General features: G+C 36.9%; 2 protein-coding genes and 2 pseudogenes across 2 annotated transcripts; all 4 read right to left on the bottom strand.

The window, feature by feature from the left end:
- Window positions 1-5,413: 5,413 nt before the first annotated feature.
- ALG13 (ALG13 UDP-N-acetylglucosaminyltransferase subunit) lies at window positions 5,414-70,814 on the bottom strand. Its single transcript, XM_055337446.1, is given in 30 exon segments — window positions 5,414-6,323; window positions 9,764-9,947; window positions 11,910-11,950; window positions 16,303-16,461; window positions 25,916-26,081; window positions 27,281-27,352; window positions 30,927-30,982; window positions 31,085-31,117; window positions 33,277-33,397; window positions 33,746-33,902; window positions 34,092-34,205; window positions 34,793-35,039; window positions 35,399-35,526; window positions 36,707-36,807; window positions 37,365-37,429; window positions 38,482-38,590; window positions 39,570-39,645; window positions 41,329-41,491; window positions 41,688-41,769; window positions 44,292-44,364; window positions 46,148-46,194; window positions 46,916-46,966; window positions 49,013-49,096; window positions 49,649-49,852; window positions 49,854-49,906; window positions 49,909-49,972; window positions 49,975-50,008; window positions 68,352-68,490; window positions 69,414-69,576; window positions 70,632-70,814. Coding segments are annotated over 30 exon segments (3,333 nt in total). The 5' UTR covers window positions 70,713-70,814; the 3' UTR covers window positions 5,414-6,057.
- Window positions 22,640-23,443, bottom strand: LOC129517637 (tropomyosin alpha-4 chain-like; annotated as a pseudogene).
- Window positions 70,815-75,747: 4,933 nt separating the features above from the next.
- Window positions 75,748-76,274, bottom strand: LOC129518532 (ubiquitin-40S ribosomal protein S27a-like). Its single transcript, XM_055338682.1, has one exon. It carries the CDS (start codon window positions 76,272-76,274, stop codon window positions 75,804-75,806), a length of 471 nt encoding a protein of 156 aa, XP_055194657.1. The 3' UTR covers window positions 75,748-75,803.
- Window positions 76,275-94,356: 18,082 nt separating this feature from the next.
- Window positions 94,357-95,313, bottom strand: LOC129518617 (heterogeneous nuclear ribonucleoprotein A1-like; annotated as a pseudogene).
- Window positions 95,314-121,896: the final 26,583 nt, after the last annotated feature.

Here is a 121,896-nt window from a genome sequence, read left to right as displayed (position 1 = left end):
TAAAAACAAATGCTCACAGGCTTCTAAAAAAATGTTCATAGCAGCTTTTTTCATACTAAAAACAGAATGGCTCAGGTGTCCATCGATAGACTGGATAAACAAATGATGGCATATTCATACAATGAAACACTGCTCAGCAATAAATGTGAACTACTGGCACACAAAACACGAATGAATCCCGAATACACTGTGCTGAAAGAAGCCTTATACAAGGGAGCAGATACTCTTTTTCAATTATATACATTCTGAAAAACTAATCTATGATGGGGTAAATATCAGAAGGAACAGTGGTTGCCTAGGGGACGGGCTGGGGTGACAGAGATTGACTAGGAAGGACCTTGAGGGAATTTCCTGGGGTGATGAAAATATTACCTTGATAAGGGTTTGAGTTTCATAAATGCAGGATTTATCAAAACTCATTACATCAAACACAAGATTTGTGCATATCGTTGCCTGTACATTTTACCTCAAAAGAAAGTGAACCTTTAACAAATACTCAATTCTAGTTAACAATATTAATATTGCATGCTGAAATATTTAGGAGTGAGGTGTACTGGAGTCTGCAATTTTCTTTGTAATGCATAAAATTACAAGGATTTATAGATGGATATATGAAAAGTAGAGTAAAATGTTAATTGTAAAACTTAGATGGTGGATATACAGATGTTCACTACACAATTATTTCAATTTTTCCGTATTTTAAGTTTTCATAATAAAATATTGGAAAAAATAAGCAGCGAGTAAGGAAAAGAACTAGGTTAACAAAAGCCAAAACTATACTGTGCTTCAAAACTAGAAGGGGGGAAACTTCTTGGATAGCTGAAGCTATTTTAGCAGAGCAAAAGGAATGAAAGAAAATTTTTAAAAATTCAACTGCTAAAGCAGGCAAAACAAGTATAGAATGGTGGGGTCTTTTGGGGGCGGGGGTTGGTAGGGCTAACAATATGGTAGAACTTTTGTTTCTAACTTATTGTGGTAAGAACACTTACTGGGACAGCTACCCTCTTAACAGATTTTTAAGTGTACAATATAGAATTGTAATCTATAGCCACAATGTCGTATAGTAGATCTCTAGAACTCCAACTTGGAGAAATGAAACTTACACAATTATCAAGATAAAAACTCACTTTGAGGGACGCCTAGGTTGTTCAGTGGTTGAGCGTCTGCCTTTGGCTCAGGGCATGATCCTGGAGTCATGGGATCGAGTCCCACACATTGGGCTTCCTGCATGGAGCCTGCTTCTCCCTCTGCCTGTGTTTCTGCCTCTCTGTGTCATTCTTTCATGAATGAATAAATAAAATCTTAAAAAAAACCTCACTTTGATCTCACTAATATACCAGTAAGGAAATAAAATACTAGGTTTTTTTAGGTCTAGAACTTTAGTACCCTAGTACTAAGGTAAAATTTTTTTTCTATAATTCTGCAAATGATTTGAAAAACCTGTATTGTTTGAGAAAGGCCATTAAGATCTGCCACAAAGGGATCCCTGGGTGGCGCAGCGGTTTGGCGCCTACCTTTGGCCCAGGGCGCGATCCTGGAGACCCGGGATCGAATCCCACATCGGGCTCCCTGCATGGAGCCTGCTTCTCCCTCTGTGTCTCTGCCTCTCTCTCTCTCTGTGACTATCATAAATAAATAAAAATTAAAAAAAAAGATCTGCCACAAAGATCCATTAGTTGATTAGGTGAAGGGACTGAACATCCACAGTCATGTTTGCTAAGATACATCTGAACATTTTTATTCAGGGACTGGCCTGAATTTTCACAAGAAATGATTCCGTTTAACCTGAATATTGTTGAATCACTTCCCCCAGCCCTCTTTCACAAAAAAACCTAGCCACTGGCAAGGACCATCTACCAGGGGGGAAAAAACAATAGCTGTTCAACAGTAAAGGACTTCTTGATTTCCAAGCTTCCTTCTGGCAGCCATAAGCAGTGAACTCAAAAGTGTTGATAGGGAATAGTGAAGCAGTAAAACCTAAAACAGTTCACTCACCTCAATTTCAACTACAAATGTTTATCATGGTTTAACAAAATTTAGTTTTACAAGTAGCTAGTGAATATTTTTGAGAATTACAGAATTTGAATAATCAGTTGCCTACACCATAGGCTTCTCCCAACCCCCAATGTACCTTATTAGGTACCTAATCTATGGACCTTATGTAATAGCCTAAGATTGTTTTTCAGCAATCAAGGCAAAAATTTTCTAAAGACCTCAAATCTTAACTTCGTAAACATTTACTCTCTATTGCCAGCTGCCAAGGTAGTTATTTTTTTACTTTTTCTTAATTTAAATTCAATTAGCCAACATATAGTACACAGTTTCAGATTTAGTGTTCAATAATTGATCAGTTTTGTGTAACCAGTGCTCATCACGTCATGTGCCTTCCTAATGTCCATCACCAAATCACCCCATGCCCCCAATCACCTCCCCTCCAGCAATCCTGTTTGTTTCCTATAGTTGAGTCTCTCATGGTTTTTCTCCCTCTGATGACTTCCCATTCAGTTCCCCACCCCCTTACCCCTATACCCCTATGATCCTCTATGCTGTTTCTTATATTCCACCTGCTAAGGTAGCTTTTTCAGAAAAAAACTATTATGAAAAACTTCAAACACTAGAGGGAATAGCATAATGAACCCAAGCTTCAACAACTATTCAGCAATTAACATGCAGCTAATCCTTCATCTATCAACCCTGCTACCCCGATTTTGAAGTGATGCCCAGATTGGTCACTGAGGTGGTTGTAGTCCCATAGTTGTTACCTAAACTCAGGTCCATCCTTCCCTGAAGCTGTATCACACCGCATGCACAGGGACTCAACATATTCCTAAAACTGTCTTTGATAACTGAAATATAAGACAAGTGTTCTAATCAAGCTGCTCCCATTGATTGAAGCTTAACATTCTAGGTGAGATGGGGGGAAACAAGAGGTTGTCTTTTGCTCTATTAATTGTCCTGAATTTAGTTTTTATTGCAAATGGAAATGTAAATGGATTCAAAAGTTTCATGTAAAATAAACATCTGTCCCAGATTTAGAAAAAGTCTAGATTAAGTTCATGCACCACTGTTCCTCAAATGGGCTATATTTCATTATTCATGGAGATTTAGGTCTGAATTAAGTTCTGAATGTCTGGGTTTTCACATAAGAAATTATTTATTCTGACTTTTACTTCCAAAGCTAATTAAAAGGGCAGCCCGGGTGGCTCAGTTTAGTGCTGCCTTCAGCCCAGGGTGTGATCCTGGGGACCCAGGATCAAGTCCCACATCGGGCTCCCTATATGGAACCTGCCTGTGTCTCTGCCTCTCTCTCTCTGTGTGTCTCTCATGAATAAATAAATAAAATCTTTTAAAAAAACAAAGCTAATTAAAAGGTTATGCCTTAATTATAGGTTCCAAGGAAATGAAAGAAGTTTGAAAAATTCACAATTCTAGAATTTCAACAGTAAAACAGATTTAATATTTTCACTTGCTCTTAAACCAAGGCATAAAACTGCAACTAATTCTGAAATTAAAAATACACAGAATAAAAAAGAATTATAATTGTTTTCCTCACTATAGAAATGATTCAGCTTTCTACCTTTGCTTGGTGTAATCAGATCTATCTCAGGAAGGGGGTGGAAGTAAAGGGTCAAGAACAAACCACGATGCCTTTGCAGCAGAGGAAAGACAGGAAGTTTTTGTAACATTAAGGGCCCTAAAGAGGTAATATGTAAAAAGAAGCCTACCACTATATCTATACTATAGGTTGATTAAACACATTAAGTCTTAGGGCTTTTTAATTAGCAGAAAAACCACTTCCTTTTTATCTGGAAGCTACTTTCAAAAACCACTGCAGACTTCTGCAACGGTACGAGTTACCTCCACCCTCTCAAACTCCAAAACAATAAGAAGGTCGGGATACACGTCTTGATTATTTCTTTGAGAAGACTTCTCATAATACATCAACAAGTGGACTATACTTGTATGTTAACAGACCATAAATACTGATTTCCACACTGGTGAGTTAACAATTAGGTTGACCTAGTATATACCACTGATTTCTGGTTTTCTGGTTAACTAGCATCTCATTAAATCACATTGATTATGGCAAATCGAACTCCAATAAAAAATATATACAAAAAAAATCACACTGATAAGTAATGGGACTCAAAGCAAAGCAGCAACCTACAAGTTTAAAAGAAAAACAAATCAACTGGAAGGCTAAGGCAAACATACTTGTATCAAAACCACAAAATTTCCAGACCCACATTCTCAAAATAGACTATAACCTTCTAAAATACCACTTAGAAGCTAATTAGTAAACCACTGAGAGTTGAAGATACAGGACAATCACTTGCTGTGAGTTATGTGTATTTAGCATATTTCTGAAATACACCTGAACCACCTGAGAGAGAGGTTCTGCTCTATGTTTTAAGCTTGACTAAAATAAACCCCTACTGAAAACATAAAACGATTCGTAGGCTGCACAAATTGAGGATCCAGGAGATTAGGAGAGAAGCTAAAACATCAATGCATAGTCAGGTTGTTATACAGATGAGTGCACTGTTGTTCCATTTTTTTACTAATGCCTGATGCCAACTTGTACAGCAAGGACTTAAGCTGAAGGATATAAAAACAAAACAATTCCATCTCTATTATGAAAGATGAGCCTTAACTAGTACATGGATTTGGAACACATTAATAACAATTATCTTGAGAATGGTACATTAAAGATAGAACGTCTTCTTTAAAATGGTTTCCCCTCCAGTACTTTCAGCTAACTGCTAAGGCACCTGAAGCCTGGAGGTTCTCAATGATTATTTTTGCCTAGGGTGTAGGTGAAGGTGCGGGGGAAAAAAGGACTGATTCACAAGCATAAATAACCGTTAAAGACAGCAATATAAATAGGTCTTGTGGCAACCAAAGAACACTTTTTAAGTAGCTGTTTGTCAGGTGAAATACAGCAAAGTATTCATTATGAAAAACTTACAGAACTGGTGAATATAAAGGATCTTGTGGTCTCTGGGTAGATGAAAATAGTTTTTTAATCTTATGGAACTTTAGACTTACTTTCTCATTGTCCTGTACTTCCAATAGTTGTATCTTTCAGTTTTTGTTTTTAGACGTACCTTGTATCTCTAGGCCTGCCTTGTCTCTGACATTCTGTGAGACCTATTTCATCAGCGGGGATCGATCTCACAACTTAAAAAGGGACATACTCAAGGGGAAAAGACTAGATTTAGTAGTATGCACCATTAAAGTCTTGAGATTGAGTAACATTTTGATTGGGCCCAACCAGTTCATGTCATAAAAATCACGTTTTTTTTTTTTTGACACCATGATAGCAGGGGAAAAACATTAGATCAATCAAATGTCTGGTACTCTTTTTGCTGCTACGAAAAAGAAAAAAAGAAAATCCCACTCATTTTAGCAATTTTAAATGCTAATTTTTATTTACTGCTAACTGTGCAAAGGACACCAATTCAATACTGTGCAGTAAAACAGTTACATAAATCCAGTATCAAACAATAGCATATGGGATAAATCTAAAGCAGAGCACCATGTGCCTCTGAAACTGATTATCACAGAACATAACTTAGTTCAGACAATTCTTAAGAACCTGAAGAGCTCTCTCATTTAATATTTAGTTATCCAGAAGCAACTGCTCTTGGTTTTTTTATTTTCCAGAAAAAAGTGAAAGTTATTTCAGTTCTGCATGGTTTAGTATGTGTGACATCTGAACCAAAGAAATAGTTTGTATGATTTATTCCTTTTATCAACTGGAACCATCAGCTAATACAAAGTTGACAAGCTGGCTGACAGGAAAATAGCTGAATACAATGAAATTATGCTCAATATGGGGCTAGCTGTACATCCATCTCAATTTCCTTATCCACAACCAAAAGTAGTATTCCTTTAAAGTAGTATTTTAAATCAAAAGATAAAATAATCTTAAAGACAGATACAATAGTAACCACCCTAACCACCTAAATCACTTAAACACTAACATAAAACACTTCTTAAAAAAATCAAAACAACAAAAAATGGCAGTGCAAGAATACTTCATACTGCTGAATCTTACATATTCTGAGGTATGTAATGAGAAGCGGAGGGAGGTGAAGCAATATAGCCAACTGGCCCAGCATTCATAGCACCATGAATTTGAGAAGAGCCACCATATGCTGTACCAACTGGATGCCAAGGGGCAACATAGGGATAATCTGGCACAACAGGAAGACAGGAATCAAAACCCGGCAAAGGTGGTGGCCCATAAGGATCTGACATCATTGGATAATAGACTGCTCCATGAGGGACAGATGCAGGGTCAGCATTTGGAAAAGTACCTGAAACAAAGAATGCATACAGTACACACTTTATATACAAAGATTCGCTAAAATATCAACATAAACAGATGTTCTTATAGGTAAATGTGAAACTTAGCACTAACTATAGGAAAGATCATAATAAATGTGGCAAGAGCAGTTTTATTTTACTTTTGTAGAGAGGGAAGGAGAAAGGGGGGCAGGGGGCAGAGAGGAGAGAACCTCAAGTAGGCTCCACACCCAGTGCAGAGCCCAATGCGGGGCTCGATCTCACAACCCTGGGTTCACGACCTGAGCAGAAATTAAGAGTTGGATGTTTAAGCAACTGAGCCACCCGGGTATCCAAAGAACACTTGAGATATGAACATTAGTGACTAGAGCAGGCTACCAAAAGATTATATAAAAACTCCCTAATTAAAAAAATTTAAGTATGTGTGCATGTATAATGGGTCAATGTATTCTAACTAGAGATAGCTATCTTTCTAGGATGTTTTAGGTACCTATACACTAAATACATACAGGAACATTCTCTAGTACTTCTAGCCAATTAAGTTCTCATAAAAGTAGTTTCCAATTAAGTTATCCAATAGTTCCCACTGTGCCAAGTATTATCCAAATAACCATTTTATATTCCACTTTAGCATTTAAAAACTCTGGTGTCTACACAATCTGGTCCATACTTGAAGGTATAGTTCTGAAGAGCATCTTAAAGACCAAACATTTAAGTGTTGTCTCCTGAATGTCATTAAGATCCTAGCATCACTTTTACCCCACCATTTTACCCCACTTTTGCTACCATGAGTCAGTTTTAGTGGAAATAGATGCAGTTCTGACCTTGCTATAGTGACTATGTAAATACTAAAAAGAAATCCTTCATTACCTGGGATAACTTAGATAAGCACATTCTGTGGAATGAAGACTGGCACTGCCTCATGGTTTACAACAATTAAGAATAGTTTTTGGTACAAAAACGCAACAAATGTTGACACTTTAATTTTTATTACTATGGGCCATATATCACCACACTAGGAATAAGACTCTATAGTGCTAATATTCCCAAACCATTAATATGCTTTAAAGAAAGGGAGAAACAAAAGGAAATTCACATTTCTCACATGTACCAGGTACAGTATACTACTCTATCTGGTATATACATACAGTATATCTCATTTAGTTCTTATAGTAACCCTGGCAAGTCAGGTATTTCCCATTTTACAGAAATTCAGGCTTAGAGAGGTTAAGTAATTTAGGTGAGATCACAACTGTCAAGTAGCAGCGCTGGAATGCGAAAAATTTGGTTCAGTTAGTCTACATAATTTTTTCTACCTCTTGTTCATTCTTTTCCAACAAGGGAAGTCCAAAGATCCTATTCTAATTCCTTTAAAATGCCTGTGTACTGTAAACTCATAGAGCAATCATCCTTATGGTCTGGCACAGTAGTCTCAAACTCTTTGGTTTCAGGATCCCTGTACATTCTTAAAAATTCAGGATCTCAAATAGCTTTTATGTGAGTTATATCACATAAACTGTACTATGAATTTACCGTATTAGGAATTAAAATGAGAAAGTTAAAAATATTAATTCATGTAAAAATAAGCCTATTAATGTTAACACAAATTAAACTTTTTATGAAAAATAAGTATATTCTAAAACAAAAATACTATGAAACAAGTGTCATTGTTTTACACTTGTGCAAATTTTGAACCTATGGCTCAATAGAAGACAACTGGATTCTTACATCTGCTTCTGTATTTAGTCAATTAGGATATGTTGTTTTTATGTATATGAAGAAAACCTGGCCTCATACAGATACGTAGTTGGAAAAGAGAGAAGTCTTTTAATAACCACCCTTTTCAGATAATTATATACTCTTTGATGCTACACCAAAACTAGGTAAGTAATAGTGGCAAAAGGTGAGCAGCAATGTGGACTTTTTCATACTCTCTCAACAATGAAATCCAGTTTTATTCTGCACTTTGAATAGACCTTTTACAAAATCATACATAGGTAACACCATGCATTGGATAATTGGAAAAGTATTATTTTACTGAGTTACATAGATCTTCCAAATGTTGACACATTTCATCACACAATGTGAAAAACCATTAATAGTCCCACCTATGTTTTTTCTTAAAGATTTTATTATTTTTAAGTGATCTCTATATCCAGTGTAGAGCTCAAACTCTCAACCCTAAGATCAAGAGTTGCATGCTCTACTGACTGAGCTAGCCAGGCACCCCAATAACCCCATCCATATTATTAGAAAAGTTAAATATTGAGCTGTCAAGCTCATGGTGGCAGATACAAGTATTACAAAGTTCTAAGTTTTATTTGAAAGCTGGGATTTTTATCTCCCCTCCTCCCAAAGATTTATTTATTTGAGGAAAGCAAGACAGTGAGCACAAGCATAGATGGGGTTAGGGGTAGAGGGAGAGCAAGATTCTCTGCTGACAGTGGAGCCTGACACCGGGCTCAATCTCACGAGCCTGGCTGGTATTATGACCTGAGCTGAAATCAAGAGCCAGATGGCTCAACCAAGTGAGCCACCCAGGGTCTCTAAGGAATTTTTATCTTTCACAACAAACACATTTGATTGTTTTTTTTTTCTTGAAGTGAAAGGCTCATGTTATTTATTTGAGAAAATATCTGCCAGATCCTCAAGTCTAAATAACCATAGTTTGTGTATCATTCACAAGTAAAAACAGTGTTGCATGAAAAACACTAGTTCATCTCATTAGTCAACCTCATAAATCCTTTTAATTATCATACTTTAGTACGAATACTCCCCATTTTGTCCCATGGAACATGAAGTCCAAAGATAAAGATTTAATAAAAATAAGAACGTTTTTGATTAAAAAAAAAAAAACATTTAACTGGCAATTTTGGTAACATGGGTGTATATGGCAGTGAAGACACCGATTACTAGCACAGTTTGGTGCCCCCGTCTGGATTTGTGCTTAGGTGGCAGTGGTTTTTTACTCACTACTGATTTCTGCATCCTCAAAGCAGAATATAACAGTGAAAGGCACAAATAAAAATCTTTAAGATCTGTATATTTTGATGAATACTTTTGGTTTCATGGATTCCTTGAAAGGGTCTCAGGTACTCCAAGGGTCTACATACTATGCTTTAAAAAACAAACAAACATGGGCCCAGAGGCACCTGCGTGGCTCAATTTTTTATGCATCTGACTCTTGATTTCAGCTCAGGACATCATCTCAGGGTCATGAGATCGAGCCCTGCATCAGGGTCCACATTGAGCATGGAGCCTGCTTAAGATTCTCTCTCTCTCATCCTCTGCCCCTTCATACCCACTCATGCTCTTCATCTAAAAAAAAAAAAAAAAAAAAAGAACCCAAACATGAGTCTAGAATATGGACAAAATGAGGTATCTGAAGGTTGTTAAATTACATAATACAATCTAATTTTCCTTCTTGCAGGTACTCTCATTACATACTCACCATTTACCGATGCTTCCATCTGTGTGCCATCTTGTCTCCCCACCTCACCATACAACTGAGGAACTGTCTGATCTACCAGAGGAGGTGGCTCAGCATAGACTGGATAATTCTCTACATGAAGTTGCTGCTGCTGCTGCATCTGTGGCACATAGACCATGGAGTGCCAGTAGTTGTGGTGATAGCACTTGGGTAAGAAAGAAAAAAAAACACTTTACTATACCTTTAAAGTAGTACAGTTCCTCACTAAAAAAAAGCTGGGCTATGATTTTCAGGTAGAGTAGCAGTGACTTTTTTGACCTAAAAATCAGAACATTTAGAAAATCTATCCTCTATTACAACTTTAAGATCTTTTGCAACAGATGTATCTCATATCTGAACATAGGAATTCTTTTAAGAAAGCATCCAAAGGAAATTACAGATATACAATGACCTGTATACAAAAACATGTTTTCTAGCATTATTTTTAAAAGCAAAATAGAGTGGAATAAGTTACAGGGATGAAAGGTACAACATAAGGAATATATATAGCCTATAGTATTTTAATAGCGCTGTATGGTAAAGGGTGGCACAAATGATGAGCATAGCATAATGCACAGACATATCAAATTAGTATGCAGTACATCTAAAACTAATGTAACACTGTGTCAACTATACATCGATTTTTTAAAAGAAAAATATAGTGTACAACCTAAATATTCAACAATAAGGAACTGGATGAATTATGATATATCCATGATGGGATACAATAGAGGCAATAAAAAAATATGCTGTCAAGTATTTAAGAAAAAAATGCTCATATTGTTAAAAGTTTACAAAATTACATAGCATGATCAATATTTTGTAAAATAAGCTATAATTACACACGGGATTTCACTTTTCTTTATACTTTAATATTTTTCACATGTACTACAATGAATACTATTACTTTTAATATATAAAAGTATCGGGCAGCCCGGGTGGCTCAGCAGTTTGGCACTGCCTTCAGCCCAGGGCCTGATCCTGGGGATCCGGGATCAAGTCCCACGTCAGGCTTCCTGCATGGGGCCTGCTTCTCCCTCTGCCTGTGTCTCTGCCTCTCTCTCTCTCTCTCTCTCTCGAATAAATAAAATCTTTAAAAATAAATAAATAAAATAAATTTTTAAAAAGTATTAAAATAACTATTCTGCATTTCCTTGTATTCCCATGATGTAAAATGCAGAAGAATGTTTTAAAATGCCTCAGCCATCTGATATGAATTACATTTCCACGTTACTATAATAAACATAACTAAAGGCAAAGCAGTTTATATTTTCAATTCCTGAAACTACATTTAGGAAATAGTCTCAAAGAACAAAAAAACCAACTTCACCATTCTTAATTTATAAACGTGTGCCAGTTGGAGAAGATAGTTTTCTGGAAATGATAGGCCCAACATTTTAGTGAAATCAGTGTCTGGAAAAATGAAGTAATCTGAGCATTATCCAGGAGACTGTCTAGTTTACTATCATCTGCCAAATCTTAAAATGCATCATTCCTTTTTAGGAAATAAGCCATCTTGTTATATCTGAAGTCAGGTGTATTTCGGGGGGGGGGGGGTGGGGTGGGAAATAATGCCTGAAAGAATAAAATAAAAAAGCTCTTACCTGAAATCAGAGACACCTTTCAGGGATATTAAGCTATTTGTCAGTACCCTCATCCTTCTACAACTCAGGGGAGTGTTAAAAATCAAGTGTTTGTAAATATCTATGACCACATAACTGCTTTAAAAATAATACACCCCTTTATTGAATTAGTCATGTTATTTTCATAGAACATGTAGAAATAACCATAAAAATATTTCAAGTAAGACAAATGACCCCTTTATTACTGAAACAGAAAAACATAGTAAAGTGTTGGCATATACATGATGCTAAATATGGAAGCCAATAAACGCTAAAGTTGTGCTGTTAGGGCCCCCACTTGCTATAACAACTATTTTCTAAGAGGAATTGAAGCACTGGGAGGCTAAAATAGAAAACTCACTTGTATCATCTTCAGAGATATCTTTTATAAAGACAACTTTTGGGCTCCTCAGTGTTCTTGGCTTTTAAAAGTTCAAGAGTCTGATTATCAAACCAACTTGGATTTTTAATCTAGAGTTTGTCAAAACAATTTTAACATGACTTACCTGCAATCCCAGATTGAAATAGTACTGCAAAACTTTTGTATCTAAAATTAAAAATCTTAATTTTAGTGACTAGAAGACAGAAGGAATTAGAACTACCACTCAAAAGCTTTTTTCTTTGAGTATTAAGGTAGATAAAAATGTAGTCTTCCCGCATCAACACCACTCTCAATTCTACCTTGTAGTAAATAGTCATTTATCGGACACTATAGGTAAAAATCACTTTCTGATCCAAGGTTTAATTATAAAATATGTATTCTACATATTTTAAGACCAATATTTCTAGTCTTAATATTAGGTAAATGTTACAGGAATACTACCCTGCTAATATTTAGAAAGAATCCAGTAGGGGATCGCTGGGTGGATCAGCAGTTTAGGACCTGTCTTCAGCCTAGGGGCACGGTCCTGAAGTCCAGGGATCGAGTCCTACATCGGGCTCCCTGCATGGAGCCTGCTTTCTCCCTCTACCTGTGTCTCTGCCTGCCTCTCTCTCTGTCTCTCTCATGAATAAATAAATAAAATCTTAAAAAAAATCCAGTAAAGCCATTTTCTTCTTGTGAGATCTCAAGAATAAAATCTTGAGACAAGCAATTTACTACATAACCAATCTTAGTGGTCTTCTATTTTTTAAAAGATTTTATCCATTTATTCATGAGAGACAGAGAGAGAGGCAGAGACACAGGCAGAGGGAAAAGCAGGCCCCGTGCAGGGAGCCCGACGTGGGACTTGATCCCGGGACTCCAGCATCACACCCTGGCCAAAGGCAGGCGCTAAACTGCTGAGCCACCCAGGGATTCCCTTAATGGTCTTCTATTAATAGAACTACTACACAATACAAACCAAGGCTCTACTAATGACAAGATTAATGATGCCTACTAACATAACTACTACTGTGTGAAAACAATTCATCTTGCTTTTATTTAACATGACTAACGTACCACACCACTAGAACTTCCAAAAAGAGGAGGCAATAAGAAAGGTAACTCAATATATATTCTACGGTGATAAAAACTTCTTCATAGAATTTAAAATATTTCACAAATAAGTAAAAACTATATGTATGGGAGGAGAGGGAATAATCTTAGCATTCTAATTGTAACTAAATCTACGTTATCAACTGATCTGGGATCCATGTATATTCTGATAAATAACTTGACTCCCATTAACAAACTCTCAGAAAACCCTTCTTTTTAAATTGGAGACTTCCCACATGTAGAGATATGTTTACTACTATTTTAAAATAATCAGCTTTTATTTTGACCATTATGTAGGAGTATAAAGACTAAAGGTTAAGCTAAAGAATATTAAGAGATAACAGGAGGAAGTAAATCCATGGAATTCCATTCCTTGGGTGTGTGTGTGTGTGTGTGTGTGTGTGTGTGTGTGTGTGTTGTATTCACACAAAATTTAAATACAAATATCCATAGTATTATTCATAATAGCAAAAAAGTGAAAACCACCCAATTGTGCATCAACTAATAGATGATAAAATGTGGCATACCTATACAATAGAACATTATTCAGCTATAAGAAAAATGAAGTATGGATACATGCTACAACATGGATGAACCTTGAAAATATCATGCTAAGTGAAAGAAGCCAGTCACAAAAGACCACATATTGCATGATTCATATTATGTCAAATTTCCAGAATAGGCAAATCTATAGACATACAAAGTAGAATCATGGTAGCAACAGGGGGAAGAAGTGGTGACTGTTAATGGGTACAAGGGTTTCTTTCTGGGGTGATGGAAATGTTCTGGAAATAGTGGTGATGATTGTATGTATTTGTGAACATACTAGAAACCCATCAAACTATACACTTTAAATGGGTGGCTTGCATAGTATGTGAATTAGATCTCCAGCTGTTAAAAAAAAAGTTGGCAAAGATAGGGACTATAAAAACTCAAAACATCACTTCAAAATGTAATGGGGGTATCATGAAAATGACTTGATTTTAAAAGGAAGGTGAAAGACTGGGGATCCCTGGGTGGCACAGCGGTCTGGCGCCTGCCTTTGGCCCAGGGCGCGATCCTGGAGACCCGGGATCGAATCCCACATCGGGCTCCCGGTGCATGGAGCCTGCTTCTCCCTCCACCTGTGTCTCTGCCTCTCTCTCTGTGACTATCATAAGTAAATAAAAATTTTTAAAAAAAAAGGAAGGTGAAAGACTGGAGGGGAAAGAATGAGTATATCACCATATGTTAGGCAAAGGTTTAGAAGTAAAAAAAATCAGGTGCACAGAATTCTAGCAAAAGTAGAGATAAGGGGCACCTGGGTGGCTCAGTTGGTTAAGGATCTGCATTCAGCTCAGGTCACGATTTCGGGATCCTGGGATAAAGCCCCATATTAGACTCCCTGCTCAGCAGGGAGTCTGCTTCTCTCTCTGCCCTTCCCTACCCCCACTTGTGCTTATTCTAAAGTAAATAAATAAAATCTAAAAAAATGTAGAAAGGTGTAAGATACAACTTTGGAAAAATAAGCAGCAGTTTCTTATAAAACTAAACACACACCTATCTATGATCCATCAATTCCACTCCCAGGTATATGCTCAAAGGGAATAAAAACATATGTTCATAAAGACTTTTTACAAGAATATTCACAGCCTAATTCATAAAAGGCCCAAAATGGAAATAACCCAGATGTTCACCAATAAACAAGAAATCTTATACAATGAAATACTACTCAGCAATAGCAATTGGACTACTGATATATGCAGCAATATGAAAGAATATAAAAAATATGCAGAGTTTAAGAAGCCTTCCATAAAGATTACATATTGTATATTTATATGAAATTCTAAAACAAGTGAAACTATGACAGAAAAAAAATCAAACAGTGGCTGCCTCTTGGGGATAAGTAGAGGTAGAGGTGGAAAAATACCGGGAAGGGGCATGAGGATAATGGTATATTTTGATGAAGATTTGGGTTACAAAGGTGCATGCACTCATTTCTCAAAACTCAGCAATTATACATTTAAGATTTGTGCATTATATGTTCAATTTACATCAAAAGAAAAAATAAACTCCAAACTCTAGTTAATGATACTTATACTGAAGTTTTTGTGAGGAAGAATATTGATGTCTACAATTTACTTTGGAATACATCACAATTGAAATGGATAACTTGATGGACAAGGAGATGGATGGAGGAAAAGCTGGACAGATATGTGATAAAGCAAATACAGTTAAAGGTTAATGATAGAAAAAAAGGCTAATGATAGAATCTAGGTGATGAATACATGAACATTCATTTTGAAATTCAACTTTCATGTATATTTGAACATTTTCCTAATAAAATATTGGGAAATGCAAAATCAGCATTATGTGGTGACAGAGTAGATCTTAGGCAGGAATAGGTAAGTAAGAGAAGAAGAGTGACAGGATCAGGGTAAGTCAGGCAGAAATGAAGCACCAGTAACAATAGGAAACCAAGGTGTCAATGTTTTGTGTGGCCTGGAAAGAAGAAAAAAGGGAGATAAAAGATAAGGAATTTCATTATAGATGGAGATTGAAATGAAAGTAAGAAAGCCAAGTGAAAACGTCTAGCAAGTAGCTACAGATAAGTACAAATTTCAGAGGCCAAGGCTAGATAGATTTAGGAATTGTTTATAAAAAGGTGATAATGAAGTTGTAAGGTAGAGAAAAAGAACAGCATGGAATTGAAAATCTTGGTAACTATACAGGAGCTGAAAAAATTGAAATAGAGAAGCAGCTAGAAAAATCCAGAAAATTTTACAGCAAAGAGGTATAAATTAGCTACAAAATGCCTTTCAACTACAATTCTCCTTTGAGAAACACTGCCAAACCGAGGAGTAACAAAGAACTTCCAATGGAAAGCTATCCCTTAGTTTAACTAAAGAAACAGGACGACATGGCTAAAATGTCGTCAGATCAGACGACAGGCAGATCAGACCCCTAATTTCTCAAAAACCAACTTCTCAAAATCCAAAATTTAGCTGGAATCCTAAACATCAAGAACTGCAACACTTTCATACACTTCTGGTAGGAATTTAAGAAATGGAGAAATTTTGGTATCAATTCCTGCTTTTTAAAATTTAAATTCAATTTGCCAACATATAACACCCAGTGCTCATCCCATCAAGTCAATTCCTGCTTTTCAAAAAATAGTTGAGAATAAAGATACTCAGCTGATAATGTTCTTCAAGGCAGATCTGAAACCATCTAAAAAATCATCCACTTCTTGATTATGGAGAAGTTTTTCTCAGCTTTCAGTTCTTCCTTTCCTTAGTTATTACTTACCTAGCATTATGCTCTCCAGTCAATTTCCATTTGGTCCCCCCATCCTACCCCCAGTGGACAACCAAAGATATGCTCTAAGAAAAAAAGAAAATTCAGACTAAATAATCCTCATGCAAGTCTCAAAATCCCCTTACCCTGAGGCAGATCACTGCCACTTGGATCACAGGAATAAGGTGGAGGTGGTGGTGGTAAGTTTGAAGCCTCTCCGACCTCAAGAGGAGGAGGTGGAGGTGGTAAAGCAGCAGCAGCACGAATAGGAGCAGGAAGGTATGGATAGGATGGTGAAGCAATCACTAAAAAAGAAAAACAAAATAGCAATGTACAACTCTAATGCCTTATAAGCAGTTCATCTTCTACTTCTTTTGGGTCCCCAATATGGCCAAACAATTCTAATTCTTACAGTTTGACTTTAAGAACAAAAACTTAGAAGATGAATTGCCCACATTCTTAGACATGCCAGTTGAAACTGGGAGTTCATTATAGGTTATTTTGAGTTACAGTAATTACTTGAAATTAAAAGGAAAAAACCGGAATTTGCAGAGTTTTGAGTATCAAGGCTTTAAAAAATATCAGCCAATGGGTACATAAGTGAAATACCATTAAAGCAAAATTTTTACTTAGCTTAATACAAAGTTAAGGATGTTTTCGGCCATCTGCCATTCTTAGTAAAATCCTAAAATGTAGAAGCTAATAAGAGAGACTAAATTACAGATTACAGATTTAAATAATCCTTGAAGGTTTCTATTTGGTAGCATCAATACTAGAATATAGGGCATTCTAAACCAGGACAGTTCCATTTCTAAGGACACACAGAATCTAAGGCTAGATGAAATATCTTATCTCTTTAACTTTCTATACCTATGGCTATATTTTAAAAACAATATTCATTCAGGAGTTCCAATTTTTGACATAAGAAATTCAAGTACAATTATGTTTAAATATGAATAAATTCTTCCTCTACAAAGATAAAGGAAATGATGTTCCAACACAGTAAATATAAGTTTCTCCTATACACATACCAGGTAAATTTGTTAAATTTAACTAAAGATCAATGACACAACCCTTCAACTGAATCATTTTAGCCAATTAACTGTGTTACCTGCACTATAATTTTAACCCTGAGAAGTACACAAAGTTTAGTCTCATTCAATAAAGATTTAAGTTCAGAGTTTTAGAACACTTAATTTAGTACAGGAACAGTGCACACAAGCTGATTTTGGTAATTTAGCAAGAGGAATTTAAGGTCAAGTATTAGAAATATTCCATATTGCTTTCATTCACCAACATAAATATACTTATCTACACCCTTTACACAATTACAGGCTAACAATGATCAGAGATGTCTTAGGGTGATTTAAAACCTGGATAAACAATTCTTGGGATGCCTAGGTAGCTCAGTGGTTGAGCATCTGACTTCGGCTCAGTGCATGATCCTGGGGTCCAGGATCGAGTTCTGCATCAGGCTCCCTATGAGGAGCCTGCTTCTCCCTCTATGTCTCTGCCTCTTTCTTGGTCTCTCTCATGAATAAATAAATAAAATCTTAAAAAGAATTCTTCAGGGATGATGAAACTGTCTTGATTGTGGTGGTGGTTAAACAATTCTATGCATTGTCAAAACTCAGAACTGGGCACCCAAAAATGATTCTGTATCTAAATTAAACAGTAAAATTTTAAAACTTGCTCAACTGTTCTGGAATTTCATCATGTATGTAGAAATCTCCACTTTCACAGATTTGGAAGAGGCATTTAATTTTTAGAGTATATCCAAATATTCTAAAGGCTTTATCAATTTGTTTTCTATAAAAAAATGGCTTCTCCAACAAAGCTACACTTATAGTCCTTTTAAACTAGCACTCAAATCACACCGTTTTTTAAAAAGTTAGCAATTAGCTATAGATAGCAGAATGTGATTATGACCACTAGGTAAAAACCAACTACTAGACATGGAGATAGCTAAGGAAGTTCTCATGGGCCTGAGAGAATCAAAAGCAGAAAAAAATTGTTGGAGATTACTTTACCTGAACTCATCTTCCCTGAAAATGCATATATCATAGTAAGCCTCCTAAGAAAAAGCTTTTATAATTTCTAATTGCTCTAGAAATACCTGAGCATCTCATTTGTAAACTTAACAGGGCTCTATAGGTTTAACAGGTAGAATTTAAGGGATAGCTCCAAAAACAGTACAGACTTCACTAAAATATTAATAGAAACAAATGTAGTGCATTCAAAATGCTTATTTCCCCTGTCCATGAAGCTGCAGTGTTTCAGGATGTTGCAGATAGAACATATGAATATATATAGTAAGGCTAGACTTCTCTACAGATCAAGGGGTGGGAGTGGGGGTGGGGTTTAGGTGCAGTGAGGCACAAAATTCAAGGGGCCACCAATATAATGTATAAAAAGATCCATGATTAGTAAAAATATTAAAATTATAAATAAAGACAGGATCCAAGCTTGCATTTGCATGATCTCAAGAGTACCTCACTCAACTCACCCTAAGCTTGGCCCATATACCCTGTCTTTAATTTTGATACTTTACCATGGATTTTTTTGAATTACTCTTGATTAAAATATATATATATTAGGGGCACCTGGGTGGCTTAGTAAGTTAAGCATCCAACTCTTTGATTTCAGCTCAGGTCATGATCTCAGAGTCATGAGATCGAGCCCCACATCAGGCTCTGCGCTGGGCATTTAGCCTGCTTAAGATTCTCTCTTCTCCCTCCGTCCCTCCACCCTCCTCCACCCAGCTTGTGTGCATACACACATGTTCTAACAACAACAAAAAAAGTACACTGAAGTATTATTTTACCTTAATTACTGTAGGGTTTTGTTTTTTTTTTTGGGGGGGGGGGCATGGTCTTAAATTTTGCACCCAGGGCAAATTAGTCACTAGTCCTGGCCCTAACAAAAGCCTTGGAACAGTTACCAAAGTCAGTAAACAGTATTTAATGCCTATAAGGAGATTCATATTAAAAGCAACCATGCCATCTAAATGCCTGGCAGATAAGAAGTGACTTCATAATGAAGGATGGGCTGGGGCTGCCAGAGAGACACATGAATAACACAATGGGAAACACGAGTTGTTTCATCCAGAGGAGTGAAAGGAATGTTAAAGAACAATTAAATAGCAGCCAACCTAGCAGTTACAGCTAAGGTTGAGGAGTGACTCAAAGAATAAGAAGTAAAATAAATACAATTTAAGAAATATCTACACAGAACATAATCTAGCATTTAAATGGTAAGTTTTCAATGACTGTACATAAATGAGGCGCTCCAATGCTTGATTCACTTGTCTTTTGATTTTTTTTTAAGCTCAGAGGTCTGTAAAGCAAACACCCAATGCTTTTCCTTACAATTAGCACAAAGTAGTAAAACCAGGGCCTACCTTAATGTTTTCAGTGAAAAATTTCTATGGTCATTAATGAACATAAATTGTTTTTGTTCCAGGCACTATGCCAACTAAGCACTTAATTTTTAAATTTTAAGTGAATCAGATACAGAAAACAAATCAAAATAATTTTAAGGTGGACACCATCCAGGTCAAGAAATAAAACTTTGCCAGTCATTCCAGAAAACATCTTTGCGTCCCAACCCAATCACAACCCTCTCACTCCCACTATAATTTAATCATTACCCTGAAATTCAGTAATCACTACCCTATGGTTTTAAGACTTTTGTCACCCAAAATTGCCTCCCTAGATAATTTTCAGAAGTTCATGTCTTAAGTTTCTTTTAAGCTATTGGTCCTTTCTCCATCTCTGTCATTTCCTTTCAGTTTTTCTTTTGAAGATGTGGGCCCTTTGACCTGCTGAGTTTCCCACAGTCTGGATTTTCCTGACTATAGTCATGGTATATTTCAATTATGTTCTCTATTTCTTGCAAATAGGCAGCTAGATCCAGAAGACTGGATCAGACTCAGAATTGATTCCTTTGACACATCTACAGGTAATGTTTCTGCAATCTTCACAACTATCGCTGTTTAATTCGCATTTAGTAGGACCGAAAAATACTTATCTTCGCTGATTACTTAGAATACTAATACACAAACACTTTCCCTCATCTACTATTTGGCTACCCAGTGGTACAGTTCATATTAGGCAGGATAAATGCTTGATTCTTTCACTTTATTTTCCAGTTAAGAAAATGAACTAGTTTCTTATCCTAAGGTGACCAATTTTTAAAATATCATTAACTTTTAAATTTAACTTATTTGGTATGTTCTAGTTTGCTGCAATTATCATCGTTGAGATTCAATTTGTTTCATCTTTGGCCACTGGGAACCTCGTCGAGATGATTCCTGAGTTCTTTTGACATTGGCCCCAATACTCTGATAGCTTCCTTGTTATCTAGTATAACAAAATGATATAGGCTCATCTTGAACATTTCCTGCCCAGACCTGGAATCAGCAACCATTTCTCCACAGAGCTGCTTATTTTCTTTAAGTTAGAAATGGTATTTCAAGACCACAACATTTTTTGAGTGGTAAGAATATTCATGGTTTCCAGGCCTTTACAATGGACAGAGCTGGGAAATATACACATATTTAAAAATAAAATACCTGAATTTATATTGATACTTCCAACTCAAATTTGAGACCATAAAAGGTTTTCTTTAGCCTTATTATATTCATATTACCTTTCTTCCATACTGAGGGTACAAGGGAATAAAATTAGAATATCATACACTCACTCGTTTGTTTTAGCCAACATCAGTCTCAGAATAACAATCTGATTATCTAGTTACAAGAACCTCATATGATTACTGAGAGGATTAAAAAATGCTTGGCACATGGTCTCTCAACTCTATTTTTAAAAATAGTTATACAATATCTACATTGTCCAAACATAAGGATATTGCCATTACATAGTATAGTCTCCACCTGTTAGGCCTCATTGTCTTATTTTTTTTTACAGTTTATGTAAAAATTTGACCAAAATGTAGAAGTACACTATTACATATGATACAGTTTCTAAGAATCTAAATGAAAAGTGTGGGTTTTATTCAATTGCACAATTTGCTAGTGTACCTTCTGGGTAGTGTGATGGTTAATAAATAGGAGTGAGGGGCAGAGGATTTGGATAAGCTAGAAGCAGGATAATTTTGTCAGAATTGTAAACTTGAATTGGCCCCCACACTGCTGGGGAATGTGGAATATTTCAGCTGAGATGTTAAACAAGAAAGCAAAAATTACAACTAAGCCAAAATGTGCAGCCCTGCCTACAAAATACTCCATATCCAGTTCAATCAGGAGTTTCTTGGTCTTTTATTAACTTGGTCCTAAAGAAGGAATTAAAGTCCTACATAAGTAAATCCTCAGTTTGCCATTCCCTGAATTACAAAAGAGATGAAACTAGGCCAATTACTTTATCTCTACTTTGCTGTCAGAGAGGCCCCTTCCACCCACTATTTGTTAAGAACTACTCAGTTATTGATGGCTAGTGGTCTTCCTGATAGAACTTCTCTAAATAAGACTGGATTCTACCACACTTATTCCTGCTGAGTAGATGGTCTCAGATCAGAACAGACAAGCACGGGTCATTATTGGAATAAGCTATCGGAATCCCTGGGTGGACCAGTGGTTGAGCGCCTGCCTTTGGCCCAGGGCATAATCCTGGAGTCCCAGGATCGAGTCCCCCATTGGGCTCCCTGCATGGAGCTTGCTTCTCCCTCTGCCTATGTCTCTGCCCCCTACCCTGTGTGTCTCTCATGAATAAATAAATAAAATCTTAAAAAAAAAGGAGTAAGCTATCTGCTCCTCAGAGACCAACTTTAGAATGAAAGGAACATGTAGAAGAGCATAACATCAAGGATCTATCCAGAAAATATTTGGGTAATTATTATGATGATTTCCTAAGTATTGTCATGCTGACTACTCAGAGGATGTTTGTTCTGCATTGTGGAGTGTGGGAAAGGGCCAAGATGATTAAGTTAATCTTTCTATGGTTTATGACTTCCCACAAAGCCAGCCCCCCTCTCCCGGCTTTGTTTTGTTTTCTTTTTTTGCTCTGGATGGAAAATCCCTACCCATATTATAATGTGATGGTCCCTGGCTACCTGTCATGTGACCAACAGTGGCCCAGAAGGTTATATATTCCTTGGCCTTTTAAGTTGACCCATGACTAGATACTGGAGTTGTTTTTGAAAGTGTAGGGTTGTCTATTCTCCCAGGAACCAAATGCCCTCAGTCTTAAAAGAGTTATGCTCAGTATGAAATACCCTGCCTATCTTATGAATAAATGCAACTTAAGGATAAAAATAGAGCTGAAAAAGCTGGTGCCATTTGAAAAAAGGAATTAGATTTAACTGGTGCTCAAAGCTTCTCTGATACAAAATATTTGGTCATGTATTTGTAATTTGCTTGACATTTCCAGCAAAGCGAAGATTCAACAGCAAAAGAAACTTCTTACAAGAGAAGAGAAAGACACGGAGCTCTGGAGTTTCTGTCGGAACAAGACTCTTCTGTTTTGGTTATATACAGTTAAGTTCATTTAGTGTCTGATGTAAGCCCACATTCTCTTCCTTGTCCTGGGCCAAGTTTTTCTTCCAGGTCATCAATGGTCTTTTCCAGTTTTGCAACCATTCTCTCTGCAAATTCAGCATGGGTCTCGGCCTCTTTCAGTTTGTCAGACAAAAGTTTGATTTCTTCTTATTTATCCTCCTTTTCAGAAACTTTTCAGACGCAGCCTCGAGTGACTTCAAATTGTTAGTGACATTCTTCAGTTCTTCTTCTAGGTTACTACATTTTAGTTCAGACACCTCAGCATGCTCCTCCACCCTCTCCAGCTCGCCCTCCAGGATGACCAATTTATAAGCCACCTCCTCCTACTTTCGGTCGGCCTCCTCAGCTATGTGCTTGGCCTCTTTGAGCTGCATTTCCTGAATCTCCATCTTCTCATCTTTCATGGCCCGTTTTTTTTTTTTTTTCATGGCCCGGTTTTCTATCACCTTCATTCCTCTCTTGCTCTCATCTGCAGCCTTTTCTGCCTCTTCCAGCTTCTGTGGCTAGTCACTCCTGAGCCCTGTCCAGCTCCTCCTCCACAAGCTGGATGCGTCAACTGAGAGCTGCCACATCCGCTTCAGCTTTCTTGCGCCGCTTGCAATTGGCATCCAGCTCGGCCCTGTGCAGTCCTCCGCCTTGTCCGCCTGCTGCTGCAGGGCCTGAATCTTACCTTTCACTGCCTCCAGGGAAATGAGGCCGGCTGTGGCATGGAGGCGCACACAACAGGGGGCAGGCAGTGGGGGGCATCTCCCCGCCCCTGGCCCAGCCTCCATCAGTGCGATGAGGTCACTGGCCCAGCCGCTGATGTCAGGACCACTGGCCACAGCTCGGCCTCATTTTCTTAATTCTTTAGGTCATTATACATTTAATACTTACCATTAGATCTTAGGTGTTGATTTATTTAATTGTTTTGGTAGTCTAAAAGTCAACTAATTCTCTGGTACACTGAAGTTCATCTAATACAACTTTCCACGATAATAGAAATCTTCTTTATCTGTGCTGTCCGATACACTAGCCACTGGCCACATGTGGCTTTGAGCATTTGGCTGTGGTTTGTGCAAGTGAGCATGAGGATTTTATTTCATTGTACTTAATTAAAACAAGTTTTCACATGTGGCTAGTGATTACCTTGCTTGACAGCATAGCTTTAGTAGAATCTTCAGGAAGGGTTCATGCAAATGATATTCTCTGAAATATTACTACCTTTTTAGGCTTGAAAATCAGTTTTGGTTGGATATAAAATGTTTGGTTTACACATTCCTTATTTTAAATGTTACTCCATTTTCTTCTAGTATGAAGCAATACTGTCAAAGTTTGATGATTATCATTTTATTTCCTTTATATTCCATAGGCTCTTTTATTTGGATAATCAAAAGACTTTAACATCCAGTTATTTTACTAGAATTGGCTTGGTGTTGGCTGTTCTGGGTCGGTATTTTCAGGTATGCAGAGTATTGTTTCATTCTATAAAGTTTTTAATTTCAGGTAAAGTTTTCTGAATTTTAGTTTTCAGTATCTGTTCTTTTCTCTGACTTTGGTTTTCTTCTTCAGAGACTTCTATCACTGTTTGATCTCCTTTGCCCAACTTTAAGTCACTTTTGAATCTTTATCTTCCTTTTCTTCATTCTAGATACCACCCCCTTCTTACATTTTTAAGGCTTATCTGTTGTATATACTTGATCATGTTCTTTATCATTTAGTCTTCATTACTGAAATGACTGCCATTTTTAATGCTTTCCAGAGTTGTCACTTCATTTGAGTTTTTCTAATTCTGATGTTATTCTTAAGATTTTAGCTTAATTCCAGTTATTCTTTAATGTTTTATTACATTATTTATATCTTTAGCTCATTCTGAAATAGCTGTTTAGTTGTTTTAGTTTGGTGGGCGTATTTCCGACATACTTTTACTGTCTATAGGGATATTATTTTTTTTGTTCTTAAGACATCTTTGTATAGGATTTCACCTTGATGCTTTTTCTTTACTATGTGAAATTATTATTCATGAACTTCAGAACAAAGTGGATACAGAGTAGTTTTGTTTTTCTGTCATGTTCAAAAACATGACTGCTTTCTAGGATTCCATGGCTCTGTTCTCAGCTTTGGTCTGGAGATGTTCTTTTCCCCTATCCCAATCACTTCCCATTCCACTCCTAGCAGTTTCTCCCAGTGAAGAATACTATCCTAAAAGGGAGCCCTGGCAGGTCAGTTTTGAGGGTTCTTAGGCGCCAGATTGCTCCAGAACTTTTCAAGTCCTTTTACCATGTACCCAAAGCAATTACTTAGTACTGGGAGAAGTCAAATCACTTCCCAGTCTTAGCTGTTCCTTCCAAATTGGCCGCCCCACTTTCCAGTGAATTCTTATTAGCTCTTCTGGGGGGGCCTTCTGTTCTTAGGTCCATCAGACAATATCCCCAATGCTTCCATGTTCTGGCTCCCACAAAGATCCTGATAGCATACAGATCTTGTGACTGCTGGTTTGCCCCTACCTGCTTAAGTTTTGGGGTTCATGGGGATACCTTGTCACCTCGTTTTATTGTAAATGTTGTGTATGGGTTTTGGTTTTGCTATTTCCATTTTTATTTGAAGACTCAGATTAAATAGCTATGTTGTTGTTGCTACCACCTTCCCAGAATTCTAAATTATATTAACTCACTGGAATTTCACAACCAGTTCATAAATTGGTACTACCAGTACCCCCAAGCTCATAGGTAAGAAAGGCTCAATACCTTGTCCAAAATTACACAGGTAGGGAGTTGTAAAACCAAAATTCTAATCTAAATGTCTTAAATTCTAGTGCCTATATTCTTTCTTACAACATTCATGGGGAAATGATTCATTAAATACAAATGTATTTTACAGCAAACATTTTAGGAATGAAAATTCTGTGAAGTGTGAAACACCTCTAGTTTAATTCCCGTATAATAAAACTTAACTCAAAGTTTAAGAAACTAGTAAAATCCTCTAAATTTTCAGTAGGGTAGCAAAACAATAGGTACAAAATCATATCAAAGCCAAATTTGCAAAAAAGAAAAAAAAAGCCAAATTTGCAAGAAAAAATTTGAGACTCTGGCTCTCAAATCTCATGGATCCTTCAAATACAGAACATACTTTATTAAGCAGGTTAAATAAATTTAATACTAGAAATTAAAGTAATCCCATCTAATCGCCAGAACTGTTGTATGCATGTTCTGGAAACATGAATAGGAAAAGAGGCTTCCCAAAGTAAGCAACCACTAATAACCTACCTGGTCTGCCTTGTATAGGGGGAGATACAAATAGAGGCTGTATAGCATTCTGTGAGGAAACTGAAGTGGTACTACTAGCTTGATTAGCTGCTGCACAGTTAAGTAAGACTGGAGCTGGAATATTATTGGCACAGGACGCTGCAACTGCTGCAGAATTTACCATCACCTGTAAATGTAGAAGAAAGTTTAGAAATCAAGTTTAGTGATTTTTCAAACATTATTAGTCTCTTATTTGATCCTAAGTTTCAAGACACAGTATTTTGATAACTAGAACACTGAGAAATCAATTTTTATGTAAACCACATATAGGTTATTTATTTTAAAAGACCACAATTAACTTTAAGATCTTAATTTTATTATTTTTCTGAAAAACTAATACATTAATAGGATTCAAAAATCAAATATAAAATTGCATATAATGAAATGTTTCCTTCCAACCCCTTATCCTCCATCTGCCCAGTTCCCCATTTTCCAAACAGGTAACCTCTGGGTTTCCTACATATTATCCAGAGATTTAAATGTTTATTTTTAAATGTATTTACATTTCTCCACACTAACACATACTTTTTAAGAGAAAAAATGCTTTGTGTGTGTAAAACTTCACGGGACTGCAATTTATTTTTCTGATGAGGCCACAGCACCCAACACAGCACTGTGCACAGAAAGATGTCCAATACATAGTAACCGACACTTCTCAATGCAGTCTCTATTTTCTTACCACCTACTACTATGTGGCTGCTACCCATTCCGGTCCTCAGAAACTGTATTCAAAGTCACCAGTGGTCTTCATGGCAACAAATCCTAGTAGACTCTTGCTAGTCCTTATGGCGCTTCACCTCTTGGCAGCAACTGACACTTGACTACTCCTTGAAACATGCTCTTCCTGGTGCTTCCATAGCAATATACTCTCCTACTTTTCCTGTTCCCTTGACTATTCCTTCTCTGCCCATTTGCTAACATTCGGTGATGTACAAGCTCTGTTCTAGGTGTTCTTCTCAATCTCTTCCTTCCCCCAGGGTTATCTTATTCACTCCCATGGTTTCAGCTACCTTTTTGACGCTAGCTCTGAATCTATTCTTTACACTTCAGTTTCAGCAAATGACAGATTATATAAGAGGTTCAGAAGAGACAGGACTATAAGTAGTCTAACGCCCACACATAGAATAGTGTCTGGAACACAGCAGATAATCAATTTGTTCAATGAATTTACTAATTACTGTGCCAGGCACCACAAAATACAATAATAATACTTAAGCTAGAAACACAAGTAACATCTTTTAAATATAATGAAAGACAAGGAGAACCAAAAGAAAACTAAAGTCATTTCCCACCCACCTGACTGCTCAATAACACAATTAAGATTACCTTCTGGGGGTAGTTGTATGAGGTAACCGTGTCCTGAGCAGACATAGAACATGGTCTTCTGTCCTGAAGAGACTTTAATGAATACAGAAGTACAGTTAAGTAAAGGTAAATCAAGAAACCAAACAACACATCAATAAAAGATCTGCTTTGTTTCAACATCTCCTAAAATTAAGTGACAAGTCCTCTGTCCTTTAAGTATTCAGATTTGGAAGCAACTAAGATAATGTTCATTATAATTCAGGTGACTACTATTTCCTCTCTATAGTGATCCTGATCATATCCAATTCTAGTCCAATGCAGAAACTAAAATGGAGGATTGTAGTTTAAACACTTTTTTAGTGGACTTTCTTAAGAGCTTAAAATCAGTAGGACCAACAACAGTTCTGCTCATCAAAAACATTCCATCTACAACTGTAGCTTAGGACAAGGGTAGGTATCTGGTTATTCAGCTATATCCTAGCTAAGCAGGATGGAGTATAGTCCTAACACCACTCCCCTCTGGCTCAAGGATTTCTTTGTGAAAATGAAAATGATTTTAAAAGGCTCAGAGTTATGCATGACAAATTGTAACAAAAACAAAAACAAAAAACCTAGGAGCAGAAACTGGTTTAACAATGATAAGAACACAGAGGGAATCAAGGGAAGCAATCACAGAAAACAGGAATCGTAATACTGTGACAAAGATGAACCCAACTTAACATGGATTGCACATTTCTAAAGTCTATGTTCAAGTACAGCTAAAGCACCTTCCAAAAAGCAAAATTTGGCTTGGACTCAAAAGGCCTAGTGCGAATGCCAAACAGTTCTACAGAAGGATTTTGTTGAGAGTTGGGCATAGAAATAAGTAGCAATAAATGTTTGTGGGGGTTTCTTTTTTAGAAGGCTCTGCCTGGACATCTGTAAGTCCTACATTGGTCCTCTTCCCCACAGCATGCTATGAAAAAAATTACTTAGAAACTTGCTATAGATTTGGTGATTGGAGTGTGGGAGGGGAACACATCCTGAAGAGACTAAAAGCTACTGGGACTATACAATAAAGCTCAGAATAAAAAGGAATATGTTGACAAATGAAATTAAAGGGATAAACTTGTCATCCTTGATGGGGAGATTTTTACTTGCTTTTCTCACTGGGGTGGCTATTTTAAGAAATGGCACAAGAAGCATATGATAGGAGAATAGTAATGGCAGAGTGGGAGGAAAACCTATTCCTCTAGAAGGGGCAAGGAAAAGGAAGAAGAAATAAGGAAGAGAACCACATATCATAGTTTTCTTCTTTCTTAAGATGTATCACCTAAACAGAGAAAACAAAAGTTTAGTACATGAAGTTAAGATTGTTTTTAAGACTTTATTTATTCATGAGAGAGAGAGAGAGAGAGAGAGAGAGAGAGGCAGACACATAGGCAGAGGGAGAAGCAGGCTCCATGCAGGGAGCCTGACGTGGGACTCAATCCTGGGTCTCCAGGATCACGTCCTGGGCTGAAGGCGGCGCTAAACCGCTGAGCCACCCGGGCTGCCCTGAAGTTAAGATTAAACATAGAGAACAGAAGGTTGTTATTCAAGTTCTCACAAATATTCCAGTTCTCCTGGCTACAGGGAAAGTTGTTCTTCCTGGCCTCATTTAAAGTTAGGTGTGCCCACGTGATTTATTTGGCCAATATGAGCAGAAATATTAAAAGCCAGTGTACAATTACCCTATCTTCAGTCCTGCAAAGTGACTGTGAAAGCACACATGTGCATCAGCCTGGGTCCCCTGAGGGACTATGATGAACAAAAGCCTGCTACCAACCTACACTACACACAGAACATGAGCAAAAATAATTGTCCTGTGTTAAGCCGCTAAGATTTGGGAAGGGGGGTGTTATTGCGGCATAACTTAGCTTGACTGAAACAGTAATTTGGTTATTAGAAGTAGGGTGCTACTGTAATAAAAACCTAACTTGAAAATGAGATAATGAACTTGTGGTTCTTAGAGGAGGTTTGTAAAACAATGTTAGTTTTGTGTTTTGATTACTGTTGGCAGAGTTTAGCAACATATTTTAAGACAGATGTGTATAGAAAAGTAGTCTGTAGGAAGGAATGAAAGGGAAGAGAATACAGGGAGTAAGTCCTTGAATACAGGGACTTAGAGGGTTGAAGATGCAATTGTTTGAACTTCAAACTGTAAAATATAAAATTGATAAATACTTTGAACAACAAAGATCAGTTAAAACTTGGCTTTGAAACAAAAATCAAATTGTTAAAATCTGACTGCATTAAGATATTTCAAAGCAAGAGTCCAACTAAGAATGAAACACCCATCGAATCCTTGCAATTGGACAAAATGACTCATGGAAAAGCCTCCAAAAGTATGGCTCCTCCATCCCTAATAGGCTCAAGGTACTTGCAATCAAGTAGAGAGAGACACATAGGGATAAGAAAACAACTACAGCAATTCTAAGTAGGATGTCTATTTAAAAAAAAATTGTCAGTATGGCTATTGGCATATGAAACTAACAGGAATCAAACAGAGAAGCAGAATAAATTAATCACACAGCCAAAGAAACTATGAGCAGAACTAAAACCATCCAACTGAGATAAAACAACCCTTGGGCTCCCAATTTTCTCTAAGAAGCAGGCTGAGAAAGCTGCTCAGCTGCCAAGAAGGATTATTCCTCAATGCCTACACTTCAAATATGACCAAGGACAACCAAGGGCCCCAGAAAACAATGAATCAGAGAGCCCCCCTCCAGGGAACAGTCCCTGTGCCTAGGTTGAAGGCCCTCACGATGTCTACCCATGATGTCAGAATTGCTACAGGCCATTAGCTATATTTCTCCCATTCCCCCTCTTTTCTGAATGGGAATTTTTACTGACATTTTTCAGTCCCTGCTCCACAATTTTAAGTTGGGTATATAGTGGATAACTTTGTATCTTTGGTTTTAGGCCTCCAGATGAAGAAGAGCCACATCTGGACCCAATATACAGAGTACTACACATTTCCCAAAAACTTTGGGCTCTGAGTTTAATTACACTAAGATTTGTGGATTATCTCCCGTGAGTTCCACCTGTGGAAGCAAGTATTTTGTCTGTGGGAGGGAGTTTGAGTTGCATGCTGTCCTTAGCACTGTTAAAATAACTTCCAACTTTTTGACTTTCAGTCACATAGAAGTTAGATACTTCAGTGGAACATACTCTGGCTAATGAAAATGAAAATGACACATGTCCTCATCTCCAGATGGAAGCTGTAAGAGCCAGTGTACCTTTTGTTTCCTGCCTTGGCAACCATGAATGGAGCTTCTATCAGCCTCAGTCCCTGAGCAGAGCCCTCCTGTAGACCTCCACTGGTCATGAAGCATAACCAGGAAACAAACTTTTGTTATATGAAGTAACTGAGACTTATGGCCCATTCTTATATAAAAATCATACTAAAATCCTCTTAAAAGTCATCACTGCCAGTGTTTGAATTTTCTCTTGTATTAACACATTAGAAGATCTCTAAGTAAATTAATTTCAGGGTCTTAATTTCTTCATCTACAAAATGATGGAATGAGGCCCTAACTACCTCATAGGATTGTTCTGATTTAAATACATTTATATCTATTGCTCTTAAAATAGTGCCCTCATACACAATAGGAGGTATAAGTGCTTGCCATTATTAAATACCTACCAAGTTTGCTGTAGATTCAGTTGTGCTATAAACACCTGAAGTTTCATAGTCTGGTTCTAGAGAATATAGCCAAAGTAAAGTAAAAAATGAGCATTATTTTAGAACTTAAAATTGTATAAACAATGATGAATGTCGGATTATATCTAGATCTCACTGACCTGAAGGATAAATATATTCTTCATGATATCTCCCTACAAAAAAAAGACAGAAGAAGTGTTTATGTAGGGCTTTTTAGCTCAGCAGAGCCAGATGGCCAGCACTTGCTTTTTCTTAAGTTTTATGGATATATATTCAGAACTAAAATGTGTATGGTCCTTGAAACAAGTGATGTGAACTTTGATACTAGTCAACAGATACTGAAGTCAGATATTGATTGTAAACAGGACAAATTTCTCCTCTGAAAATTCCCTTAGTTCTTAAGAGTTCAGGCAGAGATGAAAACCCAGATGTATCTAATTTTTTTCAGTCAAACAGTAAAGTATGGTGACTGAGTTCACTGGCTCTAGACTTAGGGCTGTCTACATTTGAATCCTGATTAACTTACATCACTTTAGGGGAGTTATTTTTTTGTGCCTCAATTTCTGCACTATAAAACAGGGAATAAAAGTACCCAGATCATAGAGCGGGAAAAGAACACAGTACGGTGTTTGATATATAGTAAATGGTGTCTATTAAGTAATTGGAGTATAACCTATCATTTGCTTACATGGACATTAAAAGGGCATATCATGAACCATCTGTTTCTCAGCCTGTTTTAAGTAAATAATACATTTAAAATTGGTTTGTTCTCAGAGGATGGCTCAGTGTACTAAAAGGATTTTGCTTTAAGACTACTATACCATTAAAACACAGAGAAAGTTAATGATCAATTGGACAGTTTTCCACCAAATAAACTCCACAGGTCAAAACTGGATTTGATTCTCAAACACATCACTTATCAAACACATATATGCAACCACTCCAGACAGCAGGATTTAAGGTGAGAACAAAGATTTGGTTACTTTGAATATCCCACTACAGGTAAGCAATACACATCTGAAGGTGCCCACCAAGCTAAAGGGAAAAGACAAAAGGGTCATGCTGAGTAAAAGAGCAGAGAATATACATCCTTAAGCACATGCATGCACATGCATGGGGACAAAGTCTTCACAGATCATTCCTCTGCTAGATGTTCTGTCCTAATTCCTAGAAATACCTATTTTCTTCCACACATACAGAAAGAAAAACATCACAATAAAGAACTTGACTGTTAAGTCAGTGAGATTGCCTCATACCTCCTTAATCCACCCAATTCCTCCAGAATTGTTTCAGTAGAATTGTCTGTAACGTCATTTTACAGTAAAATGGTAAAATAACAAGCACACCCCACGGTGAGAGGCACTATAGCAACTGTTAAGAACATACTGACATATGTGTCTTAGTGTCAGATGTTGTCTTTAGTGTCAGACAAAACCAAATTCAAAATCGATCCCTGACAATCACAAAGGATCATATATTGCATATACTGCATGACTCCACTCATATGAAATGTCCAGAATTGGCAAATCTATTAAGATAGAAAGCAAACTGGTGGTTGCCTAGGGCTGGGTGGGGGATGGTGGAGAGAAATGGGAAGTGGCTGCTAACGAGTACAAGATTTCTTTTGGGGTCATAAAAATGTTCTAAAATTGATTGTGGAGATGGTCATGCAACTCTGTGACTGTATTAAAATCACTGTATACTTTTTAAGTAGGTGAAATATGCCATATGTGGATTATATCTAAATAAAGCTATTATAAAAAACTTCAATCTATGCCACTTACCAAGGGTATGACTTTGGCTATGTCATTTACCCTTTGAGCCTCAATCTCCTCATTTATAACCAAGGATACCATATTCCTTAGAGGTTCACTGTTAAGTATTAAGTTATAGTTATTTAGTACAGTGGATGACCAATAGGATACAATGAATAGTAACATTTTAAGTAGACTTCTTTGGGCAAAGAAATTATTTTCTAGCCATCTCATAAAATAGCAACTAGTTACAGAAAAGCCCAAAGTAGTTCTACAAACAAATGGTCCTCACCATTTGTGAGGTGCCTTACTAATAAGGAATAGATATTTTCCATACTGAAATCACACCAAATCAAAACTCAGTAAAGACCTATGCAGAGTTGAAAATAAGTTGTGACAATGTGGTGGCCTATAGAACTGGAAGTCCGTCCTTCTGAGAAAGACCAAGACATCTTCAAACACCTAGCAAAGTCTGAGACAAGAACTGATAACTCATTCAAAACAAGCTACCAGAACAGTGGGCCTGATGTGCCATAAGAATCACCTTTCAAAGATACATTTAACTGTAACTGACTCACCATGGTCACTCTGGCCACTGCCCTCCTCTGAATTCAAAGTCTGTTTGCCTGAGCTATGTCCTCGTCTTGAAACACAGTATCTTGAAGCAGCAGGAACCACTGTAGGGCGCCCTCTGTGATTCTGTACCAAAGACACACACATATACACATGCTGTTCAGGAAAAAAACAGCTCCAAGTATTTTAATGTAACTTAGAATAAAAAAACATGAGAAAATTATCAAGAAAACAGAAAATATTTTCCCATATTATGTAAGCCAAGATTATTGGTCCACCTCTACCCTTTCTCTCTAAAAATACCTGAAAAAAAGTTCTCCTCTCCCATCTTTAAAAGCTCTAAGATAAAAACTCATGTTTTTCGGAAGTGCTTTATTTGGTGGTTTGTCAAAAAGCTAAAAATTTATCCACATTGCCTTTACTTAAAAGAAGAGAAAGTAAACAGCTTTTTGAATAAAGCTTCGACCTACTTACAGATAAAGTTGGATAAGCAGTCTCATCCCCTTCTTCAACTTCATAAAAGGTAATGGTTTCTTCCAAGCCCCTGGGCATTGGTCCACTCTCTGGGGAAAAGCTATACTGGCACTCCTTATTCATACAGTGCATCTGGCGGTGACTACGTCTAAACGAACTTAAGTATTAAGTAGTTCAGAGAAAAGAGGGAAAATGATTACATATGGTGGTAACTTGTTTCTAATTTCTAAATAACAGTTCACACTTCTCAATGTTGACATTTTAAAAAAATTAATTCACATTTGTTGCTCCGCAAGGAAGCCAAACTTACCCATTTTGTGATTTTCAACATTTAAAATTCACTTACCGAGATCTATAGGAGAAGTTATCATAGCTCTGGCAACACCTTTTACCTGGGCCAGGGTAAAAACCAACTTTAGGGCCCTCCATGTTATGCCTGTTTATAAAGCGAGATGAATCCCTAAATATGAAGAGAAAGGAGAAAACAACTCTATTCATAGTACTTGAGTTGTCAATCTTTACGCTTAAATAGAATTAACACATCTTTCTAAAAATCTCCTAATAGAAAGAGCTGTGATCTCACTCCTGGCATTAGGCCTATCCATTATTAATGGATACAGTGCTTGATGGCCCCACATGTCTTCAACCATTCCATATATCCTTAAATAGTGGGAATACAATTCTCCCAATAAATTCATTTGACAAAAATTTAAGTATACATCAGTCCCATCCTCTATGCAGACATCACAAAAGGGAGCTAAACTGTTAAAACATTTCTAAATTCTGGGACACTGGGTGGCTCAGTGGTTGAGCATCTGCCTTCCACTCAGGGCGTGATCCTGGGGTCTGGGAACAAATCCCACATCGGGCTCCTTGAGGGGAGCCCCTTTGCCTGTGTCTCTGCCTCTCTCTCGCTATCTCTCATGAATAAATAAATAAAATCTTTTAAAAAAGGGTATTTCTAAATTCTACTATAATTCTGTCCAGGAATTATTAACCATATTTCAACAGAAATGTACATTATCTTGCAAGTCAGTTAAGCCTTACCTGGGCATCCCATATCCCCGACCTTGTCTCTGAGATGAATGTTGAGGATGAAAATGCTCATTAGACATAATACTGCCGGCTGTCTGTGGATAGTGCATTGGAGGGTCATGCCCGTAATGCATACTGTGTTGAAGCCTGGGCGGAAGGAGGGCATCTCCCCTGCTGTAAGCCATAGTCATAAAAACCTCTTTTCCTCTAACTTTTTTGAACATCTTCTTCCGTTGTTTCATGTCCATCTCTGACATCGCTTTCAGGCAAAGAAGTATCAAATAAGTTTCATAACCAAAGCAAAAGATCCAGTCCTCCCCTCCCCCAAATGCCTAGAACCATTTGGTAATGTATGGAGATATTTGTGGTTATTATTGCAACTGTGGGAAAAGGATGCTACTGGCATCTAGTGGATAGGGGCCAGAGATGCTAAGCAACCTATAATGCACATTATGCACAAGACAGCTGCCCACGACAAAGTTGCCATGCATCCTAAAATGTCAGTAACACACCAAAGTTGAGAAACTGAGAACAAGGCTTATCTATGTTGCCTTTTATTTAAAGATAAGATGTAAGTACAAGAAGGGGGAAATAATAAAAAAACTTCAGCATACAAACCCATTTCTGGGACATAGCCCCCAGAAATTTTCTGGTAACCTCTTCCTTTCCGACTGGGCATAGCATTCCAGGCAGGAACAGGTGTGACTTGGGTAACTGGTTTTAAGTTAGCCAGTGGAACCACATGCCTTAAAGTTAAAGATACCACCATTAAGCCACTGCAAAACAGACTTAATTCTCACCCATCCCACTTCATTTTCAAGTATATTCTACTTAAACTTGTTGACACTAGCTACCCTCCTGGGGTTTTCTTTTAAGGTTATTAGAAAAACCTAAGAGTAGTTTATATAATTTCACAGCTATTTGTAGCACATATTATGATCCAGAGTAAAAGACTGTCACAGACTAGTCTTCAAATATGTTAGGGATGCCTTGGTGACTCAGCAGTTGAGCGTCTGCCTTCAGCTCAGAGCATCATCTTGATCCTGGGATCTAGTCCCACATCGAGCTCCCTGAGAAGAGCCTGCTTCTCCCTCTACCTATGTCTCTGCCTCTCGTCTCACTCATGAATAAATAAAATCTTAAAAAAAAACCACAACTATCGTTGTCTTTCCTTGGAAGGAGATTGTATTTTCCCACTCCACTGGCTTCAGCCTCAGCTGTGTAACCCACTTTGATTAATAAAATGTGAGCAGATGCTTTAAGAACCAGCACATGGTTGGTCACGTTCATTTTTACCCTGTGATCATGGAAGACTGTATCTAGATAAAGCCTCTGCTGGCCTGCGCCCCCTTTGCTGATGCACTATGGATTGCTAAATAAGCGAGAAATGAGCTTCATTGTTTTAAGCTACCGAGATTTTTTTGGTTGTAAGGGCAGCATAACTAAGTTTAATGGTTCTGTAAGTGGACCAACAGCATCAGTATCACCTGGAAACTTGTCAGAAGTTCAAATTCTTAGGCCCTACCACAGACCTACTGAAGTCAGAAACTCTGGGGATGGAGCTGTTTTAACAAGCTATGTAATTCTGGGACATGTTAAAGTTTGAGAATGACTGAGCTAGCTTATCGTGGTATAGGCAGAAGTTCAGTTGGTAAATCAGCTTTCCAATAGAACAGTTTTATACCAGAATTCTATTGTATGTAATATGCCTAGTAAGTTGGCTGCGGACTAGGGATCTGGAAACTTTTCATATAGCGGTAATAATATTTCATACTTCAGCATGTGCTTTTAACAATTTTAAATCATCTTAAGCTGGTACCAGATGGAACTTTGGATCTTTTACTAGCATCCTGGTAATTCTCAATTTAGTATTACAAAAAGGCATCAAGAGTCAAATATTTTAGTAATTAACAATTATATTCTTACTTTTCTGCCAATTCTTCAATGAAGACTGTTACTGAATTGTTCTCATTTCCAACTTCCTGAATATGAGCATTATAGTATCTTCCACCTGATTCCAAGCGAACCTGAAAGGAGATAGGAGACAGTAAAAATACATCTAATCTCAAATCTATTGACAGATAGGTCTTCTGCCAAAAAAATAAAAATACAATTTCTCTCCAAATGGAGTTCAGTGTCAACTTATTAAAGTGGTTGATAATCAACACTGCCATCCAGTCTCATTTAATAGAGGTGGCACATGCTGAAAGATCCTTACATCTTTTTGAAAGATCCTTATATCTTCTCACAAAAGTTTGTAATTAAAATTTAACGCAAACATTAAAAAAAATTTTCGGGATCCCCGGGTGGCTCAGTGGTTTAGCGCCTGCCTTCAACCCAGGACGTGATCCTGGAGTCCCAGGATCGAGTCCCACATCGGGCTCCCTGCATGGAGCCTGCTTCTCCCTCTGCCTGTGTCTCTGCACGCCTCTCTCTCTCTCTCTCTCTCTGTTTCTAATGAATAGGTAAATAAAATATTTTTAAATTTTTCTAGCATTTTGTAAATGAGCTTTGTTGAACCTGTGACTAAAACCACCACAACCTTGGGAAAACAAATTACTGAGTTTTTAAAAGATGAACTAACCTGACACTTGTCTCCCAAATAGTACTGTCTCCCAGCATACTCCATGTAATCAGATTTTTGAAGTTCTATTAAAAGAAAATGAAGATTCAAGCTCAAACTGCTCCCTTTCCCATTTTACATCATTTAATTTTCTAATTTACTTTTACCAGTGTTTTTGACAATGACACTCTTAAGGTAAAATCAGGGGCAGACGGGATCCTAAAGGGTCATTCTATTACTCTTGATACGGTTCTTTCCCTGGTCAATTTTTTTTTCCCCTGGTCAATTTAAGGAGACCTGCCAAAACAGTTTTGTGCTACAGAACACAGATAGGTGGGAATCGGGAGGTTATAATCTTAGTTGGTCAAACACCAGTAAGATAACAATTTGAAGTAACACGCCTCAATTAGAAAAAAAAAAAACTTACACAGCTTCTTCAAATCAACTGTTATTTTTAACAACTTACTGTGTTCCACAGGAGCTTAACCTCATTCTAGACTGTTGGGTTATTAACTATACCTAAGTTCACCAAGGTCCAAGATGACAAATAGGAAGCATTAAAATATAAATACCATTCTTAGCTCACAGGACCATACAGAAAAAGCCAGCAGAATGGATTTGGTCTATAGGCCATAGTTTGTGAACATCTGACCTATTCATTTATCAGTGAGGGTAGTCCTAACATTTTAAATTTAAGACAGGCTTATTTGCAGTTACAAGTTTCAGGTACTCTTAAAATTATCAGAAGTTTATCTCCACATGGTCTTTGCAAAACCAAAAGTCTTGGATAAACATCAGATTCTAAAAGATCCCTTTCCACTTCTAAACATATTTGTTTCTTCTTTGGATTTAAAATCATGAGGAGGTACATAGCACCTGGGTGGCTCAGTTAAGCGTCTGCCTTCCCTGCTCAGCAAGGAGCCTGCTTCTCCTTCTCCCTCTGCCCCTCCCCCTACTTATGCTCTCCCCCTTTCAGATAAAATCTTTTAAAAATATAAAATAAAATCATGTATCTAGTAAGCTAAAAGATACCAGGCTATTTTTTATAACAATACATTAAAAACACATAATCAGAAACAATTTGCAATATTTTTTCCCTGATCTGTCAGGATTCAAAAGTATGCTGTTGTATCATTACCTTTCCTGCTGTCCAGCCAAACATCAAATTCTACATTACGATAGATTTCTGGATCCAGGGCTTTTAGCACCTTATAGGGGAAGAGCATCTTTGATGGACTTTCTGGAGACTAAAACAAAAATAATCATGCTACAAATTCACCATCCTTAGCTTCAGGGGAAGAAAGAAGAATTAAAAGTTCTTCCTGTCTTTTTAAACTATATACATATGCCTCCCTTTTCTTGCTATAAAAGAAATAAATGCCATAAGTTTTATTGTGTATTTTAAAAATCAGGAGATTAAAGCAGCAACATACAAATAATCTACCAGGTTTTGGATGGCAGAAGGGAAATACTGCCTAAAGCAGCCAACAACTCAGGATTCATCTCCTATAAATCAATGCAACACACACAAAGATTAAAGATTCAGTCAAGCTATTCAATAAATCTCATCTTGATATATACACAGAGGTGTAGTGTGTCTGTACCCTAAAATCAACTGAAAAAATCTGAAAATTTTATTTCATTTGTCAAAATCTGTTACAACTTCCAAAGAAATTACCTTTGTCTTCCCCTTTCCTAGAATTTCACCATATCCAATACTACTACTGTTCCCCAAATATCAGCACTTGGGGCATACACAAAGATTATTTTAACAGTATTTGCCCTATGTAGCTAGCCTCAAACTAAAGGTCTGCTTGATTTTAGGCCTATAAAAATGGTAAAATTTCTCCCGTTTCTCTAAACAGAATTACTACCTATTTTCTTTGAATAGAATAGGACAAGCATTATATTTTTTAATGACAAAAAAACCCTCAGCATCAGAAGAGTGATTAAAAGAAATATCTATTGGATTTGTAACATTATTTTAACTTGAAAAACAGCTTCTGAAAATTCTCAAGTGTTGCTTGGAAATAATCTATATAATTCCATTAAGAACAAAAATTCAGACATTAAACACCCCTTGGACATTTTCAGATTAAGGAAAGTAAAACATGAACTCCTCCTTCACCCCATATAACTAGAACGGACCACATGACCTTAACTCATTTAAGTTCTGATGCTGCAAGCCAGAATTATGAAAATTCTTTGCCCTAGAAAATTTCAAACCTTTGCTTCTTCTGTTCCTTGACTGTACCCCTCTGGTGTATTTTCAACATTGCAGCAGGCACCCAACTCTTCAGTCCTAATTGAAAAGATTTAGAACAAAGAACTTTATATATATGCAGTAGATGTTTTAAGTCTAATTACTATACCACCACCTAGTGGTAAAGTAGCTCAGGTCTAAAAATGAGACCAATACTTTTTACCCCAACATTTACATTTATGCTTCCTTTGTATAAGTATATACTACAATATACTTAGAAGATGATTTCCTATATTTCACACCTCCATCTCTTAAGATGGTCCCTATGATCCTTGCCTCCTGGTGTTCACATCCATGTATGATTCCCCTATCTCCTCAAGTTTGTTTCTAACCCATCGATAGATAGGACATGTTATTGCTGGCCTCTCTTGCTGACTATAAGGAAGCAAGCAATCATGTTCACCAAGCCCACGTGGCAAGGAGCTGAGGGTTACCTCTGGCTGACAGCCAGGAAAAAAACCCCACAAATTTCTCACTCCTACAGCTTCAAGGAACTAAATGCTGCCAAGAACTATTTGGGTGGAAAAGTGGATCCTTCCTCAGTCAAAACTCCAGGTAAGAACTCAACCCTGAAAAAAAAAAGAACTCAATCTTGGCCAACCTCACCACAGTCCTAGTGAAACCCTAAGCAGAAGACCCAGTTAAGCTGTGCCCAGATTCCCAACTCACATAATTGTGAGATTAAGTGTGTTAAGTTGCAAAATCTGTAGTATTAGGGTCCTGGAGCAATAATAATATATCTTGCCTTTTTACTACTATAGTTTCCATGTGCCTACCATCCTTAGGACAAGTCATCAGTGAAGAATGAAGCAATTTTTACCCTCATACAGGACTGCCACCCCCTGCATTCCCGAATAAGTTTTAAAAACCCCTCTTCTACCAAAACAATTTGCAAGGATTTAATATCCAAGAAATAAAATTGTAAGCAAGGCAAAAAGACCAGGTAACATCTGACTGGCAACGAGCCTATCTGAATTTCCTAGACAGACATAGGAATGAAGAAATACAAGACAACATCTACTTTATTATCTCTAACACAAAGTTTTTGATGAAATCTGTTCAATAATAGTGGTTTCCTCAGAGGCCACAATCTACCCTCCTAGTGAATACCAAAGACAGACACTGAAAAGCTCCTGAAATGTCCCTTAGCCTGAGAGATTCTTTTCTTCTAGTCGGATGTGTGTCAAGTAACTACTATGAACCTCGGTTAGCAAACTAACAAAATGATGGTGCTGGTTTAGAACCAGTTTTTCTCTAATACTTACATCAGAATACCTGGGGTGTACTTGTCAAAAAAAAAAGGCAGATGCATGGCCCCACTCTGATTCCAAATTTTGTGAAAGTAGGCCCAAGAATCTGCATTTCTAACAAGCACTGTAAGTATACCCTCATATACAACTGAAGTTTTAGGGCCTGATCCTGGAGACCCAGAATCGAGTCCCACATCGGGCTCACTGCATGGAGCCTGCTTCTCCCTCTGCCTGTGTCTCTGCCTCTCTCTCATAAATAAATAAAAATCTAAAAAAAAATCTCCAAAGCTTAAGCATATCAAAATACAACATATCTTCATGGTAAAATTTCTCAACCCCAATTAAAAAATATATATTCATATACATATGTGTGTGTAGTTTAAGGCATAAACTTGTCAAGCTCCTTCCACTTTCAAATGATGATGCACAGAAACATGATCCTATAGTTGACATCCCCTTTTCCCTTTATTACCTATCCTCAGTTGAACTCTTGTAGTCAATATGGACATCTTCACTGCCAGTCAGAGCATTGTTTCTGTTCTTTTTGGAACCACTTCGAAACAATTCAACCGCAGTCTTCAACTCTTCTTCATCCACAAAAAACACATCTTTATAGAGAATTTCATACAATACAGCTAAAGGAAAAAAGCCAAAACTCTCAACTGTCAAAGTAAGATCTCTTTATAACAATGTGAAAACAGCCATAAACCACAATTTCAATAGGTGCCAACAAAGTCTTAAAACGGCTGCTTATGGTGGGTCCCTCAATTTAAAGATGGGCAAAAAAAATGATCCAAAACACATCTAAGCATTGATAAAGCCTTCACATACCCTGGCAAACAGCTGCACTTGACTGAAACTGTTTTGAATATACTGAATCATAATGGCCATTACTTGAATAGCAGAGTAGAACCTGAAACGAAAAACACACAGGACAATTAAGTGAATGTTATACATCTCACAACCATGAAATACTTGAAATTAAGTTGCTAATCAGAAATTGGTAACTAATTTTTAAAAACATGATTTTTTTTAGATTCCACAGATTAGGCAATATCATGCAGTACTTACCTTTGACTCATTTCACTTAACATAATGTATCAATTATATCTCAATAAAACTAAGGCAAAGTGAGTTTTAAAATTTAAATACAGATAAGTGCAAACTAGAACTTAGATTTTCTTCAAAGTGAGTTTTAAATGCCAAGATTTACTACCAAGGCTACACTGTGAGCCTAAGTCACATTCCCATTAATATACCAAACAAGGACTGATTCACAAATTTCCAAATAGATGGGAACTTTTACAAACTGGGTAAATCTAACAGAAATCCTAACAGAAGTCAAAAAACCCAGCTTAACTTCGTAAACTGACTGGAAAAAAAATGGAAACTCCAACTAAAAAAGGTCAATAACTGGAGGCAGTTGTTAAGGAGTAAAGCAATCCAGCTAACCAGAACTGAAAAAATAAGCAGGAAAAAAACCCCAGAGATAATGGTGTAATTTCTCTATTCATGTGGCAAGAAGTTAAATTTTGACTGGAAGAGGTAAAACTAAACATGAAATGGCTTTTATGTTCCTGGTGGTATCCCAACATAAAATAATAGTTCTCTGATACATACTTGTGGGTAAGTAGATGGGATGTAATGGCATTAAACTAGTGAAAAAATGAGGTAGATCTGTACTACCGATGAGGGTAAATGAGAAGTAACAACATGTTTAGTATGAGCCCATCTACATTAAAAAAAAATAAATGCAAAGAGAATGATAGAGGAGACCTACCCAAACTTTATACATTTGCAAACCAGACATATATACGCTATGTTGTGCATGCAAATGCCCAACTGCTAAGTATTAGCTTTGTATGCATGTACAGATTAGAATTATACATGATATTTTCATGGTTGCAAATACTCAAAAGGTCTTACACCTTTAATATTCTTCTGCTTCCCAATGGATGATGTTCTCCCTTTAATTAGCTCAATAATATCTCTAAAATGTATAGGACTCATTTAAAAATGGAGCTATGAAATTGTAGGAACTAGGTACTAGGTATATGAATGTTCACTATACAAGTCTTTTAATTTTTCTCTATATGAAAATTTTCACAAAATAAAATGTCAAGGGAAAAAACTGAAGTGCAAGTTTAGAGTCCTGGTAAAGATCTAAATGTCTAAATTTCATCTCTGGCAATGCTGTATACAATTACTAAAAATACAAAAGCTACCACTCCTCCTTCCTCAAAGAATTCTGATTATGTCACACCCCTGCTTAAAAACTCTGAATAAGTGTTTAGGAACAATTGTAAATGCTCTGAAATTTACTTTGAAATATACCAAAAATTAAGATAGATTGATAAATGGATAGACAGGTGATAAAATAAGGATATTCAAGTGGTGGGAATTAGAATATTCACTGTAAAATTATTTTAGCTCTTCTGTATTTTTTTAAATCCTTATAATAAAATATTGGAAAAAAGCTTCAATCGACTATTCTGAAAAGCCAAATTCTTGGCATGGTCCCCTCATTATGTAATTCCAGCCTAACTTTTCAGCACTGACCTTTCCCCACCCAACTACTTGAGTCCCAAAGGGTCTGCTGCTTCCATGCCTTTGCAGAAGTCCTCTGAATAGACTGCCCTTCATACTTGTTTGACTCATTTTTTTGGTATTCCATTTAAATATCATTACCATCATGAAACTCTCTAAACTTCCTCAAGCAGAGGGAACGACTTTTTCTTCTATGCTCTTTGTACATACTTCTATTATATATAATGATAAGTGAAACTTATCATTTCACTGTAAAATTAGCTATTTGCATGTCTGTGTTCATCTGTTAAGCCCTTGGAAAACAAGTATTATGTTGTATTCAATTTGGTGTCCCCAAAGCCCAGTGAAGTGCTTGGTACACTACAGGGGCTTAATGTTGCCAAACAAATTAGACGGCAGTATCAATGATAAAACAAAGTGTCCCAATTTATATTTACTTTCTTTTTATTATTTTTTTTATTATTATACTTACTTTCTAAGTTATCTCTTGCATTCTGCTCTATTCCCAATGCCACTTGCCTGGTTCAGGTCTTTTGTCTAGATTACTTTAACATCCTAACAGTTCTCCCAGTGTCTAGTCTAGTCTTATGATCATCAAAATGTTTCCTGAATTATGCTCCATGGTGTGAAATAAGACTTATAAAACACAATTACTGTATAGTCTGTACTCAAATAATCCAATAAGTAAGATCAGGTCTGTTCAGAAGAGTGGCTAACAACACTGAGGATAACTGAATGGAGAGAAAAAGGCTGGTGGCAGAGAAGCTTGGCATTTAGACTATATTTTCCCATTAATTAGGTAATAAAAGATAATTTCTTACTATCTTGGTAAGCCAGCAGCATCATTCAATTTCTTTTATTTTAGTAAACATTCACTCATCTTCTTACCTTGTCTTCATAGCCATTATCTGTGACATAAGTTGGAGGCTTTCCAGGATAGCGATAAAGAATAAAATCCCGACTACATGGGTAGAAAACATAGGTTGTTGAAAAGAGATAATTTAATATATGCGAGAGATAGTTATAAGAACAAATATTTGGGCTTTCAAACTGCCCACCTTATTCATATAAAAAATCCAAATGTTTAAAAGAGGCTAAATAATGGTAATTCAAAGTAGACAGTTATAACTGCCCCTAAAGTTCTATGGATTTTTAAAATGTACCTTAATTTGGGGAAAGGAGGAGTAAAGAAACTAGATTACCAACTGTATGCATGTTTCTGAGTGTTGGAGACTCCCCACTCATTTAAAGCATGGGCTAGCAAATTTTACTTGGTAAAAGACCAGAGAATAAGCATTTCAGCTTTTGCAGGCCATACAGTTTACTCAACTATAACTTTGTAGCATTAAAGCAGCCACAGACCATGATAAACCAGTATACAACTGTTCCAGTAAAATTTAACTTATGGACACTGAAATTTGAATTTCATACAATTTTCACATGCCATGAAACATTATTCTAGTTTTGATTCAACCATTTAAAAACTTTTAAAAAAATTCTTAGCTTGAGGGGCATACATACACAGAAGGCAAATTTAAAAGCTGGCTCTTGGGGCAGCTCGGTGGCTAAGCGGTTTAGCGCCGCCTTCAGCCTAGGGTGTGTGTGATCCTGGAGACCCAGGATCGAGTCCCACGTCAGGTTCCCTGCATGGAGCCTGTTTCTCCCTCTGCCTGTGTCTGTCTGTCTGTCTCTCTCTCGAATAAATAAAATCTTTAAAAAATAAATAAAAATAAAAGCTGGCTCTTGGAATGCCTGAGTGGCTCAGTGGTTGAGCATCTGCCTTCATTCAGCTCAGGACATGGTCCCGGAGACCCAGGATCGAGTCCCACACATCAGGCTCCACTGGAGGAGCCTGCTTCTCCTTCTGTCTATGGTCTCTGCCTCTCTCTGTGTCTCTTACGAATAAATAAAATCTTTAATAAAATGAAGCTAGCTCTTAACTTAAAAGCAACAACTGATTAGCTACCTGCCCAATGCCTCTTCTATACCATCATTTCTGGATGGATTTAGTGAGAAGTGAGCAGGGTGCAAAACACTGAACTCGAATGAGTACTCATGATAGGAGGATTCGGCCTTTACTAAGATATATGCCATCTCACTATTGTAAAAAACTGCAAAGGAGTCTTATGTATAGAAATCAACTTCCTCAAATGAACAATATTTCTACTAGCCTCTACCGTATAAATATAACTATTTTCCAAAACTGCACAGCTTCCAGAAATGCCACTTTTGCTGTTTTAATGACCAAAGTGATAGAGCAATAGTTCTCAAACTGTTCTATTATCATTTCCTTAAAAAAGCCTTTGTACTTTCCCTCTGAAATTTTAATACCACAGATATACCATCTATTTAGGTAATGTAATCCTTTGAAGAACCACAAACCACTATAGTATCTAATATCTTTTTGTCTTGAAGAACCAATTTCTACCCTCTTGGAGGTGTATATACTGCCCCAGTGAAGATGCATGCAAGAGGTACAAAGTTAAAAACAGAAGAATTCTAAGGAACACATTGATTTCCTACAGGAATACCAGCAGTTCTTAAAGTCCTTGATTTCATTCAAACGGACACAAATGCTAAGAGGCTCTCCATCCAAAAATTAACACCAATTAACTGTGCTTAGACTTTTCATTTTATGTATCATTACATTAAATCCAAATTTTCCAAATCCCAAAAAAGACTTGAGCAGAAACTATACACAATCATATATACACACTCAGTCTTTAAAAAAATATTTAACTTACTTATAAATTAGAGAAAGAGCTCTTATTTCCAGCTGGCCAGCACTTTCCTAAATATAAATAGTACATAAACTTTTTAAAAACATTCTGTAACTAAAATATAAAAGTTTTTGCAAGTTCAACATTGTTATTTTAGATGTTTAGCACTGTTTTAGATAAAGAATTTGTAGAACACACTATAACTTGCTTTGAGGTTTGGGATACTGTATTACTCATGAACATAAACTTTTCTGAAAAAAATAGTCCTAAAGACCTTCTCAGTTAGCTATTAAGTAACAAGCACAGTTAATATGAGAAATTTAAAAGGCACAATAAAAACTGAATTAGTGTTAAGAAGTTAGGGTACTTCATAAATGCTAAGTCCAGAACTATGGAAATAATCACAAAAATTATCTTCAGTTAAGTATATGTATAGAATTTACTTTTACATAAAAGGATAGCTACAAATCAGGGGAATTTTTTAATAAAAAAATAATAATGACTTCCTACAATATTCATTACCATCCCTCCACCCCCATTAAAGTGAAAAGGCTTAGGCTTGTCTTATATGCAAAAAATCTATGGATGATAAAGTTGTTGACACACAATTCTCAACATTCAACACAAAACAGTAAGTCAATTGCCAGCTCTAGGTTTTGCAAAATCTGATTCAACACAGCTGGCTACTTAAGAAAATAGGTTGCATCTAGCTAAAGCGACACAGCTGAATGAATATTTAGGTTTACTATTCCAAATACTCTGAAAAGATTAAATTCCCGTATTTGATCTTACCTTGGGATCTCCCAACCGTTCCAGGTATTTCTCAAAAGATCCCTCCACATACTTCAAAAATAAAACAAACTTGACTTAACCAGATACACAGCATTACTAAAATCTGATTATATTCTGCAATATTATCCTCCAATGGGGTTTTGTTCAGCTCAACAATCATGGTATTAAATAACTATTTTGCACAGCACCTCAAGAAGATTTGCACATACACAAAAGTTAGGAGTGGAGAAAAGCTGGAGTATAAAACTATCTTAGGAAATGGTCCTGGCTTATCCACATACCAGTGCATTTCAGCAAATGATAATACCTTTTAGTTTCTTTTGAAATGCCAACTTAAATAACTTGACAATTTCCATAAATCATGCAAGCCCAATAATTACAAGGATTTTAAATCTGATCGGAGACATGCATTTTTTGCAAAGTTAAACTGAGGAACTTTAAAGGGAATTTTATTAGTTTCAGAAAAACCCAGGGCACAAGGGAATTTTTGAGATAATAGAAATGTTTGGTATCTTGATTTCAGTGGCAGTTGCAGGACTATATATTATTGCCAAATCTGAAAGTGCTAAACTTAAAATGGTGAATTTTATCGTGTGTAAAATATACCTCAATAAAAATAAACTCGAATAATAGAATATATGTCTAGTTCCGTGTACATATATCACTAGACTTAAAGATCAATTTTTTAATTTTGCTCAATCCCTTTTTAAACAGCTTGAGATAAATTGACATATAACAAACTGCTCATATTTAAATGGCAGAATCAAATACATTTTGACATATGTATGTACCCATGAAACCATCATGACAATCGAGGTAGTGAATAGATCTATCACCCCCGAAAGTTTTCCTGTGTCCCTCTAAAACTCCACTGATCCCCAAGCAATTACTGATCTGATTTCTATCACTATAGACTGGTTTGCATTTTCTAGAGTTTTATATAAAGGAAATCATACAGTATATACTTTGGGGAGGATCTGCCTTCTTTCCCTTGGAATAATTATTGAGATTTATCCATGTAAGTTGTAAAATTTTACAAATCTTGTTATTCAAAATATGGCTACTATTACTGTATCACAAACAAAAGCAAGCATCACTTGGCAGTTTTGTTAAAATGCAGAAAATCTCGGGCCCCAGCTCAGAACTACTGAATCAGAATCTGCACCTTAACAAGATCTCCAGGTGATTTGTATGCACAAAAATACTTGAGATGCACTGTTTTACACCATGGTCTTGCATTTGAAGTAATTTCAGGAATAATCCTTTTGCCAGGTGTGGTAAAGTCTCTAATTAACTCCTAGGTAATAAGTTTAAAGTCAAGAAGCCTTCACATAGTTTTAAAATTCACTGAAACCTGTTGGGGAAAATTAAGAGTAAACCTCGAACAGCAGGCAAATACCCATAACTTATAGTCAGAAGAAAACAAATTGTACTGGAAGGGCTAAGAATGTTTCTTTTAAGCCACATAAAAGGGCACACTACAAATAAGACCTTGGTAAAACCTCATTCTGTTAACAAGAATTCAAATATTCCAAAGTATACAAAGATGTCTTCTAAAAGTTGTTTTAAAGCCAATCATTAATGGCAGAGCACCAATTACCAGTTTGTCACATGAAAAGATTAATGTTAAGAACTGGTTTGCTTCCCTACAATTAGGTTACGATTCTTCATAAAATTAACAGAGGGGTTTCCCATTTATACATACTTGGAAGCATACATTAAAAAATGTTAACACAGCCACACTTTTTGTCAACTATGATTACTTGTTCAAGAAAACAGTGGTATGCATAATACAGAATAGCAGTCAAAATATGACTTTTTAGGACTTGGGAGATTATAGGGGAGTATGTGGGGAGTAGAAAATAGTAGAAAGGATACAAATGAACTGTTTTTTCTTAACTTATAGAGTACAGAACAATTTAATTCTAGAGGCAGTCCAGAAGTATGCTAGCTAGGGGGAAGGCAGCTGAAAATAAGTATTTGCTCTTGTGAGGAGATTGCATGACATAATTTTAATTACATAGATGGTTCAAAGTTCATTTCCTATTTGCTACACACACTACTGACATCTTTACTTTGCACATATATTCTACTTACAGACTCAAAAGTTTGTTGATTTTCTCTCATATATGACACACAAGCCTTCCTGATTTCCAAATGATGGACCTGGCTGCAAAACAACTAAAAAGAAGAGAAAGACCAGCTCACTGTCAACAGTCATTTGAAATAGCTTTTAAATTAAAACAATGAACTGGACACTACGTCCCCCTTGTTCAAAACATATGTAGGAAATTGGGAAATTAAGTACTGACCTTTCTAAAATATGTTTTTGCCATCTTTAGTGGGATTGGGGAGAGATGGTTACCACCCCCACCCTTTTTCTACTCCTTATGGCACAACCTATAAATTTTTCCTTAGGCATAAAATTTAGAGAAAGATCCTTATAAAAGATCAGGATTTCAAAGTTTTCTGTAATTCTTAGCTCTCCTACAATCCAAACTGGCATTTAGAAAACAGAAAAGACAGCAGAGGCACAGCAATATATTTGGACTCATCAGCAAAGGCATACACCAAGCTAATAAGTGGCAGACAGGCCTGGAAGTCTTTACTAGGAAAGAGAAAAGGGAATTTTTTTTTTTTTTAGTGAGCTACAGGTCTTCTAGCTCCAGTATCATGCCATGTGTCAAACCCTGAAAACTCAGTATAGGGAAAATATACTTGTTTTCCTTTTACCTGCTCCGAAATAGCCCGAAAGAGGCAAGAGGCATCCTTGGCAGTCAGCTTTCGAAACAGCCCTAAGCTGCCTAAGTAGTCATCCATTGATGCCTCATTCAGAGACTTCTGGCCGCAGAACTTTTTCCATCCTTTATGCATTTTGCCAGGGGGAGGGGGAAGAAACACAAATGTGGCAAGAAGGAAAAGCAGGGTGCAGGTAGGAATAGGTAGCAGTGACAAGGGCTTGCTTATGCAGGTATCCGGAAAGCAGCCCAAGTCTAGGGATGAGAAGGCAGTTGAAGTCAGCACTGCAGAATCTTGGCACTTCTCAGGAGCAGGAGAAGCAAAGGGCTGGCTTGCCTGGGACAAGTCGGGACCCTGTGAAAAGAAGAGAAAGAGCCGATGCTCCTCGGAATAGAGAACTGGACTTGAGAAGACATGGGAGAAAGCACTTGGGGAGATACCTGTTGAGGAAGGATTGGATTAATGCAATCAGCCCAAGGTTGAGAGAAATATGCACAAGCAGCTGAGCTTTGGGACCAAAAGGAAGCCGAGTTTGCAGCTTAACTCAGGGCAACTGCTGCACGAGGCTGCAATAGGACTGCAACAAGGCTCAGGTGTATATGATGCAGCCTGGCCCACATTATATCGCGTTAAGATTTCTGCCCAAATTTCCAACTAGTCTCTGCCCGAGTTCCCGGCTCCCCTCATAATTTCATGGAGATGAGAGGAAAAAAAAGATAGAACTCACTAGCTAGTAAGTTTAAGTAATCTCATTTGGTTATCTATTATAGCAGATAATAACCCTCTGCTAAATCACAGAAACTAAATCCATTTACTGTCTTAGGAAACACTGATACAATTCTTGACTAATATTCCCAAATTACTGTATAGCATTAACAAAAAGAAAACGTAGAAAGTGTTTTTTAGAAAGTGGAAACAAAGTTTAAACTGAAGCAGCATGAAAGGAATGTCTTATCCACAAACTTTCTAACAGAATACATTTAAAATGCTGTGGGGCACAGCATTAGAGGTGTTGAACATAAGACTATTTCCATGTATTATTAGGGCAATTTTCTGGAAAAACTACTCTGGGTTCTAAGAAAACCAAAGTACATACGGCTTATTTGTAAGGTTCAAAAAATAGGACTGATCATTTACATTACTTGATTCCACTGTCAAGTGTCTCCTTTTTATTTAAATACCAAAATCAAGTCCCTTTCTTTTACTTAAGTGTTAAAAAATAAATTTAAAAAATGTTGGCTTTGGAGAAATTGCAAAATTAAGCTGCTTTGAAAATTGTTTTTCTTCTATCTGTGGATCCAGTGGTATTCATGACTGCCCTGCCTATAGAAACGCATCAATAATCCTATAATTTAGGAATTAAATAAAAACATGGTTTAAATAAAGAATAAAATTTTGACTTCCTTTAGCGTATCAATTTGAAGTTACCTTAATTAATTTCTTTTTTAAAGAAACCAGAACACTAAGGAAATTACGCCATTTGAAAAAGTCCTGAAACATGGTTTGGGAAGAGGGATCACCAACTTTTTCTAAGGCCACAAATTCATTGAGAAAAATTAAATGTTATAATGAAAAAAATAATTTTTGGCAGTTTTTACTTCTAGGAAAAAATGCTTCACATATATTCTTCACATTCTTCACATATATTGCTATTGTAACTAAAATTAAGGTACATAAAACTTCAATTAATACTAATCCACATACTTCATTATGATGAAGGGAAAACTGGGAGAGGAAAAAAAAGAACTAGAAAACTAACAGAAGAGCAGGAAACAAAGAGAAATTAGAGACCATAAGACAAAAAGGGAAAAGAAACAAAAAGGAGACAAAGACAGCGAAAGTACACAGAGAAGGCACACAGAAAGACCCACACAAATATGGTTAATGGATTTTAGATAAAGATGCAAGCAGTTCAACAGACGGTATTTTCATCAAATGGTGCTACACAATGGCATTCATATAAAACAATGATCTTTAACCTATACCTCACATTTTATATAATTAAAATGGACCAAAGGCCTAAATGCAGACCAAAACTTCAAAACTTTCGGAAGAAAACATAGGAGAAAATCTTCAAGACCTTGAGTTAAGCAGAGTTCTTAGATATAATAAAAAGAAAATGAGTAATTAGACTTGATCAAAATTAAAAACTTTTGATCTGCAAATGACACGGTTAGGAAAATGAAAATACAAGCCACAGATTGGAAGAAAATATTAATATATCCCATATGTGACTAAAAAGCTTTGCATCAAATATATAAAAAGAATTCACAAGTCAGTAACAACACAATTAAATGCCCAAATGACATGACTACATATGAAAATATAGAAATGGCTAATAAGCTAAAAAGATGTTCAACGTCACTAGTCATTAGGAAAGTACAAATTAAAACCATTATGAAATACCAAAACACACCTATTGGCACGGCTAATAATAAATACAGGCAAAAAAGTGTCAGCAAGGATGTGGAGAAATTGAAACCTAAGTAAAAGAAGCTAGATGTAAAAGGGGTTTGATTCCAAAAGATACAGGATTCAATTTATATGAAAATACATCAAAAAGGCAAATCTATAGAGATAGAAAGCAGATTGGTGGCTGCCTGTTGGGTGTGAATAAGCATTAATTGCAAACAAGCACAAAGGATCTTTTTTGGTGTGATAAAAAATGTTCTAAGACGGTTTTATGGTGTTTACACACTTCTGTATATTCACTAAAAATTATCATGCACTTAAAAGTGATGATTTCTAACAGCTTTTTAATTCACATACCATACAATTCACTCTAAGTGCACACTTCAATAATTTTTAGTACATTTACAGAGTTGTTACCCATCAGCAGTCTATTTGAAAGCATTCTCATTACATTCAAATAAAACCACATCCCATAACCACCAACCTAATCCCCCATGCCCACCAACTCTAGGTAACCAATCTACTTTCTGTGTCTCTGTATTTGCCTATTCCACACATTTCAGTAAACGGAATCATACAATTTATGTTCCTGTGTAGCTGGCTTCTTTCACTTAGCAGGAGGTTTTAAAGGTTCTCCCATGCATAGCTCTTTCTGCCCACTGGTCTTCTCCCCATGCTTTAATAAAACCTTTTTCCATTGAAAACAAAATAAATTAAAAAAAATAAGTTCACCCATGTTGTAGCATTTATGAGTATTTCAATCCTATAAACTACATTTTATCAGGATGCCTTGGTGGCTCAGTGGTTGGGCGTCTGCCTTCAGCTCAGGGTGTGATCTTGGGAGTCCTAGGATCGAGTCCCAAATTGGGCTCCCTGCATGGAGCCTGCTTCTCCCTCTGCCTCTCATGAATAAATAAATAAAATCTTCAAAAATATATTTTATCTATCCAGTCATCAATTAGTAGACATTTAGGTTGTTCCCACTTTTTGGCTTTTTATGACTAATGTTGTTATAACCATTCATGTGCAAGTTTTTGTTTGGACAGGTTTCTATTCTCCTGGATAACACCTAGGAATGGTGTTGCTGGATCTATGATTAATCATTTGAGCAACTGTCAAGACTGTCTTCCACAGCAGCTGCACCATTTTAGATTCTCCTCAGTAGTAAATGAGGGTTCCCATTTTTCCACATTTTATCCATAATTACTGTCCATCTCTTGACTATTGCCATTCTAGTGGGTATCAAGTGGTACCTCATTGTTTTGTTTTGTATTTTCCTGATGGTTAACAATGCTGAAAACCTTTCATGGGTCTATTGACCATTTGTATGTCACTAATGAGATACCATTACATACATTTTAAAATGAATTTTTTTTCAACTGGTAACAAGTGTTGACAAGGATGCAGAGCAACTGGAACTCTCATATGTTGCTGGTATGAATATAAAATAGTACAGCCACTCTAAAAAAATTGTTTAGTACTTTCTATAAACACAAGAGTTGCCACATAACCCAGCAATTCCACTTCTCATTATCTACCCAAGAGAAATGAAAATTTCAGCTCACACAAAAACCCGTACATGAATGTTTATAGCAGTTTTATTCATAATCATGATTCGCCCCAACTGGAAACAATCCAAACTTCCTTCAATTGGTAGATGGTCAATCTGGTACATCCATACAATAGAATACTCTTCAGTAATAAAAAATGATGTATGAATATGCATGCATGAATGTACATGCACGAATCTCAAACCATATTCAGTAAAAGTAGATAGATTCAAAAGGCTACATGCTGTATGACAGCATTTATGACATACAAGAAAAACCAAAACTACAAGAAAGGGAAAACAGGATCAGTTGCTGCCAGTAGTTAGGGCTGTAGGAAAAAGTGGACTAGAAAGGGATGTACAGGGGTGATATGAGTATTCTGTATCTTAACTGTGGTAGTGGTTACACAATTACACAATTGTCAAAATTTATACAACTATACAAGAAAAATGCCAATTTTACTGTATTTATTTTTTATTATTTGAGAGAGAGCATGTGCATGCACACAAGTGGGGGGGGGGCAGAGGGAGGAGACTCCATGCTGAGGAGGGAGCCCAATGAAGGACTTGATTCCAGGACTGTGGAATCATGACCAGAGTCGAAGGCAGACACTCAACTGAATGAGTCACTCAGGTGCCCTGATTCTGCTGTATTTAAATTGAAAACAAAATAAAAAGTAGCAAAAAGAATTTAGAGTTGAGGAGTTCACAGAATGGAGAAGATTGAACAGAAAAAAGAAGAAAATTAGAAGACTACTGGATGACCAACATCTAACCAACAGGCGCCCCCCCCCAAAAAAAAGTGGAAGGAAAGAAATGATGGTGATGATGACGAAAGGAAAATTCTAGCAGTGCAGGAATGAATACCCATATTTAGATTGAAAAACTCCAAGAAGTAGCCAGAACAATAAAAGCAAAAAAGATCAGTAATGCACGTACTACTTCTGAAGTCAGGGATAAAGATTCTAAAGCTTGCAGAGAGGAAAAATGGGTCATATACAAAAGATCACACATATGAACAATAAACTTCTCAACAGAATAACTAGAAGCTAGAAAAAAAATAAAGTTCAGTAATGTGAGGGAAAACTATTTCCAACTTTGAACTCTATACCAAGCTATCAATCAGATGGAAGTAGAAGTGTTTCCAAATACGAAAGATTTTTTAAAAAGTATCATCTTTTCTCAGAAAGCTATGAAGAATATTTGAAACCAAAATAACAAAGTTAAACCACAAAGGAAGGGGGCACAGAGTCCTAAAAACAGAAGATTCAATGCAAGAGAGAAGCAAAAGAAATTTCTAGGATAAGGGTGAAGAGGAAATCCCTGGAGAACAGATATTCAGGACTAGAGAACGACCAGTTCACATAAAAGGGCACAGAACTCCAGCACAGACATTTCAAAAATAAATAATCAAAGCTGCAGATAACATAATCTATTTAAACATACTAGGAAAGATGTGTATCTCTTTTGGGACCATTTGGGAATATTTTTATTATAGAAAATTAACCAAATGAGGGCAGCCCGGGAGGCTCAGCGGTTTTGTGCTGCCTTCAGCCCAGGGCGTGGTGATCCTGGAGTCCCAAGATCTAGTCTCACGTCAGGCTCCCTGCATGGAACCTGCTTCTCTCTCTGCTTGTCTCTGCCTCTCTCTCTCTCTCTCTCTCTCTCTCTCTCTGTCTCTCATGAATAAATAAAATCTTTTTTAAAAATCGAGCAAATGAAAACAAAAAATAAGGTAAAGCAGTTTTATAGAAAAGGGTATGTAATCAATGAACACGTACTACATGACTCAGATGTGAATATTGTACTTAATCATGTTAACACTGAGAACAGAACTCACAAGAACTGATTAAAATAAATGTTTCTTTTTTATTTACCATCTACAGACTTCTTAATGTGGAAGAGAACAGGAAGATAAAACCTCCTCCTCCATACTAGCCATTCTATACATTTAAATTTTAAAAAATAGGAGTGCCTGGGTGGCTCAATTCAGTTAAGTGTCTGCCTTCAGTTCAGGTCATGATCTCTGGGCCCTGGAATCAGCTCCGAGCCTCGAAACAGGCTCCTTCAGCAGAGAGCCTGCTTCTGCTCCCCCTGCTTGTGTGCTGTCAAATAAATGGGTAGAATCTTTTAAAAAAATCAAAATGATGAAAACGAGTCTGAACATACTCGCTTACAAAACATAAAATGTAATATGGCTGACTAAAGAAAGCAGGATCAGAGATGGGGAAAAATGGGACCTAGAACTGCTGTTATACATCTTATAGAATTAAGCTAATATTTTATACTATTTACATGTATAATTTTAAAGAATAATTTTTAAACATACTCAATAAGCAAAGATATGATAGCATAATAAAATGGGAAAATAAATAGAATTTTATAGCTACAAGGGACCTATTTTACAGATGAAGTTTCAATTAATTATGAAATTTGTCCAGGTTTTCACAACCCACCAGTAACAGTACAAGGACTATATATTGTCTGACTTTTATACAATTATTATAAAGAGGAATCACTTATCAAAAAAGAAAAGATGAATGAAGGTTCAGAGGTGGTTAGAACAGGTTACATTCCCCAGATTAGTACAATAGGACTTTTTAAAAAGACCTGCAGGACAATAGTAGACTTCATTCTGTATTTAAAAGCCATTTCATATTATTTAATACTGTCCTTCAAAGTACCTTATTGCACTTAAAATCCCCATTGGCTTACTATTCTTCTACATTAAACTACTCCAATCCTGTAAACCTCTAGAACAGTAGAAGGGCTCCATTAAAACAGATTACCTCATGCAAGACCCAGATTCAGGTCTGGGTTGGGTCCCAAGAATTTCTAACAAGTTCTCAGGTGATGCTGATGCTGCTGGTCCAGGACAACTTTGGGAACTAGTGCTCTCCAACAATGTTGTTTTACAAACTATTAATAATCACCCCTGAAGAGTTTCAAGGCGAAAATTTCAGCAAACACTGCACATTATAACCCAGTCCTTGATCACAATGCCCATTAGCAGTATTAAAGGCTGTAAGGAATGCTGAAGTTCCCTGCTTAACTTTGACATGATCTTTTCCTTTTTTGACATGATCTTTTCCATAGGGGAATCTTTTACAAAAACTTTCCAAATCTTTCTGAAGATTTGGGAAAAGCCATCAAAGTTAGGCAGGGAACTTTAGCATTCAAATTAACAGGTTTTCTTTTTAAAGGTTTTATTTATTCACTTCAAAGAAAGAAAGTGAGCAAGCAAGCATGAGCAAAGGGGAAGTCAGATGGAGAGAAGCAGACTTCTTGCTGAGCAGGGAGTCCCATGCTGGGCTCAATCCCAGGACTCCTGGAACCATTACTTGAGCTGAAGACACTTAACTGACTGAGCCACCCAAGTGACCCAGCAATAGTTTTTAATGTATAATAGCTACTGCTTTTAAATTGTTTCAAAATTTGAAAAATGTTGCTGTACAAATTTTTTTGTCATCTATACCTACGGTTGCTGGAATAATTACATAAGGTACTGAACGTTAAGTGCTTAGCGCAGAAGTGCTTAATTTATTATTTACTACTGTTAGCTGCTACCTGACAAAACAATTCACTAAGAAATTCTTTGGTCAAAAACAAACAAAAGGGAAGAACGAGAACAATTTCACCTAAATTCTACTGGAAATCAAGTCAAAGGTCCAAAATAGCTCCCCAGAGCAGCTTTCCCCAACCCTAAGTTTCTTTCACTTCCAAAAGTAATGGAAAGAAAAGTAACTGCCTTAAAAACTTTTAGGCACTGTACTCTGGTACAGATTAAAAGAACATATTTAAGAAAATCAAATTAACTTAAAATAATGAACATTATTTGACTTGTTATGAAACTGATGTGCTTTAATTTTATAATTACTACTTTTTATATTGTAATTTAACCTGCAAATGTGACTTGTTTTAATTTGTAGAATTCTTATTTCTTCACTAATCAAATAGGGAAATTCTCTATAGTACAACACAATACTAGTTCTAAGATAACACTCCTTCAAGTTTCAATAATTAAATGAGGTACTTGCCTGAAAAAAAATTTAAAGCATACATTATCTGTGATACATAAGGTTTAATTATAAATGTATATAGGACATGAGGCTTCTGAGTTACTATTTTGAGAGGCAACATGGTAACTAACATGAAGAGTATTATGAATTTGGTTATGCCATTTTGAGTCAGTTTCCTCATTTATAAAGTGAAGATGTGCTGCATGTCTAAGCTCTCTTTCTGGTCTAAGGAACTGTGATTCAATGGTGGATAACAAATCTGTTGATTTGTTTGACCTCCCTTTAGATGGTCAAATTTGTGATCAACATTAACCTAAACATTAACATAAACATTAACATTAAGCTAAAAATAGCTTGTAGAGGGATTAACCTATTATACTGGCAAATTGTGGGGTTGACTGGCTCATACAAAAATGAGTTAATCTTACCTCATTATCTTACCGCAAATGAAATAAACAGACCTAGATTTTTAAAGGTATCAAAATTTATAACCATGTGTGGTGAGGAATACTAACTTATTGTGGTAATCATTTTGCAATATAAACATGCACCCAATCATTACATCATATACCTTAAACCTTAAACAATGTTGTCAATTTTATCTTTAACTGGAAAAAATTAAAATGACAATCACATGTATGTAACAACTTATGAGCAACTGCTGCAAGGCAATCAGTACCAAAAAAAAACTTTAGCACTAAAAATCATATTTCACTTATTTTTAGTAGCAAAATAGAACATGGAGACAACTGGGGTATTAAATAACTCTACTGGCCCTTTTAAGGTTTTTCATTACTAAAAAAAATAAAACAGTAAACATTTTGAAAACATTTTTAACAGCACCCTGGTACTAGAACCTGTTGCTACTTTTCGTAGTAGATATTTAAACAAGATGAACAAAGCAAGATTCATAAGGGAACACAATCTTTCCAAAACAAAATTTGGCCAAAGGACCCTATTCAACCTCTCTCCTCAAGCTAAAGCTTGAGAGACAAAAAAGAATTGATTTCCCAGAGCAGTGAGCCTGAGGATATGCAAAATAAAATATTACCAAGAGCCATTTGCTTTTATTTCCTTCTCTTCCCCACTTCCATCAGAAGCACTCTAATATAGATTAGGGGAAAAAAGTAAAGTAATATTTTGTTTAAAAATGCATCATAATGGCACAGAAATATCAGGGGTTGTTTTTTTATTCAAGATACTTACAGCGTCTAGTCTAACAACATACAAGGGATTGAAGGAAAGGAAAATAATGACCAGAACACTCTTGTTTTGAGGAGCTCCCTTAAATCTCTAAATAATCCTTAATTCTCTAACTATAACCCTAACTAGAGACTATGAATTTAAATATGAAATTCAATGAAAACTGCTTTCTGTATCATTTAGGAGTATATACTGTAAATTCCACGTAAATATCTCTAAGTCTACTCTTACTTCTTAAAAACTCTAACTGGGAAAATGTATTATTCCAATGACATTTTTTATTTTCAAACATGCCACATAATTGGTTTTATGTCTTAGAAATCACCTATGAAGAAACTCAGTTTTACTAATTCACAAATGGGAAAACTGAGATCCAGAAAATTACTTAGGCAGAGGATTTAAGAATGTTTTTCATTCCTAAAATTTAGGGAATGTACTATCCACCCACTGCACACTGGTAGCGGAGAAAGAACCAATGTTCTAACAAAAGGATAAATGAATAGTAAAAAAGATGCAGTATATGGCCTCACAGACATCATTCCAACAGTGATTATCAGTTCAGCAAATACATTAGAAGCACACCTGATAGTAAAAAAGGTACAAATCGGTATTGCTTTTCCAAATAGCCTATTCTAGTATACTCTAAAATAATTACTACAAACGAAAAAATTTCCATTTAGTTCCTTCTATCAGAAAACAGTGCTACACATTATGGATTACAGTTAATAGAATATTTAATTTCAAATTGTGCTTGGTATGTGTTAAACTTGGTAAGCTTATAATTTGTTTTGTGGTAAAACGGGCAATTACTAAACTTAATCATCAGGCTTCATTATGAAGGAGTCTAATAGTTACCACCAAGAGTACTAATGGACGAGGAATGAAAATACTTAAGTTGGCCTCATTCTGGAGATTCTTAACCTGTAGCCTCAAGGTACCTGGGAAAACTTCCTGAAATTCACTGCAAAACGTGTTAGTTGAGAGAAACAATAGTTCTAAATATTCTGAAGGGTTCCAAGACCCAGAGGCTTATACTCACTCCTGAGCCTTAGAGAGCAGGACTAAACCATCAAAATAAAATGACAGAGTCAATTAAAATAATTCTGGCCAGGATGTGGCAAAAATTCATGAACATAATAAAGTGAAATACCAAAACAGATGGCATTTAATAGTGTAAAAGACCCTAAAAATATTTTGAGAATCAATATCAGGGCCAAGAAGCATATATTCATTCCTGTTTGAAGCAAGCTAGGTTTGTTTACCTTCTGTCTAGCCCCTCACAAAAATTAGAATTTCTATTCAATATAAAGATTGCACTCATGAAGGAATTAACCATCTAACAAGGAATGAAATGTTTGGTGGTTATCTTAAACCTTTCTCCATGTAATCTTTTACTTGAAAACACTATAGCTACTGCTTTAATAAACCTCTTGATTTTTAACATCATGTTTTACCAAAAATCCACAATAAGTACCATTATTTGACAGACCCTTCAATACTATTTGGATATTACACAGGATGAGTACTGCTATGTTTTAATGCCAGTCCTGTCAATGTTTAATCTTACAAACTTCACCATACAATGTGATGGTCACATCTTTCTTCTGAATAAGAGACATACTAGATAGACTATAATGAAATAATTGTGTGCAAGATTATTGTGTTTCCTAAAGTCAATACCTAATCCTAATCAAGACAATGAGGAAGTGCACTTATCGTTTATGGAAAGCCTACTGTGCTGCAGGCAGAGGATTCAAGAATGAGTAAAACAGTTCCTCCTCAACTAGCAAGAGTTCCTCCAGAGCAGGAATCATGTCTTGAGTGCTTATACAAGTAGATTCTTATTATGCATTTACATTAATTAAAAGACTAAATGAGCAAATTAATGGGCTCGAGACATTTAGAAAGTAAAGCTAAAAAAACCTGGTGATCAATCAGATATAAAGGGTTAGAGGTATAAGCCTGGAAGACTAAACATAATACTACCAATATCTCAGAAGGATAGGAGAAATAGGATTTAGATTGGAGCGCATTAAGTTTACCATGCTTAAGAGAATTAACAGACAAAAATGACCAGTAAGTAACTGGAAATACCCTTCAGGAGCTCAAGTCAGAGGTGGCGGATATAGAATAGGAGCATCAATAGCAGCTCTGGGAGTATTGAAAAGTATCAAGAAAAATACATACAAAGAAAACGAGCAAAAATAGAACCTAAAATGGTATTCAGAAAAAACAAAAGAGCCAGTAAGTAACTTGCAATCTGGCAAACCACCCAGGAGAGTTTCTCTGCATTGATTTTGAGTAGCATTCAGTATGCTTTTAACAAGAACTAAAACTGAAATAACTAATATATTTCTAACAATAACTAAAACTGAAATAACTAATAGATCTATGATTATCATACAACCAAAATTTCTTGGAATAGTCCTCTAACTTCAAATATTCTTTCCTTTCACCATAAATGATGGAAATACAATGGAAATAAGCATTCTAACAATTACAATTCCCAGTCCATCAGACACTTACATAGCATAAAACTTCCTTTTTGCATTATTTTCTGAGCTTAGGTTCCTCATCTGCAAAATGGGCAATTAGTAGCTATTTCATATGGTTATTGTAAAGATTTAATAACTTTGTACCTATAATCTTAAGATTTTTTGAGAGCAACAGTGAGCACAAGTTGGGGGGGAGGGGCAGAAGGAGAGAGTAGGAGAAGCAGACCCCCTACTAAACAGGGAACCAGGTGTGGGGCTCAATCCTAGGACCCTGAGATCATGACCTGAGCCAAAGGTAGACACTTAACCAACTGAGCCACCCAGGAGCCCCTGAACAACTTTAAATAATATCTGATACATACTAAGCACACAACAGGTGTTAACTATTATTATTTTCCATTTCCCACTCCTTCACAAAAATATAGTATTGGCTGTACAGCAGAAAAACAGGTTACCACACTATTATCTGGACCACCGATTCCAAATCTTTCCCCAAAATCAGTTTCAAATAGTCTGTCCATACATCTCATATATAACGTAGGTTATATACAGATTTTTGGTCATGTCTGAAAATTTTACATTTTGAACAAATCAGTGATTAAATGCTTATACCATAAAAAAAGGGCCAAGAAAAATGTCTACATTACTTCTAGTCATTACTAACTTTTTAGTCTCAGAAAAAACTTCCTCAAACTATCAAAGTGGTGGTACACATTTTTATATTGCCCTTTTTATCAACATGATTTACCTTTAAAAGCATTCACAGCAGTACTCTAAGGTGTCTAAAATCAGAGACTTGACAGAATTTTCAGATGACAACTAGTTGACCCTTGAACAACACGGATTTGAACTGTACAAGTCTACCTATGCAGACTTTTTTCAATACAGTACAATATTATACGTGTATTTTTCTTGATTTTCTTCACATTCCCTTCTTATTAAGGATACAATATATAATACACATAATAGACAAAATATGTGTTAATGGACAGTTTATCAATAAGATTTCTAGTTAACAGCAGGTTATTAGTCAAATCTTCTGGGAGTCAAAATTTGTATGTGGATTTTCAACTATGCTGGGGTTTTGCACCACTAATCCTCCACATTGTTCAAGAGTCAACTATACCTTTAAATGTTCAGCTGCACTAGCTTAGCTACCACCAAATCCTTCCAGCTTTCTTTCCTCCCAAATCATAAGCAGTCATCAAAACTCCCCATTTCCCAGGGTCATCTTATAACCTCACATCACTTTTCATCTACTCCAACATCAACTTTCTACTATTCATACCTGTCCATCTCTAAACTTAGCCATTGATATAAATTGCTTCATTATCCCTGGAAATCTAAACACCTCTAACAGAACACTGCTAATTAAACTACATTCCACTTACCCACTGACTTCAAGAACCTGAAACCCTGCCAGCCATGCAATGAAACCACACAAATTTCACTTAGAGTAAATATTCCAAATAGAATCTTGGTTAACCATTCATTTTCCATAAGGACCAATAACAGGTAAATTTGACAATTAATTTACCTTAGCCTCCTTCCTCATCTATAAAGTGGTTTGTAATAGCTAGGTTTAATATTCTCTTCTAACTCCAAAAATCTACAATTCCTTGTCTTAAAGTCTTCCTTTATTCAACTAGTATCAATCCTACCCATGGCATTTTGTTAAGATTCTAAAACCGCAAGAATCACAGGTTTCTAAGTCCAAGGTAAGTTTATCATACACCAAAGAAAAATCCAATTAAGTGTGAAATTCCTACTAAAATAAACTTCTAATAAATGAACAAAACTCTCCCTGTAAAGGAGTAAAGTAACTAAATACCAGGCAAACGATTATGCAGAATCAAAAAACTTAAAATATATATTATGGTATGATAAAAAGAGTTACAAGACCAGGAGTCAAGAAACTGCTTCCAGTGGCAGCTCTATCTAAGGCTGTTATTCTAGACAAGTTGTAAACTTCTGATGGGACTGGACTAGATGATCTCAAAAATTCCTGCCAAATCAAAATATCCCTGGATTTTTAAGCTGAACAACTGATAAACTATTTCACAAAGGTATATAGTCAAAGGATAGCACTACACACAATTTAACACCACTGGCTTAACCTCCTGCTAAATGAAATAATGGAATCATGATTATATATTCTTGTGGGAAAGAAAACAGGATTTGGGGTCCATACTGTTTTACAGTTGTCATGTTTGAGTAGACCCTTTGTTTCTGATTCTCTATGGTTAGTCCTTCATGACATAAAATAACTAAAAACCAAGTGATCAAAATACATTTTAAACCATAATTTTTATCGATTAGAGAACCACATTTAAAAGAGCCCAGAAAAGTCTAATTATCTCCAAGTATTTGAAAAGGGCCTTTCCTATATAACATTAATATAAGATTAATGTATAATAATGATTATGGTGCTGTTAATTCTCAAACTATGTAGATGCAGATTACTCACTTTTTAGAATATTCTCAGCAAATTTTAATCCATGTTGGCTTCCTCCTGCTACCCAGAGTATTTCTCAGTCACCACCTTCTACTATTATTAAGAATTTATTTTAATATTAACCTAAGTAAAACACAATCAGGAAACCAAATCTACAGAGACACTACATAAAGCACTGGTAAAATGCTTAGAATAGCCAACATCTTGGAATATTATGAAAAGTATGTCTTTATAGTATATACTATTTTATGAACTGTATACAAAATTTCTACCAGAAAGCTATGAACACCTACAGATAATCTAATTTTATAGGTCTCAATACTACTTAATCAGAATTTCATGACGTATCAATCTTGAGTTACATGAACCCAAAAGTCATATATTTAGGCTATTCTATATATCTGATCACATAATTGCTTATAAAACTAATGTTTTAAGTACATAAATTATAAATTCCTCTATGATGTTATAATAAATGTTTCAAAACTACTGAGAAGGGGCCTAACAGCAAGTTCTATTGGCCTAAGTCCTTTTTGATTTACTCTTTTCAAACCAATAAAGCTTCCATATTGAACAAGATTAGTTTGTCATTTTCTCTTTGTATTTTAGAGAAAAGAGAATGAATCTACTCCACTGAAGTAGTTTCTCCAAGTACCACCAATCAACTGACTTGATCTTTAATCTTGTTAATCTTTTTAAGGTAATTTTTTAACTTTTTATTTCACAGAACACAACTCATCATTGTAGCTTGTTTTTAAAAAATTGGCTCCTTAAATTGTACAGCTAAAGATACTGACTCTCAAATGCCTTTACCAATTTGTTACTGCTTCATTTTTTTTTTTACTCTAAGCAACACAAAACTAATAACTTCATTTGAGGTTCTTGTCAAAGTTTTCAGATTTATTTTTGACATGATTTCTAAATCAATTTGGGATTCTAGGATAAAACCTAGGAATGCTCACTACATATTTTAACTAAAATATAAAGATTAAGCAAAAAATCTACTAAGTAGCAATAAGGATTTGGACCCAGATGCTAACATTCACACCATGAATTCTTCTATACATTCTATAGATGTGTAAATTTATTAATTTATATTATTCTGCAAATATATACTATGTATTTATAATTTGATTTAAGCACATTCCATAGGTTGAATTTGGGAGGGGTGTTTTTAAAGTGTTCAGAGATTAGTGTTTATTTTTGTAATCCAACAACTTTATCCAAAAATGCAGAAAATTTTTCTGGCTGGCCAGGAGGAAAACATTTCAGTGTTGATAAGTCCATTGACTGTAACAGCCCCGGAAGCGTGCTAAAACAAAAGAAGAAAAATATTAGGTAACAAGGGAGAAAATTCTGTAAAATTCATTTGCCGCCCACTTGATGACTGAATCTAACTTCCAAGAATACTGTGATGCTTCTGAAACTGTACATGTGATTTTTGGTATACTTTTATTATATATATAGTTGACCCTTGAACAACATGGAGTTAAAGGAACTGATCACCTGAACAATTGAAAATACATGTACACTTTCCAGGAGCACCAGGGTGACTCCATCAGTTAAGCATCTGACTTCCACTCAGGTCATGATCTAGGGTCCTGGGATCAAGCCCCATCTCCTTGGGCTCTAAGTTCAGCAGGGATTCTGCTTTTCCCTCTCCCTCTGCCCCTCCCCCACTTGCTCTCTCTCAAATAAATAAAAATCTTAAAAAAAGGAAAATTCATGTACACCTTTTGACTCCCCCACACCTTAACTACAAATACCCTACTGTTGATGGGAAGCCTTACCAATAACAGAGTCTATTAACACATTTTGTACATGACGTTACACACTATAATCTTAACAATAAACTAGAGAAAAAATGTTACTATGAAAATCATAAGAGAAAACACATTTATAGTACTGTATTGAAAAAAATCTGTGTAGAAGTGAACCCATGTCATTCAAATCTGTGTTGTTCGAGGGTCAACCACACATACAAAAATGAAAGCAATACAAAGAGCTCTATGTAGTACCTGTCCATACCAATTCAACAGATACTGTATATTTTGTCAACTGAAATATTAAAGAAATGTTATTTCATTAAAGTTGTAGTCACGGGACTTTTGAACATTTTTCAGGACTGGGCAGACATAAACCAAGGCAAAATTAATTTATGAAAACAGAATAAATGAAAACAAAAGTAACAGCTGCCAGACAAGAACAATAAGCTGGGGAGACTACTGGACCATGCATGAAGACTGTGAAATAACTTTCTTTTGTCAGTAATTGTACTACCATAAATCCACATATAATTAAGTAATGTACAATCACCATGCATGTTGGAAGTAAGATTCCAAACCATGACATAAGTATTACTTCAGAAATGTAAGTAAAGCAGCCACTTAAATTAGAACAGACATACAGGGGCAGCCTGGGTGGCTCAGTGGTTTAGCACCACCTTCAGTCCAGGGTGTAGTCCTGGAGACCCAGGATCGAGTCCCATGTCAGGCTCCCTGCATGGAGCCTGCTTCTCCCTCTGCTTGTGTCTCTGCCTCTCTCTCTGTCTCTCATGAATAACTAAATAAAATCTTAAAAAAAAACAGACATACAATCATCCAGCCTAGACTCAGGGGAATAAATAATATACCTAAAATGAAAATATAACCAATTATTTTTACCATATTCATGTCTTAAAATATAAGACTTCTCAAACTGTAAAAAATAAATTGGAGACTTGCACAGCTTCCTTTTCAGCTTGAATAAGGAATCAGGATGTTTTGGGTTTCAATGGTTTCTCCTTTTAAATGTACTAACATAAGGGGATCCCTGGGTGGCTCAAATGTTTAGCGCCTGCCTTTGGCCCAGGGCGTGTGATCCAGGGCGTGATCCTGGAGTCAGGCTTCCTGCATGGAGCCTGCTCCTCCTCCTGCCTCTGCCTCTCTCTCTGTCTCATAAATAAACAAAATCTTTTTTAAAAAAATTAAAAATAAAAATAAATGTACTAACATAAAATCAAAGCTGATTAACATCTAGAATAAAAATACTCCTTAGAAATGTCTGGAAAAATTGACTTGCATAAACCAGTTAGTTTATTCTTAAAAAAAAATATTAGCCCCTAACAATCTCTGCTACCCAAGGACACCTATGCCTACTATCAGAAGCCTACATAATTATTATATAGCTTCTTCCAACACAGAATACTTGCAATAATGGCTTCTGTTACACAGCCACCGTGATATTCCCTCTCCCCCATCATATAGAGATTAAGACGTCAATTGTTCCTGAAATAATCAATGAATTTGTCTCCTCTATAAAAACAGAAATTGTCTGTTTTGTTCACCAATATACGCCCAAGTACCTAGAATAATGCCTAGCACATAGTAGGTGCTCAATAAATATTAAACAAATAAACAAGTATTTACTGAGTGTCTAAGAGATGCAGTGAAGTTAAAAGAAAAGCCTTTAGGTTCTAGCCAGTTTCTCCTAAAACTTATTTTTCACTTTAAAATTAATTTCAATTATAACATAAAAGATACGTATTTTATAATACTTCTATGAGGTCTTTACTTTTTAAAACATCAAACTACGATAACTTTTAAAGTCAAATAATTGGGAATTACTGACCTGACCCTTTGGCAAGCTTCTAGTGTCTCAAGAATTAACAGAAAACCAACCAGCAATTTTCTTCATCCTTCTACTGTGTTGATCAGTTCTTGTTGAATTTTAATATACTTCTAAAAAATAATACTCCTTACCATAGTAATTCCTCAGGCTTAAAATACTTTAATGGCTTCTCACTAAACACAATACAATAAGAACTCTTACGTGAGCTATCTCCACCCAATCTCATCTTCTATCTTCTGCCTTGCTTACCATACTCCTGCCACACTTAATCTTCCCTCTGGTTCCTCAACTCCAAGCTCATTCCTAACTTAGGGCCTTTGCAATGGCTGCTGTTCCTTCTTCCTCTAGAGCTTCATTCACATGACTACCTCTTGTTCAGGTCTCAACTCAAATGTCATATACTCATTCATGCCTTCCCTGATCAATCTAATTAATCTTTACTCCCAGCTATCTTATCACTCTTATTTTCTTCATAACACATTTCACCAAAAAAAAAACACATTTCACAACGTGAAATTATCTTGATCGCTTATTCTTAAACTGTTTACTATCTCCCACTAATAGAACATTAGTACCACGAGAGCAGGGGCTTTCCCAATGGATTTACGGAAGGTAAAACTTTAATTATAAAACAAAATAAGCAAATGCCTTCTTTGTATAATGAAAAGCCAACGAACTCAAAAATCATATCCTTGGAGCCTTCAGTGCCCAGATGAAACTTACATACATGCCTACATACATTCAGATAATCACATGAAATGAAATAGGCACAGATACAGAAAGAAATATAACAGAAAACACACAGAAGACAAACAACAGTTTCACAGGTGAGGAAAATCAAAGCGTTCGATAAGCAGAAGGTAAGAGGTTTAAAAAGACCGACAGGTCAGGTAGTGGATAAGAATAGCTAGTGAGGATTTAAGGCAAGAGGTCAAATTATCAGTCTGTAGTATACCTGCAGGTACAGTAGAAGAGATGTCCGTCTTTATGTAGCTGCTTTGCCAATTCCAGCTGATGATTGTTCATCAACTTTTCGTTTACAACTACTACAAGTGGCTTTCTTTTTTCCAGAGTCTCCAAACAGCTTCCTGCACCTACAAAATAAATCAAAATTGTTAACAGTTAAAAAAAATTAATGTGCTCCACCAAGCTTTAAGACAGAACTGAAGATGAAAAACTTAGCTGGCAGTGACGGGCACTGAGAGGGTCACTTGACGGGATGAGCACTGGGTGTTATGCTATATGTTGGCAAATCAAACTCCAATAAAAAATATACAAAAAATAAATAAAAATCAATTAATTAACTAATCAAAAAAAAGAAAAACTTAGCTGGCAGAACTACAAACCAGGCCTCTTAATTATACATTCAAAATAACAAAAGTCAAATGATCAGTTGTTCTGTATTAAATGCTACAAAATTCGACTTGAAAAATACATTCTTGGGATGCCTGGGTGGTTCAGGGGTTACACGTCTGTCTGCCTTCCGCCCAGGGCGTGATCCTGGAGTCCTGGTATGGAGTCCCCCACATCCGGCTCCCCGCAAGGAACCTGCTTCTCTCTCTGCCTGTGTCTCTGCTTCTCTTTTATACTTACATGTAAAATGTAAGAAAAAAATTGTTCAAAGCCAATTTCTTCATGTCCAACCCAATTAGCTGGCTGAACATTTCAGCAGATCTAAGCCCAAATGCTAATTTCAAATTAGACAACTTTTTACGCATGACAGCAGACAAATTATTTTGCTCCTGCGTTTAGAGTTTCTTACTGTACAATTATTCATTGTTCTTAATTTCTTATCCTTTTATCCCCAAAAGTCTTAAAACTTTTATCTTACCCAAAATAGTAACCTCTAATAAATGTTCTCAATAGGTATATTCAAATAAGTATCATACTCAAAAGGGCTACACTGAGTTACTTTACTGATTTTACTTTACCTCAAAAAAATCCAAAAAAAAAAAAATCCCTAAATTTCTGTTCTTAACTATCAAAACCTAAACCGTGGGATTCTAAGGCACTTTACCTGCGTGACTAATAACAAGATCTGCTTTCTGAAGATCTTCTTCCAATGAATCCTTGTACCTGTAAACATCCAGAGCAAATGACTCAGTACTCAATGGTTCAGGTACCACCTTTCCTCTACCTATCTGGAGGACAAGTCGGTTGTAGCCCAGACTCCTGAGGATCTGGAAAAAAGAAAAAAAAAAAAGCGGGACTTTTAAACAGGCTTCCGTAAAAAGGACAACCACCACCCCAACACCCTGCGGGTGTTCAGACCCGCGCGCGGGCCACAAAATCTTCTACCTGTGGCCGATTTTACTTTTCCAGAACCAAGCTGTGCACCGCCCCCCCACACACACACACACCGTACCCGGCCCCGACAGGGTACCTCACAAGCCCTAACGTTAAGATCTATGTGACTGTGCTCACCAAGCCGTCGAAAGGACAGGCCACGCCACAAGCAGACGACCAGGTAGAGACCCTGAGAAAGGTTCGAAAACTGGAAAGAAGACGAAGAAACGGCCCCGATCCGCCTCAGGGCTGTAGCTGTGCAAACCCCGGTTTGGAGGAGCCGCCGAGCCGCCAAACCGCCAAACCGCCAAACCGCCAAAACCGCCAAAACCGCCAAACCGCCGCACCGCCGCCGGAGGACGCCAGCCGCGAGGACGCCTGGTAAGACCGCGAGGCGCGGGCTCGCCCGAGTGCAGCGGGGGCAGGGCGGGGACGGCTCGCCGAGAGGAACCGGCCGGATCGAGTCGAGCCGGGCCGAGCCTGACGGAGCTCGTCGAGGCGCCCGGCGCTGACTACAGGACCCCGAGCGAGCCTGAGGTACGTCGAGAGGCTGGCCCGGACCCCAGGAGCCCCACTTGGAGAGGCGGAGCAGCGGGAAGGAGGGGCGAAGCCGGAGGAAGGAGAGGCGGAGGCGGAGAGTCGGAAGGGAAAAGCCAGGGAAAGGAGGAGCCAGAGAAAGGACGGGGAGGAGGGGCCGGGAGGGCGGCGGTAAAGCAGGAAGAGCAGGCGGAGGGCGCCGAGGCGACTGAGAGCAGGAGGAGGGCCTAGCCGGGCGCGGGGAGGAGCCAGTAAAGGGGCGGCGGCACCTGAGGTAGAGCTGTTGGGGGTTCTTCCGAAGCGCGGCGTTCAGGAAAGGTTACCGAGGCTACTGGTAAGACTAGCGGCGGCGGCGGGCTGCGAGCGGCGAGCAGAGCCACCGCTCACCCGACTGCGCACCTCCCCCACTCACTTGCAGAGTGTCGTGAGCCGAGACACACGCAACGAGGTCGTCAAAGCTGGTGGTCCCTACTGTAACAAATACGCACTTCATCGCGCGGGTTCCCAGCCCGAATCGCAAGGGCCGGATGTGACGTAGAGGACGCCACGTGTGCTGCAGAGGCCGCGCTCAGCGGAGGAAGCGGAAGTCGGCCATGGCCGCCAGGGGGCGATGGGGACCCGGGAGTGTGGCGGGGGGGCGGGGGGGGGGGGACCGAAGGGTACAAATCGCTTCTGTGCCTGAAGCTTGTATGAGCTTACCGAGCCCTCACAATGGAGAAGTGGGGAGTTGAAAAGTGGTAGTTAAAAAACAATGATGAAACATCACACCTAAGTGCTGTGGTTGTGTCATTGCTTGGGTGCCACAAAACTTTTGAATGCTACAAGACTTTGGGAATCTTTATTTGCTGCCCTGTTTTGCCAGTTTCCGTTTGAGCTATGTTTTCACCTCAAGTCTCGAGAGCATGTGAAAAAAAAAAGTGCCTTTTCAAAATCACTCATTAGCATAGGCTCTTCAGACTACTTTCCTACAGGGTCTCTTGGAAGCTGCAGAGTCAGTTACCTTCATTTAGCAAGCATTGTGTGTAAAAGAGGCACTAGGGGCCTGGAGCATGCATCTGTAATTCCTTGCTCATCCATTAAGCCCTTTAAAAGGTAAAGTTAGGGGATCCCTGGGTGGCTCAGCGATTTAGCACCGCCTTCAGCCCAGGGCGTGATCCTGGAGACCCGGGATCAAGTCCTACATCAGGCTCCCCGCATGGAGCCTCCTTCTCCCTCTGCCTGTGTCTCTGCCTCTCTGTGTGTGTGTGTCTCTCATGAATGAATAAATAAAATCTTTTATAAATAAATAACTAAATAAATAAGTAAAACGTAAAGTTATGATAAATTTAAATTATGATAAAATGTAAAGTTATACATTAGCATGAATAAATCCCACAGATACCTTACACTGAAGTAGTCAAGTACCCGGGAGGTGATTTCTCACGACTCCCTTCTTTCTCCTACCACCATTACTAGGATTATTGCCTGCTTAATATCATTCTAATGTTTTCTGTATTTCCTACTTAAAATCTCTCTTTAATTCATATTTGTCTTTTACCCTGCCTGGTTATGTACAGAAGGGAAGCTGCGAGAAGAAATTAAAGAGGAAAAGGATTAGAGGTGAATTAGGCCTAGAACTTAAGTGGGGAAAAAAACCTCTTAGGCATATTTCTCCTGGACTGTTCCTTTAAATCTCATAGCCTGGTTAATTGTCTTTTTTTGGGGGGAGTGATGTGCAGCTTCACTTTTCTTGATAACAATATTCACGAATTAATAATAGAATGAAACAAACTACAGACTCATAACAGCAAATGTACAAAGATCATGGTTAAAAAATAAGCATAACAAGTTTTCTGCCTAATAAGAGGAATAAACTGAATATTTATTGAAATATGAAAATATTCCAAAATATTCTGTAATTCAGGAAAACCTTTATCTCTTGTTATGTCTGTGACCTTTTTTTCTATATCTAGAAGATACTTAATTAAAGGAGCACTGTTCTGATTAGCAGAAAGAAAAGTGCACGTATAAATGGAATATTCTTAAATTCCCAGAAAAACAGAAAATTGAACTTCTAATATTTTAAATATGCTGGACTTTAATAAAGCATCTTCTTGCAGAAACTGATCCAGAAATGTTTTAAGGACCCAAGATTACATAATTAATGTAAAATTTTGGCAAGTAAGTCTTTTCTCTGCTTTGTCAGTGTGTTAAGTACAATACGAGAATGCATTTTATTTTACTTAAGTGTGTTTTTCCTAAACTTCCACAGGCTTACTGAGCAAAGAAGTTAACATTACCTGTGAAAATGTTTATGATTATGAAAAATGTAAATTTATTTTCAACTACATTAAATAAATATTCTGACAAATTTTATTTCAACTGCAAATATACTTTGTAGTATGCTAACTTGAAGATAGTTTCCAAGATCTTTAAACAACTTAGAATCTGGACCCATTAAATTGGGTCAATGAATGGATAATCGTTGCATCACTAGAAACTTAATAAATAAAACAGATTATTGAAACATTGATTTAAACTAAGCATAATTCCAATATGATTTTTATATGATTTTGCATCTTATTTTGAGATGCTATAGAGAAGCCATGTCTTGGAATTGTATAATGTCTTATTTTTGCCACTTTAGGAAGTTATAAAAAGGATTTGTGTGGCTGTGGAAAGTTTTGTCATGTGTATTCTTAAGCCTTGGTAGTCTGTAAAAATGTTTGTATATGCCAGATACTTCTATTTTCCACCGATAGAAGTTAGTCACTTTGGTCCAAAGTTATAATTAATATGGTAGTTGAGGCTCTTCAAAGAGTAACAGTGACAATTACAATACTGTGTCTGTTTTCTTTTTTCAAGGACAAAGGATAATTTTTGCCTAAAGCTGCTTTTTAGTTTTCAGAACTTTTATACTATCAAAAATTACCAAGAACCTCAAAGAGCTTTTGTTTATATGGATTATAATGTGCATTAACTATTATTTACCATATTTGAGATAAAAATGAGAAAAAAATTTTTTGAAGATTTTATTTATTTATTCATGAGAGACACAGGCAGAGGGAGAAGGAGGCTCCATGCAGGGAGCCCAATGATGTGGGACTCAATTCCTGGACGCCAGGATCACAACCTGAGCCAAAGGCAGACGCCACCCAGGCGTCCCAAAATGAGAAAATTTTAAATATTTGTTGATTCATTTGAAAGTAGCAATGATGAGCACATTGTATGTTAATGTAAATGACCTATTTTTTATGAAAATAGCTTTTTTGCCAAACAAAAATTTTCATAGAATAGCATTGTTTACAATCTGGGCTAACAGAAGAAAGCTAGATCTTTGTTATCAACTTTTGCTTTTAATCCATTGCATTTCACGCATCACATAGCCTCTGGAAAACTCCAGAGAGGAGTTTTCATGAGTATACTCATGAGAGGAAGAGAGTCAAAAAGACAGATAACATCTTAGTATTGTTATGAAAATCATTTTGACCTCACAGATCCTCTAAAAGAATGTGAAAGAGTATTAAAAAATGACAGAATTTAGAATGTGGATTTTATTTGCTGTGGCTTATAAAACCTAAATCTGAAATGAAGCTATGAAATGTATTCAGATGTTTACAGCACCCCCTCAGTTTAGATGGTCTTACTTTCTTTAGTAATTAAATCTTCTACCTACAATACAAAAGGTTATTCTTTACATGCAGAATGCCTAGATAGCGGGTATTCTGTGTCTCACAAGAATAATTTTCTATGATTTCAGTTGCCTTTATTATCTACTTGATTATTTAAGGGGGAAAACCCCCACAGAACATAGGCTCTTCACTTAATGTGTTACCTTCTGTGTTTCTTTTCAAATGCTTTATTTGTATAGGAACCCCACCACCACCCTACCCCATCCACACCCTTATTAACTGTTTCTCTTTTGGGGATTTCAGTTACCCTAGTCAACCTGCAGTCTGGAAATGGAAGATCCTCCTTCTGACTTCTGTCTTATCATCAGAAGACCAATAGTAGCCTAACCGTAGCTGTATCACAGTGCCTATTATCAGTCACCTCACCTCATGTTATCACAGTTATTTTATCATCTCACATCATCACAAGCATGGGTACAGTATAAGATATTTTGAAAGAGGCCTCATTTGCATGACTTTTCTTACAGTATATTGTTATAATTGTATTTTATTATTAATGATTATTAATCTAATTTATAAATTAAACTTTATCATAGGTTTGTGTGTATAGTTATGAAAAACATGGTATGTGGTACTATCTGCAGTTTCAGGCATTCACCTGGGGGTCTTGGAGTGCATTCCTTGTGGATAAGGGGGAGACTACTGTGCTTTGATTAAATAGGTAGGTAAGTATAGTTTCTTAATGATCCAGTCAAAAAAAAAAAGATCCAGTCAAGTGCACAGATGTGCCCTGACAATTCTTCATTTTGCCTTTCCAAAATCAGTTCCTGATTATCAAACAAGTAAAATTTTCAGGATATTTTTTTATACCTAAAACTAAAACTTTTGGGGCACATGAGTGGCTCAGTCAGTTAAGCATCTGCCTTCGGCTCAGGTCATGATCCTGGGGTCTGGGGATCAAGCCTCTTGTGGGGCTCCCCACTCTGGGGAGTCTGCTTTTCCCTCTACCTCTGCCCCTCCCTCAGCTCCTGCTCCTGTGTGTTCTCTGTCTCTCCTCCTTCTCTCTCTCAAATTAAATTTTAAAAATTAAATAAAACACAGCTGTCCCTAAAGTAAGATTTTCTGTTAAAATATTATTAATATAAACATTTTAGATTTTGTATGCTTTATGGGAGGTCCCTGGTGATTTGTTAGTGCCCTTTCTGTCTTTAATACTGTTTTTTTTTTAGATTTTATTTATTTATTCATGAGAGACACAGGCAGTGACACAGGCAGAGGGAGAAGCAGGCTCCATGCAGGGAGCCCGATGTGGGACTTGATCCTGGGACTCCAGGATCATGCCCTGGGCTGAAGGCAGGCGCTAAACCACTAAGCCACCCAGGGATCCCAGCTATTTAATTTTTTAAGAGACTGTAATGAATGCATGCCATATTAACTTATTCATATTCTTTTTATATGTTTTGTTTCTGCTCTTGCTATTTTCTCTGCCTCTCCATCATTATGGATAACTAATCCTTCAAGATTCAGCAGAGGTCAATCGGAGAAAGACAAACATTATATGGCCTCATTCATTTGGGGAATATAAAAATTAGTGAAAGGGAGTAAAGGGGAAAGGAGAGAAAATGAGTGAAAATATCAGTGAGGGTGACAAAATATGAGAGACACCTCTGGGAAACGACAAGGGGTAGTGGAAAGGGAGGTGGGTGGAGGGTTAGGGTGACTGGGTGATGAGCACTGAGGGGGGCACTTGGCAGGATGAGCACTGGGTGTTATGCTATATGTTGGCAAATTGAACTCCAATAAAAAAATTAAAAAAAAGATTGAGCAGAGGATGATTTCCTCCAGGAAGCCTTTCTCTCGCCCTTGTAAGTTACGTTCACTATGTAAAATACTACTCTTTGTCTACCTCAGCCATAATTCTTTTTTTTTTAAATGTTATCAGTTCACTTCTTTTATTATCAATCCATATACAATTACTTGTCTTCTGGTTTGTTGAAGCAATAGGTCAGACAGCATTTGCCACAATAATGTCTGTCAAAGTGGCTAGCCGTAAAAACTCCAGCACCACATTCATCTGAAGGGCACTCTCGACGAAGGCGACTGATTTTGCCATTCTCGTCCACCTTGTAGTATTTCAGGACGGCCAGCTTAACCTTCTTTCTCTTATGCTTATTCTTCCTGGGAGTGGTGTAAGACTTCTTCTTCCTTTTCTTAGCACCACCACGAAGTCTCAACACAAGATGAGGAGTGGACTCCTTTTGAATGTTGTAGTCAGACAAAGTACGGCCATCCTCCAGTTGCTTGCCAGCAAATATCAGTCTCTGCTGATCAGGAGGGATTCCTTCCTTATCCTGAATGTTGGCCTTTACATTTTCTATTGTATCCAAGGGCTCAACCTCGAGAGTGATGGTCTTCCCCGTAAGGGTCTTCATGAAAATCTGCATCTTGGCCTCAGCCATAATTCTTGATGTTTAAACTACCTAAATACTTTTTACTTCATCTGCACTGTAAAAATCCTAAAAGGTAGAGAGCATGTCTACCTCATCTCTGAATTCCCAGGATTCAGTGCTATCCCTGGAACTTAGAAGATCCTCAATAAATGTTTATTGAACTAAAAAGAGTTAAATTATTAGGGACCATCCTAGGCCCTGGGGGGATTAGAGATAATTAAAACATAATTCCTTTTCTGTTCTAATAATAGAATTTTGTTTTGTTCATTGGCTGACCAATGGTTTGTGGACTTTTAAAATTATGAAACCATGGAATCCATTCTTTTTATCTTATCGACAAGAGACAGGTTCAAACAGATTGTGATTTTTCCCGGTATTGTAATAGCAGAGTAAAGGGTTAAACCCAACGTTCCAGATGCCTGGTAAGTGCTCTCCTATACTATGCTGAGTTATCCTTTAATGATGAGCCTACAGCAGTGACTTATGCATTATGATATAAGGCAATAAGAGCAATATAACTTTTAAAGGAAGATAAATCAGAAATGCTTCTTATGCGTTTCAAACACAGCACAGCATAGAATCTTTGAGCCACCTAACTTGTGTTTAGATTTCTTTAATTTTTCATCAGTCATGAAAGGTTTGTATATATCTTTTCCTTATTATTGTAAATATTTTATCAAAGCTGAGAAGTCACATGTTATAAAACATTTGTTTTTAATCTCTTTGTGGATCCACTGTGTTTTTGAAAAGTTGCCAAAATTTGACTCTCCCTTTCTTTTTGCCCCTCTAAAATGTTTTTGATACAATTGTCTTTTAGAGATACCAAAATAACTATTTTGTGGCTACACTAATCAAATCTTGGATTAAAATTATACTATAATGAGCCAATTTTCAGAGCACTATAAAGAAAATTGTTTAATTTTAAAGGGTAGAATTCGCCACCCCCAAAAATGCACTTTGACTTGAGAATTATTTCAAGTTATTGTAATTGAAATCAATTATTTCAAGTTGATGGCAATTGAGAAGAAGCTGACAGCAGAGAAAAAAAAATGGAATAACCATTGCTAAAAGTTATTTAAAATGGAGCCTGGAGGACATTGAGATGGGGGCTTATGCACATCTTCTGTCTCAAATTCTTAGAATTTTTGCTGAACTCAGCTAAAAGCCGAGGCATCTGCTATTTGTTAAAATGGACTTACTGGGACTTTCTGCCTAACACTAGCCTTAGCCACCAATCACACACAGATTAGTGTAATTGTAGAGAAACCAGCACCAATCACCTTTTCTTCAAAACAACTTATGTAAATCCCCTGTTTCCTCTTTAAAAAGTCTAACCTCTTTTGTCTCTCTGGAGCATGCTTTCAATTTCAGGCAAAGGTGCCTCCCACATTGCACTCCTAAAACCCCAAATAAACACACATTTTATTTTGCAGTTTTCTTTTTTGTTGATTGACAGAGCAAATACAAGAAAAACTCTCTGCCTTCCCCTTTATGCCTAAAAGTAGTTGTAAAGGTGTCTCTCTCCCCTGTGTACCAAGAAGGACTGAAATGAACCACCAGAGACAATTCTACACCTTTATAGGCCTGGAGTCAGCATTATAGGAATCTACATAACAAATTACTAACTAGCCCTTATGATCCATTAGTTCCCTCAGATCTTTACCTTCCCACAATTTGCCACTCAGGAAATACGTCTTTTACATTTGTCTTCTCACTTCTATAAAAATTGTTCTTTTAAATGGTATATAAACTCAAGTTCTAACCACCAAGTTACTTCTGACTACCCCCCATTGTGCTGTGCATGGTGCACATATTAATAAACTTTTGTTAGTTTTTCTCTTGTTAATCTGTTTTTTGCCAGTTTAATTTATGAGGCCTTAGGTAGAGAATCTAGAAGGGAAGAAGAACAAAAAAAGGTTTTTTTTCCTCTTCTACAGTTTAATAATCAATATTTTTATTTTAATGATGTTTTAAAAATTCAGACTAGACTGCCTAGTTTCTTCAAGGTCCTAGTGAGTAAAAGAAAGGACTTCATTTATCCAAGGGTGTGCAAGACAACTGATAAAATCAGGATTCAATTATATACAAAAAAAACATATGAAAGAAAATAAGCAGAAACAGTAAGTTCAAATAGATCAAAATCTTAGACTTCGTTTAAAAAATCATTATACAAGTGTAAAGTTGGGGCTTTAATGGACTGTAATGAATGAGAGTTGGCTGCACTACTTGAATTATCAGAGTCAGAGAAAAAAAAACTTAATTTTTATTGAATGCTCATAATGTGCCATGTACTGTGGTAGACATATTGCATGTCTGATCTCTTTTTATTAGGCTTAAATTGTAAGATTTTTACAAATCCTATCTGTACATGAAACTACTACTCATAAAAATTACACTAGAAATCATATTAAACTACAATATTACTGGAATAATTAAAATGAACCTTTGTGATTTTCACTTCACATTCCTTCCCAGGCTACAAAGACAAAGATCAAAAACCATGAAATGCTCTCTTTAAGTAAAATCCAATTGAGTGTGGAACAAGTCACCTAAATGAAGCATTTAATTCTATTATAGTGACTACAAGACTAAGTTATACATCTCATTACCACGTATTTTTAGAAGGAAAAGACATTTATGTGTTCCTGATTATATGGGTATATGCCTCCTCTGTGGATCAGTGATGTTAATTACCCCTTGTTGTATAAAATTATAATCAGCTTAACTACAAATGATATAGTACTTGATTAAAGGAGACTACTGAGTAAAACATAATTCCAGACATTGCTTAGAATCCATTGTATAAGAGGAGGCTAGTGTTTAGATGAGCCAAAGGTGTTAAGATTTGAATGGTTTTCAAGAACTCAAGTTTTCAAAAGGTCTAAATTGTATTATTTTGTCTTTATATAATTCTCTGTATCTAGTTACTGCTAACATAACAAAAACTATGGAATATAACATGTCATTGTTTATAAATATCAGAAACATGGATATATCAATAAGAAATTCTTTTTAAAAATATTTTTTGAGCACTTACTATGTCCAAGTCCTTCTGCTACACACAGGTGCACTAGACAGCTTAGAATTTAGTGAAAACACACAAACATTTATGCAAATATGTTTTTACAAATTGTGGTAAAATTCAGTAAAAAACAGAGCAATGCATAAGAAAATAACAGGAAGAGTGGGGGGTGGCGTGGAGACCTCCTTTAAATTCAATGGTCAGAGAAAGCTTCTCTGCAGAAGTGACATTTAAGCTGAGCCGTGAAAGATAAGGAGCCAACCAGGAGAAGATTGAGGGAATAACCTTCCCAGCAAAATGAATAGACTGTGGGCAGGTCATCAGGAAAGGAGTTTGCTTGTTTGAACAAAGAAATGAAAAAGGACAGTGTATGTAGAACATAATAAGCAAAGGAACCAGTGGCATGCAGTGAGATTAGAGAGTTCACCAAGCCCTACCAGTCATGGTGAGTATTTTTACTTTTGTTCCTCAAGAATTGAGTAAGTGGCAACCGTGCCACTGTATATAAGAGGATTTTTACCTGTCTTAAAAATTGTGATTTTTAGATTAGAACACGCATTCAATGCAACTATGAAGAATTTAGCTAAGCACTAAATGCATTGTTCGTAAAAATAACTCATCTTTAAACTAAAATTTTAATTTTACTAAATTGATATCTTGTACATAAAGATTTTTTAAGAAATAGCACAGTAAAATAGCACAGTCCTATCCCTCTCCATTCCTGATTCTCACTCTTGGAGAGCAATAACCTTAAACAATTTTAGCTGTTCCCTATAGTATTCAGTACCATGTTTTTATGTAATGTTGCTATTTCTTGACTTTTCAGCTTTTTAGATAATATATTAATTCTATATTCTGAAAGGTGGCAGGTTGGCTCTTATGCACCCATAAATGTATACTTCCCCTCCTCCCAAAATTTTTAGTGAAATCAGTATTCGGTGATTATGTTACTATGACTTTGTAAACATTATTCAGAGTTTAACCAAGTATTGAGTATGTTGTTGTATTTCCTTTCCTGTAAAATTTTTGTTTTGACAAATTAATTAAATTTTATTTGCTTAGGATTTTTTTATGCATCTATCACTTACTCATCCCCAAGTAGATTTTTCCAATAAATCTCCACATCTCTTTTCTGTGTGTTCAAATACATGAGGTTATCTATAACTTTAATTTTTTTAAATTAAAGATGTCGGGATCCCTGGGTGGTGCAGCGGTTTAGTGCCTGCCTTTGGCCCAGGGCGCGATCCTGGAGACCCAGGATCAAATCCCACGTCAGGCTCCTGGTGCATGGAGCCTGCTTCTCCCTCTGCCTATGTCTCTGCCTCTCTCTCTCATTCTGTGTGACTATCATAAATAAATAAATTAAAAAAAAATTAAAGATGTCAACGTGATGTGATGAGCATTGGGTATTATACTATATGTTGGCAAGTTGAATTTAAATAAATTAAAAAATAAAGATGTCTGTGATGGGGATTTTTGTCCTTCTGTTCCAATGTGAACTGGTTTAGTCTTTCTGAATAGCTCTCTTCCTGGGTTATCCCCACACCTTTATCCTGAAAATTGCCTTTGCTCTTCTCTTCTGTTGGATTACATTTTATGGATGTTATGTTTCCCTCACTTTTGCTTTAACTCTCTCATTTTGATGGACAGATATCCTCCAGTAATTTCTTGAGAAACATGATACATTTTTTGAGATCTTGAATGTCTGAGAACACCTTGTTCTAATCTTTCATGAGATTGTTAGATCAACTGATAAGAGTTCTAGCTTGACATATTATGTGTCCTATTGCTGCTATAGCAAATTATCCCAAACTCAATGGCTGAAAACGACACAAATTTATTCTCTTTGGATCAGAAATCTGAATTCAGTTTCAATGGGCTAAAATCAAGGTATTGGCAAGGCTGGTTCCTTTTAGAGTCTATAAGAGGAGAATATTTTTAGTTGCCTTTTCCAGTTTCTACAGGCTGCCTACATTCCTCGTTCCTCTATCTCAGAGCATATTACTCCAACCTCTGCTTCGGTTTCCACATCTCTTTTTCTTACTTTGATTTTCCTGACTCCTTCTTATAAAGACCTTTTTTATTATATTGGGCCCACCCAGAATCCAGGAGAATCTCTCCATCTTAAGATCCTTCACTTAATCACATCTGTAAAATTCCATTTACCATGTTTTACCATGTAAGGTAATATAGTTGCAGATCCAAGGATTCGGATAAGGACATCTTTGTGGGGAAGCATTATTTATGCTACCTCAGTTGGAAATTATTTTCCCTAAAAACTTATCTTCTTGATTCTGGGGGTACAGTTTAGAATTTTTCTTCCTAATATTATTTGTGGTCCTTTGTGTATGACCTGTTTTTTTCCCTCTAAAAGCTTTAAAATTTTCTCTTTAATCCATCTTCTGAAGTTCCACTATAATGTTCGTTACTGAGAACCATTTTCTCATTCACTGTTCTGGGTACTTGGTAGACCTTTTTAATCTGAATAACATATATTGTGGTGCTAAGAATTTTTCTTGTAATATTTCTTTAGTAATTATCTCCTGTATATTTTTCTGTCTTGTCTTTCTGAAACTTCTGTTGGTCTAATTTGACCCTCCACTACTGAATCCTTGAATTGTCTCAGCAGGGAGTCTGCTTCTCCCTCTGCCTCTCTCCCTGTTCATGCTCTGTCTCTCATATAAATAAAATCTATTTTAAAAAAAAAAAGGTTCACACCCCAGCCCTCAGCTATGCCTATTGTTTCCGAGACTAGAGCTTTTTTTTTTCTAGAAAAATGTCTTAATTACTCCAGAAAATAAAATTTGAATCTTTTCTTGGAATGGATGAGGGGCTTTGGGAATCTATTTTTTTTCTAATATATACTTTCTTTTTTTTTAAAAAAATATTTATTTATTCATGAGAGACAGAGAGAGAGAAAGAGGCAGAGACATAGACATATAGAGAAGCAGGCTCCGTGCAGGGAGCCTGATGGAGGACTCGATCCCAGGACCCCAGGATCACAGCCTGGGCCGAAGGCAGGTGCTCAACCGCTGAGCCATCCAGGCATACCTCTAATATATACTTTCAATTAATTATTAAGCCTCCTCTTTTTAAGCCCTCCCTTCATCCTGTACCTAGAGATATCCAGGAACTTTAAGCACTGAACACATTACCACCAGCATTAGATTTCAGCTTTCTCTGGTTTCTTAAATTAGCTTAGCACTCCTCTCATCTAATGCTTTCAAACTTCCACAATTTTGTTGACTTACATCTATCTGCTGTTATCTCCTCTCCTCTTTGTCCTTCTCCATATTTACCTTTAAAAAAGTCCTTTACTGTCATTTTAGTGGAGCTTCATGATGCCACAGAGATAAATGCATGTGTCTCATCTGCCTTGTTTAACTGAAAGTCTTACAGCACACTCTGTATTGACAAATAGGACACTTCAAAGTTAATAACATTTTTTTTAATTTTTATTTATTTATGATAGTCATCAGAGAGAGAGAGAGGCAGAGACATAGGCAGAGGGAGAAGCAGGCTCCATGCACCGGGAGCCCGACGTGGGATTTGATCCTGGGTCTCCAGGATTGCGCCCTGGGCCAAAGGCAGGCGCTAAACCGCTGCACCACCCAGGGTTCCCAAACTGCTGTGCCACCCAGGGTTCCCCAAAGTTAATAGCATTAAGGGTGAGAGATTAAGAGGCCCAGTTTGCAACAAAAAAGTGAAGAACAGTTTCAGAGAAACACGAAAGAAACATAAACCAAAAAAAGAATTATTTGAAATATATTGTTATATGAAATATATATATATATTAGAATTAGAATTGACTGTTAGAATATATATTCACTGCACCATTAAAAAGTAAGGTCTGTTGCTACAGAAAACTGAAAATACTAACTTTCAAATACTTAAAATTATAGATAATTTAAGATGATACATAAACATAAGATACATGGACTTGTCTAGGCAAATCAAAACCATGATGAGGTACCACCTCACACCAGCCAGAATGGCTAAAATTAACAACTCAGGAAACAACAGATGTTGGTAAGGATGCAGAGAAATGGGAACCCTCTTAACACTGTTAGTAAAAGTTAATAATAGAACTACCCTAGGACCCAGCTATTGCACTACTAGGTATTTATCCAAAGAATACAAAAATAGTTATTCGAAGGTCACTTGCACCCCAATGTTTATAGAAGCAATGTCTACAATAGCCAAAATATGGAAAGAGCCCAGATGTCCATTGACAGATAAATGGATAAAGAAGAAATTATATATATGAATTATATGTGAATATTATATGTATTATATATGAATATTATATATTAGTATGTATTATATATGAATATTACTCAGGTATCAAAAATAATGAAATCTTGCCATTTGCAATGACATGGATGGAACTAAAAGGTATTATGCTAAGTGAAATAAGTCAGTCAGAGAAAGAGAAATACCATATGATTTCACCCATATGTGGAATTTAAGAAACCAAACAGATGAACATAGGGGAAGGGAAGGGAAAATAAAATAACTACAGAGAGGGAGGCAAGCCATAAGAGACTCTTAACTATAGGAAACAAATAGGGTTGCTGGAGGGGAGGCAGGGTGGGGGATGGGGTAACTGGGTGATGGGAATTAAGGAGGGCATGTGATGTAATGAGCAGTGAGTGTTACATACCACTGATGAATCACTAACTCTACCCCTGAAACTAATACACTGTATGCTAACTAAATTGAATTTAAATTTAAAAACATTTTAAATTAATAATAATAAATTTTAAAAATGAAATAGGGACCCCTGGGTGGCTCAGTGATTGAGTGTCTGCCTTTGCATCAGGTCAAGTCCCACATCAGGCTCTCTGTGGGGAGCCTGCTTCTCCCTCTGCCTATGTCTCTTCCTCTCTCTCTGTGCCTCTCATGTATACATAAATAAAATATTTTTTAAAAATAAAATGGGAAAAAGATATATGGGCTTGTCTGGAATTTTTTTATACAGAATGCCTTTTTATAAAAAATTGCCATTAGACATTAATTGTCCTCACTGAGAAACTTTAAGAAGCATGCCATTTAGTGACTAGGAGTTTAATGTTGTGGATTTCATGAAATGGGTGATTTCAAGACAAAATTCCAAGAAAATTATTCAGGCATATCTTAAATATTTTTAAAAGTGTGTGCATGATCCTTCTTTATCCCAGCCTGTATGTAAATTTGGGAAAAGAGGTCATACTAAAGGCAAAGATGAGGGGTTGCACACAAAAATAATAATCACTAACATTTATTTACCTTTACTGAGTGCTTACTATGTACTGGTAACTATGGTAAACACTTTTTATGAATTGTCTTTTTTTAAAGATTTTATTTATTCATGAGTGACACACAGAGAGAGGCAGAGACAGGCAGAGGGAGAAGCAAACTCCCTGTGGTGAGCGTTATGCAGGACTTGATCCCAGGACCCCGGAATCATGACCTGAGCCAAAGGCAGATGCTCAACCATTGAGCTACCCAGGTGCCCATGAATTATCTTTTTTTTTAATTCTTTATTTGTTTGAGAAAGGGAGACCTTTCTCATGCTCAAGAGAGCATGAGTAGGGGGAGGAGGAGACTCCTCGCTGATGGGGAGCTCAGCACGGGGCTCGATCTCAGGACCCTGAGGTTATGACCTGAACCGAAGTCAGACACTGAACCACCTAAACCACCCAGCACTCCTCATGAATTATCTTATAGTAAATTGTTAGTGATTGTTTAACAAATGAATTAAAACAGTTACAAAGGAAGGACAAATCGGTAAGAAGGATAGGGGAAGAATGCCACCAAAGATTCCATAATGTTCTCATTTCTTGTCTTTCCCCATCCCTCTCCTTCTCAAGTATACTCTAGACTTACTTACATTCATAGCATAATTTTGCATACTATTCCTGCCTTTGGGGGTTCTTTATGTTAATATTAAATAGGTTATCTTAGATACTTGAATTTGAAAGGTAATGATTTAGAACTTCAAGCAGGAGTTCTGATTTAAATAGTTCACTGTTTTTTGCAAAACATACCATTAAATATTTTTAAAGAGAAGATATGAAATAAAATGAGAGAAGAAAGAGTAACCTGCCAAGGCATTGCTATAACTTTTAAATCTGTTTTTATAAGTAATACAGCTGATGTTTAAAAGTGATCAAATTTTTAGAAAACTTCTAGATAATAGGAACCTGTGATGATTTAATATACATTTAGTCAAACAAATTACCAAGAATGCATAGGTCTGGAATATGTATAAAATTGGTCTAGGATCAAAGGAAATAATCTAAAGAGAGGAAATGAGAATTTAAATAATTCTCCCTGGTCGCCTGGCTGGCTCAGTCAGTATAGCGCGTGACTCTTCTTCTCAGGATGGTTAGTTCAAGCCCCACATTGGGCATAGAGCTTACTTTTTAAAAAATTAATTCTCCCAAAGACTAATAAGTTATATTTGAGCCTGCAGATTATTTAAGATAGAAAATTTTGCCTTTTTAAGATTTTTAGAAAATATTTTATTTATTTATTCATGAGAGACACACACACACAGAGAGAGGCAGAGACACAGGCAGAGGGAGAAGCAGGCTCATATGCAGGGAGCCTGACGCGGGACTGGATCCCAGGACTCCAGGATCAGGGCCTGGGCTGAAGGCAGGTGCTAAACCGCTGAGCCACCCAGGGATCCCAAGATTTTATTTTTTATGGAATCTCTACACCCAATGCAGGGACTGAACCCACAACCCCAAGATCAAGAGTCACATGCTCCACTGACTGAGTCAGCCACTGAAAATTTTGCATTTTTTTATTGTAAAAGAACAAGATAGCTTTCTTTCCTTTTTACTTAATTGCTATGTACTGAGTACCTACTCCATGCAAGAAGTTGTGATGGGCATTATGGAATAGAGGATATAAGAATGTCTAAGATGCTATTTGTTTTATCAAGAAGGTCATAATTCAGTGTTCAAGATAAGACATGTGCAAAAAAATTTTTTTAAGATTTTATTTATTCATGAGAGACACACACAGAGAGAGTCAGAGACACAGGCAGAGGGAGAAGCAGGCTCCATGCAGGGAGCCCAACGTGGGACTCAAGCAGGGTCCCCAGGATCACACCCTGGGCCAAAGGCAGGCATCAAACCGCTGAGCCACCCGGGCTGCCCAGACATATGCAAAATTACTGCATATGGTGTTCTGTGACAAATGCCACTTGAATGACTCAAAATATTTTGATTTTTTGTTTTGCCAAATTGCAATATAAATGGAATTAATTATGTAGTGAACTCCAAATATATGTTTCCTTGTATATTATTTATAGCTTCTGACCTTTGACAATAGTTGTAAAACATCATTAAAACCGGTTCAGGGGCAGCCCAGGCTGTGAGAAAAGAATTTACTGGTTTTGAAGAGATACATATGTATGTGTTTCTTTTAATGGAATATATATTTTATTGTTTATTAGATTTCATTCACCCGAGTACATTAGGTATATATTTCATTAATTTTTACTATATGTCAGTACTATTTTTATCCTTGTTTTCCAGAAGAAGAAATGGGTTCAGAGAAACTAACTTGTCCAAAGTTACATAACTGGTAAATGATGAAGTCAGGAGTTGAACTCAAGTCTGTTTCACTAATAATCTGCACTCTAAACCATTTGTCTCTGCTCTCTCTTATGGCACATGCTAGTGGAGATATCTGAGATTTAGATGTTTTAGTCTGGAGTTCAAGAGAAAGAGGCTAGAGATACATATCTTGCAGTCATCAGCATGTCTATATCCTCAAATATGAGGAGACCTCAATAAGAAAGTACTAAAAAGTTTTTCTCATAGGGGCACCTGGGTGGCTCAGTTGGTGAAGGGTCTGCCTTTGGCTCAGGTCACGATCTCAGGGTCCTGGTACAGAGACCCACATTGGGCTCCTTGTTCAGCAAGGACTTGGCTTCTCCCTCTCCCTTTGTCCCTCCCCGTGGCCCACCCTCATGCTCTTGTGCTCTCTCTCTCTCTCTCAAATAAATAATTAAAATCTTTTCTTTTTTTAAAATTTTAATTATTTGTTCATGAGAGACAGAGAGAGAATGGCAGAGATATAGGCAGAGGAAGAAGCAGGCTCCCTGCAGGGAGAACCATGTTATACTTGATCCCAGGACCCCGGATCATGATCTGAGCCAAAGGCAGACGCTCAATCACTGAACTACCCAGGCACCCCCAAAAAAGTTTTTCTTGTCAACTGGATTATGAAAAATTTTAGGGATACAGATGAATGAGTCAAATATCTACTTATAGCACTTAATATTTCACTTCAGTAAAATAACTACAGCTACATTATAAAAATATGTTAATTTAGCTTTATTGATTTTTCTCCTCATATTCATGAAATAGCTTTAATTTTCCAGATGCATGTTCAACATTAGTGTCTGCCTCATTACTGGAGTCTATTCTTGTCATCTGTTTTCCAGAACTCAGTGTCCTCACTTCTGCATATGAATCTATTTGCATCATCTTACTATGAAGGAAATTTTATCCAAAGTCATAAATACCGATTCATGTAATATTGCATTTGCAGTTGTGATGTCATATTCTCAGGACTAATCACTACATTTGAATTAATATTTGTATTAAATTTGTATTGATATTTTATGTACATATAAATGTATACATTTGCTTGCTCATTTATTTTTAAACTAGCTTTGATGTAGGTTATTTCATATAAACATAGTAGAGTTAATTGTAACCTTTCAAGAGGGATAATAGATAGGGCTCCATTTAAAAAAATTCATAGATCACCATGAGGACTATATAAAGGCAGCAATGTATATACTTTTTTAAAAGAAACTTCTTGTATTTAACTGAGATGTGTTAAAAACCTACTATTTGGTAAGTGCCTCCATCTTTTTTAAACGATTTTTTATTTGTTTTTTAAGTAGATTCTGCCCCTAATGTGGAGACCAACATGGGGCTTGAACTCAACCATCCTGAGATCAAGACCCGAGCTAAGATTAAGAATCATATGCTTAATTGACTGAGCCACCCACTACCAACTGAACCATCCAAGCACACTGTCACTTCCATCTTTATAACAACACTAATATCATACCCACAGTGTTATTTCCTTCACTTCTTGTTTTTTAATTTTTTAAATATATTTTATTTATTTATTCATGAGAGAGAGAAAGAGAGAGGCAGAGACACAGGCAGAGGGAGAAGCAGTCTCCATGCAGGAAGCCCGATGTGGGACTCAATCCCGGGACTCTGGGATCATACCCTGAGCCAAAGGCAGACACTCAACCGCTGAGCCACCCAGGCACCGCTCCTCCACTTCTTTTGAGTCTCAGAGAACTATTTTATGAAGGAGAAATAACTGAAACACTATAGAGATATGATTTTAATCCAGGTCCAACAAGAAAGCCCATTTTCCTTTTTTACCTGCTCTCCTTTACTCAACACAAGTAATACATAGTTATGAGATGGTGGCTAATGACTATGAGGCAGTGTTCAGATAACTAGCCTCTGTGTAAAAATGGAATGAGTAACTGGTTTTACAGCACACCATTTTCATCGACTGTCATGCCTTCTATGGGATAGATGTCATATTTCAGTATATGGGAGATGACTTTTGGATAGTTCTATTAGGGAAAAGAAGGAGAGAGGTAAACCTAGAAAAGGTGGGTGGGTTATATCACTATATCTGAATCAATAGTTATTTTGTATTAGAGTAGGTTTGATATAGAACCATTTATAATTCTGGCATGTATCTGACCCTGAATCCTCATAGTAAGGCTGTTAGGCAAAGACATGCATGACACCAGAAGTCACTTTGATGTTTAAAATAGAGCCCATGTAATGTCATAGACATATTTCAAATTATGTAACAAAATTTTGTTTAACGGGACTTGCTTCGCCTAGGGAAGCCACTTAAACCTTCATGGCCTTCAGTATGCCTCCCCAGCCACCTGGTGTGTGAGACAATGCAGCCTGGGAAGCAGAACAACCGCCTAAGGCAAGGATATAGTACACACCTTGTCCCTATCTGAGACTGTGGCAGGCATGCAGTCTCTCCCTCTAATGTCCCCATTCCAGACATGTCTAGAGGGTGTTGCCATGGCAGACTTTGTTAATCAAACACAGCATCCCTTTGTAATGGACCCAGACACAGCCTGCCTCACTACCCTCAACCCTAGGCTTTAAGCAGTCCTCACGTTTGTTCAGAGTTGGCACATAAGCATGTAGCCTGCTTGGTGTTTCTCGCCTAAGGACACCTCAGGGGTGACAGGACCTGGGCATAGCCCCAACACAGGCAGTACAGTCAAAGGGGAGGACAGAGGTCCTGGAGCTGGAGAGCCATGATCTCTGAGGACCTACATTCTATCTACTTGATGAGGATCAAACCATATATACTATTGGGAGGAAGACTCTGTTGACCTGGGTAGTGGCAGAATAGTAAAGTCAAAAGAGAAAAACCAAGTGTTGGGTTTGGGGCGGTCACATATGAACAGGATAAAGCAAAAAATAATTATTAAAAAAAAACAACAAAAAAACAAGAACTTGCTTAATAAAAAAGTCATTACCTTTTGAATTCTCTTTCTTGGTTAGTCTAGCTAAAGGTATGTAAATTTTGTTTTCAAAAAGCTCTTGGTTTCATTGACTTTTTTGTGTTATCTGTTTTTAGTCTCTATTTCATTTATTTTTTTCTATTTCATTTATAATCTTTTTTTAAAAAGATTAATTTATTTGAGAGAGAGAAATAAGGAGAGCACAGCCGGGAGGGGAAGAGGAAGAGGGAAAGAGACTCTCAAGCAGACTCTGCACTGAGCCCGCAGCAACAATTCAGGCCATCTCACAACCCTGAGGTCATGAACCTGAGATCATGACCTGAACTAAAACCAAGAGTTGGATGCTTAACTGTGCCATCCAGGTGTCCCATTTCATGTTCTAATCTTTATTATTTCCTTCCTTCTGCTAACATTGGACTAAGGTAGTTCTTATTTTTCTAATTTCTTGAGGTGTAAAGTTAGGTTGTTTATTCAGAATCTTTCTTTTTTCTTACTATAGGCATTTTTTTACTATGAACTTTCTTTCATGATTGCTTCTGCTGAATCCCCTTCTGCTGGTATGTTTTGGGTTTGTTTTCATTAATCTCAAGACACTTTCTGATTTCCCTTTTGATATCTTTTTGACCCACTTGTTTTTCAGGAAAGCATATGTTGTTTATTTAGTAAGTACTTGTGAATTTTTCAGTTCCTTCCTGTTACTGATTTCTAGTTTTACACCTTTGTAGTCAGAAAAGATACTTGATATGTTTTCAATCTTCTTAAATTTGTTAAGGCTTGCTTTGTGGCCCAAGATCTATGCTGGAGAATATACTGTGTATGCTTAAGAAGAACGTATATTCTGGTGCTATTGGATGGATTGTTTGGTATAAGTCTGGTAAGCTCATTTGGTTTATAGTGTTAATCATGTCCACTGTTTGTTTATTAAGCTTCTTCCTGAATGATCTACCCAATGTTGAAAGTGGCATATTGAAGTCCCCTGCTATTATTGTAATGCTGTCTATATCTGAAGTGATGTCTTCATCACTATATAGTGACCTTCTTGTCTCTTGTGACTGCCCTTGATTGAAAAGTCTATTTTATCTGATGTAAGTATAGTCCCTTCTACTCTCTTTTGGTTATCATTTGTGTGGAATATCTTTCTCTATCCCACATTTATTACCTTTTATTTTAAAAAGTATTTTATTTATTCATGAGAGACACAGAGAGAGAGACAGAGACACAGGCAGAGGGAGAAGCAGGCTCCCCACGGGAAGCCCCAGTACCCTGGGATCATGCCCCGAGCCAAAGGCAGATGCTCAACCACTGAGCCACCCAGGCATCCCCCATTTATTACCTTTTAAATCCAAAGCTTTAGTGTACTTCCTTTCCTGGCATTTTTTTACTCAACCATGGGGTATAAAAAACAGGTATCCATTCAGTACAAATCATAAAATGGACATTTAATGAATTATTTCAAAAAGTAACAGCATTTCCCCACCTAGAATAGGATTGCTCTGCATAGAAGTATAAATGTTGTTAGCTTTTAGTTAGAGAATATCCACCAGATGGCAACCTCATCTGCATGTGAAACATGATGTGCAATCCTCTGCAACCCATTACAAGTCCCTTGAGCCAAATATTTCCAGACTAATAGCTGATTTCTATAGCTATCCCAGTAAATGGATACTAGGGTAGTCACTTGGCAGTGGGGGATGTGCAGAGTTGGGATGTATTTAGCATTAACTGTAAAATACTTTTAATAACATTCCTTTATTATTAATATTGAAAAAATAATATCTATTTCCATGGTGCCCTCTAAAATATGAAGCTGCAGACAGGATTATTTCTTCATGAATCACAAGTTATTCTAGTTGGAATCTTTGTACTTAATGGCAATCTGGTAGCTAGCTGGTTTATTGCTTGAAATGCAAACCTTCGTTCTTCTTTCTAAATCTGATAGTATGCAGAGAGTACTGCTGGGGATATTTAACATGTCCCTTATTGTTTTCTGTTTATCAACAACCTGCCCTGAGGTACTAATTATATGGAAGATATTGCATATACTTACCAAATACTGTTGTGTTTTTCCATACAAATAAATCTGTGACCAGGGTGAAAGTCATTGACAGGTTGGTTACATGTGCTGCAAATCTCTGAAAATATGCGTGATGGTAGCTGTACTAGAAAAAAGAAAAAATGTGATTTGTTGAGATTTTTAGTCCTGAATAACAGAAATTCTAGTTGCAAATGACATTACATTAATAAATCCTTTTCAAAAATGGCATATTTCACCTACATTAATGTACAGCTGTGTAAGACATCTGTTTGAATTAAATATCTATTCCATGTAACAGATTACCTTTTTCTTGTGATTATAATTGACTTTATTTTGCACCTCTATATTTCCAAAACACATATTTGAAAAATATGCTTCTTTCTCAGTTTCCTGGGTACATTTAATAACTTGACTGAGGGGCAGTCCAGGTGGCTCAGCGGTTTAGCGCCGCCTTCCGCCCAGGGAAGACCCAAGATCGAGTCCTGTGTCAGGCTCCCTGCATGGAGCCTGCTTTGCCCTCTGCCTGTGTCTCTGCCTCTCTCTCTGTGTGTCTCTCATGAATAAATAAATAAAATCTTTAAAAATATAACTTTACTGAGGCATATTTTACATGTCATATAAATCACCCAGTTTAAGTGTACAATTGAATGATTTTTAGCAAATTTAGCTTCCCTGTGTATATTTTTACCTGTGCATTTTAAAAATGGTATAGTTGTACCTAGGATGCAGTTTCTTATTACATGACAAAGTATTCTGCATTTTGGCAGCTGATCTATCTTTGCTTTCTAATATGCCTGCTTTTAGATACTATTTACTTAAATGAAAGTCAGAAAATTTGACTCTTGTGTGTCTGAAGTTTTGTATCAGTGTCTCAGTGCCCCATTTTCTAGATTGGGTAGGGACATACTTATATCACATTACAGAGTTGGAATTTTGGCTTCATTGTTCTATAATACTAACAAATCTCACCTTCAGTACAACCTAGACCACTGGAGCTAGTGACTATTAGCTACACATGTGCAATACTCATGTTATATTAACACATTTTACAGGATATATAAGACTGTTCTTGCTCTTAAAGGATTTAAAAGTAATTAAAAACTGATCTAGGTATAAAGAGCCCTCCAGAAAGATCATTAAACTCCATTCGTATTCTCCTGTATCCCTTTCTTTCCTAATTTTTCTTTCTCATTCCCCCAGACATGGCTTTCTGTTCTCTTATTCTGCCATCTAAATTTGCCCACATGGCTCCAAGTTCAAATCACATAAGCAAAGTGTACATAAAAGCTTATGTCCAACAACAAAAACAAAAACAGCTGATGTCCTTCTATTAAATGTTAGTTCCCTTCTTCACATGTTTGGGTTACAAGCTATATTGTAAAACAGTAGAAAAATCTCCAGGTTAATATTACTATTGTTTCTTGCATTGATGGTCACCAAGAACTGATGTCTTCCTCAGTTGGAAGAGTTTTTTTTATCTTGATGGACGAAATGCTCCGTATTTGAATAAATTTCTGAGTTTGAGGAATTTATGCCTATGTACATAGTAACTAAAAAGCTTAATGAAATATCAAAAACAACCATTTTAACACTGAAATTGACCCAAGGATACAACAAAATGAGAAATTCTGAACTTTAAGTAAGAACAGAGCAAGTCTATATGGTATTCTTGTTTCAATGTGATTGGTTAATTTTGTGTCAACTTGATTGAGCTAAAAGATGCCCAGATAGCATTATTTCTGGGCAGGTCTGTGAGGATGTTTCTGGGAGAGATTAGCACTTGAACCAATAAACTGAGTAAAGAAGAATGCTAAGGTCACCCTCACCAGTGTGGGTAGACATCATCCAATCCATTGAGGGCTAAAAAGGCAGAAAAGGGCAAATTTTCTCAGCTTGAGCTGGAACTTCCTTCCATCTTCTTCCCTCAGATACTAGTGATTCTGGTTCTTGGTCCTTTAGACTAAAACTTGAATTTACATTATTGGCTTCCAGGACTTTAGGTTTGGACTAGAGCCACACCATTGGTTTTCCTGGACCTCCATCTTGCAGACAGCAGATTGTGGGACTTTTTTAGCCACCATAGTTGTATGAGCAATTGCTCATTATCATATCAGTTCCTATATATCTTTCTTTTTTTTAAAAAAAAAAAGACACATTTATTCAGCGTCATAATCGGACTATTACATTTAGCAATCAACAGCATGGGTACAAAAAAAATCTACGTTAAAACCCTTTGTTGGAATGCTTTACACTTTCCACAGAACAAAAACTAAAATAACCTGTTTTACAATTAGTCACAAATACAGTCCTTGAGTTTTTTGCCCATACACATGAGTATTGTCTAAAACATGTCTTCTTTGTAGCAGCTAGGCCCTGCCACCACTGTGTTTGGCTGAGTTCACAAATTTGTTGTAACCTGTAGCTTCCCTGTCACTTCTCTGGCTCTCCTCTCCTGCTAAGCTTTGTTTCCTGGCAGTAATTAAAACCTTCTGCCACTGTCATAGCTATTGCTGTTGCTGGAACCGCTATAGCCACCTTGGTTTCATGGTTTGGCAAAGTATTGGCCTCTACCACCATAGGGGCCAGAGCCTCTGCCTCCAAAATTTCCTCCTTTCATGGGTCCAAAATTTGAGGATTGATTGTTGTAATTGCCAAAATTGTTATAGCTTCCGCCACCTCCAAAGTTGCTTCCATCATTACCAAATCTGTTAAAGCCATCCCCACTGCCACCGTATCCACCACCACCTCGACTGCCACCAAAGCCACCTTGACCACTGAAGTTCCCTCCTCAACCAAAGTTGTCATTCCCACCAAAACCACCTCCACGGCCACCACCAAAGTTTCCAGAACCACTTAGGCCTCTTTGGCTGGATGAAGCACTAGCCATCTCTTGCTTCGATAGGGCTTTCCTTACTTCACAGTTGTGGCCATTCACAGTATGGTATTTTTGAAGGACAATCTTGTCTACAGAGTCATGGTCATCAAATGTCACAAAAGCAAAACCTCTCTTTTTGTCACTGCCTCGGTCAGTCATGATCTCAATCACTTCAATTTTCCCATACTGTTCAAAATAATCTCTTAGATCATGTTCTTCAGTGTCTTCTTTACTGTCACCAACAAAAATCTTTTTCACAGTTAAGTGGGCACCATGTTTTTGAGAATCTTCTCTTGAGACAGCCCTCTTTGGTTCCACAACTCTTCCATCCACCTTGTGTGGCCTTGCATTCATGGCTGCATCTACCTCCTCCTCGGTGGCATACGTGACAAACCCAAAGCCTCTGGAGCGCTTGGTGTTTGGATCCCTCATTACCACACAGTCCGCAAGCGTTCCCCATTGCTCAAAATGGCTCCTCAGACTCTCATCGGTTGTTTCAAACCTCAAACCTCCGACGAAGAGCTTCTGCAGCTGCTCAGGCTCTTCGGGAGACTCTGACCTAGAAATGACGGCGGTGAGAGGGGAGACTTTAACGATGCTTATTTGGCGGCCTATATCTTTCTATATATCCTATTCATTCTGTTTCTCTGGAGAACCCTAACTAATACTCTGGGTTTAATTCAACTTCCTAACTAACCATTACCATGGCCACCCCCGCCCCAGCTGTATTGGCATAGTAGTTCAACCAAGGTGAGGCAGGCTGTGCAATAAAACCCAACAGCTTTGCTGCTGCTGCTGTAAAGAACTCACTTGATTTAGAGCATCAGTGGTTAGAGTATTGATCTCAGTGGCAAGGAAATAAGGCCTGCTAGCCTGAGATTACAGTACTGTTTGGGGCAGGCAATGGACTAGCAGTGGATGTAACAGAGAATTCCAGGAAGTAAGACATCCATAGTGGACTTGATAAACTGTCCACATACCTTGTGCACATGTCCACACATCCCTGGCCTTCTGCACCTGTGTGAATGTACAGTGGAAAAGCAAGTGAGACCAACAGAAAGTAACAGCTAGAACAGACTTGACGGCAATTTGAAATTTGAATATGTTCTTCAGTTTGCACACAGATCCATCAGCAGATAATGGATACACAGTGGCTGGAGGTGTTTGAGGCAACCTTTAGCTGAAAGCTATGCAGACACAAATGCACCCTTAGGAAGCTAGTTTTTTTTTTTAATAATGCAAAGGAAAAAAATCTGAGCAGAGGCCTCAGTAGCCACATATTGTAGTAGAGATAGAAGTCATAAACTTGGCTCAAGTAAGCTAGTAAACAAACAAACAAACAATAAAAAATAGTAACAAGCTTCAGGAGGCAAAATCAGAATGGAGAGTTGTTACAATATATATCTAAAATGCCTGATATTCACCAGACAATTAAATAGACAAAAAGTAAAGAAATTGATTCAGCAATTTAAATTCTACCCCACCCCAAAACAGCCCAGGCCCATGTGGATTCTGTGGTAAATTTGATCAAATATTTAAAGAAAGAAAAATCACACCATTCCTTTATAACAACTTTCAAAAGTAGAAAAGGGAATGCTGGGATCCCTGGGTGGCGCAGTGGTTTGGCGCCTGCCTTTGGCCCAGGGCGCGATCCTGGAGACCCGGGATCGAATCCCACGTCGGGCTCCCGGTGCATGGAGCCTGCTTCTCCCTCTGCCTGTGTCTCTGCCTCTCTCTCTCTCTCTCTGTGACTATCATAAATGAATAAAAAAAATAAAACTTCATTTAAAAAAAAAAAAGAAAAGGGAATGCTTCCTAACATCTATGAGGCCAGCATTACTCTGATACCAAAGACATCAGAAAAAAGAAAACCATACACTGATACCCCTCATGAATACACATGCAAAAAATCTTAAAATGTATCAGCACACTAAATTCAGTAACATATTAAAAGGATTATAAAACATGGCAAAGTGAGATTTGTTCCAGAAATGCAAGTTGGTGTAATATTAAAAAACAATTAAATGCACCATGTTAATAGAATAAAGGACAAAAGCACACAATCATCTCAATAGACAACAAAAAAGCATTTGACAAAATTTAACACCATCACGAAAAAAAAATATTCAACAAAGTAGAATTAGAAAGGAAGAAACCTTCCTAACCTGATAAGAGCATCTATAAAAAACCTTTAGTAAATATCTTATGCAATCATGAAAAACTGAGTATTTTCCCTCTAAGATCAGAAACAAGAGTGTCCACTGTCATCACTTGTATTCAGTTCAATATTGATTTAGAGCATCATTCAATTCAATATTGAACTGAATACAAGTGATGGTGAGTCTAGCTAGTGCAACAACAAAAGTAAAGCCATTCAAATTAGAAAAGAAAGGAAGGCATAAAAACTTAGTTTGCAGATGACATGATCTTATATTGAGAAAATTCTAAGGCATACACAAAAACACATAACTAGTAAAATTAATAAAAGGATTTAGCAAGGCCACAAGACACAAGATGCATATACAAAAATTAATTATATTTCTATACACTAGCAATGAACAATTAAAAAATGCAATGAAGAGGGCACCTGGCTGGCTCATTCAGAAGAGCATGTGACTCTTGATCTCAGGGTTGTGAGTTTGAGCCCCATATTGGGTGTAGAGATTACTTAAAAATAAAATCTTTAAAAAAATGCAATGAAGAAAACCATGAGTAAAACATTTCTAATAACATTAAAAATAATAAAATACTTAGGAACAAATTTAACAAAAGAATTACAAAATGTGTGTATTGAAAGCTACAAAACATTGCTAAGATAAATTTTAAAAGATCTAAATAAATAGGAGAGACATTCTATGTTGATGGATTGGAAGTCGCAATATATTTTTATTCAGGTATAATTAACATACAGTTTTATATTAGTTTCAGGTGTAAATGATGTATATAATGATTCAACGATTCTATACTTTACATCATGATAAATGTATTATTAATCCTCTTTATCTATTTTACCCATTCCCCTCACCCACGTCACTTCTGTCAACTTCCAATTTGTTCTCTGTATTTAAGAGTCTGTTTTTTGTCTCTTTTTTTATTTGTTCATTTGTTTTGTTTCTTAATATGAATGAAATCATATGGTATTTGTCTTTCTCTAACTGACTTATTTCACTTAACATTAGACCCTCTAGATCCATGAATGTTGTTGCAATTGGCAAGATTTCATCTTTTTATGGCTGAGGAATATTCCATTGTATATACCAAATATTCTTTATGCATTCACTTATCAGCATCTTGGGTTGCTTCCATGTCTTGGCTGTTGTAAATAAAGCTGCGATAAACATATGGGTGCATATCTTTTTGAATTAGCATTTTTGTTTTCCTATAAATAGCCAGTTGTTTTCCTCTATACTGTTTTCCACAGTGGCTATAGCAGTTTGCGTTCCCACCAACAGTGCACAAGGGTTCCTTTTCCTCCATATCCTTGTCAACATTTGTTATTTCTTGTGGGTTTTTCTTTTTTTTAGCCATCCTGACAGGTGTGAGGAATCTCACTATTATTTTGATTTGAATTTCTCTAATGATTAGTGATGTTGAGCATCTTTTCATGTGTCTGTTGGCCATGTGTATATCCTCTTTGGAAAAATGTCTATTCAGATCTTCTGCTCATTTTTAAATTGGATTATTTGGGTTTTTTGGTTTGAGTTGTATAAATTCTTTATGTATTTTGCATATTAACCCCTTATCAAATGCATCATTTGCAAATATCTTCTCCCATTCAGTAGGTTACCTTTTTGTTTTGTTGATTATTTCCTTTGCTGTGTAAAAGCTTTTAATTTGATTAGGTCTCAGTAGTGTAACTTTGCTTTTGTTTTGGTTGCCAGAGGAGATATGTCTAGAACAATGTTTCTGTAGCCAACGTCAGAAAGAATACTGCCTATGTTTTCTTCTAGGAGTTTTATGGTTTCAGGTCTCACATTTAGGCGCTTAATCCATTTTTAAAAACTTTTTATTTTATTTTTAAGTAACCTCTACACCAAATGTGAGCTTCGAACTCACAACTCTCAGATCAAGGAGGCATATACTCTCCCACCTAAGCCAGCCAGGCACTGGAGGTCCTTAACCCATTTTGAGTTTATTTGTGTATGGTGTAAGAAAGTAGTCCAACTTCATTCTTTTGCATAGTCCAGTTTTCCAATGCCATTTGTAGAAGAGACTTTCTTTTTCCCATTTCCCACTGTATGTTAACTACCTTGAATTTAGGTAAAAATTTGGAGAAAAAAACCTACAGTAATCAAGACAGTGTGGTATTGACATAAGGATAGGCATGTAGATCAATGGGATTGAACTAGGTGTCCAGAAATAAGCCCATATGTTTATGATCAAATGATTTTTTTAGTAAGGCTCCAGGACCACTCAATGAGAGGAGGATAGTCGTTGCAACAAATGATTCTATGTTAATTGAATATATCATGCTAAAAAACAATTTAGACCCTTACAAACAAAAAAATAAATCTAACTTATAGACTTAAATGTAGAAACTAACACTATAAAAATTTTAGGAGAAAATATTTGTAACCTTTGGTTAAACAAAGCTTTCTTAGATATTATACCAAAAGCACCAGCAAAAATAACAAAAAAAGTAAATAGACTAGACTTCATCAAAATAAAAAACTTCGGGCAGCCCTGGTGGCTTAGCGGTTTAGTGCCGCTTGCAGCCCGGGGTATGATCCTGGAGACTTGGGATCGAGTCCCACGTTGGGCTCCCTGCATGGGGCCTGCTTCTCCCTCTGCCTGTGTCTCTGCCTCTCTCTCTCTGTGTGTGTCTCTATGAATAAATAAAATCTTTAAAAAAATAAAATAAAAAAATAAAAAACTTCATTGTTTCAAAGGATACCATTAAGAAAGTGAAAAGACAACACACAGAATGGGAGAAAATATTGCAAATCATTTAACTGTTAAGAGACTTAATCTAGAATATAAAAAGAACTTACAACTCAATAACAAAACTACAAATTTAAAAATGGGCAAAATATCTGAATAGACTTCTTTTTAAAAAGCCATTCAAATGGCCAATGAGCACATGAAAAAAATGCTCAACATAATTATCCATCAGAGAGATGCAAATTAAAAACATAGTGAGATGCTTATGTACACCCACTAGAATGGCTATATCAAAAAAAAAATACCCCAATAATAGTATTGGTGAGAATATGGAAAAATAAGAATTTTGATACATTGTTTGTGGGGAGGTAAAATGGTATGATCTCTTTGGAAAACAATTTGACAATCTCATAAAAACTTGCAATAAACTTCGTATATGATCCCCCCCCCAAAAAAAAACCCAGCTATATGATCCAGTGATTGTGCTCTTGGGAGTCTACCCAAGAGAAATGAAAATATGTGTCACACAAAGACTTGTATGCAATATTCATAGCAGCATTATTCATAATAGCCAAAAACTGGAAGCACTTCAACTGTGCATTGTTAGTGAATAAACACAATGTGGTATATTCATACAATGGAATGTTATTGAGCTATAAAAAGAGTGAAATAATGATGTATGCTACAACATGGATGAACCTCAAAAACACGCTAAGGGAAAGAATCCAGACACAAAAGACTTCATATTACATGATTCTTTTTATATAAAATGTCTAGAATAGATAATTTATAAAACAGAGTAGTGATTGCTGGGCTTGGAGATGGGAGTAGAAATTGACTGCAGGAGGACCAGAGGACATTTTTAAGTGTGATGGAAATATAAAAAAAACTAGATTTTGTGATATTTGCACAATTCTTTAAAAGAACTAGAAATCATTGAGTTATACACTCACAATAGGTTGATATTATAGTATATAAATGATAACTCAATAAATCAAAAAAAGTAATGTCCACCAATTCCAAGGAAATAACTGTAGTAAGATTCCCTCGTCAGTTCATTCATGCCTATGTCATTAATTCTTGTTCCACTTGTGTCCATTGCATCTTGGATGAACAGTTTGCCTGCATGAAATACATCTATTTCTGGACTATAAAGGGTCCTGGAGGGATGCCTGGGTGGCTCAGTGGTTTAGCGCCTGTCTTCCGCCCAGGGTGTGATCCTGAAGTCCTAGAATCAGTTCCCACATCAGGCTCTTGGCGGGGAGCCTGCTTCTTCCTCTGCCTATGTCTCTGCTCTCCCTCTCTCTCTGTCTGTCTGTCTGTCTCTCTCTCTGTCTCTCATAAATAAGTAAATAAAATCTTTTTTTAAAAAGGGGGGTCCTAGAAACTCTGACTCACTCACTCCATTCATTCGGTCTAGAATTCATCTAAGCAATGTCAGCTCAGAAGCCTGTAAGCAAGAGTATATTCTTTTTTTTTTTTTTGCAAGAGTATATTCTTAAAGTAGTAATAGTTCAGTGTCTGATAAGGTCCCATCCACAAGCCTCTGCAACAGCCCTCATTTGTTGTAGACACAAACCCCAGCCAGTACCTTACAAGTAAGATTTCAGGCATGCATCAGGAAACAAAAATCTGTTTGACAAGAGACTGAGAGGCTATGGTTAATCTATTACAGCACCAATAATATTAGAATGAAGGAGAGTAAAATCCTCTATTTGCACACAGCAAGGAATGATTTCATAAGAGTTTGATCAATGTTTTGCCTAAGTGTAAGAACATTTTTTTAAAGATTTTATTTATTTATTCATGAGACACACACAAAGAGAGAGGCAGAGACACAGGCAGAGGGAGAAGCAGGCACCATGCAGGGAGCCTGACGTGGGACTCGATCCCCCAGGATCACACCCTGAGCGGAAGGCTGCGCCAAACCGCTGAGCCACCCGGGCTGTGTAATGTGCTCAAGATTGCGAATCCGAGAAACCACCAAGGAGCCGACACCTATGCAAACACACATGGGTTTATTTACAAGCTCGAGCCTGGGTCCAAGTGTACCCAACATAGCGGAGCAGGGACTTGGACCCCGAGACTAAGAGGCTTTAGCAACTTTATAGGGGCAAGTGGCCAATGGGATACACAGAAAATTGCACAGTCATGCTGGTCCACTCTCAGGTGGCCGATTGAATTACATTTTACCCTAAAGTATCCATTTGAACTGGCCTATCACTGAGCTGATTTCTGATTAGGGTGTGCCCTGGGCTTGACTAGGGTGGGGCAGTGCCCTAAGCAATAAGCAGGTTGGCACAAGGCAGGTACAGCACAAAATGGAGTCAGTCCTGCTCTGCTTGTCCAGGGGTAGGGGATTTTTGTTAAATTTCCTGGGTGCTACATGTAAGAACATATTTTTTTTTTAAAGATTTTTATCTATTTATTCATGAAAGACACACACACAGAGAGGCAGAGACATAGGCAGAGGGAGAAGCAGGCTCCATGAAGGGAGCCCGATGTGGGACTCCATCCCGGAACTCCAGGATCATGCCTTGAGCCAAAGGCAGATGCTCAACTGCTGAGCCACCCAGGCGTCTGTGTAAGGGTTTCATAAATGTATAATACATTTGAAATATTTGAAGTTCATTTTAAATTTTTCTGTCATTTAGAGAAATATTAGATTTATACAAGTGCTTATTTATCTATAGATCATAGTTGACCTTTTTTCCCCTAAGATTTATTTATTTTAGAGAGAGAGAGAGCATGCATGCATGGATGTCAAGGGGAGAGGCAAATAGAGAGGGAGAGAGAGAATCTCAAGCAGACTCCCTGCTGAGGTCGGAGCCAGACACAGGGCTCACACTCAAGGACCCTGAGATCATGACCTGAACGGAAATCAGGAGTCAGAGGCTTAACTGATGCCCCATAGTTGACCTCCTTAAATAAATATTATAACCTAATTTATTATTACCCACCATAAGTAGGAAATTATTTCATGCCCATGTGAGAGAGAAAAGATTCTTAGATTTACAGAAACACAGATATAGGGAGAGCTTACTGCTTCAGTTCTGCAACTTCTACCCCAGATCAAGAGTAAACACATAAACACAAAAACTCACAGGTATGGATATGGAAGAGCTGTTCTCTTTCACAATGGGCACAAAGCTCTTAATTGACTTGAATTCACAAATAGGCAAACACAAAGCCCAAACAAACAGGATTCTCTGTTTCTCAACCAACAAAGAATAGCTCCTCACCATCCACCCAATAGAAATCACCAAATGGGGGATCCCTGGGTGGCGCAGCGGTTTGGCGCCTGCCTTTGGCCCAGGGCGCGATCCTGGAGACCCGGGATCGAATCCCACGTTGGGCTCCCGGTGCATGGAGCCTGCTTCTCCCTCTGCCTATGTCTCTGCCTCTCTCTCTCTCTCTCTCTCTGTGACTATCATAAATAAATTTAAAAATTTAAAAAAAAATAAAAAAAAAGAAATCACCAAATGGTCAGATAATAAATACATATTTACAATCATTGCTACCACCAAGGCAGAATAACTTTTTTGTAACATGCAAACAAGAAATGAAAACACAAAAATATCTAGAAAGAAGAAAATAAAACCTATAAGAACAGAATAAACAAAGCTCAAGTTCTTTTTTTTAAGATTTTATTTTATTTATTCATGAGACACAGAGAGAGAGAGAGGCAGAGACACAGGCAGAGGGAGAAACAGACTCCATGCAGGGAGCCCGATGTGGGACTCAATCCTGGAACTTCAGGATCACACCCTGGGCCACAGGCAGGTGCTCATGTCCTGGGCCAAAGCAGGCGCTAAACCGCTGAGCCACCCAGGCATCCCCAAAGTTCAAGTTCTATTGCTGCTTGAGATTCATGGTGATAGCCAAGAAAAATGTACTTGGGCTCAAACAAGCTTCAAGGGGGCATTTCTACCACAATGCAATTTACTTGTCTCCATCAAGTGGGTCAATCTGAGCTTCTTAATGGACCTCCAAAACTGTCAAAGTACAATTTTCAAACAAGTAAAATCATAACACTCAGGTAAATATAAAAGTAACATACATCAAAGATTTTATTAACTCATTAATTAATGAAGGAACCATTGTGACATCGTGACAGGGCCAAAGACCATTTTAAAAAAATATTAGTAGGAAGATAAGATTGCTGGATTAGATAGGATCTGGGTAATGTCCAACAGAGCTATACAACTTGGGAGTTATACGTCCACAAACAAAAAATTATTTGCATTTAGACAGACAAAAAATCTACAAGTTAACATGAAATTTTACTAAATTTGAAACCTTAAACCATCAACAGTAAGTTGAATGAGTTATCATCCTAGGTCCCCTAAACCAGGGGTTAGCAAATTACTTGTGGGCCAAATCTGGCCACTCTCTTTTGCTTACATATGATGTATGGCTGTTTTCCTGCTGCAACAGCAGAGTTGAGTATTTATGTGACCATATGGCCCACAAAAGTAAAAATACTTACTACATGGACATTTACAGAAGGTATTTTCTGATAATTCCCTTAGACAATCGGGTGGCCTTCACTTTCTTATGACATTGAAAATTAACGGCCCTGCTCTTTTTGCATTATTTTTAAGTTTCAGATAATTTTTAAAGATTTTATTCATTTATTTGAGAGATAGAGTGAAAGAGAGAGCACAATGAGGGTGGGGGCAGAGGAAGTGAGAGAAGCAGACTCCCTGCTGAGCAGGGAGCCCCACATCCCAAGACTCTAGAATTGGGACCTGAGCCAAAAGCAGACACTTAAGCAACTGAGCCACCCAGGTGCCCCTAAATTTCAGATAATTTTTCTGATACTGCTCTGATTCTACCATAGTGGAAGTGCTCTCTCCCTCTTTTGTGTTCACATATTTATTTGCATCTCTTTTATTATATTATACCATGGTATTGGATCTTCCTTACTAGATTTAAATTTATTGAGATCATCTTATTCATCTTTCTATCTGCACTTAGCACAGTGCCTTGCAAACAGTAGATATTCAATAAATCTTTGTGGAGATGAATTGAATCAGGACTAAAGTGTGAATGTGAAGCTCAAGGAAGCCTGGAGCTTGGGATTGCTTACAAGTACCACAAGGAAGGGGAACGGACATGTGAATGAAGTCCTATGTAAAATTATATAAATACAAAATATTATAAATTCTTCTGAATTTATCTTGAAAGATATAATCCCTTATCTATAATGTATCATAGTGTCTTCATCTGTGTGATATGAATGTTTGCCAGTCATTTGATTATTTGAAACCTAGCTTGCATTTTTTTTCCTAGCTTGCATTTTATTAGCATTTATTCTTACTAGAAATTAACACATTTGGTCAATAAAAGTTTATACAGTAATTAGAGTGGCAAAGTTGTTGAAAACCATGTTTATGTAGTAAACATGTTGTGACAAAAGTAGTTTTTTGTTACTTTCATGTGTAACATGTAGTCTAGAAGTTAATAGTTTAGATTACCATGTTTTCCGGGACATTTGGATGGTTTATGCAGATAAGCAGGTTGAATGTTACCTTTACTGCCCTAAAAATTTCAGGTTACCATGAAAATTGTACTCTACTCAATAAATATCATCTAATTGAGCTTGAAATATGGTTTTATTCTATCATGGAGGATTAGGAGATGGTTAGGCAGCATATTCTATTATTTTTATCCTACATATGAGAAGTTCAGATATAACCTTTGTCTTGACCCTGGCTCACCTGACATTAGGCTAAATCTTTCTACTAAGAAACCCTCAAAATATGAAACATACTATTTCATCTTGAGATATTTGTAATATGTATAGTTTTCTAAAGGAAAGTAAATTTAAGTAAACTTAAAATATTGTACTGCCTCTCTTTACCCAAGCCTTTATATTTTCATCTGAAGGATTTTAAAACTTTATGTTGTGATTGTTCAGTTAATGTCAGATGACTAGCTTTTTTATATTTTAATCCAGCCTCATTTGCCCCCCCCTTTTTTAAAGTAACCTCTACACCCAACGTGGGGCTTGAACTAATGACCCTGAGAGCAAGAGTCATATGCTCTACCAACTGAGCCAGCAAGGCACAACCATAAACTAGCCCTTTTTTTAAAAAAGCAATTAAAATGGCCAGTTATTTCAGATATTTAAATGAGAATATGATTTGGTTGATTTCACAGTTAACAACTTAACTTCCGTAAAAAGTGACTCTTAGTTTTCTCCATAGGCTTGTCTAACACAAATGAATACCAATTAAAGTATGATCTCTACACTGGGATTTAGACTATCATTTTTCTAATTATGGTATAAATTCCTCAATGGAAAAAAAAAAACCTCTTCATCTGTAAAGAAATAATTCCCAACAGAAATCTTATATATTATAGAACACTAATTATTATGCATGTCTCAACACCTTTGCCAAAGGAGTCATGTACCAGTCAATGCATTAAAATAATGGAGGTTACCCTAAAGATACAGATGCAATGAAATGCCAGGACACCTGCACCCCGATGTTTATAGCAGCAATGTCCACAATAGCCAAACTGTGGAAGGAGCCTCGGTGTCCATCGAAAGATGAATGGATAAAGAAGATGTGGTCTATGTATACAATGGAATATTACTCAGCCATTAGAAACGACAAATACCCACCATTTGCTTCGACATGGATGGAACTGGAGGGTATTATGCTGAGTGAAATAAGTCAGTCGGAGAAGGACAAACATTATATGGTCTCATTCATTTGGGGAATATAAAAAATAGTGACAGGGAATAAAGGGGAAAAGAGAAAAAATGAGTGGGAAATATCAGAAAGGGAGGCAGAAGATGAGAGACTCCTAACTCTGGGAAACAAACTAGGGGTGGGGGAAGAGGAGGTGAGCGGGGGGGTGGGGGTGACTGGGTGACGGGCACTGAGGGGGCACTTGATGGGATGAGCACTGGGTATTATTCTATATGTTGGCAAATTGAACACCAATAAAAAATAAATTTACAAAAAATAAAATAAAATAATAAAATAAAATAATGGAGGTTAAAGGAAAGATAACTGGATTGGGAATAAATAAAGCATTAAGTATACAAAATAACTCATTTGGTTTTGTATAATCTTGATTTTGCATCCCTAATTTGGAGTGTTTTTAAATCTGTTTTTGGCTGTTGGGCAAAAGCAATGAATTTTCCCTATTTCATAAAATGCATTGGACTATTGCTCATTCTCCTTTAGTTTGATGTCTGTAAGAAATGGATTTATCACTCATGATATAATTTGGGCAGTAACATAATCTAAGCCCCTAGACTATTGGCTAGGCTTATACATTATGACTTAACCAGACATTAATAAGGCCATTTCATTCATACTGATCACAATATATTAACTATTTACGTGGTGATTTGTAAAAATGAATTAAGTTGGCTGAAATGAATTGACCTTCATGCTGTAATCCATTCATCTTATTCACGTAGATACAGAATATGAGTTCCTCAATTAGGATGAAAGTGTGTCACACTTATTTTATTGAATCTACTTAGAATTAGTACAAATACAATTTCTACTGTAAATACAAAGTCACATTCTGAATACAGTAAATATAAATAAAATTCATTGATTACTATATAAATGATGATTAAAAATTTCCAAAATAGCAATTATCATATATCTCTTTAAGTCAATGCATGTTACCATGACAGAAAGCTATTAATTCCACTTATACATGTTGCTGTACTGGGTATTATTCATAGGCAGTAAGACAAAATGTTTTATGACTCTGGATGTTTATTAGCAGGAAAATCACCACCAACACAGACCTGAATGCTTCTTTACATCAAAGTGTCATCATAATGTCTCAGAATTGGAAGGGAAGTCATCTAGTCCAATTTCTTACTCATTGCAGAAATCTCACCTGTAATTGGACCGATAGGTAGTATCATATAGAAAACAATGGGCTGGGATCCCTGGGTGGCGCAGCAGTTTAGCGCCTGCCTTTGGCCCAGGGCGCGATCCTGGAGACCCAGGATCGAATCCCACATCGGGCTCCCGGTGCATGGAGCCTGCTTCTCCCTCTGCCTATGTCTCTGCCTCTCTCTCTCTCTCTCTCTCTGTGTGTGTGACTATCATAAATAAATAAAAATTTTAAAAAAAGAAAACAATGGGTTTCAGAGTCAGGCTTGAATTTAAATTCTAGCTTTAAAAAATAAAAATAAAAAAAATAAATTCTAGCTTTAACATTCATGAGCTAAATGACCTTTTCCCTATTCCTTAACATGGCTCTGCATCTCCTGATCTGTAGAATTGAAATGATGATGTTTACTGTGGCTGCTGTTTACTGAAGCAATCACAATGTGGTAGCACTTATGTATTAGTCATGCTTCCTCAACTCTCATATTTAGGGTTTCCTAAGGCACAAGTGTTAAGAGTTGTCTAGCATAATCTAAAATGTTTTGTATTGGGGCGCCTGGGTGGCTCAGTAAGTCAAGCATCTTCCTTTGGCTCAGGTCCTAATCCCAGGGTCCTGGGATCAAGCCCTGCATCAGGATCCCAGCTCAGCAGGAAGTCTGCTTCTCCCTCTGCCCCTCACCCCTGCTTGTGTTCTCTCTCTCTCTCTCTCTCTCTGCCAAATAAATTAAATCTCTTAAAAAATGCTTTGTATTTATCAGGCAGAGCTCAATAGGCCAGTGACTAAAAGATGTAAGTGTTGGGATCCCTGGGTGGCGCAGCGGTTTGGCGCCTGCCTTTGGCCCAGGGCGCGATCCTGGAGACCCGGGATCGAATCCCACGTCAGGCTCCCGGTGTATGGAGCCTGCTTCTCCCTCTGCCTGTGTCTCTGCCTCTCTCTCTCTCACTGTGTGCCTATCATAAATAAATAAAACAAAAAAAATTAAAAAAAAAAAAAAAAGATGTAAGTGTTGAAGTTAGTCTTTAGCACACTCAGTTTCCCCTTCTTGCAAACAGCAAATAGGTAAGAGAGAAAAATAATGATTTTGGCCTAACAGCAGTGTTCTCTAAAATTTTCATTGCAGATCCCTAACAGTAAAAATACTTGGAGTACTCTCCCAAATTAGTTATAATTAATTTGCACTTATTATTGTGCTGTTATGTTCATTATAAAACAAACTCGAAAACGAGAAGTTGTAAAACATGATAAAAATAAATATAAATAGAAGGGATTGGTGTCAGAATACATAAAGAACTCTTACAACTCAACAGTAAAAAGACAAATAGCCCAATTTTAAAATGGGCAAAGGATCTTATTAGATATTCCTCCAAGGAGACAAAAAATAGCCAATAAATACATGAAAAGCTGCTAAACATTGTTAGTCATCAGGGAAATGAAAATCAAAACCACAGTGTGATACCACTGCACACTCACTAGGTGACTGTAATCAAATAAATAAAAAATAACAAGTGTTGTTGAGAATGTGGAGAAAATGGAATCCTTATACATTGCTGGTAGAAGTGTAAAATGAGGCAGCTGCTATGGAAAACAGTCTGGTAGTTTCTCAAAATGTCACGTATAGAGTTATCATATGATCCATAATTTCACTACTGGAATATACCCAAGAGAATTGAAAACTTATGTCCACATAAGAACTTCTACATGAACAGCGGCATGTAGCGGTATTAGCCGCTACATGGAATAGCGGTATTAGCCCCAAAGTGGAAACAATCCAAATTTTTATCAGCAGATAAATGGATAAATAAAACGCGACATATCCATACAATGGACTATTTGCTGGCTTTGAAAACAATGAAGAGCTGATACAGAACCCACAATAAAAGACCACATATTTTATGATTCCATTTATGTGAGGAAACTCCAAAGAGACAGTAGATTAGTGGTTGCCTGGAAATGGGGTGAAGACGGAATCAGGGTGACTGCTAATGGGAATGTGGTTTCTTTTTAGAATACTGAAAATGTTCTAAAATGAGATTCTGGCGGTGTTGCACAAATCTGAATATATCAAAAACCATTGACTTTAACATTTTAAACAGGTGGATTTTATGGTGTGTAAATTCGATCTCAATAAAGTATGTAAAACAAAATAATTTAGGGATGCCTGGGTGGCTCAGCGGTTGAGCACCTGCCTTTGGATCAAAGCATGATCCTGGATTCCTGGGATCAAGTCCCACATTGGGCTCCCCACAGGGAGTCTGCTTCTCCTCCCTCTGCCTGTGTCTCTGCCTCTCTTTCTGTGTCTCTCAAGAATAAATAAATAAAATATTTTTTAAAAAATAATTTAAACAAGATAAACTAAAATTCTAAATAAAAATTCTCATTTTCCCTCCCATGCCCCATAGATCATCTTGTACATATCCACTTTGAAAGTCTCTTGTCTAATAGCACTTCTCAGTGATCCTGAAAATAATACTGTATTGAATTGCAATTACTTAAAATGTAATCCCATCTCTTAATGATTGAGAGCTCAGTAGTAAATAAAGGAGGAAAAACTTCAATTTAATACTGATTTGGACCTCAATTGACATCATTTCATTTCCTCTTGTGTCTATTTTCCCAAATAGAGTTGGTGTGGGGTTTTTTTTTTGAAAAAAATTTTTTAATCATAATCAATTCTATTCTGGCCAAAGGTATTGAATGTGACCCAAGGGATAGTAAATCCATGACCAAACTTTTTACTTATGATTTTTCTAGTGGCTGCTCAAAATATTCAATTCCTATATTCGAATATATACGTATATCCTAATATTTGACATTGCATTGTACTATTCTTCTCAAAGTATCTATATTACTAATTTTCCTTTGGGTCTGTCCAGCTACAATGTTTTAACACTGAACCTTTCTTTTTTTTTTTAAAGATTTTATTTATTTGTTCATGAGAGACACAGAGAGAGAGGCAGAGACATAGGCAGAGGGAGAAGCAGGCTCCCTCTGGGGAGCCCAGTGTGGAACTCAACCCCAGGACCCCAAGATCATGACCTGAGCCAAAGGCAGACACTCAAACCACTGAGCCACACAGGTGCCCCATACACTGAACCTTTCTTATTGCTATGAATGGAACCTTGCAAATTGCCAAATGAGTCTATATAACATTGTTGAAAGCTGCTAGAAGATATATTTTATAAACATCTACTCAAAGTTTCTATAAATCCTAGCAAAATGGACAAGGACATAACTACATGTGAATTCTATACACTACTAGTACATTGTTCATTAAAAACATAATCCCAGGGACACCTGGGTGACTCAGTTGGTTAAGTGTGTGCCTTCAGCTCAGTTCATGATCCCAGGGTCCTGGGATCCAGCCCCGAGTGGGGTCCCTGCCCAGCAGGGAGCCTGCTTCTCTCTCTCCCTCGGCTGCTTGTGCTTGTGCTCTCTCCTTTTCAAATAAATATATAACATCTTTAAAATTTAAAAAAACATAATTTCATTAGGGAAATATTGTGAAATTAATTTCTTTCAACAGAGAGCTGTGCCAATTTCACTTATGCAGAGAAATAATCATTGTAAGTGTATGTGTGTCAGACATCAATTTTGTGCACATAAAGAAAGTAACTGCTATTCAGGAGAATTATGCTCAACCACATGTATCCTGACCAAAGTCTAGGTGCCTGGCCCTTTATTAGCTTTTTTCCTTTTAGTTTATGAGTCTTCCTGGAGTTACAAGACCCAACACTATCCCTTTAGCCTGGGTCATACCCAACTTCAGTTTCAGCACATAAACTATGAAGCTGTTATACATATGTACACCACTGGCATTTTAACCCTGGACAAGTTCCTTAGAGGAGACTTTGCAATTCTATCTCATACCAATCTCAGCTAAGGCTTAAATTCAACAAGAATACCATTTCATTTACTCTCACGAATATTTTTAGATTTTTAGATAGGTGTAATATATTTTAATGCTTTTTATTACTTACAATTATGCACTGAATTTCTAACTGTAATGCATGTAAGCAAACTTTTCGGAAGGTAGAAAGTTGAGGAAAGCCTAGATTGAAATATACCTCTTATCCTTAATCTCAGAAGAGTCTAAAATTCATTTTTTAAGAACTTGTCTTCCAAAAATTGCTAAATTCTTTCTCACACATTTTTTAAAGAATGACTGAACTTATTTCCCTCTGACTTTTCTTGCAAAATTTTTGCCAGTCTATAAAGTGCCAGCCCTAATACAACCAAAAGCATTTTATGATCCATTTTCTTTTCCAAAAGCATTTTATGATCCATCTTTTTTCAGCTGCAGAGTATGATATTAAAAGGCATCACTACTAGGGTACAGGGGAGTATTGGGGTACTGGAATGGGATTGGGTTGCCTTTGGACATCTTCCTTGGTCAGCTGTCTTGATCAGCTTTTTTGAAACGCTAACATCATGGTCCAGAATCCTTGCATTGACCCTAGACTCAGCTGGCAGAACCAAAAGAGAATTGGGCAAATGTCATCTGTGCAGTCAACCATTAGGGACCAATACAATAGTTTTACATCTCTTACTATCTCTTGCTGAATGTAGATTATTTCTCTCTATTTCTGTACTCTAGAGGAAAAAAAATCAAGGCTACTAGATCTACATAGTTCAGCCTCATGCTTGGATGTTGTTAATGTCTATGCTCAATTCACTTGGATTCCAGAATACTAATCTCATTTAATAAAGACTTATTTGAAAGAAGAAATGAGGGGCCCCTGGGTGGCTCAGTGGTTGAGCATCTTCTTTTGGCTCAGGTCATGATCCCAGGGTCCTGGGATTGAGTCCCACATAGGGATTGAGGGAACTTGCTTCTCCCTCTGCTTATGTCTCTGCCGCTCTTTCTGCGTCTCTAATGAATAAATAAAATCTTTAAAAAAAAGAAAGAAGAGGGATCCCTGGGTGGCGCAGCGGTTTGGCGCCTGCCTTTGGCCCAGGGCGCGATCCTGGAGACCCGGGATCGAATCCCACATCGGGCTTCCGGTGCATGGAGCCTGCTTCTCCCTCTGCCTGCGTCTCTGCCTCTCTCTCTCTCTCTCTCTCTTTGTGACTATCATAAATAAATAAAAATTAAAAAAAAAAAAAAAAAAAAAAAAAAGAAAGAAGAAATGAAAAGATGAAGAAAGGAAGTATCTCAAATATTCAGCCAATGCTCCTTTATGGCTCCTATATGGAAGGGTTAGTCCTGTACTACCCACTATGATAGCCAACAGGTAATGTGGCTATCAAATATATGAAATATAGCTACTACAAATCGAGATGTGCTTTAAGTATAAATTACACACTATTTCAAACATGTTGTATGAAACAAGGGATGTAAAATCTCTTATCCATTTTTATATTAATTACATGTTATAAGATAATATTTTCAATATTTTGGGTTATATAAGTCATTAAAATTAATTTCACCTATTTCTTTTTTACATTTTAAAAAATTTATTTATTCATGAGAGACAGAGAGAGAGAGAGAAGCAGCCTCCATGCAGGAAGCCCAATGTGGGACTCGATCCTAGGACTCCAGGATCACACCCTTGGCCAGAGGCAGGCACTAAACCGCTGAGCCATCCAGGCATCCCATTCTTTTTACATTTTAATGTAGCCACTAAAAGTTTTTTTTTAATTTTTTATTTATTTATGATAGAGAGAGAGAGAGAGAGAGGCAGAGACATAGAGGGAGAAGCAGGCTCCATGTACCTGGAGCCCGACGTGGGATTCGATCCCGGGTCTCCAGGATCGTGCCCTGGGCCAAAGGCAGGCGCTAAACCGCTGTACCACCCAGGGATCCCACCACTAAAAGTTTTAAAATTACATGTATGCCTCACATTTGTAGCTTGGATAATATTTCTATTGTGCAGTGCTGGTTTAAACCCTTGTTTTCAGAGTATAGTCCAAAGGGTAGCCTGGGTGGCTCAGCTGTTTAGTGCTGCCTTTGGTTGGGGGTGTGATCCTAGAGACCCGGGATCGGGTCCCAAGTCGGGCTCCCTGCATGGAGCCTGCTTGTCTCTCTGCCCCCTCTCTCTTTCTGTGTCTCATGAATAAGAAAATAAAATCTTAAAAAAAAAAAGTTTAGTCCAAGGACCAGCATTATTAGCATCATCTGGGAGCTAGTTAAGGTTTACCCCAGAAATACTGAATAAAAAAAATAAAGAAATACTGAATCAGAATCTGCATATAATTTGATCCATAGGTGATTCCTTTGTGAATTAAAGCTTAAGAAGCACTGTTGTAGACACTCACAAAAAGACTGATTCTTGCCTCAACTGTAAGCCAATGAAAATGTTGTGGGCTGTATAATGGTTCATTTTATGTATCAGCACGACTAGGTTATGGTCCACGGCTGTTTGGTTAAACATGAATTGAGGGGCACCTGGGTGGCTCAGTCTTAAGCATCTGCCTTGGGCTCAGGTCATGATTCCAGGGTTCTGGGATTGAGCCCTGCATCAGGCTCCCAGCTCAGCAGGGAGTCTGTTTCTCCCTCTGCCCCTCCCTGCTGCTCATGCTCTTGCTCTCTCTCTCTCTTTCAAATAAGTAAATAAATAAAATCTTAAAAAGAATCAGTGGAGATGCTGCTGTGAAGGTATTTTTTTATAAAGATTTTATTTATTTTAGAGAGAGAGAGAAAGAGAGCATGAGCAGGAAGAAGAGGAGGAGCAGAGAGGGAGGGAAAAGGAGGGGAAAGAATCTCAAGCAGACTCCATGTGGAGCGTGGAACCCAACTCGGCTCAGTCTCACAATCCTAAGATCTTGACCTGAGCTGAAACCAAGAGTCCGATGTTTAACTGACTGAGCCACCCAGGCTCTTCTGTGAAGTTATTTTGTACATATGATTAACACTTACAATCAATAGACTTTGAGCAAAGCAGATTACTCTATATAATGTGAGTGGGCCACATTTTAATCAACTGAAAACCTTAAGGGAAAACCTGAGGTTTTCCAAGGAAGAAGCCATTCTGCCTTAAGACTGAAACATAGGGGCAGCCTGGATGGCTCAGTGGTTTAGCGCTGCCTTCAGCCCAGAGTGTAATCCTGGAGACCCAGGATCGAGTCCCAGGTCGGGCTCCATGCATGGAGCCTGCTTCTCCCTCTGCCTGTGCCTGTGTCTTTGTCTCTCTGTGTGTGTGTGTGTCTCTCATGAATAAATAAATAAAATCTTTATTAAAAAACTGTAAAAAAAAGACTGAAACATAGAAAAAACTTTGCATGAGTTTCCTGCCTGTTGGCCTGCACTGCAGATTTCAGACTCAAGACTGCAACATCAACTGTCACCTGCATTTTCAGTCTTCTTGCTTGCCCTATAAATTTTGGCCTTGCCAGGCCCCACAATAATGTGAGCCAAATGACTCTCTCTCTTTCTGTTTGCTTGGAGAACCCTAATACAACCTGCTTCATTTATCATGGTCTTAGGTACCAAATTTCAAATCTGTTCTTTTTCTTTACCTTTTAGTTCTGGCATATCACTCAGGTAAATTTTCAGCCAAGTCTCATTCCTTTTTTTTGTTCCATCCTGGGGTTGACTCCTGAGTCTCCAAAAGATCATCAGTGTTAAAGGAAAATTTCAAAAAGGTAACATCATGATTTATACAAATATAAACATCCATCAAAGGGTTTATTTAATTCACTCATTAATGATTGAACAAGGAAGAAGTTCATAATGGTTCAAAGAAGAATCCAAAGAATAGGCACATATATAATCATAGGAATTTTTGAAGCATTGCAAAACTGATCAACACTCACAGGGAAGTAAAATGTAATGTGTGGAATCATCTCTTCTTTAATTTACTGCATCCCCAACCAGAAAAAAAATTGTTTACATCTCTATGGATAAAAATAGTTTGCATTATTATCAATTTACTACACATATAGAATAGTAAGATAGCTCAAAGAGAGGTGCAAAGCATAGACCTGAATAGAATCAGATAATCCCCAAAGGTCTGCTAGGCAACACCTAACGTTCCATTGAAAGGACAACTAGTAATATTTTGCCCATTTTTTTAGTGTTTCACAGTTTTTACGGAGCAACCTGTTGATCAAGTGATGCTAAATTTATCAGAATTGCTATGGTATGAAAGAAAAACACCATGCCAGTCTTAGTACTTTTCCAAAGTGGAGGAATTAAGGAAGGTCGTGTATAGGTTGTTTTAGGGTTTTTGAGCCTGGAAAGGGTGATTTTAAGGTGATTTTGAAGACAGGAATCTGCTACAGATTGGGCAGAGTTTATGACAAAAGAGTTGTGGTTGGTGAGCATAGCAAGGATGGGGATCTTGAAGTGAATCTTGATGATCATGCTATTTTAATCAGCTTATCTCCTAAGAACAAATATATCCTACAGTGAGAAACTAAGTTTTTATGCCTGGTTCCAGTTTAAGGACAGGAAAGTATGCCTGCTGTTAGTATTATTTAACAGAGGGACAAGAAAATATGCCTACTCTTAGAATTGTTTAATATAGGGATGGGGAATTATCTTGGTTTCCAGTTCTCTCTAGTATATGATAACCAATGTGCCTTGCCCAGTTATTTGTATACACCCTTGCTCTGTTTTCTTGTTTTAGAGCAAAAATACATACTCTAACTTTAAATACTGGGACACAGTCCATTCCAAAATGGCTTTTTGCTGTGTGTAGGGACACACTTAGAACCCCATAGTTGGTATAAAGATTATTTTAAGCTGAAGACATTTGAAATTCAACAGATGCAGAAAGAAGCCTCCTTTCTCAGAACATCCCTTACCTGCTTCCCTTACAAGCAAAAACTTTTGAGAAATGAAGACTGCCATAAATTCCCTCTTGGGGGAAGCTTCTACTGCCAGGAGGAAGACCAATAGTCAACCTACCATAAATCTCCTCTCAGGGTGAGTTTCATGGCTTCTCTCATGGAGAAGACAGAAAGACCACTCACAGCTTCATAAACAAAATGATCACAAACTTTCTCCTCTAGTATTTGTTCTTTTAGAAACTCATTTATCTTTCCTAAAGAAACCTATTTGTTCTTCCCATAGAAGCCTTTGCCCCCACTCCCTTTTCTCTACTAAGTTAGATATATAAGCTCCAAATTATAACTACCCTATTGAGTTACTTATCAATAAGTAAGATGTTACAGATGCCTGGGTAGCTCAGTGGTTGAGCATCTTCCTTTGGCTCAGGGCATGATCCTGGGGTCCCAGGATCGAGTCCCACATCAGGCTCATTGCATGGAGCCTGCTTCTCTCCCTCTCCCTATCTCTCTGCCTCTCTCTGTATATCTCATGAGTAAATAGATAAAATCTTTTTTAATAAAAAGTGCTCCCTTGTATATGTACATTGTGTGCAAAAGCATTGTTTTTTCTCTTGTTAATCTGTCTTTTGTCAGTTGAATTCACAAATCCCCAGAGACAGCACCCAAGAGGTTAGAGGAAAAGTTTTTTTTCCCCATGCTTGCAAATTGAAACATGATGTTACCTACTATTGTGTGTTGCTGCATTTTCCTTAAAATTCTAAGAATCATTTTTGGGTAAACATGTGTTCTGTGAATTCGTACTCTTACTAAGAAAGAAATGAAAATAAAACAAGTCTGAACTTTTTCTTTTTACCCCTTCTCTTACTTGTAGGTATATCTATAGTTCATTCTGTCTACACATTTTCTAGGCTATTGATTTGCAATTGCTTCTCAGTTCTGTGGTGCTCTAGGAAGCAATTCTGCCTTAGCTACACCTTTAGGCCAAATAAAGCAGTAATATCTAAACATAACCTGAGGAATTCGTGGAAAGTACAAATTCCTGTGTCTCACCTCCATATATTCTGATTCACTAGGCAGGAGTGTAAGGGTTTGTAACAAGCACCCCAGGTATGAAATTTAAGCATGCTACATTTTTTTTAGCATGCTACATTTTAGAAGGGCTGTCAGCAAAACCAAAAATACTTAGACCAAATATATCTAGATAAGACATTCAGAAAATAAAGTCATCTTTTCTTTCTTAATCTCACTCAATGTTCTTTTGATATACCAGGGAGATTTGTAATATGGTTTTTACATTGAGAATACAAAAATTAAAAAGGTCAACACTTGTTCTATTAGCATCTTTTTGTCAACTAAAGTAGCTATGGCTCGTGTTGGTTTGGAACACATACCTATTTAATTCTCTTTTAAAACATTTTATTTACTTATCTATTTATTTGAGAGAGAGAGAGAGAGAGCATAAGAGGGAGCAGAGAGCACAAGTGGTGAGGGAGGGGCAGAAGGAGAGAGAGAAGCAGGCTCCCCACTGAGCAGGGAGCTTGATGTGGGCTCCATTCCCGGACCCTGGGACCATGACCTGAGCCAAAGGCAGATGCTTAATAGACTGAGCCACTCAGGCACCCCAAACCTATTTAATTCTGTATTCAAGACATAAAAGCATCTTGCTTATGGACCTGCTGAAGTGGGAAACCTAATCCATCACCTCACTTCAAGGGGCCGATGAAAATGTGTATTTTTTTAATGCCAATGAAAAAAATGTACTTTTTTTTCTTGTGATGTAAACATCAGTGTTACATACAGTTTATTTAAGCTGCTCCCTCTGACGAAAATGACCCTTCCCTTCTCCCTGCTTGGTAATTCTTTGACCCTCCCCAAAAGTCTCCTCTTGGGACCACCTTCTTCCACTTTTATTATCCCTCTCTTTATTTCATCATAATCACTTCTCTCTTTGTATTTCCATTACACTTTGTGTATATCCACATTATATGCTTTATATGGTGATTAATTTCTTATATATTTATCTTCCCTGCTAGACTGTAAACTTCTGCAGAGCAGAAATCATGGTGTGATTACTTTTTGTGACCTCAGTCCCTAGCTTATTAATCAAGGAGACATGGCCATGATTTGTTATCTATACACATAAGCACCTCTATCCACAGGACACCAAACCAGCTTTGTGAATATAATCTAAGACCTCATCAGGCAGTTTCATCTAATAGTGATAAACTAAAGATATATGCATTCTAACAATTTCTGTTAAAAACTACATAAGGGATGGCTTTCAAAGCATTGTTAGACTTCTTTGACAATTGATGAAATCTAAGAGATAATTAAGTTCTCTCTTTTAGGTTGTAAGTGCTAATGAAGAAAAAAACAAAAACAAAAAAAGCCTTATATAACAACTATGTAGGATAAAGGGATGATTGGGTGAATCTTTTGTGTTCTTAGTCCTAATAAAGTGGAGTTCAACAATATGGCGTTTCTGTCACCTTAAATTTTCTCAAGGCTGCTTTGATTCTGCTGGCTAATGTCAGTGTTCATAAATTAGGCAGTGTTATTGTTGCTAGGGAACATAGTTACCACCTACTATTCCAATCAATTTCAAGAAAATAATGCAATATTAAAATTTACTTGTGAGTGCATGTTCTACACATTTTAAGCTGAATAAAATAATAATAAATGCTATGTAAAACATTAAGATTGTGACTAGTACATGTCAAGGATATGTGAGTCTGTATTACTCAGATGCCACTCCAATTTACTGCTACATTATGCTGTGAGAGAGGTCAGCCAGGAAATTGGTCAGGACCTTTTAAAAATCCCAGTGTTCAGCCAATTCTATTAGTTCCAAGTGCTTTGCTCTTTTCCTTGCTAAGATACATCAGCTTAGCATAATAGCTCCAATTTTCAAAAAAAAAAAGCTGCATTTGATTTATTTCTTTTGGAAATTCAGCTTTCAGCCAAAAATAAATAAATAATAAATGAATAAATAAATAAATAAATACATAATGTGCTTGTATTTAAATAGCCAGATTCCCCACACCAAACTGGTAGGTGGAATTATGGAATCAGAAAAAGACTCATTACTGAAGGAGTATTTAAATAATGAACTGTGAAGGAGAATTAACATATTTTCCCCATTATCCTGATGTTAGGAAGTAAAGTACAGAGTCTAAGGGGACCAAATTCTCTGATTGCTTAAAAACCTGCCTTACAGGCTTTAATACAGTCATTACTTTACCATCATGACTTTACTTAAGTATGCATGATTCAAAAATTGAAAACAGAAACAGGCAGTTTTTAAATATATCGAGGAAGGACGTAGCAAAATACTTGCCACTAAACAGATAATCAATCACAAAAGCTGGCTCATGACATACACAGAAATCCTATGCTATAACTAATTATCATTGCTGAAACTGAATATTTACAATAATTCTTTGGAATTTGAAAGATAAGTAGTGATAAAGGCTAATTTTTTAAAGGTAAAATCATGACAATCAGATCTTACAGATATAAAATGAATGTGGGTTAAAGATTTTACTTAACTCATTAACCAATGAAAGAGCCAGAAAGATGTTAATGGTTCAAGGCTAATTCAAAGAGTAGAAATAGCTTATGAAATGAATTTACAAAGATTCAAAACTGGCTTTGTCCATAGAGGGAGAGGGAAATCAATTTTATTTGCATGTGGAAAAATCATTTGTAGTGCTTTTAGTAGCCTACAACTTAAAATTGTAAAATAATTGAAAGACAATGAAAGGTGGAGATAACCCTGATGGGTAAACTCGACAAGACACCCAACCACTAATACTTTCTTGTCCCTTTTGATCCTTTACAATTTTTCCTGACAATAGAATTTGTATATACTAGAAATAGTTAATTTCATTAAGATGATTTGAGGCTTCCCTTCATCAAACATAGTTCTTTATATTGCTATTGTAATTCATAGTTTTATTGTTAATTTTGTGTGTGTAGATATTTTACAGAACATGCTTCAGTTCTTCTTGTGAGTGAATTGAAGAATAATTAGGAGAGTTTCTTATAATCCTTTAAAGAACCCTTCTGTGGTAGGTGGAATTCTAAGGTGGCCCCTAAGATTCCCACCATCTGGTATGTACACCTCTTGTAATACCCTCCTCTTGATTGTGGGGGGGTTCTGTGAATATGATGACAAACTGATTTTGCAGGTGTTGCTTTTGAGTTGATCTAAATGGAGGTATTCTGGGTAGGACTGACTTCATTAGGTTAACCCTTAAAGGAGAGAAGAAACAGCCAGGGGCCTCCTGCCAGCCTTATACACAGCCACCATAAGTTCAACAGATGCAAGGAAACAAAGTCTTCCAACACCATGGGATCTTGGAGGGGGCCTAGAACCTCAGGTGAGATGTCAGCCCTAGTCAATACCTTGATTTCAGCCTAGCAAGATGATGGTGAGATAAACCGGCTCAGGCTGCCGACCCATTGAAATAGTAGTATTTTTGTAAGCTGCCAAGTTTGTAGTATTTTGGTACACAGCAAAAGAAAACAGACACACTTTCACTTCTTTCTAAGAGTGAAAATAAATACATGGATGTAGGTAACAAATAAATACATGGATGTAGATAACTAAATAAGCAAGCAAGCCAAAACAAAACCAAACCAAAAACAATAAAAAAAAAAAAACCCACAGGAATAACTTGAGATCTTAGTTAGGATAACTGCATGTTTTGAATAACAGTTAAGCCTCCAATCAAATAAGAATATATGTATGTTATTCTTCTTGTTTATGATTTTTTTGAGAATACAAAAGGAAGACATATTCATTTTAGAAAATTTGAAAGGCACATTACCTTTTGGAAGCTTCCATATCAGTTTTGCTTGTATGCATATTTTTCACATACCACGATCATCCATCTGTGCCTGTGACTGATCATGAGTTCCTAGAATAGTGCCTGGTACACAGTGGATTCTAAGGTAATATTTATTGTGTGTAGAAAAACTAGGATTAATAAACAAGATCTTTTATTACTATTTAAAGATATTTTATCGTCCTAATTCTAGCGATTCTCTCTACATCAAATATGGTTAATATAACTCCTAAAAAGTAGTAAGCAACGAGCTGTACAGTATACTGTGTGCAGTAGAAAACCTAAGAGCAACTCACACAAGCCTGTGGCTTCAGCTTCCTGCTAATTCCTAGCTCCCTTCCCTTTCTGGTGATATCTGCTATATCGTTAAAAAAAAAAAAAACAGCCTTATGGCAATCTAATCCATATATCATACAGTTCACCTATTTAAAGTTACAATTCAGAGGCACCTGGGTGGCACAGTAGATAAGGCATCTGACTCTTCATTTTGGCTCAGGTCGTGATCCCAGGGTCGTGACATCAAGCCCCACATCGGGCTCCACACTCACTACAAAGTCTACTTGAAACTCTCTCTCCCTCTCCCTCTGCTGTCTCCCCTGCTCTCTCTCTTTAAATAAATTGGGATGTCTGGGTGGCTCAGCGGTTGAGTATCTGCCTCTGGCTCAGGGCATGATCCCGGAGTCCTGGGATTGAGTCCCATATTGGGCTCCCTGCATGGAGCCTACTTCTCCCTCTGCCTGCGTCTCTGCCTCTCCCTCTGTGTCTCTCATGAATAAGTAAATAAAATCTTTAAAATAAATAATAA

The sequence above is a fragment of the Nyctereutes procyonoides genome, unplaced genomic scaffold (genome assembly GCF_905146905.1).
Source record: "Nyctereutes procyonoides isolate TBG_1078 unplaced genomic scaffold, NYPRO_anot_genome, whole genome shotgun sequence".
Taxonomy (NCBI): domain Eukaryota; kingdom Metazoa; phylum Chordata; class Mammalia; order Carnivora; family Canidae; genus Nyctereutes; species Nyctereutes procyonoides.
Note: the sequence above shows the minus strand (reverse complement) of the source record. Positions and strands in the feature narration are given on the sequence as shown.

Coding starts and splice junctions, on each gene's coding strand:
- LOC129518532 (XM_055338682.1), bottom strand. CDS start 76,274: ATGCAGATTTTCATGAAGACCCTTACGGGGAAGACCATCACTCTCGAG.